This window comes from Triticum urartu, chromosome 3A (genome assembly GCF_056163025.1).
Source record: "Triticum urartu cultivar PI428250 chromosome 3A, HENAU_Tu73, whole genome shotgun sequence".
NCBI lineage: Eukaryota > Viridiplantae > Streptophyta > Magnoliopsida > Poales > Poaceae > Triticum > Triticum urartu.
Window position 1 is genome coordinate 32,571,138 of NC_141875.1, and position 139,529 is coordinate 32,710,666.

The 139,529-nt window shown below is 47.0% G+C and overlaps 11 protein-coding genes, 2 long non-coding RNA genes, 4 other non-coding genes and 4 pseudogenes across 25 annotated transcripts; 11 read left to right on the forward strand and 10 right to left on the reverse strand.

Annotated features, from left to right (window-relative positions):
- Nucleotides 1–8,405: 8,405 nt before the first annotated feature.
- On the forward strand, nt 8,406–10,912 carry LOC125542502 (EKC/KEOPS complex subunit tprkb-like protein). Its single transcript, XM_048705559.2, has 6 exons — nt 8,406–8,702; nt 8,821–8,887; nt 8,975–9,097; nt 9,499–9,582; nt 10,380–10,466; nt 10,567–10,912. The coding sequence occupies exons 1-6, from the start codon at nt 8,632–8,634 to the stop codon at nt 10,651–10,653; spliced, it is 519 nt and encodes a 172-aa protein (XP_048561516.2). The 5' UTR covers nt 8,406–8,631; the 3' UTR covers nt 10,654–10,912.
- Nucleotides 10,913–12,060: 1,148 nt separating this feature from the next.
- LOC125542504 (sulfoquinovosyl transferase SQD2) lies at nt 12,061–15,818 on the forward strand. The gene is made up of 10 exons (XM_048705560.2): nt 12,061–12,455; nt 12,815–12,881; nt 12,989–13,059; nt 13,380–13,497; nt 13,584–13,657; nt 14,277–14,332; nt 14,427–14,510; nt 14,616–14,703; nt 14,792–14,869; nt 15,031–15,818. Exons 1-10 carry the CDS (start codon nt 12,124–12,126, stop codon nt 15,596–15,598), a joined length of 1,536 nt encoding a protein of 511 aa, XP_048561517.2. The 5' UTR covers nt 12,061–12,123; the 3' UTR covers nt 15,599–15,818.
- Nucleotides 15,819–16,376: 558 nt separating this feature from the next.
- Nucleotides 16,377–18,127, reverse strand: LOC125542505 (14-3-3-like protein B). Its single transcript, XM_048705561.2, has 5 exons — nt 17,718–18,127; nt 17,554–17,632; nt 17,296–17,418; nt 16,750–16,866; nt 16,377–16,656 (listed from the first exon to the last, which is right to left on the reverse strand). Exons 1-5 carry the CDS (start codon nt 18,125–18,127, stop codon nt 16,597–16,599), a joined length of 789 nt encoding a protein of 262 aa, XP_048561518.1. The 3' UTR covers nt 16,377–16,596.
- On the reverse strand, nt 17,867–19,530 carry LOC125542506 (F-box protein GID2). The gene is made up of 2 exons (XM_048705562.2): nt 18,596–19,530; nt 17,867–18,167 (listed from the first exon to the last, which is right to left on the reverse strand). The coding sequence occupies exon 1, from the start codon at nt 19,322–19,324 to the stop codon at nt 18,674–18,676; it is 651 nt and encodes a 216-aa protein (XP_048561519.2). The 5' UTR covers nt 19,325–19,530; the 3' UTR covers nt 17,867–18,167; nt 18,596–18,673.
- Nucleotides 19,531–19,901: 371 nt separating this feature from the next.
- On the forward strand, nt 19,902–20,004 carry LOC125549806 (U6 spliceosomal RNA). The gene has a single exon (XR_007301518.1). It is a non-coding gene; the product is annotated as a U6 spliceosomal RNA (small nuclear RNA).
- Nucleotides 20,005–20,852: 848 nt separating this feature from the next.
- Nucleotides 20,853–21,817, reverse strand: LOC125547773 (mitogen-activated protein kinase kinase 3-like). The gene is made up of 2 exons (XM_087516535.1): nt 21,469–21,817; nt 20,853–21,437 (listed from the first exon to the last, which is right to left on the reverse strand). The coding sequence occupies exons 1-2, from the start codon at nt 21,755–21,757 to the stop codon at nt 20,902–20,904; spliced, it is 825 nt and encodes a 274-aa protein (XP_087372661.1). The 5' UTR covers nt 21,758–21,817; the 3' UTR covers nt 20,853–20,901.
- Nucleotides 21,811–21,871, forward strand: LOC125549814 (U6 spliceosomal RNA; annotated as a pseudogene).
- A 1,674-nt stretch (nt 21,872–23,545) lies between these two features.
- Nucleotides 23,546–23,617, forward strand: TRNAD-GUC (transfer RNA aspartic acid (anticodon GUC)). The gene has a single exon. It is a non-coding gene; the product is annotated as a tRNA-Asp (tRNA).
- Nucleotides 23,618–32,212: 8,595 nt separating this feature from the next.
- LOC125547774 (uncharacterized) lies at nt 32,213–33,602 on the reverse strand. The gene is made up of 2 exons (XM_048711550.2): nt 33,200–33,602; nt 32,213–33,116 (listed from the first exon to the last, which is right to left on the reverse strand). Exons 1-2 carry the CDS (start codon nt 33,464–33,466, stop codon nt 32,439–32,441), a joined length of 945 nt encoding a protein of 314 aa, XP_048567507.2. The 5' UTR covers nt 33,467–33,602; the 3' UTR covers nt 32,213–32,438.
- A 2,828-nt stretch (nt 33,603–36,430) lies between these two features.
- On the forward strand, nt 36,431–43,053 carry LOC125542508 (uncharacterized). 6 transcript variants are annotated; one of them, XR_015618028.1, is made up of 5 exons: nt 36,431–36,710; nt 37,099–37,355; nt 40,758–40,902; nt 40,988–42,547; nt 42,693–43,053. It is a non-coding gene; the product is annotated as an uncharacterized LOC125542508 (long non-coding RNA). The 6 variants fall into 6 exon arrangements; XR_015618026.1 differs by having other exon boundaries at nt 36,433–36,710; nt 40,988–41,378; XR_007297935.2 differs by having other exon boundaries at nt 40,988–43,053.
- Nucleotides 37,694–41,403, reverse strand: LOC125542507 (uncharacterized). Its single transcript, XM_048705564.2, has 3 exons — nt 41,161–41,403; nt 40,994–41,045; nt 37,694–40,011 (listed from the first exon to the last, which is right to left on the reverse strand). Exons 1-3 carry the CDS (start codon nt 41,401–41,403, stop codon nt 37,985–37,987), a joined length of 2,322 nt encoding a protein of 773 aa, XP_048561521.2. The 3' UTR covers nt 37,694–37,984.
- Nucleotides 43,054–43,987: 934 nt separating the features above from the next.
- TRNAD-GUC (transfer RNA aspartic acid (anticodon GUC)) lies at nt 43,988–44,059 on the forward strand. The gene has a single exon. It is a non-coding gene; the product is annotated as a tRNA-Asp (tRNA).
- A 351-nt stretch (nt 44,060–44,410) lies between these two features.
- Nucleotides 44,411–44,513, forward strand: LOC125549810 (U6 spliceosomal RNA). The gene has a single exon (XR_007301522.2). It is a non-coding gene; the product is annotated as a U6 spliceosomal RNA (small nuclear RNA).
- Nucleotides 44,514–45,545: 1,032 nt separating this feature from the next.
- Nucleotides 45,546–46,534, forward strand: LOC125547775 (putative nicotianamine synthase 2 pseudogene; annotated as a pseudogene).
- A 5,085-nt stretch (nt 46,535–51,619) lies between these two features.
- Nucleotides 51,620–59,619, forward strand: LOC147978198 (uncharacterized; annotated as a pseudogene).
- Nucleotides 59,620–65,402: 5,783 nt separating this feature from the next.
- On the reverse strand, nt 65,403–66,796 carry LOC147978199 (uncharacterized). The gene is made up of 5 exons (XM_087514671.1): nt 66,755–66,796; nt 66,559–66,654; nt 66,378–66,452; nt 66,095–66,142; nt 65,403–65,732 (listed from the first exon to the last, which is right to left on the reverse strand). Exons 1-5 carry the CDS (start codon nt 66,794–66,796, stop codon nt 65,403–65,405), a joined length of 591 nt encoding a protein of 196 aa, XP_087370797.1.
- Nucleotides 66,797–80,709: 13,913 nt separating this feature from the next.
- LOC147978200 (uncharacterized) lies at nt 80,710–81,418 on the reverse strand. The gene has a single exon (XM_087516536.1). The coding sequence runs from the start codon at nt 81,416–81,418 to the stop codon at nt 80,855–80,857; it is 564 nt and encodes a 187-aa protein (XP_087372662.1). The 3' UTR covers nt 80,710–80,854.
- A 4,436-nt stretch (nt 81,419–85,854) lies between these two features.
- On the reverse strand, nt 85,855–96,619 carry LOC125547776 (protein DETOXIFICATION 16-like). The gene is made up of 8 exons (XM_048711551.2): nt 95,969–96,619; nt 94,583–95,127; nt 94,412–94,498; nt 94,274–94,330; nt 86,785–87,023; nt 86,548–86,666; nt 86,368–86,454; nt 85,855–86,239 (listed from the first exon to the last, which is right to left on the reverse strand). The coding sequence occupies exons 1-8, from the start codon at nt 96,458–96,460 to the stop codon at nt 86,150–86,152; spliced, it is 1,716 nt and encodes a 571-aa protein (XP_048567508.1). The 5' UTR covers nt 96,461–96,619; the 3' UTR covers nt 85,855–86,149.
- Nucleotides 92,974–94,240, forward strand: LOC147978201 (secreted RxLR effector protein 161 pseudogene; annotated as a pseudogene).
- A 4,410-nt stretch (nt 96,620–101,029) lies between the features above and the next one.
- On the reverse strand, nt 101,030–102,675 carry LOC147978202 (uncharacterized). 3 transcript variants are annotated; one of them, XR_015599557.1, is made up of 4 exons: nt 102,480–102,675; nt 101,766–102,210; nt 101,469–101,576; nt 101,030–101,239 (listed from the first exon to the last, which is right to left on the reverse strand). It is a non-coding gene; the product is annotated as an uncharacterized LOC147978202 (long non-coding RNA). The 3 variants fall into 3 exon arrangements; XR_015599558.1 differs by having other exon boundaries at nt 101,766–101,869; nt 102,480–102,673; XR_015599556.1 differs by lacking the exon at nt 102,480–102,675 and having other exon boundaries at nt 101,766–102,473.
- A 5,130-nt stretch (nt 102,676–107,805) lies between these two features.
- Nucleotides 107,806–109,432, reverse strand: LOC125542510 (uncharacterized). 2 transcript variants are annotated; one of them, XM_087546154.1, is made up of 3 exons: nt 109,267–109,432; nt 108,619–109,140; nt 107,806–108,345 (listed from the first exon to the last, which is right to left on the reverse strand). In XM_087546154.1, exons 1-3 carry the CDS (start codon nt 109,365–109,367, stop codon nt 108,135–108,137), a joined length of 834 nt encoding a protein of 277 aa, XP_087402280.1. In that variant the 5' UTR covers nt 109,368–109,432; the 3' UTR covers nt 107,806–108,134. The 2 variants fall into 2 exon arrangements, with proteins under 2 accessions (XP_087402280.1, XP_087402281.1); XM_087546155.1 differs by having other exon boundaries at nt 108,619–109,426.
- Between the last annotated feature and the right edge of the window lie 30,097 nt (nt 109,433–139,529).

Here is a 139,529-nt window from a genome sequence, read left to right on the forward strand (position 1 = left end):
GTGTTCGTTGTAAAGCTCGACTCTGGGGGCGTTGTGAAGTAGATCACTCGGCAGGACGGCTTCGGCTCCGTGAACCAGAAAGAATGGCGTTCTTCCAGTCGACCGGTTCGGGGTGGTCCTCAGCCCCCACAAAACTGATGGAAGTTCGTCGACCCAAGCGCCTGCTGCGTGCTTGAGATCACGCATCAATCGAGGCTTCAGTCTTTTGAGAATCAGACCATTTGCTCTTTCAGCTTGTCCATTCGACTGAGGATGCGCGACCGACGCGTAGTCGACTCGTGTGCCTTGAGAGGCGCAAAAAGCTCTGAACTTGTCTGAATCGAAGTTTGACCCATTGTCAGTGATGATGCTATGCGGGACCCCATATCTGAATATCAACTCTCTGGTGAAACCGATAGCAGTGCTGGCATCAAGATTTTTGATAGGCTTGGCTTCAATCCATTTGGTGAACTTGTCGACTGCCACAAGCACATGTGTGAATCCGCTCCTGCCTGTTCTCAGTGGACCAACCATGTCCAGTCCCCAAACAGCGAAGGGCCAGACGAGTGGAATGGTCCTCAGAGCTGATGCCGGCTTGTGCGACATGTTGGAGTAGAACTGGCAGCCTTCACACTTGTCGACTATCTCTTTCGCCATTTCGTTTGCCCTGGGCCAGTAAAAACCCGCTCGGTATGCTTTGGCCGCGATGGTCCGAGAGGACGCATGGTGACCACAGGTCCCCGAGTGGATATCATCAAGGATTATCTGACCTTCTTCTGGCGTTATGCATTTCTAACCGATTCCAGTTGCGCTTTCTCTATACAACTGTCCTTTAATGACTGTGAAAGCTTTAGATCGACGGACGATCTGTCGAGCCTCTTCTTCGTCCTCTGGAAGTTCTTTCCTCAAGATATACGCGATGTATGGTATCGTCCAGTCGGGAGTGATTGCCAAGACCTCCATGACTAGGTCGACCACAGCAGGAATTTCGACTTCAGTCGGATCTGTGGCACTTTTCGGTTGCGGGGCTTCTTCTGTAAAAGGATCCTCCTGGACTGACGGCGAGCGGATGTGCTCCAAAAACACATTGCTGGGAATGGCTTCTCTCTTGGAGCCTATCTTTGCCAGATCATCAGCTGCTTGATTTTTCAGTCGGGGAATGTGATGAAGCTCTAACCCCTCGAATTTCTTTTCTAGCTTTCTTACTACGTTGCAGTAGCCAGTCATAGCTGGGCTTCTGACGTCCCACTCCTTCATCACCTGATTAACCACCAAATCTGAGTCGCCGTAGACCATGAGGCGCCGGACGCCGAGTGAAATGGCCATGCACAACCCATACAAGAGTGCTTCATATTCTGCTTCATTATTGGAGGAATCGAAGTGAATCTGGAGAACATATCTGAGCTTATCTCCTCGGGGGGAGACCAATACTACCCCAGCACCGGAACCATTCAACATCTTAGATCCATCGAAGAACATGGTCCAGTGCTCCGAGTGAACTTGAGTCGGAAGCTGCTGTTCAATCCACTCGGCGACGAAATCTGCAATTGCTTGGGACTTGATAGCCTTCTTTGCTTCAAACTTGATATCTAGGGGAAGGAGTTCAATCGCCCACTTCGCCACTCGACCAGTTGCATCTCTGTTGTGCAAAATCTCTGACAGTGGAGTGTCGCTGACGACTGTAATGGAATGGTCAGAGAAGTAGTGTGCAACCTTCTTCGTGGTCATGTAAATCCCATATACAAGCTTCTGGTAATGGGGATATCTTTGCTTCGAAGGAGTCAAAACTTCAGACACATAATATACTGGGCGCTGAACTCTGAAGGCCTTTCCTTCTTCTTCCCGCTCGACAGTAAGTACTGTACTGACAACTTGTCCCGTGGCCGCAATGTAAAGCAGCAGAGGCTCTTTACTGATTGGGGCAGCAAGCACCGGCTGGGTGGAGAGCAGAGCTTTGAGCTCTGCGAACACTACATCAGCTTCTAGAGTCCACCCGAACTTGTCAGGCTTCTTCATTAGTCGGTAAAGAGGCAACGCCTTTTCACCGAGACGAGAAATGAATCGACTTAGAGCGGCCAAGCAACCTGTAAGCTTCTGGACATCGTGTACACGCACAGGGCGCTTCATCCGGAGTATGGTGCCAATTTTCTCGGGATTGGCGTCGATTCCTCGTTCGGAAACGAGGAAACCGAGTAACTTTCCACCTGGAACTCCGAATGTGCACTTTGATGGATTGAGCTTGATATCATATCTCCTGAGGTTAGCAAAGGTCTCGGCAAGGTCAGTCAGTAGGTCGGAACCTTTCCGTTACTTAACCACAATATCATCCATGTATGCTTCTACGTTCCGACTGATCTGAGTGAGCAAACACTTCTGAATCATCCTCATGAACGTGGCTCCAGCATTCTTGAGGCCGAAGGGCATGGTGATGTAACAGAAGCACCCGAATGGGGTGATGAAAGCCGTTTTGATCTCGTCGGGTCCATACAGACGGATTTGATGGTACCCTGAATAAGCATCGAGAAAAGAACGCTCGCACCCCGCGGTCGAGTCGACTACCTGGTCGATGCGGGGGAGAGGGAAATGATCTTTCGGGCAGGCCCGATTGATATGTTTAAATTCAATGCACATGCGAAGTGACTTGTCCTTCTTGGGGACCATGACAACATTGGCGAGCCACTCGGAGTGGTAAATCTCTCAGATGAACTCCGCTGCTAAGAGCCGAGCCACCTCCTCGCCAATAGCTTTCCTCTTCTGGACGGCGGACCGTCGAAGATGTTCTTTCACAGGCTTGAACTTCGGGTCGACTCGTAGACGGTGCTCAGCCAGCCCCCTGGGAACTCCAGGCATGTCAGAAGGCTTCCATGCGAAGATGTCCCAGTTCTCACGGAGGAACTGGATGAGCGCTTCTTCCTATTTGGAGTCGAGCGTCATTGAGATGTGAGTCGGGGCAGCATCGGGGTCGGTCGGGTGAATGTGGGCTGGCTTTGTTTCACCGGACGACTGAAAAGCAGATTCTGAAGCAGGCTTCTTGGCTCGTAGCAATTCACTCGGATCAGCAGTCTTCTGGTACTCTTGCAGCTCAACAACTGCCATCTGAGAGTCAGCAATCTTTGAGCCTTTCTGAAAACACTCTCCTGCCTTCTTCCGATTGCCTGTAACAGTGATCACACCTTTGGGACCAGGCATCTTCAATTTGAGATACACATAACATGGTCGAGCCATGAAGCGTGCGTAAGCTGGCCTGCCCAAAATGGCATGATAAGCACTTTGGAAGTCCACAACCTCGAATGTCAACTTTTCCTTGCGGTAATTCTTTGAATCACCGAAAACCACATCAAGAGCGATCTGGCCGAGTGATTCGGCTTTCTTCCCAGGAATGACTCCGTGGAAGCTCATGTTACTGGTACTGAGCCTGGACATCGGAATGCCCATTCCTTTCAATGTTTCAGCATAAAATATGTTCAGGCCACTGCCACCATCCATCAGGACTTTGGTCAGTCGAGTGCCTTCGACAACCGGGTCGACCACCAAAGCTTGCCTCCCAGGGGTGGCAATGTGCGTAGGGTGATCAGACCGGTCGAATGTGATGGCAGTCTGAGACCACTTTAGATAACTGGGTGTTGCCGAGGCAACCATATTCACTTCACGGTTAATGACTTTCAGTCGACTTTTGCTTTCGACATCAGCAAAAATCATCAGGGTGGAATTGACTTGGGGGTACCCATCGTCACTGTCTTCCTTGTCCTCAACTCTGTCCGACTCTTTTTCCTTGTCCTTGGACTGTTTGCCTTGAAACTGCTGGATTAGGAGCCGGCACTGTCGAGTGGTATGCTTTGGGTAAATAAAATTACCCTCTTTATCTTTCTTGGTGTGGATGTGACATGGCAGATCCAAAACATCATTTCCATCTTGATCCTTGACTTTCTTGGGGTTCCAGGGCCCCTTGGGTTTTCCCTTGAATTTTCCCTGGGTCACGGCCAGGGCCTCCCCAGGAGCGGCTGGCTCGGCCTTCCGCTTCTGCTTCCGACTGGAATTGCCTCCGGTTTCCTGGGCGACTGCTTTCTGCTTGCCACTCCGGAGTCGATCTTCATCTTCTCCGTTAGCGTATTTGGTGGCAATTTCCATCATCCGATTCAGAGACATTTCTCCGGTCCGACCGAACTTCAGGTTCAACTCTCTGTTCTTGACGCCTTCTTTAAAGGCACAAACTGCTTGGTGATCTGGTACATTCTCAACCGTGTGATGCAAAGTGATCCACCTCTGGATGTAATCCCTCAGAGTTTCACTCGGTTTCTGCACGCAGGACCCCAATTCTGTAAGGCCTGCCGGTCGCTTGCATGTTCCTTCAAAGGTTGTGACAAACACTCGAGAGAGAGATCCTCCCAAGTGTAGATGCTGCTGGGTGCTAACTGATTCAGCCACGCTCTGGCTGAGCCCTCTAACAGGAGAGGCAAATGCTTCATAGCCACCTCATCATTGCCGCCACCAATCTGGACAGCCACTCGGTAGTCTTCGAGCCAAGTGTCAGGCTTAGACTCGCCGGTGAACTTGCTGACTCCAGTCGCCAACCGAAAGTTGGGAGGAATCACTGCGACCCTGATGGCTCGACTGAAACACTCTGGCCCCGAAACACGTACTCTGCTGCTGGCAGGCGCATCCCTGTCGTGGCCTTCTCGGTGAGCTCTGTTCCTGTCAACCAGACCCTGAACGAGGATGGATCTCGCATCAAAGCCTGGGTCCCTGGGGTCGACTGGAACCCTTCGCCCAACACTATGAGGGTGTCTGTCATCCTGCTGTCGAGGCGCATATGACCCACTCCTCGGGGGAGGGGTTGGCACTCGACGTCGATCAAACCGGTGATCATACTGCTCATTTCTCCTGTACTGATCGTGCCGGTCTCCGCGTCCCTCACGCCTCGGGGGCGATCTTGGGCTGTGAGCCGACTGGACTGTATCCGTTGCAACGGATCGACTGTGGATCCTATTCCGCGACTGAGAAACAGCGGAATTTTGGTTCCCCGCTGCCCGGAGCAACGCTCTGATTTGCAACAAGCCCCTGCCAGCCTCCGACTGGGAGGGCTGAATCGATTCTGCTATACGGGCCGCGGCTGTCAAATTCTGAACTGGGGTCCGATATACCTGCGTAGGCGGGAAGAGCTGACATCGACTGGACTCGGGAGCTCGCTGACGCGCTTGCTCGTCGAGTATTCGCTGGAGATTCTCCAGTCGAGTGCGCTCGGCCAAGTTAGCCAAGCGCGCGTCCTCCAAGGCCCGGGCCTCGGGGGTTTCTCCGACGATAGGGGTGCGGAGTGCATCCATGTTCCGGCAGCGAAGCTCCTCTCGCTGCATTGACGTGAGAGGTTCGGGGAGATACTCATCATGGGGATGCGACGGGTCGCCTCCACCCGCGCCTCCATCGGTGTGAGGGAAACCGGGAGGACTGTGTGTTCCATCGACCGCCAGAACCTCAGCCGCCGGGTCGCTGCTGCCGCACTCGGATGCGGTCTCCGCGGAGCCAGTCGAACAGGCCGTAGAGGGATTCGTCGGGCTCGATTGCCGCAACTTGTGGGGCTGCCGACTGGCGGGCCACGGCATGCCTCACCCACCTCTGAAGTCTCGACCGGCCGGAGCGCTTGCGCCGGTGGGAGACAGGGCAGGACGATGACACGGGAGCCGATCGATACTGGGTCGACGGCTGCCGCAGGAGGACGCCACGAACGCATGCGCGGAAGTGCGTCGCACCGCGGACGGGGAGCGCGTCGATGTCGAGCGGTGCCTCCTGAAGCCAGGCGGAGTCGTCGGCGATGAACGTGAGCGCGCCGAGGTGGATCTCGCGGCCCTCCACCAAAACTCCGCACGAAACCATGATCAAAGGGATCGGAAAAATCGCAACTTCTCCAATCAGGCGCTAAGATTCCTGCCCCACGGTGGGCGCCAGCTGTCGTGGTTCTAACTCTGACAGTGATGTAGGGGGGTGTGTATGGAGAGGCTAGATCTCAGCTATTGGGAAGTTGTAAACACACGAGGATTACGAGTTCAGGCCCTTCTCGGAGGAAGTAACAGCCCTACGTCTCGGTGCCCGGAGGCGGTCGATTGGATTATGTGTGTATGAATAACAGGGGTGCGAACCCTTCATACTGAGGAGGGAGGTGGCTTATATAGAGTTCGCCGGCCCTCTCCTGCCGTCAGTGATGCAGGGTTTAAGGTACATTTAAGGTTGGGCGTTACTGGTAACGCCCCTAATAAAGTGCTATAATGACCATAAAGACTATAATAGCCGACCGTTTGCCTGCTGAGTGACTTTAGGTCTCCTGGCAGTCGAGTGGTGGGCTTCATGGTCGAGTGATAGCTTCTTGGTCGAGTGTCTTGAACCCGTCGAGTAGGATACCTTCAAGTCGATTGAAAGGTGACTTCTTCTAGGGATGTCCTTGGGTAGGGCTCTTTGGACAGGTCCGTGCCCCTACCCTAGGTACATAGCTTCATCACCGAGCGGCGTCTCTGCCGCTCACTCGGCCTTGACGCCGAGCAGCGCCGGAGCGCCGGACGAGTGTGAGGAAGAGCGGGAGGAGGAGGAAGAAGAGGAGGCGCCGAACCTCCTGGGCAACCATTGCCCGTCGCGTCGGCGGTGAGCCGTGGCCGTGGCGGCCGCCCTCGCCGGGGGGTATGCCAACGGAGGGTCGTTGCCGCCCTCGAGGTACGTCAGAACGCTCTCGAGGGTGCGGCCGGGGACACGCCACCATAGGTGGCGCCCCTCGCTGTTCTTCGGTCCGCCCACCACCGGCGCGCCGTTGGTGGACGCCATCCTCTGCTGCTGCCGGCGCTGGAAGTACGTCGTTCATGCCTCAAGATGGCAACGGGGCCCCGAAACCCGCGTCCCCGCGGGTTTTTACCCTATTAGGGGTCGGGGATGGGCATCTTTTCATCCCCACGGGGCTGTTGTTGGGCGCATTATACAACCCGACACGTTTCATGGGTTTGCACCCGTTTTGGTAGTCCCCGAACCCGAAACCCGGCAAACCCGGCAAAATACATTTTTTTTACTGAAATATGCTCCTGTTTGTTGCTGAAATATGCTTATCTTCGTTGTTGAAATGGGCTATAGTTGTGCTGAAATAGGCTTCTTTTAGCTGATGTTATTCCTGAGTATTGTGCTGAAATTTGCAGTTGTTTTGCTGCTGAAATATACTATGTTGCTGCTGAAATGATATCATTGTTGCTACTATGTTATGTTTGCTGCCTCTGAAATATACTATGTATGTTGTTTAACTCTGCTAAAATACACTCTATATAGCTGTTGAACCATCTACTATTGTTTTTTGTTGAAATTTGCTCCAGTTATGCTGCTGAAATGTGCTTGTTTTGCTATTCAAATGTTATTCTTTGTCGCCACTATGTTTGTTTAAATATTTTTATTTTCTCATGGGTTCCCCGTGGGTTCCCCGAAACCCGATGGGTTTAGGGGACGGGCGAAAAACTAGCCCCGCACATGGTGATGGGGACGGGGATGGGTTTGCGATTTTCTCGTGGGGATGGGTTCGGGAAGGCAAAACCCGATGGGTTTCGTCCCCGTTGCCATCTGGATCCATGCCGCTATGTTGTCGGCGGCGTATTCGGGGAGGGCGAGCTGGGCGTCGGTGAGGGAGGCGCGCACGACGTCGACCTCATCGGCGAAGTAGCCCGGTTTCGCCACGGTGTCGGGCAACAGGGAAATGGGCACTCCCCCGTTGCTGAGTCTCCACCCCATTGGCCCAGCGCGCATGTCCGGCGGCGTCGGGATGTTCGCCTGGAACAGGAGTCAAGACTCCTGTTCGCGGAGCGATCGGCGGCCGAAGCCGTTGGCCGCGGCCTCATCGCCGGGGAATCGCTCGGCCATCGGGAGAGGGAGGGAGGGAGATGGAGGGCTCGGCGGCGGCGCTCGGGAGAGGCAGAGGGCGGGTTAGGGCTGGTGTGGCTAGTGTAGCCAGAGGCGAGGGAGGCCACCGGCTTATATAGCGGCGCCGCCCCGTGTGTACGCGTACGAGGGAGGGGAGGCGTCGGCGCGCCGCCCCGTGAACGCGCCACCCGTGATTCCCCGCGGGAAGCCGAAGCGTTTGGGGAAGAAGACGCGCGGTGTCGCTGACGCGACGGGCCCGCGGCTCTTTCACGCCAAAACCGCTCGCCCCGGCGCCCCCGAGCGCCCCTCAGCGCGCCGAGTTCGGCCTGGGTCCGTCGGCGCTAAATTCGATCCAGGGCAGCGAAAATCGGGCTCCTGGGATCGCGACTGGGCTAATTTTTCAACGTCGGTGGAAAAAAAAACGTTTAGGAAGACCTTTCTGGGGACGTGGCTGGAGATGCTCTGAGTCCGGACGTTGGGCCGGCTATGAGGGTCGACTTGAGTGGTTTTCGGGCAGCCAGTCGTGACGTCTGGCGGATACAGGGTCCAGATGCTCTCACATCGTTCAAAGCAAACAGGACAGAAAAAAACAGGCTCAACCCATCCCGTTTGCGACCTATAGCTCCCGTCCGTGCGCCGTCTCCTCTCCTGTTCCCCTCCTCCGCCGCCGCGCTGCTGCTCAAGACCTGCAAGATCGGCGCCGCCTCCGTGAACGCCGCCCCGCCGAACAAGAAAAAGGGGAAGAAGAGACGCAACCCCGTCGCCGGGGTTTGCGGCATGAGGAGCTTCCCGGTGGCCGGCGGCCGCAGCGTCTCCCTCGCTCTCTTCTCCGACGTCTCCAACAGCCGGTGCGTCTCCTCCCCCCTCGTCCTCCTTCGCCACCGCTTCCGTGACCTCGTGAGCTGTACTGCTGGACAGAGTTCCTGCTTGTATCACGATTACTGATGATGCTCGATGAACACGCAGGGAGCTCCTCGATCTGATGCAGTCGGGGAAGCTGGAGCCGGAGGCCGCTTTCATCAACGCGTCGCTGGTACTGTGCCGCACCCTACTGTATATGCTAAATCACACCAATTGCTGCGATTGAGGATGCCAATTGGTTAAGTCGATGCGATGTCAGGTGCCGGACGTGTTCCCGGTCCTCGCCGCGGCGCACAAGGCGCTGCTCTCCAAGTCGAGGGAGTCGCTGACCACGAGGACCCTGCACTCGGAGCTCGTCTACAACTGCTCTGGCTCGAAGCATGTGGGTTACTCTAGCTGTTAATTCTTTCTTCTCTTTTCAGAGAATTGTTATTACTCTGGATGTACTCCCTCCGGTCCTTTTTGGTTTGCATATAAAATTTGTCTGAAGTCAAGCCTCGTAAAATTTGACCAACTTTATAGAAAAAAAATACCAACATTCACAATGTGAAATCGATACCAATAGATGCGTCATGACATAAAGTTTCAGACTATATAACTTTAGCATGGTAGATGCTGATATTTTTTCTTACAAATATGGTCAAACTTTGTGAAGTTTGACTTCAGACAATTCTTATATGCAGAGTAAAAAGGACCGTAGGGAGTACTTGATCTCACCTCACATGATGATGGCATTGTTCCAGCGCGGTGTGGTGACAGTTTTCTTGGTTTTGTGTTTCTTAGATAACAGAGTCCCTGAAGCGGTGCGGTATCGCCGATGACACGCAGTATATCCTCGCGGCGCGGTTTGATGCTTCAGATGAAGAGGTATAATGCTCAGGATGCACCCCTTGTTCCGTCATGGTTTTGAACCTGTTGGTTTCTTGCTAATAACCCTGCTTGAATTGACTGTGAATCTCGCTGAACCTGTCAGTTTCTTGCTAATTGCCTGAGCTTGAGTACCACAAATCTGAAGTTTTGAATTTTCTTGCTCTGATGGTTGTAGTGTAAAAACTAAAATCAAAACCTAGCTGAAACTTTCTTGCTTTGGACATCTAGTGTTACTACTCTAATTATGGGCCTTGAATCAAGGGCTTCTTGTAATGACCCAAGATTTCAGAACTCTAAGCGTTTTATGTGTGTCACACTCTGGTTCCTATTACCAATTATTGGGATATCTGGAAAATCATTATACGAAAGCAAAAGTAGACTTGATATCATTGATTCCATATCTGGCTAAAAAATACAGGGCCATCGATGAGGTACTACAAAATATGAAGTTCAAAAGGAACAGTTTGAAATGCAAGTGTCTTCTCATAGATGTTTGATATCATAATATACCAAAATCACCTATCCTAGTAATGCGCATAGCAGTGTAGAAGAACTGCACAACATGCCTGCAAACATTTTTTGAAGAACTGATGGGGCTCATCTCCCTCTCCTGCTCAATGCAGACCACTCTGAATCTGTCAGAAGCACTATGAGATGCATTGAACAAGTAGTGTTACTGTATGCGGTGCTCTCAGTTTCATGCCATCTATATTCCTTATGCATTTGTGTGAGTCATTATCATTCCAAATGGAGGAGTTCGAGCAACCATTGAGTGTGAAATGGTTACATCACAGATGAAAGCACTGGAAAAGCTCATCAGCGGAACCGAGATTGATCTGTCAGAATTGGAGACAAGAGCAGACCAACCAAAGATTCTGAAGGTTTTTCAGCTGAACTTGACACTAGCTATATGATTCTGAGTATCATAATTATTTTATTTTTCCTTTGTTTGACTGGATTTTCCTTGTTCCCTACTGGCAGCAATACAAAATAACTCCACAGGAACTGTCAATATCTACACTGCCAGAGGCAATCGTGTGCAGGATTGCTGCCCGAGACGCCCTCTGAGGTCTTAAAACGATGGCCAGGACGTTCTCCAGCTGTGCGTGTCGAATTCTTTGGACGAACACCGCATCTGTTGCACCTCCTGCCCATGGTCAAGCTCGTGGCGGCAGGGTGTTTCAAGCCTGAACTTAGGAATTGCATTATGGTAACATTTAGTCCTGGATGCTGTAGCAACAACTGGATATATGTATGGTCACAGGCTCACAGCTTGAGTGTTTCTAGGATCACTTCATTAAGAGTTAATGCAAGCAACCTTCCGTGATATTGCGATGTTGACTCGGATCTGTTGTTTTTCGGTGACATTGCGGACATGAGTAAAATCAGCGAAATACGTGTGGCCTGGGTCCGTTGGTTTTATTTATGGCTTTATCATGAACATAAAGATGTGGTACTACTGGGATGTTGTTGCCTCGTTCACGTGTGTGTGTTCTGTCCAATGATGATGTTCCTGCAAGTTTGCCAGCATATCCTCAACTGTTTCCTGCAAAATTTGCATGGACATCCTGCATCCTGAAGATCTGGTCACTGGCTTGGCTATGTCAGTATCACTTGGCTGTTGCTAATTCTTCAGCTAGGCAACAAGATCTGATCTCTGCAGCTGAATTCTTCCCACTAGCAGCTCACCACACTTTCAGGCTTCTTTGTAGGCCATGGTAGCAGTTATTGTCAGTTGGTTTATAGGAGTATTTTATTTTAGTGGATGCTCCATGCTAGTCAAAAAACCTCCCTGGAATATACCCAGCACAACAATCATTGACCACATGAATTGGCAAAAATGACTCAGATCTGAGCTCTCAGCCAAACCAATCGAAGAAAATAAAAATGCTTCATTGTACTAGCCTTGCAAGAGGGCTCACCTGGCCAGCTAATAAATCCAGTTTTACATACAAGAATTGGAGTAGTCCTGGTGAACAGAAAGTTTTAGCTCTAGTAGTAACACGAATGTGGATTATTCAGTTATTTTTAAAAATTTGGGGCGACGTCAAAAGAGCTAAACTATAATTCATTGTTCTTGAACCCTTTTTTTTTTCTGTTCTTATGCAAGCACCATTATTTTCTTGGGTCACTCTCTCTTCGCTCTTATCGACGTCGCTTTGTCACTTATCACTGCACTGAAAGCACACTAGCATAGACCTTTTCCTATGCAAAATAAAAAAACACCGCTTGTATTTAGCTTGGCAGGCAGTGTTAAACACTCCTTTCGTCTGGAAATGCTTGTCGGTGAAACGGATAAAAATAGATGTATCTAGAACTAAAATACGTCTAGACACATCCGTTTCACCGATAAGTATTTCCGGACGGAGGGAGTAGAACCCAGCTGCACACTTTCACATCACCGGAGATCGGATTATGCGTGAAAGATTTGGGTTTTAGCTTCCCAGGATCCCCATCCAATCATAATATATCGCAGCGCGGAAGAAGAACAATATTAGAGAAAGAGAGAGGGGAGATGTTGGAGGCGATTAAAAGCATATGCTTCCCAAAGTTCCCTCCGATATCCCCTTCTTCCCCGACGGAATATCCCCCTCGAATTCTCCCACTCCTCTTCTCTCTCTCTTATATACTCAGCCCCGAACACGCCGTCTTTCTTGCTCCCACACGCAGCAACCATTCCAACACACACGCAAGAAGAACTGCAGCTTGTGCGAACCAGGGCGTGCTTGGTGTGCTGTGAGGGTGGCGGCGGCAATGGCGATCGGCGCGGACGGCCTGGAGGAGGCGCCGCCGCTGCTCCTCGACGCCGACGAGGCAGCCTACCCGCGCCCGCGCCGCGTCGCGCTCTTCGTCGAGCCGTCGCCGTTCGCGTAAGAACTCACCTGCCCGCCCTTTCAAGCTTCCTTTGTGAGGGTTCTTTGTTGGTAATAAAGCTCCGGCCTGGTCTTTGTTGGGCCTTGGGATATTATGTGAATAAGAAAGAAATTTGGTTGAGTTCCCTGTGAATCGATTCAGTTGGTTGAGCACTTGAGTTGCTACGCTTTGTGAATTGCATTTTTTGAAACGGAAACTGTGAATTGCATGCATGGATACTGACGGAGAATTCATTTTCTTTGTAAATGGCCACTTATTGTTTTGGCACAACTGCTGATGATGATTAAGCTGAGTCTCCATGTATGCTCGCACGTTTTAGACTAATTTTGGGTGGGCCTTCCGTGCATGTTTGCAGCTACATCTCCGGGTACAAGAACCGGTTCCAGAACTTCATCAAGCACCTGCGCGAAATGGGCGACGAGGTACGCATTTTTGACTGGCATTGGCTCTAGAACAATCACAGGACAGTGGATGATTAGTACTATGTCTTAATTAAGGACGTTTCTGATGTGTGTTCTGCACTCTGCAGGTCATTGTTGTGACTAACCATGAGGGGGTTCCCCAGGAGTTCCACGGCGCCAAGGTTATTGGTTCATGGAGGTAAATTCTCAGGATTTGTCTTAGCACTTTAAATGCTTGTAGAACCATGAATTGCTCTCAAGGAATACTACATGTTTCCAATTTTTAGGCATTAGGAGATTCTACTATTTGTAATTCAAGCTTATAATCGAATCAAGTACCACTTGGGAAAAGAAAACACTGCAATCATATTACTTTCTGAATAAGTGCTCCATCTGTATGAACTTGACGAATGATATGATGATCAATCCATAATAGAATGGCAGTGTTGTGATCATTTCGATCGAACCACATGATCTGCTGTGCCTTTGTGCTTACAACTGTTTACCCATCCTTTCCAGCTTTCCATGCCCACTGTATGGAAAAGTTCCTCTCTCACTGGCACTCAGCCCTAGGATCATCTCAGAGGTTGCAAAGTTCAAGCCTGACATCATTCATGCATCCTCACCTGGAATTATGGTAACTTTATTTCTACATTCATTTCACTGATCATTTATCCTCTGGTGGTTGGTTAGTCACTAAGTAACACTCTGCTCCATTTTCAGGTTTTTGGGGCCCTTGCTATTGCTAAGCTGCTCAGCGTCCCCCTAGTGATGTCCTACCACACCCATGTCCCAGTGTAAGTTATTTTCTCTTAACAATGCTCGTATGGCCGTTAATTACTAATACTGCAAGGTCATTTATTTTACTTTCCAATGGGAATATAAAAAGTAAGTAGGGCACATTCAAAAATAATTCAGAATGCCCTGCGATAATGACTCATGTAATTGGATAATTTATAATACCCAGAGTAAAATAAATGCAAGGTCATTTATTTTCCTTTCCAATGGGAATATAAAAAGTAAGTAGAGCACATTCAAAAATACCCAGAGCACATTCAAAAATAATTCAGAATGCCCTGCGATAATGACTCATGTAATTGGATAATTTATAATACCCAGAGTAAATTAGTAATGCGGTCGGTTTAGTTATTGTGTGGAAACATAAATAACTGGGTTGTGCCTACAGCAATATCAAGCAAGTCACGTGTTAAGATTTATGGAATAGTAACATAGAAGTGCATTAAGCAATTCAGATTGCAGCTCTTAAGAAGAGACTTAGGCAAGAAGCACCGAGATAGAAAGCCTTTTTGTCTTCTACTTTAAATTGCTAGTGAACAACTTCAGCAAAGCTGTTTTGATCTGATTGTTTGATCAGTTTGCCATAGCCGCCGAATGATATCTACATTTTCTCTGCAGATACATTCCAAGATATACATTTAGCTGGCTTGTGGAACCGATGTGGCAAATCATCAGTAAGCCATCCACTCCCACCTAATCTGCAATCACTGCAAACACTCAAACTTTTATATGACCAAACCACTGATCTACCCCTGCTGTTATCCACAGGGTTCCTTCATAGAGCTGCTGATCTAACTTTGGTGCCATCTGCTGCTATCAGCAAGGATTTTGAAACTGCCCATGTCATTTCTGGTTGGTTGGTTAATAGTTTTATCTCTTACATTGTAGTTGCATATTACATGTCCTAATGTTCTTAACTTTTCTGATGTTAATGATTTGGTTTACATCCTTGTTCAGCTAACAGGATACGCCTTTGGAACAAAGGCGTCGATTCTGCCAGCTTCCATCCCAGGTTCCGCAGCCATGAGATGCGAGTCAGGCTAAGGTGAAATTCCACTTCATTTCTTCTGAAATGTTATGTACAAGATAGATTAAGTTGTTGACACTTGTGTTGTCTGATGCATTGTTTTCAGTGATGGTGAGCCCGAAAAACCGTTGATAATTCACGTCGGACGCTTTGGGCGCGAGAAGAATCTGGATTTCCTGAAAATGTGAGCAACATTCATACATTGCAATTCATGATTCATTATTATGTTTACTTTTCTTTTAACAAGCGTGAAGCTTCTACCCAAAATGAGATGAGTATCATTTCCCTCTGTTGTGCCTTGCACTATGAGCAGCTTCTCACTGATCTTGCTTCGTGGTTGAGCAGGGTAATGGATCGGTTGCCTGGAGTAAGAATTGCATTCATCGGAGATGGACCATATAGGACAGAGCTAGAGAAGATGTTTGAGGGGATGCCGGCGGTGTTCACCGGGATGATGCAAGGGGAGGAGCTCTCGCAGGCATACGCGAGCGGCGACGTCTTCGTGATGCCCTCGGAGTCGGAGACGCTCGGCCAAGTAGTCCTGGAGTCCATGTCGTCCGGGGTGCCCGTGGTGGCGGTCCGCGCCGGCGGGATCCCCGACATAATCCCGGAGGACGTGGAGGGGAGGACCAGCTTCCTCTTCGCCCCGGGGGACCTCGACGACTGCGTCGGCAAGATCAGGCTGCTGCTGACGGACGACGAGTTCAGGGGCGAAATGGGGAGGACCGCCAGGGCGGAAATGGAGAAGTGTGACTGGAGGGCCGCCTCCAAGACGATCCGCAACGAGTTCTACAGCTCGGCAATCGACTACTGGCGGAAGAAGCAGGCGGAGATGGTCCAGCCGCTGCAATGGCTGGCACAAATGTTCATGCCGGCGTCGAACCGGGTCATTGGCGGCGGCATCAAGCAGTAGTGGTGCATCTTAGCCATGATCTAGGCAGGTGGGGGGCTGGAAGATGGATGGACAACTCCATGCACTCCTTGTAAATTCTTGGTCTACAATAGTTCAGTGTCTATAGGTGAGAAGATAGTTTCTACTCTTTTCTTTGTGGAATTGGGATACTGTGATTGGTTGTAATGTAATAGTGGAAATGTGACGAACTTTCTGGTGGTGCGCATGATCCATCAGTGCATCTTGTGGAAGCAAACACAATCCATATCAGCCATGAAATGCCCACATATGTACTCCCTGCATTCATGCATATAGACTCTGCATGTAGTCCGTGTTGAAATATCCAAAACATCTTATAAGTATTTGTGAACAGAGGGAGCAAGTTGTAAGCTTTGTTGCATGGGGAAAGGAGCGGAAAATGAGAAAACAGCAGCATACATGTGAGTACAAGCAGAAATACTTGTGAACCGGCACTGTCGTCGCTATGGAAGCCTTTTTACAACTCATGATGTTCGCGGCATCATAAGATTTCTGCATACCACCTGTAGAAACCCATATGGTTAACATAACGCAAGCTAGTTGCAAATTTGTTGCTTTCGTCTCCATCTCAGATGCCTTCGGTCCAGTCATATAACCAGGTAAATAATACTCCCAAATGTGCTTTAGGAGCACCGTGTACGGAGGAGAATGTCGAAACTCCCATAACATGGGAATAAGACTTGGCAAAGTGGAAGGGTTCAGAGACACCCGTCCGGAAAGAAGAAACACAGATGAATACGAAGACAAGGGGCCACAAACAAGAGCAGCAGAAAATTTTTAAAACCACCAAAGTAACACAAAGGTTCAACAAGAGGCAATAACCAGTGCAGCCCGATAATCAGGCTGTCGAGCAAGCAAGGCAGCTACAAGCTTCCCTATCACAACACAAATTGGAGCCTCCAATTACCAGCAACCACGATGACATTACAATCTACACTGAACAAGCGAGAAAGACAAGTTTCTGAACACATAGACAGTGTTTACTGTCCATCTCCAGATTCACCCTTGGGAGCATCCTTCATTTCTTCAGCGGCGTCCTCCTGCAGCCAAGCAAAGTGGAATGTACATATTTAGGATTGATTCGGTGAGAAGATAGGAAGCAAGTGAGGGTATGCTCGGGAGGAATGAAGTACCGAGATGTCAGAAGTCCACAGCGTCAGGTTATCACGCAGAAGCTGCATGATCAAAGTGCTGTCCTTGTACGACTCCTCGCTCAGAGAGTCCAGTTCCGAGATGGCCTCATCAAAAGCCTGACATGAGCAACGCAGAGTAAGGCTACAGTATATACTCTGCTATCTTAGAAAACATAAATAATTCTGCTTAATAGCTTTGAAAAGCCTACTACAACCATAATTTTTGTTGATCATCCTATGACCAGGGACATTATGTGGAACAGTCATTATTTCTTTATCGATCTTTCAGGTCCAACAACAACCCTTCTTTGCCTAACCAACTGTAGCTCATAACACTGATTCCTTGTTAACAGTTGTTACTCAAATAAAAAAGGGCAGCCCGGTGCACGTACTTGTTATTCAATTATTAGTCGCGATTATCAAGCCCGAATATTAGATAAAACTGTATTGACTTTGAATCATCTCAGATCCACATGGTTCTATTCAGTTCAGATGTACTGATAAATCATAATAGACCAGCACAACTGGTTATTGTAGAAAACAAACCTGCTTGGCCAGGTCGCAAGCACGGTCAGGAGAGTTGAGGATCTCATAGTAGAACACTGAGAAGTTGAGTGCCAGCCCAAGCCTAATAGGATGAGTCGGGGGCAGCTCTGCAAGTGCAATCTCCTGAAAGATTCAACATGAACTCAACTGAGCAAGAAATTCACCACCAAATAATTAAACAGGACAAATCACGCATGAAACAGATTTCTTGCCAACGAATCAATGTTAGGACCATGAAATCCAGGTCAAGCAAACTACCTGAGCAGCTTTGTATGCGACCATGGTGTTCTCAGCAGCATCCTTCCTCTCAGTTCCACTCTTGAACTCCGCAAGGTACCTATTACAAAAATATTCAACCAAATCAATCTAATGTGCAATGAAGCAAACATGCAGGAACTATATGCTGGACATTACTGTAATACCTGTAGTAATCACCCTTCATCTTCAGGTAGAAGACCTTGGACTCTGGAGCAGTAGATGAGGGGACAAGGTGGGAATCAAGAAGCTTGAGGATACCATCACAGATCTTGGTGAGCTCAACCTCAATCTTTCCACGGTAGTCCTTGATGAGTGTGACACGGTCCTCATTGCCACGGCTCTCTTCCTTCTGCTCAATGGAGGAAATGATGCGCCACGAGGCACGGCGGGCACCAATAACATTCTTGTAAGCAACTGATAGAAGGTTGCGCTCCTCGACTGTGAGCTCCTCGGAGTCAACTGTCTTGGCCACCTTCTCCATGAACTCAACCATCTCCTCGTACCTCTCAGCCTGCTCTGCAAGCTTGGCCATGTACACATTCTCCTCGCGGGAAAGCTCAGCAGGCTGCGCCATCTTCAGTGTCTGTGGCTTCTAACAGTCACCAAAGGTCAATCTGGAGTATCGAGAAATTTCAGTTAGCTAAATGTCAGCTGCCATTTCGTTATTACAACAAACACATGCAAGCTTAAATCTAGCCATTGTTACTGAAGTAAACTAGCTTGACCCTTCAATCACATAATTTCACATTGCTCAAATCTTTAAAGCGAGAATTTTACACAATAATTCAAACCAACTTAAGCAACATACTATATACTGTGAGATCGACATCAAGCAACCACAATCCAGAGCACACAGATTTGGGGCCATTTCTCCCCAAAGCGATTCCATGTGCTATATGGTATGGCACCCCATCTGTCCCGTGACGCTTCAACTAAACTACCAACCAATCTGTACCCATACACCTATCCACATTTCCAGGTGACCTTATGACATATCAGTACTCATACACCTATCCATATTAGAACAGCATAATCCAACCACCTTGCAGTTCCACTGTCTCTGTCATAACTCCTTGTGCTCTCTCTTGTCCAGACTAGCTGTTAGGCAAAGCCAGTTGGATCACCCGCACCGCCCACCTCCACCCTTATCGCTGCCATCACCCTCATCTTTCTTCTTAGGAGGGGGGTGATTAGGCATGCTCTGAAAGAACCCGATCGAGAACAGCGACAGCGACAGCTGGACCTGGTCCCGGCCCAGCCTGGCAGGAGGCTGCTGCCGCCTTCCCCTTTCCTGAGCAGGCGCAGCAGGAACACCGGCACGGCGCCGCTGGATGGGCCGGATGGAGACGGCGTGCAGGCGGCGGAAGCCGCCGAGCGAGAGCACGACGGCGCGGAGCTGCTGCTCGGAGAAGCCGAGGTCAGCCCACTCCCTCACGCAGGCCGCCTCCCAGAGCCGCTCGTCCTGCGCGAGGGCCCGCCAGCCCCGGCTGACGCACGCCGCGCTGGCCAGCGTCCGCGCCTCCGCCCGCCGCAGCACCTCGAACATCAGGTCCTCCCCCAGATACGGCACATCACCCCCATCCGGTGCAGGCGGCTGCTGCGGCGGAGGCTGTGAGGAGGAGGAGGTGGACGCCTCGTCGGCCTGGCTCGAGCTCCCGGTCCGCTGCTGCTTCTTGGCCGGCTCGCTGGATCCGCCGCCACCACCACCACCCGAACCAGGAGGAGGCGCCCAGGGATCGCGGCCGCCCGAGGAACCGGAAGGGCACTTCATGACGAGGCGGAGGGATCGATCTACTTGGGCCCGGATCCGCCTGCCCGCCTGCGGTAGCGGTAGCGAGCGAGGGAGGGAGGGGTCGAACACCTGCGGCGACGACGGGGCGGATCTAGATCTAGAGCGGCGGGCGAGGTCCCCTAGCGGGAGGGATTTGGCTGGGAGGATCGCTGGGGGAAGGGAAGGGGAGGGGAGGGGAGGCTCGTCCGTACCTCGAGACGAACGGCTGCCGGAGCTGCGGCGTCGGCGGTGGCGCCGCTGGGGAGGGGAGATCGGCCGCCTTGGTGGCTGGTAGGTGGGTGGGTGGTCAGGAGGAGGGAGAGGAAAATAATGGTGTGTGTGTGGAGGAAAGCGGCCGCCGCTGCCGCTGATAATGATGGTCTCGCCCTCCGCCAGCCTGGCCGGCTGGGCTGGGCTGGGCTGTCCGCCGAGCTGGGCCGCGCGAGGGGATGCGGCCCGCGTGCCCACGGGAGGAGCGAGGCTGGTCGGGAGCAGCGATTGCTGGGAGGAACGGACTCGCTAGCGTTTTAGTCCCACATCGGCCAGCGGAGGAAACACGCACCGCGGCAGCGGACCCGTCCCTTCGGGGACATCCGATAAAATTGGAACGATACAGAGAAGATTAGCATGGCCCCTGCGCAAGGATGACACGCACAAATCGAGAAATGGTCCAAATTTTTTTGACATTTCGCGCGCCGGTCCCTCAGTTCCTTACACATAAGTCCCCCGGTGCCTTTCGTTCCTGCCCCCGTTTATTTTTGGAGCTTACAAATAGATCCTTCTTCCTTTGGGCGATGATCTCTCTGCCTTCTGCGTGCACTGTGGCCGACTAGTCTTAATTTGTTACGCGTAGGTCCCTGCTCTGTTGTCATTCTTGATTGTACAAGGCTTCACTTCTGGACTGGACCTCCACTTCTCTTTTCATCATCAGATAGATAGAATAGTAGGTGCGCTCTGTCCAGTCATTTCCTGCTTAGGTTTATTTTTTGTTAGTTGTTTTAATTATTTATTTTGTGCATCTTTGGGTGTTGTTGCTTTTATTTGAGGAGTAGACCGCTGCCACCACGGTACACCAATACGGCGCAAATTGCTAATCAAAATTTTTTTTTGGAAAACCGTCTTTTCTACAAATGATGCCGCAATTGTGATGGTTCTATGCAATTAACTCGATTAAATCCAGTTGACGAATGTCTCGTAAAAGCATCGCATGTGCAGTACATCCGTTCTTTTAATTTGAAATTTGTAGCAATGACCCATATGTTTTTCGTAACATTTAACATTTTAATGGTGTTTGAAATACGTTTCTTTGATTTGAAATTTGTGACAATGACCCATTTTAATGGTATTTTCAGCAAAAAAAATTCAAAATAGGTCATTGTCAGTTAGTCAGGATGCATTTTAGTCCATGGGCATTATATACTTTTCATCAGACAGAGTAAGTAATAAGCTCAGGCGACCGAAGCCAAAAAAATTGATTGTAATTTCTCAAATACTAATTTTCAGTGTTGTTTTTGTGAGCAGATAAGTTTAAGCTAAACTAGCCCAAGAAGTCTTACAAATTACAAATCTTGTCGGGGCTAGCTGATGTAGAGATCTTGTCTTGGTATGTAGTAGCATTCCATGGAAATCCCTGGCTGCATGATGAACTGCTCCCGGAACTGGCCTGCCCGATTGCTTGGAATGTCAATTGCGAGCTCGTCTGGGCCGGGCATCCCTTCAGCTTGCAGCCCTTCACCAAGTATTAGAAATTGGTTGCCCACAATGAATGATCCAGACACACGAACGGTGATCTCTCTTTCCCCATCTGCACCACAATGTATCTTCTCAACAACATGAAAAATCCCCCCACTAGGCTGATCACCTTTAAACTTGTTTCTTATGGTTGACAAAGTATCAAATATGGCACTTTGCCCGACATACACATTCCCTGAGAAGCGGAAAGATGATTCTTCCATGTACGGTGTCTTCGTATGATGCCAGGATCCATCAGAGCCATTGAACAGAAGGTAATAATGAACAACAAGCATCTCTGCCATTTGCTTCAACCTTTCTGTTGGATTCACAACACCCCCGACGTATGCCGCCAAGTCGACGCCGGCTTCCTCATACCTCTTGTCTCTTGATGAATGGGTGTGACAAAAGCTGCTCACATGTAGACCTTGCATCAGGCTCTTTCTGCAAGCAGTCATCTATAAATGAACGGAACTCCGGTGAATATGCATCTTCTGGTGGTGTCGGCGATGGATCATCGAGTATCTGCAGCATGAGATTGGTTGGGCCTTCACTGAAATCATAGGGAAATTTACCGGTAGCACACTCCAGTACCGTCAGCCCGAGACTCCAGATATCAGCGGCGTACAAGTAGTTGTCGCCGCGAATTCTCTCGGGCAACATGTATGTCACGGTGCCTACAAAGGTGGCACGCATGGCCATCGTGCCGTCCAAACCAGCGCTCACACCAAAGTCTGCAATTTTTTATTCACCCTTGATTAGCATGGCCCATGCGCAAGGATGGTACGCACAAATCGAGAAATGGTCCGATTTTTTTAACATTTTGCGCGCTGGTCCTTTCCCTTCTCGCATATATGCCCCTGAAGCCTTATTTTCGCGCCCTCGTTCAATTTGGAGATTACAACCAGGTCCTTTCTGGGTTATTGCTTGTCTTTTGTGCGTAAAACGGCACGGCACACTGCACATATACTTCTCCAAATAGTGCTACACCATGTTGTAATTTTCTTACAAGCAGGTCCCTGCTCTATTGTAATATCTGATTCGTTAGAATGAAATCCTGTTGGAGCTTCACTACATGCTCTTCCACTTCTATTTTATTTACTATAGAAGAAGTATATGTGCAGTGTGCCGTGCCGTTTTCTAATCTGTACTATTTATTTGTGAGTAGTTGTTTATTTATTCCTGGCCTTTTTATGTTGTTCCTCCACTTCTTGTAAGGTAGAAGTATACATGCACTCTATCGTGTTGTTTCCTCTATACGATTTCTTTTTTACTAGTTATTTATTCATTTGTGATTTTAGCCGAGATGGCTGCCGTGTGAAATCCATTGAAAGCTTATACTACATGGTTGAAGAGCATAAGTTTTCACATGTAGACAGCCGTCACCAGCTTCAACCCAGGAAACATAACTGGTTTGGCACAATGATCTCTGTACACAAATGGCGTCGCTCTGTTACGTGGAGACGACACTTCACACACATCGCTCACAGTGTGCCAGCCTTTCCTCTGTCACATGATATGCGACACATCGACACAATGACACGTGACTCTGGACACCTCAGACGAACAACACGAATAACCAAGACATAGGCAGGCGATGATGAAGAAGGCAGAGACAAGCAAGACATCACAAACGGATTAGAAAATATACAGATGGGAATGCAAAGTAAATTATTCTAAAATTTTAAATTATGCTTTAACATGAGTGAGGTCGACTTTTTTTTCTTTGCGAATCACGTACTTTCTTAGTGAAATGCAATAGTTTGCTGACAGTCCGCTAGGAACAAAGGATCCAGATTAAGCCGGAGGCATCTTCTCCGAGTGACGCGCTTGCTTCGCATCGGTGGACCTCCTCATTAGCTTCTCGCCCAACATGACCAAAAGAAATGTCAACGAAATTCCTGCTTAGATCACCTGCAAAAAAAAAAAGAAATTCCTACTTAGATCCTTGATCTCCTGAAGGATGCCTAGTTTGAACGCTCATACTTTGCGAGGTTAATGATTGTTTCATAACTAAGGCACGCACGTGAGTTAGACTTCAAAAAAATAGATCAGCCATGTAACTATGTGCACGTCACCGGTAGAATTTCAATATGAAGTTTGGAATTATACCATAGTCAGTATTCGTGCTTTAATAACCGTTTCATTTGTTTTTCATCTCTTGACCGTAAATTTTTCCAATGATCGAGAAAGATAATTTTTTGATGTCTTTTCTCTCCAAAGAATGTGCACGCCTAAAATATTTCATTAGATTTGCTCCAAGATGAATAGAGGAACTTGTCCTTCCCTTAAACCTCGTGCCATAAGCACGCCACATTCATCTTTATAACCTTATTGTCTTTGATGTCTCATGATAAATGATGTCTAGTAGATAGAGGAACTCTTTGATGGCTCCACAAGCATACAATGTTTTATGTGGGTTCTACTGAAAGCAGACTTTCCTATGAGATATCGGTCAACAACAATGGGTTTGCAAAATTCATCAATCAAGTCGTTGTAGTATAGTGGTAAGTATTCCCGCCTGTCACGCGGGTGACCCGGGTTCGATCCCCGGCAACGGCGATTTTTTAGCTAGTTCTGGGCATTGGTATTTTGCTTCAGCAAAGAAATAAGTTACTGAAGCTCATCCTCCTCTGTACTACACGCACGCACGCCACTCTGCATTTTTCCCAGAGCAGATCCAACTTTGCTCAATCATGCAAACTTGGTTGGTTCCACCCATTTCTGCAGCATCCATCTATCCCAAGAGCAGATCCAATTTTGCTCAATCAATCATGCCAATAACCAATCGTCTCGCAGCCGTCTGTCAGGCAATGTGGTGATTTCTTGTGACTAATCTTGCAGAATTGGTTTTCATAAGACTATAAATATAATCTTTGGGTATGGAAAGGAAAGGATGGCGTGTTTTCTAATGTTGTGTCGAAATTTTGCTTTTGCCGACACAACCATCAAAAGTAGCTTGTTTGGATATGTATGTGGTGTGATCAGTACAGTCAACACGACGAACCGACATATGCCTAGGTAAGAGAACCGACTGTCGGCTGAAGGCGTCGTCAGGGGTGAAGGGGCTCGGATGGGAGGATTTGCAGGCGCGGGGCTGAGGTTGCTTGAGTTTCGAGGTTGTGCGAATGTGGTGTGGGTGATAGGCACCATCGTCTCCTCTGGTTGGTGCTCTCTGGCGGTGTGGCGTCTCGATCCTCACGGAAGGGGATAGGGTTCCCCTTCCCAGTGGCAGCGGCGTGCGTCATTTAAACCGGAGACACCTGGGTCTACTCAATGGTGGTGCTTTGTTGCCTTGCCTCTCGCATCTTTCTTTGGTTCCCTGCCGCCTCCTCTTCAGCGGCAGACTCCATGAAGCTTTCCTTTTTTCAACTAGTTGGGCGTAGACAGTGGCGGTGCTGCCAGCATGGCTTGTCCCAAATCGAGGTGGTCGCTCTAGGTCCATCGTTCGATGTGAGGGCGACATTCTTCTAGCTCTCGGGTCAGCTTCTCTGAATATCGACGGTACGATGCCACGAGCCATGGTGAGGGGGTAGGGTCCCTCTTCGGTGACAGAGAAGGAAGTTGATGTGTTCCCTCCTTCCTTAGGTGCTCCTGGAGGAATGTCCATCTTCGACGGTCGGCTCATCTACACCCGGTGAACAGTAAAATGAAAAAAAATAGTAAAAAATAAATAAAACATTCCGAAACTTTTCTACAAGCAAGATACTTGAGTGCACCAGGTGCGTGCAAAATTTCATGGGTAAACGGCATTTGAGGAGCCCATGCCAAACAAGGCAAAATCGGTTATGAACAGTTTGTTTCTTTTTCAAACTTTCTCACATACCTGAAATTTATCTTCCTTGCCACGACCTCCTCGGATGTCCAAACTCCACCAAATTTGGCACGGACATCACGCATTCGGCCATCTTGCACCACAAATTTTTTTGGAAGTTTTTGATCTTTTTTACTATTTTAAACATTTTTACTGTTCATGGATGGGAGCATCTAGACCTGGGTGCACAAACGCCGCGTCCTGTTGGGGATATTGAAAACGGTGTTGTCCTTTCTTTTGTTTTTATTATGTTATCACCCGCTAATGGAACCCCATCCAATTTTGGATTGAATGAGAAAGAAATTTCTCAGGATATTTACGCGGCCACCTGACATTTCTCTCGATACTAAGCCGGCTCTCGTTGTCGTCGTCCATCTCGCCATCGCCAACTCTACAATTTTCAATCATGACTTATATTAAAAACCTATTATATAAATTAAATATTAGCCACAATTCAATATTCATCTCAAAATCTAAAAGATTTTAATTCTACAAACATTCTTAAACTACATACTTATGAGTTATAAAATTGTGCGTATAATTGTGAAAATGTTTCTATAATAAAATAATACTTATGAATTATAAATTTATATTTTTTGTATTATTTAAAATTATAGGAACATTTTTAAAAATTTATATAAATTATTTAGTATATATGAGTATTTTTAAAATAATGCGTGAACATTTTTTCATTTAATATAAGATTGTATATTAAAATGATTAAATTTACTAATCAACATTTATATGTATGATATTTATAAGACACAAATATTCAAAGATTATTTTTGTTACTTATATATGTTTTACAAATATCTTAAGAAACTAACGTGTGCAAAATGGGCTGCACTAACTGCAGACCATTTAAGCCTAGTGAGCTTCTCGATTATAGTAAATTAAGTTATTTATCTATACCGGACAGAAAAAAGCGATGGATTTTTTATTAAAAAATGTTTTTCTTATACAACTTTTGAAACTATGGGTCCAATTTAATAAATCTCAATTATATACACTGATTGTCCTCCCCTATGCCGAATTACGACTCTCTGTCCACACATGGGTAGAAGAGGCTCTTTTTGTTCATGTTTGGGCGGAAGATCACTCTTCCTCCGTAGGAAGGCTGAAGAGTAGGTCTTGGTCCATTTAAAACGAGGAAGAGTGGTTTTCCTTCACTTAATAGAGGAAGAGTTCATGTAACACATGAAAGAGTGGACATCCACCTAGCATGTGCACGTCCCATATACACCATAGCACCTCTTGGTCAAACCATCGTGTCATGAGGACTAGATCGACGAGGAGAATCCATTCAGATGAAGAACCACTTGAATCATGCATAGTGGAGGACGAATTTTGCCTTTCAATCTACATTGATCACCGTATTTCTACATCATCCTCAATGAGATATTTTTGAATTAATTGCACACATCTATTCATCTAGATGTCATCAACATCATATGAATTACCCCTCTTCAAATTGTTTGTATTTGTCGAAGTTGGAAACATCCGGTTCACGTCCTAGGATATGACAAGTCATGGTGTGCGCGACGAGTGACAAGATTAGTATGAGGGACAATGTCTATGAAGTTGGCAGTGTCTAGATGAGTAGATGTGTGAGAGTAATTGGAATATTACTCACCATGCACGATGTAGGCTTGCGATGGTTGGTGTAGACCAATCGACACAATTCATTCTCCCAGATGCATCGTTAAAGCTATTCTTCGTCTCACCCGCAAAAGAAAAGCTATTCTTCGTCTGAATGGGTTTTTATAATCGATAAAGTCCAGTTGGCGTGAGGATTCGGTAAGGGGAGCTCCAGGTCGGAGGGGGTGTGATTTTGCGTGAGGTATCGTGGTTCTTCATATTTTCGTTTACATGATGAAGGAAGACTTCGATCTTTCCTGGAAAGAAGAGTGCTCTTTGGTCCACACATGGACGAAAAGGGGCTCTTCGGCCCATGCGAGGACAAAGAGTCATTCTTCGGCCCAGGGAAGGACGACAAAGTTATACAAATGATATCTTCTAAATCGGTATCATATTTTTGAGATTTCACTAAAAATATATTAAAAAGAGAATTCAAAATTGTGCGTGTGTGTGGCTCGTAGGTCTCGAGTTTGGTTCCTCATTGCCGCATTTTGTGTGTGTTAATTTCCCCTTTTGTAATGACAAACGGAACTCACCTTGTTGGGGGCTTTTCCATGAAAAACAATTCAAGTGCGGTTTTTGTAAAATAACAGGCCACACCACACATCTTATCTCCATTGTCTAGTCATTCATTGTGGGTCCCGTGCCACACTGGCTCGCCTCGTCAGCATCGTTTTCATATCCAAACACAATTTGCACCGTACATGCACGCCCGAGCCAAGTTCCGACACCCGCTCAATGTATGCCACATATTCCAGTACTAAAGTGACTTCTTTTGGTCAATTTCAAACACCGGTAGTGTAATCCACTCTTTTGAGAAGTGGAGATTTTTCTAGTAACTTTTTTTGAATTTATTGTAGCTCGGGAGCAAACGATATCGGATGGATTTTCGTATGCAGATACTGTAGATCGATATATGCCCCGGTTCACCGGACGATTTGATTCGACAGTAGTAGTAAAAAAAAAGAAAGATGTGGCGTGCGTCGCTAACCATGCCAGTGCCTGACGTTGCGGCAGTGCCGTAGCTGCAGCCATAGGGGAGTGGCGACTTGACGCTGTACGTTTACTTCCGTCGTGAACATCCGTTTAAACATTAAGTAATTCCTTGATGGAGAAAGTATATTTTCCCTTTTGATTTAATTACTAATCATGTATACCTAAACAGTCGATTTTCACTAACTCAAATTCTCTGAATATATAACTATACCAACTCATCACGCCAGATGTACTCTCTCCGGTCTTTTTTACTTTGCACATAAGATTTTGTCTGAAGTCAATCTCTACTCCTAATATCTCAGTACGTAGGTCTTTCGTTCGTTTCGTTCGTTTCCACCTTTCCATCGATCCCCCACCCCACCAGGCGATCTCCCTTCCACCGATTTTTTTTCTCCCTCCGAAAACCAAGACCGGTTTTAATTCATACCCAGAAAAACCAAACCAATCCTTCCATCGATCCCACCCTTCCATATAACACACCAATCCTTCCATCCTTCCCTTCCATATACGACATCAATCATATCGAATATTTTCGTCACAAAAAGCTTCCATAAACAACAGTTTATAATCAATTAATATCAATTAATACGTAAGTTGTTTCGTCCGTTCATCTCCACCCATCCAACATAGACATGGCTACCCCTCCCCTCAATCTCACGCAGAAAGGAAGGAAATAAACCAAGAATTGGAAACCCACTCAGGGGCTACCCCTGCCCTCGATCTCACGCACTAAAGAAAGGAAGGAAATAAACAGAGAATTGGAAACCCACACAGGGACGTCAATACCCTTCCTCTCTACCGTTCTCTTTCCTTTCCCAGCTCCCGTTCACAATCGTTAGAGAGGTGGAAATTGATTAAGAGGCCTCAAATCATGGATCCTCTTCGATCCGGACCTCCTCGCGGCCTTCCGCGCCGTCGTCGACTCATACACCCAGGCGCTCGAGTGCGACGTGTACACGAATGCGCCCTACTGGGATCAGCTCCGTGGGCTGCTGCCGGGCTAGACAGCACCATGCCCCTGCCACCGTGGTGGAACATCGGCGAAGTTGATGAGAAGGTGCCACTACACGAGCATTCGTGGCTCCGGCCGATGTGCCGTACGCCGGAGCGCGGGCAAGGAGGCCTGGTTCGTCATGTGCGGCGGGTGCAGTGGTCGCCATTGGCTCTATGACCACGGCTCGGCAGCCTCCGTCACTGCGAACCACATGCTATTCCCCGGATGCAACGAGAATGACTTGGGTTCACTGTACTTTGTGAACGGTTTTAGCTTTTTTTGCTTCTAAAGTGTCACAGGATACCAAAATTCTTGATGATGTATTAGGCACCGGCAGTTCTTGACCAGAATTGATCCAAATGACGAAAACCTCAAACTCCTCAAGCAAATAAACTACAGGTTTGTCATTACGGTCTCACTAAATTTTCTTGTTGATTTTTTACACTTGCAGCACTCTGAAGTTACAATAGTTAGGACTTACTTTTCTACTTCAATTTTCAGTTTAGTTTGTGTTAGGATAGGTTATAATCTCAAGTCAGCAATCAAAAGTATTAGTAGGCAGTACCTGTTGTTTTCACAGTGTCGCTTACATTCTTTTACAGTGTACAGGTTCTTCACTTAATTATACTCAGTAGATGTATTTTCGTGCCAAATTCACTGTAAGTTTTGCCTCTTCATGTGTTGTAGTCTCTACTCTAAGTTCAATGTGACTGTGATTCTAACTTCTCAGCTTCATTAGTTACTTCTCCCATGTTTTACAGTACATCTGAATATGAGTTACACTAGGCACAAGTGGATTTTCCCCATGTTTTTTGTTCAAAGTTCAATGTAACTGGTGTAGATGCGAATCAAACTTTTATTAGTCATAACAGAATTTAATTCCTATGATCTGATTTTTTCTTCTTATTATTTTTAGTGTTAGTCTGAGCATGTTGATCCTATGGGCATTAGCATTACTTGAGAAGTAGTGATCTGCAGGACACAATCATGTGAAATTTAGGATATTTGGCTGCTAGGGGTCTGACCTGGATCGATCTGCCATGCTTTGTTACAGGTTTGTCATCCAGATCTCCTTGTAATTTCCTATTTTCTAGCTTTGTTCTCCTCTCCTTCCTCTTCTTCCATCTTTGTGTTCTCTCTCTTTTTTTGGCTACGTAGAAGAAGTATGTTTCTTATTGCTGTGCTTCGGCCGCAAGTTTGTGGGTAGAGGGGTTTAGTACAGGGTGTTTAGGATGGTTGTTCTATTCCCATTTGTTACAAGATCTGGTGAGTAATATATACAAAAGAAGCTATACCAAAATACAGTTTCACCATTATTGTACTTTATTTATTATCATGATATGAAGTAAACAACCAAATTGGTAACAGTGAGACGGACAGAGGAAGACCTAAGTTAAATTTATGGAAGAAAACTACCTATGTAGCTTGTAAAGATTTAGCTGAATTTAAAGAAGAAGCTCACTTACCTGTTTGTGGGCTGGCCGGCTAAGGCTGGGTAGCCACTGCTTGTTGTTGCAGTTCCGCGCCTGCGTGTGCGTGGGGTGCAGTAGTGGTGGGGTGGCGACCTCATGGTTAGCCATGTCACCGTGCTGCTGTTCGGCCATGGGCAGTGATTGAAGTTTTTCGGTGGCCAGTGGGTGGCGTAGCGGTGGCCGGCGGCTGCAGGCTGCTGGTAGATGCAGAGATCTCATTTTTCTAACAATTACAAGCAATCGGTGAAGTAGTAGGAAATAGGAACTTAAACCACAGGATTAGCGGATGACCTGATATGCTATCCGGTGCCCTTTAGAACCAAATAATGTGACTTCTTCTCCAGCAAAAAGAATAATGAGAGGCATGTTACAGTTACTTTTACTCTGAGAATTGCCCATCATTCTGTAACTCAAGACAAACATATAACTTGTGGTATATCCTTGCAGATGTGTGCTCTGCAAATCAAACTATAGAAGCCGAGCCAGATTTTGTCTTCTATGAATAGATGTTGAATGCTAATATAAATCTGCTATATGTCTCAGGGAAACACAGTACCCAGATACCAAATGTGCTATTTCAGTACACACAATGTTTGAATTTCATTTGATGCATATAGATTGTTGATATCTTGGTCTGCAATCCTATATTTGATATTAGGAGGATTATGTGATTTTCACGATATGTAGTTTTGTTTTCATTCAGGCATGCCCAGTCCGCAATGAAGAGGTATTTGGTTAACTTGATGTTTGTGGTGTTGCTATGGCCTCGTCATCTTGTGATGTTTGTGGTGATTCTGTGGCCTCATCGTCGCACCATGATAATGGAAAATCGTGCTCTCCTGTGGCCTGTAAAGCTACACGATACTCTTCTGTTTAAGTCTTTCATACTAGCATAGCAAAATAGTGTGTGTTACCAACGTTTAAATTCCTATGCCTGCCAATCTTATGGTGGATGCAATATCTTCCATTTTAGGTATTGGAAAATGTTTGGTTTTCAGCGTTCACTTATTTTTTGGAGAAAAAATTTAGAGATAAAGTGTTACCTTACTTCATGGCATCCTAGATCGCTTCTATAAAAAAAACCACTCACAACAGCATTATTCTATGCGCGTGCGTGCGCACACACACGCGCGCGCGCATATGTCTGACAAGGTAACGAAGAACATGTTATGTCATATTTTTGGGATTCATGAATAGGCTCAACAAGTAAAATATTGGTGTAAAAAGCATGTGATAGCTAGAGATTGCATCGTCGCCCGTAGCAACGCACGGGCATTTAACTAGTATTCATAAAGTTTGACAAACTTTATAAAAAATATCAGCATTCACAATACGAAAATTAATATCATTAGACGTGTCATGCATTTTATGAAGTTTAATGTTGTTGATGTTGATATCTTTTCATACAAATATGATCAAACTTTACGAAGTTGTTGTATGGAGAGTAAAAAGGACTGGAAGTAGTATAATGGGAAAGAATTCGTCTGAATGTCTCGGACGGAGCGCCTGTAGGTCACTTGCTAGCTTCGGAGCCGCCACGGTCGGGCGCCTCGAGCTGCTAGTGCCCACTTGCCGGACACAATGAATTCCCGTCAAAATGACTCGAACGACGGAGCTCGGACGGATTCCTCCCTGGACTAACGGAGAGCCAGGCGGATGACAAACTCCTCATCGCCTGCCATGCCGGAGACGAGCTGCGGTTGGATCAGAGCGGGACGGAGCGGAAGTGGAGTGGCCAGGGTTTCGCCCCGATGTGAAAAGGAAGGGGATATATGGGGTCAGGGTGAGCCAGCTTGGGCAGATCCAACATGACAAACACACACGAGCCTCCCCATATCTGCCCCTAAGATATGTGCTGATTTGAGGGGTGTCGGACATCATGGACGTTTGGTGGTTCGGTTGGGTTGGATTTTCGTGACCGGGCCATCCGCGCGAAGGATAAGGGTGGTTCGAGTGGGCCGGCAAATAATTTACACACGTAAAAGGTTACGAATATGTGTGGGTGAAAAAAGAACAATTTGTTTCGCTTTGTTAACTTGGTGTCCCGCTCACTTAATATTTTGTAAACAACAATGGGCAATACCTTAGCAAATGCGCAATTTTCACTGACTCTAACAACATAACAGTTTACCCAACCTCCGCATTAATTAAGTTCTCTTCAATCTTCATGACCTATACTAACACCCAAATCACAAATGCAAATGAAAATGCTTGGAGCACTAAAGTTATGAACCCTCACACAATGCATAACTTAATAAACATATATAGGCATGGAAACATCTTGCAACGAATCCAACGGCCACAAAATATGTAGTAGTTTTCACCGTTGGAAATTTGCAAAGTCTGATGTTGAAGTACTGCTACTAAATTGCAACCAAAACCCATCATCTCCAACGCACGAGACCCTTTCCAAGCTAACCTAAACCCTACATTGGTTACTGACTAAGCGTAGTGCATGCAATCCTGTCATCAGGAGGTGAACTTGTCAATGCGGATCTTGAGGGACATCCGCCGGGCCGCCCCCGCCCCGACCAGCAACTTGGGCGGCACCGCCAGGTACGCCAGCTCCTCGACGGCGACGGCGCCGGGCGCCCTGCTGCTCGCCACCTCGATCTCCGCCATGACGGTGTCGGCCTTGCGGTTCGGCGCCGGCGCCGGCCCGCTCGCCCACACCTTGAGCGTGTACCGCGGCCACAGCATGGCCTCCGCCCTGACGCACACCGCCGACACGGCCGCGCCGGAGCCGAGCGCGCCGCCGACCATGAGGAACGCGCGGCCGTCCTCGTCCCCGACCAGCAGGCCCCGCGGCTCCAGCGTCGCCGGCAGCTGGAGCGCGAGGACCTTGCCGTACTGGAAGTTGTGGACCGGCAGCGAGTGGAGGGCGGTGAGGTGGCCGAGGAGCGCCGGCGCCGGGCCGACGAAGCCGCAGCCGGGGACCGCGCAGTCGCAGGGCGCGTGCGGGCACTCGCCGCGGTGGCCGTCGAGCTCGTGGTAGGTCACGTAGCGCCCGCAGCCGTCGTGGTCGCACTCGGCCGTGGTCGAGGAGACGACGGCGTCCATCACCGTGCTGCGGACGTCGAAGGCGCCGCCGCACTCCGCGCAGGGCTCCGCGAGGCAGCCGCCGCAGGCCACGTGCCCGCCCTTGCACTGCGCGGACCGGCCGGAGGGATCAAAATACTAGCTGCTGTAGCAGAGTCGAATCGAACCGAAGTGAAACGAGGGAGGCGAACCTGGAGGACGGGGGGCTTCAAGGGGCTGATGCAGAGGGGGCAATGGAGCAGGGTCACGTCCATCTTCACGGCGATCTCCATCCTGGAGCCCTGGTCCGCCGCCACGACCGCGGCCCCGTCTCCGGCCGTTTGGAGCACGGCCATCTCTTGCTTCACCGGTGCATGGAGGAGGAGTGGCTCGGCGGCCAGCCTCGGCTTCTTGGAGCTCTGCTGGTCGCCCCCCTCCGTCGCCGCCGGCGAGCCCTCGCAGCCGGCCGCAACCTGCATCCTGGAAGAAGCCCGGCCCTGTTTCTGGCGTGGGTGCGAGAGGTGGAGTGAGCGGAGTGAGCACGGTAAAAGAAGCGGTAGCTGGTGAGTTATTGGTTGGCAGCGGCCAGTGGAGGAGTAAAAAGGTGGCGTGCGTGGCTAGCCGTGCCTGCCATTGCCATAGCTGCACCGCGCAGCCATAGATAGGCTCGTGGGGTGCGGCAGGGTGCTAGGCCCTAGTTGATTCGAAGGATTCTCACAACGTAGTGACAAGAGAAATAGTACATGATTTAAAAGTGGCACGTTCATTTGAATTCTGTGGGAGTAACACAAAATGTCTGATGCCAAAAGAGAAAACAAAAATTGTAAATAGAAGGTTAAAGTGGATTCTAGATTTCTAATAAATGTAGTACACATAATCGCATATAAAAAAATTTCCTATATGATTCTATCATTAAACCCGTTAAGGCGCATTGGAAGGGCGATCAGCCAGCTATGCCACATGACGCATTCTATCATTAAATCCATTAAAAAGTTTTTGATTTTTCATTTTAGAGATTATTTTTAGAAGATGGAGTGAGACTTTTCCCTTTTTCTTTTTGAGCAAAGCTTTTCTCGGCTTGTTTTTCTTTTTGAGATGGCTGTGATGTCCCCGTGACGCGAGAAAGTTTATATATCAACATATATATATATATTAGATGGAGATGGGTTTTTTTAAGATGGAGAACACCCGCACAACTTCCTCTTAAGCGACTCGTAATGGTGGCCCCCAACCACTAGTATGAATCAGACAATCAACATAGGAAAAAAATTCTAAGAACTCTAATCCTTCAAAAATTGTATAGAATCCCTTTCAATGGAAGGAGCTCTTGCTCTATTGAATGGCAGTTGTGCGGTGCCAGGTAGAGCACCCCTTTCATGACATCTTTAACCGATCTTCTAAAAGTCTTTAGGCCTCCTTTGCTTCAGAGGGTAAGAAATATCACAGGGCTAGGAAACTTGTAGAAAATAAGATGTCCTGCATAGTCTCATGAATAGGAATAGGAAAATAGATGTCTCTTGGTTCACGTCATTGGTTGACAGCTACCAGTCAAGCAGTGCGGTGCAGCTATGGTTATGATGGAGTGCGGGAGGGTGCGCGGCTTTTAGGCCCTCTTTGATTCGCATGATTTTCAAAACGAACCTCGGATGGCCAGCCAAACAAAAAGTTTGCATTTTGGAGGAGCATGCGAACTCCAGGCGGTCTAGATGAAATATGGTTTAATACACGCACGGGGTATTACGTTGTTAGTATCATCAATGTACATAAAAAGCGAGGCTCACCTGATTATAGAAGGCCTGACATGACACGACCCATGTCGGCCTGGCTTTGAGGATCGACCTGGCACACGAGTTAAAAAGGGGCGGCCCAACATGAAACGACTGCATGCCGGCCAACGCTTAAAGGGCCAAAAGAGCCCTAAAAGAGCCAAAATAACCCTTAAAAGGCCAAAACAGTCCTAAAGAGGCAACAAAACATTAAAAAGAGGCCAAAACAACCCTAAAAAGGCGCCACGATAAAAAGGGTCGTGTCATGCCCGAGCCCGATCTTAAGGTCTGACCTTGGGGATCAACATTATTCCAATGGGCCGTTCCAACCCTTTTTATTCACGTGTCATGTCAGGCATGTACGGGGCCGAAATTCTGTGCCCGCGGGCCCGACCAACACGATCCAACATTACACCATCTGCCAAGAGAAGACCACATCGCCCCTTTTGTTGTGGCCGTTCGGTCAAGATGAAACATTTTTTTTGAGGATAGGTCAAGATGAAACATGAGTCAAGCGAACGATGGATCGCGGTTCCCGCAGTGGCCCGTGAAAGCCTCGTCAAAACCCTGGAAAACTCGGTTGGAGGGCCCGTTGAGCCTGACTCTGGCCCCCGCAGTCCATTCCCCTCTCACTCACATCTCCTGCACACTGCCTCGCCCTGTGAGAGTTAATATCTAGCCAGTACCAATTTCTATTAGGAATCTTCTGCGAGCGTGGGACCATCGGGCCAGCCCAGTGAGCGGAGTTTTGTCTCCTGTTGGTTTTTCCCTAGTTTTTGCAACGTTTGTACCACAAAGTTTTCTCTGTTTCCGGGGTTTCCTTTCCCTTTCCCTTTTTTCCCTTCCTTTCTTTCTTTCTTTCTTTGCTTTTCATCGGTTTTGTGTTTCTTTCTTCTGTTCCCACTGGTTTTTTTTGTTTCTTTCTTTGGTTTCGTCATATTTGTCTTTTTTTTTTTGAAATACATGTCTACATTTTTTCGTACATAGCATGAATTTTTTGTTGTACTCATTTAGCATTTATGAAATACATGATCAACATTTTTTGCAAAATATATGTTTTCTTTTCTACTTTGTTCATACACATTGTACATTTTTTTGTATACATCTAAAACATTTTTATATACGTTTAAAATTTCAAAATATATGATTTCATGTTTATTTAAACACTTGTTTCAAACATTTTTTAGAATATGTGTTTAATCATTTCTCCAAATACACGTTGAAGTTTTTTTTTTGAACTATGCTATCATTTTTTTATGCCGGATAAACCATTTTCCAAAAGTGACACAAACATGTTGTTTGAAACGCGTGAGCAAATTTTTCTAAATGTGATACACATTGACATTGTTTTTTAATGGTACGAAATATGTTTTTGAATTAGCGAACATTTATTTTACATTGTATATTTTTTTGAAGAATGTCACGTACACATTTTTGAAACTCGACAACATTTTTTTAAACGTTCATACTTTATTTGAATGGTAGAAACATTTTCTAAAAGTGGGGCGGACATTCTTTATACACCGCATTTACATCTTTTAGTCACATTTACTTCTTTTACAATATAATATATTTTGTTTTTTTCCAAAATATAAACAAAGGGAACAAAGAAAAAACACGCGTGATGTCTTCATAACGTCAACGTGACAGGACCATGTCGTAGCTGGGCCGGCCCACTACCAGCTAGCGTGTGTGGCTCGCTGCGGGCGGCGCATAGACGCGCCCCCAGCCGCCTCTCCCTCCTCTGCGTAACAGGAGTGTAGGTCGCCGCCGCGCCGCCGCGCTGCTGTCGCCGCACTCGCATATCTTCCCCCCTTGTCGCCGTGGTCGCGCCCAGCACCACAGCATCCACCCCCAGGCCTCTTCGTCCCACGAGGCGGCGCAAGGAAGAACGGCGGGTTCCTCCCGCGTATCGGCCGGCGGGAGATCGCCTCCTCCATCCCCGCATCATAGATAGGTATACAAGTTCGGTCAATTGATACAGATAAATTGATATGCTGTGTGGATCTAGGAGCAGAATCTGTTTGTACAATTAGAGCCTGTAGCTTGTTTTCTAGGAGTAGGAGCTCGATCTTTGATCCTGTCTTTGGGGAAAGGAAATTCAGAACTGGCAACAAATGCTCTGGAAACAGCATTTTTTTTCTGCTTGGATGAACTGTTGCCTTCTGGTCTTACACATGAGAATGAGTGAGAGGAAGGTTCGCTTGAACATAGTCTCAATGCAATTGGTAGGCAAGAAGCTCCGGTTTCATGAGCTTATTACCCCAATCTAAATGTTTAGCACACCATCAAAAGAAAAATCTCTCACGGCGACAATTGGATGCGGCTTTGTGTTCTTTTGGCAGGAGACCTGTACAAGTAATCTGTGTATAAGTCCAAGTGGTAGCTCATTCTGCTCTGTTTTCCAACAAAGCTCTCAAGTTGGATTTGCTTCCAGAAATGAGGAGGCAAAGGGAATAGTACCATGGGAGACGTGCATCCTCAAGGAAGTGGGCCTGATTCATATGATTTATCTTCCAGGTACAACATCAATCCAGGGGTAGCATCAAACTGTTGAGTGTCTGTTTTGCTGGAACCTTGGCGTGGGTTGAATAAGTTTTTGGTAAGTGCTGTTGTGTTCATTCCTGCTCTGCTGTTTGTTATGGTGTTGATAACATATATACCCACACTTGACTTGACTATAAAAAATGTTAACCAAATTCAGATTTGTTCCTACAGTAAGTGTGGATTTGCAACTGTGATCATAAATCATATTCCTACCAGTGTATCAATTTTTTCCATATATTTTCTTGTTTGCCTTTCGTTTATAGCCTGCCGAGCATCTGTGTAACTTAGCCTGTCCCCTTTTAGGGGCTGCAAGCTAGGCCTATCCAGAACAGGTATGATTTCAAAGAAGCCCAGAAGTTCAATACAAGCACATCACTAAGGTGAACACATATGGATAAATACAAAGGCATATGGTTCTTATGTAGAACAAAATGTTGCACTCACATTATTCAAAACAATACTAATGCAAGGAGCATCTAAACAAGTCATTTTTCAGGAAAAGAACAGCAAAGAAATGCACCATCGAAAAGTAGTAACGATATACCAGGTGGAGTAGACAAATTGGCTGGCATGGTTTGGTCCAAAGGTGACAGATAATGGACCTTATTAACGAGTATGTTAAACTAGGGAGGTAGATAAGACGATAACAACGAAGCTGCAACCAGATGACGTGATAGAAATGTGTTATAGGTTGGTTGACGGGCCACCCGTCTGTGACTCGGGGACATCACCTTTATTACCGTCAAACTGGGTGGGTTTGCTTGAGCCATCCGATTTGCTGTTATTTCTGTTGTTTTTCACTTGCTGAGTATCAGGGGAGGCTTGTTCCTGAGACTCTAGTAAATCTTGTCCTGGAGTTCTCCCAAGTTTCTCGGTTCCAGACACCGGTGGTGCAGCTTCAGAACCTTGCTTCCCAATGTCTTGCGGCGATATAATGGACCTGTCACTTTGCAGCTGCTGTTGTCTCATGCTCTTCTCAGTGGCTGATGATGGCATTTCTCTGGATGTTTCTGAGCTGCGATAATATAATGTTTCATTTGTTTGCTTGCTACTATCCTTAGAAGATATCGGCTTATTCCCATCAGATGCTGGTGCTTGCAGTGGTGCAGGTGCTGCACTTTCACCAGCTGGTGATTGGCTTGGCATCCGTGGGGATGGTTGTTGCTCATTGGTGGATGGTGATTTTCGTGGCTCAGTGGCACCACGATCATCTGCAGCCATTCCTCCTTTCGGTGGTGAAGTTGCTCTCCTTTCATCAGCTGTGATTGGAGTTTGAGGATCTCTTGCGCCAGCTGCCTGTACTGGAGGGGGTTGCATATCTGTTGACTGTGGTTTGAGTACTGCTGGATCACTTTGCTCAAGCATTTTTCTGAGCCTCTTAGTTGAGAACTGGTCATCTTCACTAATGACACCCTCTTTCATTGGTGCCGAGTCAGATACTCTCAGATCAGCTGATGGTGCTTGAGGGGTATTTTGAGAACCTGGAGGTAGTCCCCTGGTTGGTGCTGTTGCAGCCCTCTTTTGATCAGCCTCTCTACCTTCTTTAGTGCTGTCTTTGGCACCACGGCTTGTTTCATTTTGAATGTCTCTGAATGCCACCTGCTTTGGCAAATGAGCAGCATCTTTTTTATCAGCTGCGGCCTTCTTCACTTGCTCAGAGGGCTGTTGTGCATATGGAGTTTTGTTGGTGGGTTTGGGGGCTTCTTGTGAAAGCGTAGGTTTGCTAAGGGTTGCCGCCTCATCATCAGAGAGATGGAGCTTATCAGGAGCTTTTTTGGATGATCCTTGACCGGGTCTGGTTGGAGATGAGGCATCTTTGGAGGTGGATTTGTCGGTATCAGTTCTCTGAGACATTTTGGTGGTGCTAGGAGGGGCTGCTGGGGTAAAGAAGTTACTCGTGGTGCTTTGAACACTGCTAGGTGGTTTCTGAGTGGTGGGACTTCTTTGCTTTGAGGGTGCTGGTGTTTTCTCGGTGGTAGTAAAGAAGTTACTTTCTTTTATTTGGCCAGGTGAATTTTGACCATGAGAGGTTGTTTCTGCGGGGAGAGGTTGAACTGTGAAAGACGAGGATGATATAGTACCGCCGCTGGGTGGCGGAACCAGTATTGTCCTTGACTCTGTGCCTGTCTGCTTTCGAGGGTCTATGCGGATGGTGCGGCCGCTATATGTTGCCGGTGGTTCTGGGCCTTCTGGCTGCCACTGCCACTGCTGCTCCAGCTGCTGCTGCTGCTGCTGCTGCTCCAGTTCTTCCATTTGGTACTGCTCCTCCACGTCCTGCATATCCCTCACCACCTGCTGCCAAGAGTCCCGTGCAGAGATTGTATTCCACCACCTCTGCACGTTCTTCCTCGAGTCATACAGGTAGGCGAACTCGTCGGATGTCACTATGTGATGGGTGTTTGGTAGGTGAACAAGGTCAGCAAGAGTGAACTTGTTCCCAGCAAGGAACTCGCTCTCGCCAAGCCTTTGCTCGTAAACCTCCAGGACTTCTTCCAGCTTCCTCTTCTCCCTGTCGATGTCACTCATGTCTTCGTCAGGGAAAGGGAAGGCCAGGTGGCAGAACAATGCCCGGCTCGGAGGATCGAAGGCATGCTCCTCATGCCGGAGCCATTGTTCAATGGAAGCCCTCTCAAGGACATCCTTCCCCAGGAGGAAAGGATACCCACGCTGCTCGTAGGTTTCTGCTATATAGCGGCAGATTGCTCTTGACTCTGCAGTTTAGAAGATGGATTAGTGCTGTATTCTGAATTTCTGATCGAAGTTGCATCATTTATTATTCTGGTTACTGAGTATCTATTAGAAAAGTCCTGCATAAACTTCACAGTAAAAACTGAGATAGTGTAGTTATTAATTCTTAGGATTAGTACACGGAAAGCACATCATTTTAGACTTACTAGCAAAATTGCAAAACCATGATATACTTATATTTGAAATGTTAATTATTTTTTCAGTGTTTCTACTGAAGAGCTTCATGAAGCTATTCATTTCCATAGGATGTTTACGAGATAATCCATATGGTGTTGCATTTCATTTACAAACCATGGTGATGGAGCAATTTGAGGCTAGTGCTGCCTGCAATATTTTTATAGCCAAGAGAAAGCTTTGTTGATTAAATAATAATATTATCATAATCGTTAGCATTGACACACACACTAGGAACCTATTAAGTATAATATCCCCTACTACATTCTGCTTGACTAGTTTAGATATTGATAAGCAGGAATACACTGGTATGCACAAACTATGATGTGGAGGAAATCCTGACTATTTTCACTCCAATTTGCACACGGAAATGAGAGGGGGTGTTGCTTTGGAAACCAGAATGCTAAAGAAATATATTAGCAGCTAAGCATGTTATATTGCCAGCCATGAACCCCCTGTCAAAACCTTCTTAGATCTCAAACTATTGTTTGTTATGTCAATTCTATTTAATTTTTGCAACAATTGTTTTTTGCAGGGCTGATTCACAAGGTATAACCTGAATTTATCTCACTGGGTTCAGGTGGGTGTTGTTGCATCAACCTTTCCTAGCTACAAGGCATGCATGCATGTTGAGAGTCTTGAGACAGGATCACAGGAGGCTATATCATTTGAGTGAGCGTGTATATAACTTGTAAACGAACCAACTTTCTTGTAACCACACATGCTTAACAACTAATCATAATGGCTGAGCTATGTAACATGCAGTGTTACCTTGTCGAAATGTGGGTCCGTCGTAGAATGGAACTGGAACACTCCTCGTTGACTGCAACAGAGGCAGAGAAGAAAAACAGAAGTTGATGTGAGATCAACTTGCACAGACTCAAGCAACTGCTGCTTGTACAACCTGGGCATTCCACAAAAACTAAGACAGCAAGTACCTGGAGTCTGAGTATGTCCTTGTACGAATCTTTCACAGTTTCAAACTCGATGTTTTTCTCGTACAGGCAAGCAAGCACCCTCGACACATCGGGTAGGATCATGGACTTCTCATGGTACACCTTCACAACAGGAGCTCCCGCCCCGGTGCCGAGCCCTGCCATGGTGGCCAGAGCTCTATCTCCTCTGGTTGAAGAAGTGAAGCCGGAGCTGTATGCAAGTGAGTACTGTAAGCCCACCTTCATTTTTTTAATATAAGAAGGTCATCTGCCTCCATGAAGAAGCAAGGAGAAGATGCTTAAAGTGAGAACCTAGGGGATGAGTGTACAGGACGATAGAATTAGATAAGATGCAGAGATAAAGAAAAGGACAAGACAGAGAGAACAAAGGAGATAAAAGCAAAAGGTAAAAGTGAAGTAAATCTGGAGGGTTTTGATTTTCGATGGTGTTGCCATCATGAAGCCACATCAGCAATGCCAAGGTACCGTCTATTTAAAGGAAAAGGGAAAGTCGAAAGCTATTTCTTGGACACTGCCTCCTCTAGTAACCAAAACCGACTCACGGGAAACGTCTCAAATGAAGTAACGGACACTGTTCTATTTGCTGGGTTATGTCTCGCTTTATTCATTTCTTGGCCCTTTAACCAAAGGAGATGCCGAATGCCGGTACGGGAGCACAGAGGTTTTGTCTGGGAAGGCAAGTTTAGCATCAGACCTGCATGGCCCCTTGCTTGTACCAGCCTCCCAGTCTACCAGACAAACGGGATGAGTGATGGGCGTCCAGGGTGCCTTTGTTGTTTGTACCACCAGCCTGACCGACATGGGGACTTCAGACAGAGGATACCTCGGTAAATTGCCAATCACAGGCCATCTAGGAAGCGTAGGTGTGTCCGTTAGGGTTTCCTTTTAAAACAGCGTATAGTACAAAGTGAATGCATGTGCTGCAACGTAGTTAGAATCATGTGTTGTAGAAGTGAATTGAGTGCCGAGTATTATGCTTCATTTTTGTGGAGCAGAATCGAAACGAGTTGGAATAAAATGAAGCATAATACATTGTTGTTTAAGCGAAGTATTAAGTATTCAGAAAGTTCGCAGTCCTGCTGGAGTGATGGGGTTCCTGTTTTCTGTCACTGATAAATTCCTCCGTTTGTTCTTGTAGCTTATTTCAAGGTATAACTATCACAAATGTTAGTTCTTTTTCTTATGTTTTCATGATTTAACATCCGGAGGCTGGCCTTTTGTTTTCCTCTATCTATGTCCCTGCACAATGAGGTATACACCATGTCTTTCTTCTGGTCTGGCTGCACCTGAAGCTTTTGTTGGGAGCTCAAGTTCTCCTGTAGAATCTGAGGAGTGGGCACTCTTTGTACCTGTTGAGGATTTCATTTATGTACGTCACATCTGCATGATTCTTTGGACTCTTCTTACCGGTGACCTGGTACTTTTCAGCGTTGAGTGTTATCATCTTAGTTGTGTGTACACTGTCGCTAAATTAAATTGGCAGTAACTTGATTAGCTGACCACTTGTACTTTAGTTTAACCAGCATCATATGTGGCGGGGTTACTTCCGGAAATAATCTGCAGTTCATAGCACATCATGGAGGATAACAGGAGAGGGGATGCTCTCATGTCGGAAGCAGGAGGAGATGGTGATGATGATGATGACATTGAAGGCATGGAATAAGGAGGCTGAAGACATCTAACCCGGAGATGGATAACATAAAAGATGCGCTGATCAAAGCCTGTGTGCTGGATGAGAAAAATGTCTTTTGATGAACTGTGTTCGAGTCTGTAATAGTTCTAGCTTAACAGTTATCGGTTTCGTCGGTTGTCTCCATTTATTTTTGCTGTTAGGGGCGCATATCGAACCTGTAGTGCCCAAATTGTCTTTATTTATTTCTGCGTGAGAATGCTTTGTACTATTATTTTTGTTTGTTCTGTTATCTGATGACAGCGGAACCCGATCCATATATTGATTGAATGGGACAACGGTTAAAAGGTTTAATTAGCGAGGTGAGTGGACTGATGCCACATCAATGGGGTATGATTTACAACTAATCGTGGAAAATGTTGCCACGTGGAATACTCTAGCATAAGTTGTTCCAATTCTCAAATGTTGCTGTTCCTTTGATCAATGCAGATTCAGGAGGATGTGTCTGAACTTCTGAGCAGCATGAGGAAGAAAACAGCCGATACTTTTTTCTTTCCTGCATTCCCAACAGACCCTGTTCTATTTGAAGGATTCTGAACCATAGGAATGAAAAAGGAAATGCAGAGGAAGTGTAGGAAGGTTGTGCATTGGGTGGACAACGGAAGAGCGCAGGAAGTCCTGCGGCAAACCATAGGAGATTTGTAAGAATATTTCATATCCATTCCTGCCAATACATGACGTAAATAGAGTAGCTTGCTTTAGTTCGGAACCAGTGTTCAGTATTTGCCTCGCAAAAAAAGAAGAAGAAGGTATTTGTGTCCGTCATGCAAGTGACTCCGATACCAAAAAGAGCACAAATTTTTTCAACCGTATCCTTCGTTGTTCATCTTAATTTTTTTTAGCGCCTGACAAAGATATTTCGTATGGCCCTTTCTCCCCATAGAATGTGGGCGCCTGAAGATATTTTCCTTAGCTTTGCTGCAAGAAGGACAGAGGAATCTCTTCTTCCCTTAAACCTCCATCCCCATCCCCAGCGCACATCCATTTTCTTTCATTGTCTTTGATGCCTCATCGCCGCTTATAAGTCTTGACTCTTGAGTTTTTTCCCCGACCATATGTCGGACGCACGATATCACTCAAGATCTTCAAAGAAACTTATTAGCAAATTTAATCAATCAAGTCGTTGTAGTATAGTGGTAAGTATTCCCGCCTGTCACGCGGGTGACCCGGGTTCGATCCCCGGCAACGGCGATTTTTTTTACGTAGTTCTGGACATTGGTATATTTTTTTTGAGGGGAAAAGAGGCTGGACATTGGTATTTTGCTTCAGGCTTCAGCATCAACATCAAAACAAAGAAAAGAAGTTACTGAACCTCATCCTCCTTTGCTCCTGGTACACGCACGTACGCCAATCTCCATTACGATTTTACCGAAATGGGCCGCGTTACGGGAATGCAGCCCACCAACGCGAGGCTGGTGCTGGTCTGCTGAGGCACCGGGCGGGCGGGGGGAAACAAACCCGCTGATCGCTGATGTTTAGTCCCACATCGGCCAGCGGAGGAGAGACGCACCGGTTTATAAGCCTCAGCGCGGCAGCAGACTCGTCCCTTCGGGGACATCCGATAAAATTGGAACGATACAGAGAAGATTAGCATGGCCCCTGCGCAAGGATGACACGCACAAATCGAGAAATGGTCCAAATTTTTTTGACATTTCGCGCGCAGGTCCTTCTCGCACATATGGCCCCCAGGGCCTTACTTTCACACCCTTGTTTTTTTGGAGATTACAAACAGGTCCTTTCTGGGTTGATTTCTTCCCTTCTTGTCTTTACGCGTACACTGTGAATAGTGTTACAATAATTTCTTACAAAAAGGTCCTGAATTTTATTGTAATCCCTTACTGTTTTTCTTTTCCTTCAATATCTATGACGCGTGTATTAACTTCTGAAAACCAAAAGTTCTCGATTTCAAGGGAGCTTAGGTGTTGAAGATATATGAAAAATTGTAATAGGATATCTGTTATTGTTGGTAGCCGCCAAAAAAAATTGACGATGAGCCATCAATATCAGATATCTTGCCATAACTATGAAGGACAGAACCATGCATAGTTGGCGCCACAGAAGATTAATAACTGGGCCCGCCATCGTAACTTCGACTTCACGACAACAAACAAATCGAGACAATCTCGCACACACGCCAAAGAAGAGCTGGTTACCTCAACCATTGTCGCGTCGCCGGCATCCCTCTCATTGCATTTTACTGTCAGTTAAGTCATTGTAGTATGGTGGTAAGTATTCTTGCTTGTCACCCGGGTTCAATCCCGGGCACAACGCTTTTCTTTATTTATGATTTTCACCCCTGACTTAGACGCTGATATATTTTTATGGTTGTTTGGGGCCAAGGAGAAAGAAAAGACTTTTGTCCACGATGACTCACCGTGAATCACAAGTAGAACTGAACTGACATTTCTGACATGTGGCGTCACAACGAAACTTGAGCGACAAATACTCAGGCTCACTTGTAGATCAGACACCTGAGGTCGTCCGTTCTGTCCCACGGTGCAAGTCATGTGGGTCTTCAGCAGCACGAGACGTCGAGACCTCCTTATCTTCATGCCGTATGCCGTGAGGAGATGAATCCGTCAGAAAAGAAAGAACTGAACGCTCTGTTCTTCGACTCCAACAACACTCTGTTTTTGGTTCATTTGTGCATTAAAAGAAAGAACTGAAGAAGAGCAAAATGGCTGCCCAGAACAAGGAGGTCGCCGCCCTGGCGGAGAAGATCACCGGCCTCCACGCCGCCATCGCCAAGCTGCCGTCGCTCAGCCCGTCCCCGGCCGTCGACGCGCTCTTCACCGAGCTGGTCACCGCGTGCGTCCCCCCCGAGCCCCGTGGACGTGACCAAGCTCGGCCCAGAGGCGCAGGAGATGCGGGAGGGCCTCACCCGCCTCTGCTCCGAGGCCGAGGGGAGGCTGGAGGCGCACTACTCCGACATGCTCGCCGCCTTCCACAACCCGCTGGACCACCTCGGCGTCTTCCCCTACTTACTACAGCAACTAGGTCAACCTCAGCAAGCTCGAGTACGAGCTGCTGGCGCGCTACGTGCCCGGCGGCATCGCCCCGGCCCGCGTCGCCTTCATCGGCTCCGGCCCGCTCCCGTTCAGCTCCTTCGTCCTCGCCGCGCGCCACCTGCCCGACGCCGTGTTCGACAACTACGACCTGTGCGGCGCCGCCAACGAGCGCGCGAGCAGGCTGTTCCGCGCGGACACGGACGTGGGCGCCCGCATGTCGTTCCACACGGCCGACGTCGCGGACCTCACCGACGAGCTCGCCTAGTACGACGTCGTCTTCCTGGCGGCGCTCGTGGGCATGGCCGCCGAGGACAAGGCCAGGGTGATCGCGCACCTCGGCGCGCACATGGCGGACGGGGCGGCCCTCGTCGTGCGGAGCGCGCACGGGTTCCTGTACCCGATCGTGGACCCCCAGGACATCGGGCGAGGCGGGTTCCAGGTGCTGGCCGTGTGCCATCCCGACGACGACGTGGTGAACTCCGTCATCATCGCGCAGAAGTCCAAGGACGTGCATGCCGGTGGACTTGGCAGCGGGCGTGCTGGACAGCAGGCGCGCGGCACGGTGCCGGTGGTCAGCCCACCGTGCAGGTTCGGCCAGATGGTGGCGGACGTGAACCAGAAGAGAGAGGAGTTCGCCAACGCCGAAGTGGCGTTCTGATCGATCGCCTCGCCGCGAGGGAACGAATGGACGTGTGCATGAATGGACCGGAATCTTGCTTCCGTCAAACGAGAATGTCACGGAAAACGAAAACGCTTCCGTCAAACAACCAACGCCTCTTCTTTGGACGCCCCAATTGCCGTGCTTTCCGCATTCTCCTCCCTCGTCATCTCCGTCGCTCGGCCAGGCGAATGCTGCTCCACGCCATGGACGGCGGCCATGCATGCATGCATGCTCCGGCTCGGGACGCCGGCGCCGAGGAGGCAATTCAAGGCGGCTTCCCTTCTTTGAGCCGCACCTGCGACGTGTCGTCTCATGCCCAACGGCCGATGTGGGCGCCAGCCTCGTACGTAGGCGAGGTCCAGGAGCTGCCATCGTCTCTGCCTGCAACTTCGAGCACGTACGGCGCCGCGACAAAGACGCCAAAGTGTAAGTGTGGGCGTCGTCCAAGCCGACGACCACGGTGATCCCGGGCAGCCGGGACCGGTGGTCGAAGGAGGCTGCCTGAGGCGGTGAGGACGACGACGACGAAGGCCTAGCTAGTTATCAGCGAGGGCGGATCGACATGGAGCTGCTGTGCGGTGAGCCACATGAACCTTAATGCGTTTGGTTTCTTACGCGAGTCGCCCTCGCCGGACCTCTCCCGATTGACATCCACGCTCGCCGCCAAGATTTCAACCAAGGAACAATCCGCCGGCGTGCTTGCCAGTCTTCCTCGCCTCCGGCATGACATCCGCTTGTCCCCAATCTCATTTTCGGAACCCACCGACGTCTTCTCTGGCTCCAACCACGTTCGATAAGCCTATCCAAGGCATCTGCTACCACGACATTCACAATGGACAACGATAATTTCCTTAGCTACTCGTGGGTTCGCTACTTTTACTTCGAAACCGGTTACAACTAACCATCTGCACTTCTAGGACACTAGGTGCCTACCACATGGTTAAAATCAATATTGTTGAAACCTACATGGTATTCCTAGGTTTCATCTAGATAAAACTGATATAACTTGATAATCCATAAATTGCATGACCGCCACAACATTTTCATGTACGAACGACTAATCTATAATACTTAAATAGTTCGTCCCTATTATGCTATTTCTCTTGACATGCAAACTTATCCACCTCAACACACTTGCCATATCAACATTTTTTGATTGACTTACATATGGGACCAACCACTACATAAGCATATGTTACTTTCCAAGGACCCACCACAACCATCAGGCGCATCAAACATCCTTCTGAATGCATACAAAAGGGATCTTATCAGCCCAGTTTATCTGTTTCTATCTGTAAACCACGGACACCACTATCATTAGGGCATATACAATGCTTGATAAAATGGTCTTATCTTCAGTCTTGCATTTAATTTAGAGACAACAAAAAAAAACATGTCTACAATGAGTCATCTCTTAGTCTTATCTTCAATAACTAACTATTCTTAAAAACATGGTGAGACATATTGTGCTAAGAGATCATCTCTTGTCTTCTCTTAAATAAGAGAAGACAAGCATTTTCTTAAGATTTCTCTCTCCTCCACCTCATCATTTATCATACATGACATTCCTAAGATAGAACCATTGTACATGCCCTTATCATCCCACTTTATTTCCCCCTGTTCTTCGTCTCCTCCACCCAGCAAATCGACCCCTTCATCATTAGTTGTTGCAAAGCTACCATACACACCTCATGGTTAGCAGCGATGGTGGTGCCGATGGCGCGGTGCCGTTTCCAGCCTAGCGTTTCGTGGGGGTTCGCCGTCAAATACCCGCGTGTTGCGGTCGCCCCATGCCCCAGTGCCGACTTCCAAGCGAGCCACATCTCTCATCGTTCTCATCCTCCTCCAACATCCCTGCACCAAAAGGTGGGTTCTCTCCTTCCTCTCTCTATCTCCTCAAACATGAGCGATCTTGGTGTAATTTCGGTTAGAAGATCTGATTTTCGTGTGGTAGGAAGCATTCTGAGGGCATATCTATTATGTCTCCAGTCGCCTCATCAGCACAGCAAGTACGGATAGTCTATCTCATCCACAATCCTCTCTAATTCAGGAACTTCCAGCAAGCATGATATAACAAGCTTTGTTTCCCTCTTCATTTTTTCCTTTATTGTTGGAAAGAATAAAGAGATGAAATAACTTTGGTCGGATGCGGTGGATTGCTGTCATCTCCCTTCGTTTTGTTTCATACAAGACGATGATTGAAAGGAATAAATAGGTGAGACATACTATGTGCAACTAGAACATGAAGACGCGCGTTGCCGCGCCCGCCAGTGTTGATGCAGTGAAGTGATGAAAGGTACTTTGATGATTATGCTTTTTTACTTTTCAATATAAACAATTAAAAGATGTTCTATAAAAAATATAACATTCAGACAAATGCATAACATGACAAAAGATGAGCAAGTAAATAGTGATTCATTTAATCTGTTTAGCATATCCCATACAATTAGCAGGTAGAAATTATTTACATGAATATGCAAAATTAACGCCGAGGACGTCAACCACTTTTCTTTTCCTTTGAAAAAAATACTTCTACCTTATTATATATTCAAAACTGACCGACGGTCAAGAAAACCAACCACTGAAGTTTTTTTTCCTCACTAAATAGCTAGATAAGCTTTAACAGAAAAGAACAAATCAAAGGCCTAAGGTGGTTGGAACAACCAAGCATGTAAGAGATAACCGAGCGGCAAAAAGGTTCAATTTCTCTATTATAGGGAGGAAGATTACATAGATGGTAACTTCGTAAAAAAAGCTAGAACTATAAATATAAGCTAAATAGTGAAGTGCATTATAGCTCCCGCAATCTCTCTTTTTCTTTGACAGGTTACAAATAGTTAAGGAGTAGCAAGTGGGAAAATATCGAGCAAACGGAAGTTACATAAAGCTGGACCGTATTTAAAACATCACTTCTTTCCTGGACACAAACATCGTATATATAAAATCCACCATAATTAGCTAAAGTTCTTCAGAGTGATCGAAAAACCTGCTAACTGGAGCAAATTGCCACCTGCGATTATAGTAATATGATCAAACCTTTTAGAAGGCCCTATGGACTGTAGCATGTATTGAGCTCTTCTTTCTACCATAAGAAGATTAGTCAATAGAGAACCATTGGGCCAAGTTACTTACCATGATAAATTGTCCACAAGATGTCCATTAAAAAATGTTAAGTTGTACACTTGACTTCATCCTGTGATTTGCATGCATAGAGGAATAAAAGAAGAGAGGGAGGATATATATACAATGAGCCTGTTTCTTTCGCCCAAGAAAGTAGTAGCTTCTTATTTTTAGGTAGTAATTGATTCTCGGTTTGGTGTTGTATTAGCTTGTTGTGTGCAAGTTCATTCTGTGAACTCTCCTTTAATGATTGGCGGAGCTCATGCCCATGATTAAAACAAATTTGTTATATATATTTTGAAAATAACATGCAAATGAATAGTATCCTCAAGTATAGTGTAGAAAATTTGAATCCCTTGATGTTTACATATCAGCACATCTACATCAAAGGGGGGAAATATCTGGATTTTAGTTGTAGTGGGGAAGTGCAAAAATATAATAAACGATCAGCTCAATAGTGCTTATGATGCTGTTTAGAAAATGAGTCATGTTCATGGGTGCAGCATTTGGCTATTTGCAAATGCCCACCCATAAAACACAAGAAAAGCTGGACATATCTTCGCGCCTAAGCAAATAAACAGTACCTACAATTTCATTGACAAACTGCAGTTATACATCAATGTCCTGGCTTGCAAATGTAGTCAAATGCAAATACTAAGAAGTCTAGATTCTGCAACCTTATAATGTGTTGTAGTACCATCAGATAAGGGAGCCATTGGTTCTAGTCTATCCATCATGAATTTTATTTCTTTTCACTGCAGATATCCAAAAAAAATAGGATTGGTGGAATTTGAAAACATCCAGCCAACCATATCTCTAACAGGCACATCAGACTAAAATATTCACCGATTTTAGACTACCCTGGAAGACAAACAAACCCATGATAAAATTATCTCAACAGATCAAGCAAAATTTGGTTCTCCAAGGAATAATCTAATATCCATTAGCAGTTTTTTTAAACAGAGTAGCAGCTTGCAATATATGGAGGGTTGACACACTTCAAATCATCAAATGATCGTGGAATTGGATCCACATCCAATATAGTGCTCCAAATTGAGAGTTGCTAGGTTTTGGAGATCAACTCCTTGCCTGGGTACCAGGAGGGGCAGCCAATGGAAGGGGTAGAGTCTGCTGCCAGCCTGAGAGCATCTCCAACAGGCGCGCTAAACATGCGCCGCGCCGTAAATATACCCACTTTAGCGCTCGCGACACCCAGCGGATGGCTCCAGCGGGCGCGCAATAACCGCGCGCGCGGTATAAGCAGTTGGGCGCGCGGCAGGAACCGGTACCTCGCGTGGTGTATTTGTGGCACCCGCTTCCGCGCGTGGCACACTCGACGCTCGCGCTGCGCGCTCTTCTTCTCCCCCTCCAAAGCCTCGCACGCGCTGGCGCCGGCGACCCGCACCCATGGACGCACGCGCCGGCACCCCGCTCACCCCGTCCTATAGCCGCGACCCCCCCCCCCCCCCCGCCGCCGCCGCCGCCACAAACCCTAGCCCGGGTGGCGTTGGCCTCGCCTCCGCCGGAGCTCCTCCGACCAGCGGCCTCGCGCACGGCCTCTTCATGCTGCCGCGGATGACCTCGGTGGCGGGTGGCGTCGCGCCGGCGCCGGCCCGAGCCGCCGCCCCTCCTCCTCAAAGCTCCCCAATGCGACGCGACCAAAGAAGGGCAAGACATCGGCGAAGAAAAACAAGGCGGCGGACGGCTCCGGCACCTCCAAGGCGAGGAGGAAGAAGCTTGCGGGGCGTGCGACGGGTGCGGCGGCTGCCGAAGTGCCGGCAAGCTCACTCGTTGAGCCGGCGGCCGGCGCGCACAACATGTTCGACGAAATGCCTCCAAGGTAAAAAAATTCTAACTTTTCACTTTTTTGTTACTTTTTGAATGCATTCGTCACATATAGATAGCTTATTTGCATTGTTCAAAAAAATTTGTAGTCTCAATGATGATGCATACATGTCAACGATGGGTGTTGGCTCCAACAATTCGCATTGGTCTCAAACCAATGACATGCATTTTGAAGACCATGAGTTCGAGGTGGACGAGGAGGGTGAGGGCATTGTCAATGCACCAAAAGGAAGAGCGGGCAATTACACCAACACCGATGACATCTTACTATGCAATACTTGGTTGCAAGTGTCGAGGGATCCATCCGTTGGAGGTGATCAAAGTAGAGATGCTTATTGGAACCGGATGAAGGAACACTTTGATACTCGCAACGTGAGTGGAATTGACCGCTCCAACCGATCACTTAGGTCCTGGTGGTCGACAATCAACTCGGATTGTCAAAGGTGGGCGGCCTGTCAAAAGGCGGTTGACAAGTTGAACCCAAGTGGCACAAATGAGGACGATAGAGTAAGTGCCATGTCATCTTACATGTTGGTGCTAACTTGCTTTGTTTTGCTTGTTGTTGGTGCTAACTTGCTTTGTTTTCATGTAGTACAACATTGCGCAAAAATTGTTCAAAGAAGAGGAGAGGAAAACCAAGAAGGGGAAGATCAAGAAAGGAAGGGTATTTACTTTGTCTCATTGCTATGAAGTGTTGAAGAATGATGAGAAATGGAAGAAGTGTGAAGATTTGGATGATTTGCATTTGAGCGACAAACGGAAGCGAGGGTGGCGGCCGAGGAGAGGAGGGCCCAAGATGCCGCGGCCGAGGAGAGGAGGTTGGCGGCCGAGGAGAGGAGGGTGGAGGCCGAGGAGAGGAAGGTGGCTTTGGAGGAGAGGAAGGTGAGCAATGAGGAGCGAACTAGGTTGTTGGAATGGGAGAAGAACTTGTTCTTCTTGGACACAACTAACCTCAATGAGGCGCAAAAGGAGTATGTCAATCTTGCCCAACAAGAAGTCTTGATCCCAAAAAGAACCATGGTTTGTGCAATGGGTGGCGGTGGCCTCGGCGCCATGGGTGGCATGGGTGGCTTCGGAGGTACCGTGGGCGGTTTAGGTGCAATGGGATGCATGGCTGGCTTTGGAGCACCCCCGACGCTATGGCCACCATGGGAGGCATGAGTTTTGCTTCTCTCATGGGAGGCATGGGTGCACCTCCGGCCGCCATGGGCGGAATGTCTTTCGATGTGCCTCCTCGCACACATTCCCATGAAGATGCTGTTGAAGATCTTGCCAACATCGTCGGAGCTTCACGTGATGCGGTGCGCGATGAGGAGAGGGAGGAAGATTCATCTTCGGAGGCGAAAGAATCGTCTTCCGAAGATGAGGACGAGGACGAAGACGAGGACGAGGAATGATGTGTCTTTCATTTGTGTATCGAACTTGATTTGCATTTTGAACTTGGTTGGATGAACTTGTGGGCATGATTTTAAACTCGTGGGCATGAACTTCATCAACTTGTTTGTGTAAAATTTTTATTGTGATGAAAATGTTCATCATTTTGTGTTGAAAATGCCATATGCAATGCACCGGCGAGTCGCGCGCGCTGCTGGAGCGGCGCGCGCGCGCTGCATTTTAGCACGATTGCTGGAGCCAGCGCTGCGCGCCGCGCCAAACCAGGCGATGCGCGCGCGACATATCTGTTTTTTGCGCGCGGCGTGACCGGCGCCTGTTGGAGATGCTCTGAACGGGGGGGGGGGGCATCTACTCCATCAATCTTCATTCTTACCTCCTCACCTCTGGTTCATCCATCCTGCCCACAAGGGGATCTGACCTGGCCGGCTGTGATGGGGTATGTCGATGTAGAACCTGAAGGTTATTAGGTCGCACACACCCGTCGCTGTCCTATCGGCGAAGTCCCTTTTTTTTGTGCTCGTCTCTCCCGTACGCCACGACCATTGCCGCCGCCTGCGGAGAGAGAAAGAGAGAAGGGACGGCAGCCGCCATGGACAAACGCTCGAGGCAGAAACCGTACCTGGGCATGGGCCTTTCAAGGCCTAATCACGGACAGGAACGGGAGCTTGTTTCGCAGAGCAGTGGCCCGTGAGACGGTAAATGGAACGTCTGAACGACCTCGGGACGATCTACATCGCACGTTAGAGTGATCCGACGGTTTACAGCTCCAAATTGTTGTGGAGGCTAATAGATGGCTCCGTTTTACTGTTTTTCAATTACAATCCCGCATCTCTCTCTCTCCCTCTTTCTCTCTGTCACTCATACATGCACGCACATGTAGTTTGGTATGAATTTTATGGACGCTTCTAGTGGGCGGCCGGCTGCCCACTAGTGCAACCGAGCGGCCGGCTGAAAAGAGAAACCCCCTGTCCCCCGCGAAACATAAAAGGAAGGCCACCTACCCGACTGATCGACTAGCCACCAAAATAGACCGATCGAGCGGCCACCAACAGAAACCGCCCCACGTGTCCAGCTGTCCCGAGCTCGCACCCACGCCCCACTCGCCCCCACGCCTCAGCCCCTCCCACACTGTCTTCTTCTTCTCCACGCCAGAAGCAGATCCAACAGAATCGCCCCAGCCCTTCTTCCTCCTCCTACACAGCCGCCATGGGAGCCCCAAAGTAGAAGGAGCTGCTTCAAAAAAAGAAGATCTAAGGGCAGGGTGGTCAGAGCCATACTAGGCAGTAAGATCAAGTAGGTAAGCCCCCTCTGTCCCTCTTCACTTCCCCCTTTCTTCTACTGCATAGGCATACCCCCTTCTCCATAGATCTAGGACAAATCCATGGAGAAGCTGCTTCAAAAAAGAGGTGAATCTGGCACATCACACCAGCCTACTTGATGTTACTGCTGGATGTGTTAAACAAGCCAAAAACTACTTGATGCATGCCAAACAAGTTTCTACCACCTGGATGTGTTAAACAAGCCAACTAAAAATAAGTTCTCTGGCCAATTAAAACATGATTAAAGCCAACTCAACAAAGCATTGTAGCCAAAAACTAAACATGCATTCTACCAACTTGTAGTTATTGTTTGCAAAATGAACAAAAATTGACTGCCCAATAGATATGTGCAACGAAAAATTCGTAAATGTGCAACTGAACATGCATCCCAGCCAACTGAACCTATATTTTGGCAACTCGGCATGCATGCTAGCCAAAACTAAAACATGCATTGTACCCCACGTGTTTTCTGGCCAACTAAAAAACATGTATCCTGGCCAACTAAACATGTATCCTGGCCAACTAAACATGTATATTTGGCAATAGATGTTTGTGAGTGAACACTTTAGAAAAACTGTAGTATATGTGCAAATAAAAAACATGTTTTCTCGCCAACTAAATATGCATGTTGGCCCAAAACTGAGAAAATGTATCCTGGCCAACTAAGACATCTATTCTAGCCAACTGAATGCATTAACTGTCCAACTGAACATGCATGTTGGCCAAAAACTAAAATAAATGCAACCTGGCCGGCTGAGACATCTATTGTAGCCAACTAAAAACATTGAATGTCCAAGTGGAAAAATGCATCCTGGCAATTGAGACGTCTATTCTAGCGAAAACCAGAAATCTGTAGTGCAACAACAAAAACACAAGAACTTTTGTCCATGGCTAATGAAGCCACAAACCATATTAACATATTCACACATATAATCTTGTCCCACACATATATTCTGGTCCCACACCTATTGCAAACCATATTAAAATATGTTCAAATATACCAGAATTAGAAACATAAACGGCGATGAAAAACATATAACTATAATCTGTCCTCCAATTCTTCTTTCTTCTTTCACCTAGATTTCCCTTCTCAAATGTAACATCCAATTATGTGCAGAAAAATCTGAAAAGAGCTCCTTGCAAAACGGAAACCTACAGATCATTGCAACAAAACAAAAAGAAAAAAGTCAGAAAACTCTGTAGTAAAAATAAGTCATGCTCTTGCCAGCTATTTACTGCAAACTGTGCAACTAATATAACAACTCTGTGCAAACAAAAAAATTCATAATTGTTATAATAAAGATTATGCTACAGTCATGTTGCTTTTGGAACTAAGAATATCACAAAATGGTGTGCAACTGCCTATTTACTAAGTTTTTAGGTTGTTTGAAACACTCTTTTCTGTGGTTACCAACTGATGACATCAATTTCTTCTTTTATATATGTGCAGGGAGTGTGTGGCAGCATCCAAAAAAGGAAAAAAAAATGCTTGATCTCAATGAGCTTCCTCATGATATGGATCAGCAGCAACCCAACATACAACAAGGAAATTGGACAGAAAATGGTCGATCTGTTTACTACACGCATGCAAGTCGTGATGGTAACCCTACGAGCCATGACAATGTGGCAGGCCAGTCATTAGCCCGTGGTGCCCCTGTAGTGGTGTCTTTGCAGTCAGAGAGCCATACTCTTGATGACACGGGAACTGAGGAAAATGTTCCTGGTCTAACTAGGACTGAGCTAGGAGCTGGGGCTGTTGACGGAGCTGTGCAAGGAGAAGAAGGAGAGGATGAGGCTGGTTCTCAACCTATGGAACCCTATGTTGGCATGAGGTTTGACAGCCTTCAAATTGCTAAGTATCACTACAACAACTATGCACTACGGATGGGTTTCTCTACCAAGATGAACACCTCTAGACGGGCACCCCGCACCAATGAATTGATAAAACAACAGTTTTGCTGTAACAAGTTCAAGAAGCCCAAAGCTGATGATGGAGGAGTTGAGGCTCCTCCTGTCCTGGACCCTATTTCAGATCCAAAATCTGTTGACAGTGATGAGGAGATGGAAGAAGAACCTCCAATATTTGTTGAAGAGGAGGCTGGTACTAGTAAGAAGAAGAAGAAGCGCAAACGCGAGACAATAAAGCAGACTGAATGCAAGGCGAAAATGTTGGTGAAGCTGATAGATGGGCGATGAGAGGTGACACACTTTGTTCATGACCACAATCATCCGCTCGTGAATAAACCTTCATTGTCCAAATATTTGAGATCCCACCAAGGCATCTCACCTGATGAAAAGGAGTTTCTGCGCATCTTGTATAACTGCAACTTGACTACAGGTGTGGTGTTTTTCTATATCCCTTAAAGAATTAAGTTTCTCTCTAGACAGTCCAGTATGCAACTATTATGGTACTACTGTGCAACTGAAATGGCTTAACTGTGCAACTGCTATCCAACTTCCCATGCTGTTTGTATATCACTTTTGGTGCTTGTTGTGCAACTACATTGTCTTTACTGTGCAACTACACAATGTCCTGTATGCAAAAACTGCAAAGTGTTTTTAAAAAGGTGCAGCTAGGTGTCCATTTCCTGCGATTATCTTCTGTGCCAACACATGTCCTATTACTGTGCAGCTGGATGTGCACATTCGTGCAACTAAAAAAAGGATATACTGTTTGTTTTTGTATTATGCAGGACGAATGATGCATGTAATTGCAGAGTTCTATGGATCTGAGATGATGGTGCCGTTCGGACCAAAGGCAATAAAAAAATCTTTGTACAAGTTTCCATAGAGATGACACAAAGGAGGGTGATCTGATTGAGACAATTGTGCACTTCAAGGATATACAAAAAACCGATCCAGACTTCTTCTATAAGGTGAAATATGATGAAGAGGACAGAGTTGCCAACATATTTTGGGTGGATGGCTTAGCTCGAAAAGCTTATGCGGAGGCGTACCACGATTGCATATCGTTTGACACCACCTACATGACCAACATGTACAATATGCCGTTCGTGCCCTTCATAGGAATAAACCGACATGGCCAATCTTTCATGCTGGGTTGCGCGTTTGTGAGGCAGGAGTTGGCATCGAGCTTTGATTGGGTCTTTGGAGCATTCCTAGAGGCTATGGATGGCAAACCTCCTGACAACTTCATCACCGATCAGGATGGTGCGATGAGGCAGTCAATACATAGCATCTTTCCAACCACCGTGCACCGTTGTTGTCGATGGCACATCATGAAAAAGGCTCAGGAAAAAGTTGGTTGACTGCTGTGCCGAATCTAGGACTCTCTGATGATTTCAACAAGTGTGTTGACTTCAGCTTCACTATAGACGAGTTTGAGCAGAATTGGGCTGGGTTAATGATGAAGTACGAGGCTATGACACACACGCACTTTGAGAAGTTGTACGAATACAGGTCAACTTGGATGCCGTGCTACTTCAAACACATGTTCTTCCCCTTCCTCCAGTCTACACAGCGTAGTGAGGGGTTCAACGCCGTCCTGAAAAGATATGTGAACCCACACAACTCGATGCTGAACTTCGTCAAGCAATATGAAAAAATCCAGAACCACATCCTTGCCAAGGAAGGCTGCAATGATTACAGGACAGAACACCTTGAGATTGAGTTGTGGTCCAACTTCCCAATAGAGAAGCAAGCTTACAAAACCTATACTAGGGACCTTTACCGCAAGTTCAGAGAAGAGTTTGAGCTGATTGGACGTTATAATGCATTCCAAGTTGGTGCTGATATATTTGAGCTCAGACCGAACCAGGAATTTGTTGCCAAATATGGTTCTCGAAACTACTTGGTGCAGGCAAGGGTGGAGGAGTGTTCCTATTTATGTGAGTGCTGTAAAATGGACAAGGACGACATCCTCTGTTGCCACATCCTCAAGGTGTTCACCCATATTGGAGTTGATGTCATACCGGAAAGGTACCTGCTAAGACGGTGGACACCTACTGCTGTACCTAGTGCGCCAGGGACTGGTCATGAGCAACCGGATGAAATGCCTCCTCAATCAAAGAAGCAGATAAGGGAGAGGAACATGATATACGATTTTCGGAAACTAGCAAAGTTTGCGAGTGGTTCTGATCCAGCACAAGCTATTGTATACAAGCATATGTGTGCAGCACGTACCGAGATCGGCCACCTGAACAAGTCCAAGAAAAAGAAAAAACCGACTGCTGCCACGGGGCCATCAGATGATGGCAACCCTCGAGGACCTCCTCCACCTCCAGGCAGCAATCAGGGGGCTCATCATCCAGGTAATTATCTGCCCCAACTTCTGATCTAACTAGGTGTGTAACTTCAGTTGCACACATCATTGTGCCCAGTTGCACACACCATGGTAGCCAGTTGGACAAGACAGGCTGCCTAGTTGCGCACGCTATTTTAGTTCAAGCATCAAGATAACACAACTAACTTATTTTTTCTGTTCTGGATATAGGTGATGTCAACCCTCAAGGATCTCCTCCCCCTCCTGGCTGTACACGGCATCCTCCGCCACCTCCTCCCCCACGTGCTCCTTCCAATGGCCCTACAGGCAGCACTCAGGGGGCTCATCGTCTAGGTAATTACCTGCCCCAACTCCCCGTCAAACTAGGTCTGTAACTCCAGTTGCACACATCATGGTGCTCAGTTGCACCGAACAGACTACCTAGTTGCGCACGCTGTGTTAGTTCGAGCATCAAAAGATAAACACAACTAACTTGTTTGTCCTGTTCTGCCTATAGGTGATGCCAACCCTCAAAGACCTCCTCCCCCGCCAGGCCCAACTAGTAGTGCCCTGCGTGCTACTCCCAATGGACCTACAGGCAGGACTCAGGGGGCTCATCACCCAGGTAAGTACCTTCACCGACTCCAAACAAAAACTAGGGTGTGTGACTTTAGTTGCACATATCATAGTGCCCAGTTGAACAGAACATGCTGCCTAGTTGCGTGCGCTATGTCAGTTTGAGGATCAAGCTAAGAATCTAACTTGTTTTTCATGTTCTGCCCATAGGCGATTACAATCCAAGTACCATAACGGGCCATGCTACTACAGGTGTTTTTTTCAACTTAACTTGCACACAACAACCAGTTAGTTGCACAAAAATGTGTTGTGTGGTTGCACAGAACATCAGTGCTGGTTGCACAAATAACAAAATACTAAACTTTTTATATGATTATTACACAGGTGATCGTGACGGTCCTACTGCCCCGTTGGAGGCTGCATCCCTTGCACAAGCTTCTGATGATTTTGTGCCCAGGGATCCTCCAAGGTCTACTACAAAGGGTAGGGCAAAGAGTCGACGGTACAAATCGGCGCTGGAGCTACACCCAAAGAAGAAAAACAAATGCATCCATTGCCAATCTATAGAGCACACTGCTGGTGTGTGTCCACTCAGGCTCCTGTGATTCTGTTTCCTCATTTGTAACTTTGGAACATAAAAGGAAAAGAATGATGTTTTTTAGCAATGTTGGGACCAAGTGGACACATTCAGCATCTATGATTCCTCTTTATCTAATTTATGCTCCTTGAATTAGTTCATGCACTGTGTAAAAAAAGTTGCTATTTGTGCCTTTGTTGGCAACTGGTTAAATATTTAGTTGTTGAACAATTGTATGTCCAGTGCTCCTAATGTATCAACAAAAGTGATGATATTGAGTTGCAAACGGAATTACTAGTAGTGTGCAACTACAAAATCTACTTAAAAATTGTGCAAACCAGCAACTTCCTCCATGGAGCAGAAAAAAAGAAAAAATACTACTGACCTACTCCTTGTCGTATGTCAGCAACTTCCTCCATGGGGCGGTGTTGTGCACGCTGGTGACCCAATCATATGCCAGCTTCTTCCTGATGTTGAGTACTTCCTTGGGGTCGTAGTTGGGCAGTTGGCTACCATTCCACTCGGTGGCGTTAAGCAGTGCGAACAACCCACACTCATTACTGCGATGGGCAAAAAAGAATTGTCACATAAAATTAAAACCAATAAAGATAATGCACTCTGTGCAACTGCTTATGTCCTACTGTGCAACTGCTTCTGTTCTACTGTGTAACTGCTTATGTCCTACTGTGCAACTTCTTGTGTTCTACTGTGCAACTGATTATGTGCCACTGTGCAACTGCTTACGTCCAGTGTGCAACTACTTATGCGCCACTCTGCAATTGGCTAGATAATCCATTAGAAACTCATAAAAATGATAAAACAGATTGCAGACTAGTACTGTGTCTTAAAAATACTAAAGATTGCACATGTAGAAAAATTTAAAAAACTACAAAATGATGGTATATAATTGAGAAGGAATGCCATGCTTATTGTCTTACTTGCCGAGCTGCTTCAGTACGTCAACGTCAATAATCTGGAAGTGCTCGATGCTGAACTTTGGGTAATGCTTCCTCCATAGCTGGCGTACTGCCCCCGTGATGGTAGAGGCGGTGGTCATCAGCTCAATGTTGTCCAGCGTCCTGTTTGAGTCAAGAACTTCGAAGCGTCCGTCCCTCAAATTGACATTGAAGACCCAATAATGCCTCCCTCCCTCCTTATCGGTTACATCAGCGCACTCGAGCACTGGCAGCATGACCTGCAACCGTGAATGATTTCAGACACAAAAATACAGGCTGTAGCTAAGAAAAAACAGTACAAGACTTGGTCAAGTTAAAAACAGGTTGCAACAAGTATCTGCCAACTAACAGATGTGTCATGTGCAACTGAACATGCTGTGGGTGCCAACTAAAAAAGATTGATCATGTGGGCACAACACTCACCAAGTCTTTCTTGTCGAGACGGTTCTTGTAATCAAACTTCTTGTTTATCTCATTCACATTGTGGATCCCTTGCTGTAAATTTATCTGCAGAGATTATAAAACATGGCTCAAAACTCCTTAGTAGGTGAAAGGCCTCCCTCAAATGGTCAACGAAAAAGTGCTACAGAACAAAGATGAGGGTAAAAGAAGGTTTTGGAAAAACTTACAGAAAACCTCAGTGGCATAACAACCTTCTTTGACCCTTCTGGTAAGTTATCCATGATGTGTAAGATTCTAGTCTCAATAACAATGTTTGACAACCATTGAACCGGCTTCATCGAATCAACTAGCTCCTTTAAAGAAATGTATAAAGCACCATACCTGATTATCTCAGGGCTGATTTTTTTGAAAGCAATAAAAAGACAAGTTAGCTCGAAGGGTCGCAGCAGCAAAAAAATGTGCATGAAATTGAAAACAGAACAGTGTGCAACTAAAAGCCCTGTTCTGTGCAACATGCTATGCTTTCTGTGCAACTAAGTGACTGGTCCTGTGCAACTAAAAAAGATATGTATGTAGGCCGTGGGGAGTTAGTTTACCTGGTAGCTTCATTATTGGCTCCTTTGTGATGCCTGACCCAATACAAGAGGGCAGCGTAAAGCTTGTTAACTGCCTCATTGGAGCTGAAAGTCTTCTTCTTGTTGTAGTCAATGAATGGAGACCTTTGAGATGTTGCGGGCCTTATTACCCTCCTCTATCTTCGTGCAATAGGTGGTCCCGAAGAACTGCTTGTGCCAGCTTCTGGTTCTGCGCATATCGGGGTGTGGCAATTCTCTGGTGAACCAACATCTAGCTCTTGAGCTATTGCCTTGCCAGCATCAACAACAACACATCCTTCATTCACAGCTGCTGGGTCCAACTCACACTCATCAATGCAAATCACACCGGCTTCCGCTGTTTCTACTGCTGGAGCAGGTGCTGGAGCATCACCATCTATGCCGAGGTCAAAAGATGATGCATCGCAGAACCCGTCACCATGATAAGACTTTGATCTTCGTAAGGGTTCAAGGACCAGGGCATCTCCTTGCGGCACAAACACGGGTGCATCGTTCACTGACTTGGTTCGTAATAGTATTGTAGTTGGCGGCCTTGGAGGCTTGCACCTACTTATAATGTTGAACACCTCCTCTTGTGTTAATGGTTGCTGAAAGTCAGCTCTTGGTGATGCAGGCTTGCTTGGCTGCTGTGTGCTAGCTCTTGGGGTCGGCACTTTGATAGTTGGATCACCTCCTTTTATGTTTGGCATTGAAGCATCTCTATGAGTAAGCACCTTGGGGCTTGCAGTTGCAGTGGTGCCTTCCTGACCAGTTGTGGTGGTTTTGACTGTGACCATGCTGCTAACTGACACATTAGTTGGCACACTGGTATCTGTAGTTGGTATCTTTCCAGTCTGAGTTGGCAGCAACCTAGCAGAACTTGGCACCCCTGCATCAATGGCTGCGGCTCGCAGTTCTCTCTCGTCTCTGAACCCCAAACCTTTTGTGGCCTGTTCCCCCTTTGTGCCCCTGGCAAACTTGACAATCTTTTGCTTAGGTGGTTTTGGTGGGACTGTTGAAAGGGGAATCTTCCCCTTGATCTGTTGAACTTCTGTGACATTGGTTGGCTCTCTGCTCACTACAGTTGGCATATCAGTTTGAAGCACAACTTCCTTGACCATATTTACTTAAGCATCTGCACTCACCATCTTCTCCTTGGTTTGAGGCAACTGCAGATTCTTCTTCATTGAAACTGCTTTACACTTCTGGACCACGTGAGGGTTTGCCATGGATGCTGCCTTGCTCTTGCTAGAGCTTAGGTCTGGGAGCTGCTTTTAAATATTCCTTGTATTTTTCCTTTGAATGAACCCAATCAAGACCCTTTCCTGCTCCCTCCATGTCAATTTGATTCTTTTCAGCATCACTTGATAAGAACAGGCTCTTGTCAATGGCAAAGTTGATCTTCTCACACATATCTTTGTCGCTGAAATCTGGCACAGGAAAGGTGGTTGGCAAAGCTGGCTTCAAGTTGCAGAGCTTGAACATATCAATGCTGCCCTGAGACTCTGCTTCATCATTTTTCTTTAACTTCGGCAAATCCTTGTCTTTCCAGCAAGTTTTGTCAATCAACATCTGTAGTGTGCTCCTGCTACTCAATGAATTGTTGCTGCTGGCAGGGGTGGCAGAAGTGCTAATCCTTCCGGATGTGTTGCCACCTGTACCACCAGAACCAGGGGCGTTGTCATCATCATCGTCATCGCTGCTGTCGCTGCCTCCATTGGATCCCCATTTATCATCACCATAACCATCCTCGTCTTCTTCATCATCGTCTTCTTCCCTCTCACTGCCATCAGCTGTTGCGCCTTTGTCTTCTCCCCTCTCACTGTCATCAACTGCTGCCCCTTTGCCCCGTCCCCCTCTTTGGCCTCACCTTCTTCTTCCTCCTCCTCTGCCTCACGATCTTCTTCCTTGTCCTCCTCCTCTCCTTTGTCCTCTTCTTGTTTGTCCTCCTCCTCCTCCTCCTCCTCCTCCTCTTCCTCTTCGTCCTCCTCCTCCTCTGCATCTTCTTCATTGTCATCCTCATCCTTGTCCTCCTCCTCTGATTCATCCGCATCTGTGTCCTCGTCGTTGTCAGCATCTATCGCCGCTTCCATTTCCTCATCTTCTTCTGACTCATCCTCAACAAACTCTTCTTCTTCTTGTATAGTTGACCCCCGTCTCTTTCTTTTTGGAGCACGACGTGACGCCCTAGTTTGCATTGATGGTTGCTGTACGTAAGGATCAATATCTGGTTCCTCGTCATCGATCTTGGCAACTGCTTCAATGAAGGTGCCAACCTGTTCAGTTATAGCCTTGCACAGCTCATTGACCACTTTCGCAATCTTTGCCTTTTTCTGCATCAACACAAAAAGATTCAGTACTGATTCAGTTAGAAAAAAAATAAAAGTAAAAATGTCTGTAACTGATCATGATGTGATAAGCAAAAATGACTAATACACACTTTCTGGCCAACTAAAAACATGATTCTAGCCAACTACACATGCACTGTGGCACAAACTAAAAAACATGCATTCTGCCAAAAGTTGATGACAATGGTTGTAAATGAACACTTTGACTGTCCAAAAGAACATGTGCAACTACATAAGCTTATCTGTGCAACTGAACATACATCACAGCCAACTGAATTCTGTATTCTCGCAACTACAAAAGTTATACATGTCCAACTGAACATACATCCCAACCAATAGAAAAATATTGGTAAGTGGTACAAGTTTCTGTATGCAAAACACTAACCTGCGGATTGTAGGTTATTGGTAACTTGGATGCCACGAATGCTTTAGCTTGCAAAATTCCACCAAACAGTGGTGTCTGCTCCGTGCCTCTATACTCCTCTTTAAGCTGATGTGAAAAAAGAGAAACAAAAAATAAAAAAGGTTATCAAAATAGATTTGTGTGTTGAACGAAACCACACATTACAACCTATGCAACTACAACAAGATACTGGGGTAGACAATTCAACTATACATATATGCAACTGAACAAAGACACAAAAACTGTGCAACCCACATGGCACCTAAAAAAAAGTTTCTACCAACTGACGCAACACATCTGTGCAACAAGATTAGTAAAACTGTGCAACTTAAAAAAAGATGGTGTGCCAATTCAAAATGAACATGTGTGCAGATTGCCAAACTTAAAGCTACAAGCTGTGCAACTACATGCATTGTTGTGCCAACTGATGACAGTTTTCTTTGCAATTTCCAAAAAAGTGACCAGACATCAAAAGAACATAGAAGGAAGACACTGTTGGAAAAAACAAAAAAGAACTCACTTGTAATTTGCCGAACACACCAGGAGAGATAGTATCCTTCTTGATCACCTTGGCAATTAGAGTACTATCCCATGCATTCGATCGTATCGCGCAGTTGCTTACTGGGATGTCATGTACGAGTGCATCAAGGTATAGTATCTGCACCAGACCCAAACAAAAGAAAAAGCCAAGTTCAGTTATTGTTATGAGTATCTCAGCAAACTATAACTGCACAGAAAGAACAAGAACAGATGGAAAAAGTGGTCGTTTTCACTAACCATCAAGTGATACAAGCAGCAGCAGATAGTTTGCTTCTCCTGGTCCATGTTCCGGAAAGCTTCGTTAATGTGTTCTGCTACAAAGAGGCAGATGTTTGTATTCTTTAGCATTTGATGATCTAGCACAAGTCCATAACACTTTGGGCTGAGCTTCAAGGCCATGGTTGGTGCTAGAAAAGTGCTGAAGGCAACCGCAAGCCAGGCCATAAAGAATGTGTCATCCGTTCTTCCAGCCATATCCTGAATCATCTTGAGCCATGTAGTGACCTGGGGATAAGAATTTCCAGTTATGTTGAAAGCCTGTCTGAATCTCCTAGTGGCATCCTTGTCAACTAAATATCTGACTTTTGACCCCTGTTTGGGAGATCAAATACCCTCTGAACACTGTCAGCATCGACACGGATCCTTCCCCTTCCTGGGAAAACCATTTCAGAGGTCTGTGGCTGGTAGGACTGCACTAGGAACTTAGTGAGGTTCACTGGAAGTGTGTCTGATAAGTTCAATAGCCCCCCAAACAACCTCGAAACTAGCTCTGACTTCTGTGGTGGGGATAGAGAGGCGTTGAAATTTGCAAACCGTGCTGGTGATGCCCTTATCCTGCCTGCTTGTGATGGTCGCTCCACATTTTCCCCTGCAGCCATCTCAACTCCTTCACCGCTGGCCTGTTGATGAGAAAATGAAAACATTACAGAAACATTAAACACAAGAGAAAAAACAAGAATGAAAAAAACTAGCAATCATCATTTGGATCAGTACTAGAATGAGCTATATATTCATAAAATGGATCATGCCAACTAATATGATGTATTTGTGCAACTAATAAAGCTCATGAGGACAACTGCAAGACTGCCAGTGTGCAACCTTCAAAAAAATTAAAAAAGTACGAGACCTGGCAGCTACAAAAAGTTCTAGTGGATGTGCAACAATAAGAAATGATATTGCAAACAAGAAAAACATCAACTAAAAAAAGGTTTGCAAAGAACTATTCAAATAGATCATAAACACACACAAAAAACCCACATACCTCAGCATCTGCTGCGGAAGATGCGACAGCTTCTCCAGCAACTGTTGCCTGCACAAAAAAATGACCACTGATGTCAACTATGAAAGATGCCAACTAGTCAACTACAAGATGCCAACTAATGCCAACTAATGTCAACTGTATTTAAATCAATATGACTAGAGATGTCAATTACAAAAGGTTGTTATTAACAAACTAAAAACAAAAATAGTGGTGCGAACTGCTGCATAATTTCATCACTATCTAAAAAAGCGAGAAAAACACTTATATTCGACATTTTACTTACCCTAGAAGATGACTCAGCTCCCTTACCAAGTGCTGCACGTCTAGTCCGCTTTACAACACGGAACTGATCAGCGTCCTAAGAAAAAAAATAAAAAACATGAGCATGGGAAGAAACAAAAAAAAGTTATATGACCCAAACAAAACCAAAAAAATTGGACTTGTGTCATCAGCATGCCACTTACCTCAACATCCTCTCCCTGCTCAACACTCTGCGTAGGTCGTGGCTGGCGATTAGCAGGACGCTTCGAGTTCCGGCGAAGCGGCTGACTTCTAGAACGCTGATTAAGCAACCAAAAGAAAACATGAAAAAAAGACATTAGCATAGATGCATAAGTTGAAAACAACTCAAAAAACAAAAGAAAAAAGTGAAAAAAATACATCTCCTTCATTGCCATCCGCATCTCCTCCTATTATAACCATTTTTGCCCTGCGGCAGGAAATACAACAAAAAACATAGTTAGAAAGATGTGGACAACCAACTACTACAATGATGCAGCCAACTGGGCAATAAACCTTGTGCAAACTGGACATCGAATAAGCCAACTAACTATTTTCTGCCTAGGTATTACTTGCCAACTGTGACAAGTAATACTTAGGCAGAAAATAGTTAACTAAAGGCAATAAGCTCAGTAAGATAACTTATTCTGAAAAAGCGTCCCTAGTTGCACATAGTTGCACATGAGGGGAGACACATGAAAACAACCACATCCACAATAAAAGACTTGCGCATTGAGAAAAAATAAATTGGAAAATTGGCAAGCATTGGTACTAATTTGCACAATCAAGAGGTCCTAGTTGCACAAAAGCAGGAGAAAAACACATGAACCACCACAGCCACCACAAGGCTGGTGGATTGGGTAGACTATATTGGAAAACTGGCAAGCATTGATGCTAAAATTGCACAAACAAGAGTCCCTAGTTGCACACAACAGAGGGGGAAAACAGCAAAGCCAACTAAGTAGAGCAACTGGCACAAGTGTATAACATATGAACAGCCAACTAGTAAAAGTGATGCAGCCAACTGAGCAGGCAACTTGTGCAACTGAACACCGTATAGACAACTACCTAGTACAAAAATAGTGAGCCAACTGACCAAAACAACTGCTGCAACTGCAGAGCATATGGACAGCCAAGTACTATATGGACGCAGCCAACTGAGGAGAATTTTGTGCAACTAACCACTTAAATCTCTGAACACCAACTACAAAATCAGCTAATGCATTGCACACAACATTGCGCACATCTAATACAACTTGCAGAATGACTAAGAATCATGAACAGATCTCAAATCTCTGCAAAAATTGAACAGAACATGAACTAAACAGTCAAATTGCCCTAAAATCGCGCAACATGCGCCGTGGACATGCATCCCTTCTACCTAACGACTATCGCGTACCCTGGCCAACTACACGTTGACCCTGCCCAGCCACCCCCGTGCCGTGAACTACGCCTCCAGTGATTCCCCCGCGAGGAGAACCACCCGCAAGCCGCCGCCAAACTGAGCACTCCGCTGCGACGCCCCGTTCGGTGGAGAGGATGGCAAGGAGGAAGACGAAGACGGAATGGGGAGAGAGCTCGCTGCGGCGAGGGATTTCAGGCCACCTTGTAGATCCCGACCACCGTTGGGCGCGTGCTACGAGATAGGAGAAGGGAACTCAACGTGACAAAAATCAAGGATAAGCAGGGGTAGTTCGCGCCGTTCCTGAACCCTAGAGAGCATTCCCCTTGCATTTCGGCACCATCCGCGCTCCGCGAGATAGAGAGAGGGAGGAGAAGCATGTAGAAGTGGAGGGCGAGCATACCTCCGATGGCGAGGAGCACCAGCGATTCCCCCGCGAGGAGAACCACCCACAAGCCGCCGCCAATCTGAGCACTCCACCGCGACGCCCCATTCGGTGGAGAGGATGGCGAGGAGGAAGACGAAGACGGAATGTGGAGAGAGCACGCTGCGGCGAGGGATTTCAGGCACAGATTTCGAAAACCGCCGCCCACGACCCCCACTACTCTCCTCCTCAACCGCTTACAGGTGGGCCTCTCACGTCCGGATGTGGACAAAACCGCCCACGACCGCGGTGCGCGACCAATCCAGACCAGGTGGCACCTGGCGGATCTGGGCGCGATCGCTGGCGTGATCGAACGGCCACGAATCGTCCGCCCGAGTCTGTTAGTTGGTGGCCGGCCACTTTTTAGATTTTAGGGAATTTTATTGGTATTATTTTTTGCTTTGCTTTGATTGTTTTTTAGAAGCAAAGCATGTTCCTTTGATCATTTTCAGGTATGTTGTTCCCCACAATACTATTCCACTATGAAGTCATCAGATCGATACATACCTGAATAGATTAGGCATGTGTTTTGGCAGTGTTGAGTATAATGTTTATTAGGAAAGACAAGATAGACTAGGATTTGTTCTAGCTTGTCTTGTACTCCAAATAGATAATTGTACTTCTATATATAAATGCCCACGAGGCTCAAGCAATAAAACAACTATTCCACCAAATCCCTCTCTTCCTTTTAACATGGTATCTATTGCAAGTCAATCCTAAACCCTATCCGCCGCCGCTTCCGCACCCGCGCGCCGCCCCGGGGCGGTCGGCCTCCATGACTGCCGCCGGGGGCTGCGCCGCCCGTACCTAGGGTGATGGGGAACGTAGTAATTTCAAAAAATTTCCTACGCACACGCAAGATCATGGTGATGCATAGCAATGAGAGGGGAGAGTGTGATCTACGTACCCTTGTAGACCGACAGCGGAAGTGTTGTGACAACGCGGTTGATGTAGTCGTACGTCTTCACGATCCGACCGATCCAAGCACCGTTACTCCAGCACCTCCGAGTTCTTGGCACACGTTCAGCTCGATGACGATCCCCAGGCTCCGATCCAGCAAAGCGTCGGGGAGGAGTTCCGTCAGCACGACGGCGTGGTGACGATCTTGATGTTCTACCGTCGCAGGGCTTCGCCTAAGCACCGCTACAATATGACCGAGGTGGAATATGGTGGAGGGGGGCACCGCACACGGCTAAGGAACGATCACGAAGATCAACTTGTGTGTCCAGAGGTGCTCCCCTGCCCCCGTATATAAAGGAGCAAGGGGGAGGGGGCGGCCGGCCTAGAAGGGGGCGCGCCAAGGGGAGTCCTACTCCCACCGGGAGTAGGACTCCTTCCTTCCTTGTTGGAGTAGGAGAAGGGGAAAGAGGGGGAGAGGAAGAAGGAAAAGGGGGCTGCGCCCCTTGTCCAATTCGGACCAGAGGGGGGGGGGGCGCAGGCCTCCTTCCTTTTGGCCTCTCTCCTCTATTCCCGTATGGCCCAATAAGGCCCATATACTCCCCTGCGAATTCCCGTAACTCTCCGGTACTCCGAAAAATACCCGAATCACTCGGAACCTTTCCGATGTCCGAATATAGTCGTCCAATATATCGATCTTTACGTCTCGACCATTTCGAGACTCCTCGTCATGTCCCCGATCTCACCTGGGACTCCGAACTCCTTCGGTACATCAAAACTCATAAACTCATAATATAACTGTCATCGAAACCTTAAGCGTGCGGACCCTACGGTTCGAGAACAATGTAGACATGACCGAGACACGTCTTCGGTCAATAACCAATAGCGGGACCTGGATGCCCATATTGGCTCCTACATATTCTACGAAGATCTTTATCGGTTAGACCGCATAACAACATACGTTGTTCCCTTTGTCATCGGTATGTTACTTGCCTGAGATTCGATCGTCGGTATCTTAATACCTAGTTCAATCTCTTTACCGACCAGTCTCTTTACTCGTTCCGTAATACATCATCTCACAACTAACTCATTAGTTGCAATGCTTGCAAGGCTTATGTGATGTGCATTACCGAGAGGGCCCAGAGATACCTCTCCGACAATCGGAGTGAAAAATCCTAATCTCGAAATACGCCAACCCAACATGTACCTTTGGAGACACCTGTAGAGCTCCTTTATAATCACCCAGTTACGTTGTGACTTTTGGTAGCACACGAAGTGTTCCTCCGGCAAACGGGAGTTGCATAATCTCATAGTCATAGGAACATGTATAAGTCATGAAAAAAGCAATAGCAACATACTAAACGATCGGGTGCTAAGCTAATGGAATGGGTCATGTCAATCACATCATTAATCAAATAACAACTCTTTTGTTTATGGTTAGGAAACATAACCATCTTCGATTAACGAGCTAGTCAAGTAGAGGCATACTAGTGACACTCTGTTTGTCTATGTATTCACACATGTATTATGTTTCCGGTTAATACAATTCTAGCATGAATAATAAACATTTATCATGATATAAGGAAATAAATAATAACTTTATTATTGCCTCTAGGGCATATTTCCTTCAGTCTCCCACTTGCACTAGAGTCAATAATCTAGATCACATCGCCATGTGATTTAACATCAATAGTTCACATCTTTATGTGATTGGTTCACATCTCCATGTGACTAACACCCAAAAGATTTTACTAGATTCAATAATCTAGTTCACATCGCTATGTGATTAAGACCCAAAAAGTGATCATGTTTTGCTTGTGAGAGAAGTTTAGTCAACGGGTCTGCCACATTCAGATCCGTATGTATTTTGCAAATTTCTATGTCAACAATGCTCTGCTCAGAGCTACTCTAGCTAATTGCTCCCACTTTCAATATGTATCCAGATTGAGACTTAGAGTCATCTGGATTAGTGTCAAAACTTGCATCAACGTAACCCTTTACGACGAACCTTTTTGTCACCTCCATAATCGAGAAACATATCCTTATTCCACTAAGGATAATTTTGACCGCTGTCCAGTGATCTACTCCTAGATCACTATTGTACTACCTTGCCAAAATCAGTGTAGAGTATACAATAGATCTGGTACATAGCATGGCATACTTTATAAAACCTATGGCTGAGGCATAGGGAATGACTTTCATTCTCTTTCTATCTTCTGTCGTGGTCGGGTTTTGAGTCTTACTCAATTTCACACCTTGTAACACAGACAAGAACTCTTTCTTTGACTGTTCTATTTTGAACTACTTCAAAATCTTGTCAAGGTATGTACTCATTGAAAAAATACTTATCAAGCGTCTTGATCTATCTCTATAGATCTTGATGTTCAATATGTCAGCAGCTTCACCGAGGTATTTCTTTGGAAAATTCCTTTCAAACACTCCTTTATGCTTTGTAGAATAATTCTACATTATTTCCGATCAACAATATGTCATTCACATATACTTATCAGAAATGTTGTAGTGCTCCCACTCACTTTCTTGTAAATACAGGCTTCATCGCAAGTCTGTATAAAACTATATCCTTTGATCAACTTATCAAAGCGTATATTCCAACTCCGAGATGCTTGCACCAGTCCATAGATGGATCGCTGGAGCTTGCATATTTTGTTAGCACCTTTAGGATTGACAAAACCTTCTGGTTGTATCATATACAACTCTTCTTTAATAAATCTATTATGGAATGCAGTTTTGTTTATCCATTTGCCAGATTTCATAAAATGCGGCAATTGCTAACATGATTCGGACAGACTTAAGCATAGATACGAGTGAGAAACTCTCATCGTAGTCAACACCTTGAACTTGTCGAAAACTTTTGCGACAATTCTAGCTTTGTAGATAGTTACACTACTATCAGTGTCCGTCTTCCTCTTGAAGATCCATTTATTATCAATGGCTTGCCGATCATCGGGCAAGTCAACCAAAGTCCATACTTTGTTCTCATACATGGATCCCATCTCAGATTTCATGGCCTCAAGCCATTTTGCGGAATCTGGGCTCACCATCGCTTTTTCATAGTTCGTAGGTTCGTCATGGTCAAGTAGCATGACCTCCAGAACAGGATTACCGTACCACTCTGGTGCGGATCTCACTCTGGTTTACCTACGAGATTCGGTAGTAACTTGATCTGAAGTTACATGATCATCATCATTAGCTTCCTCACTAATTGGTGTAGTAGTCACAGGAACAGATTTCTGTGATGAACTAATTTCCAATAAGGGAGAAGGTACAATTACCTTACCAAGTTCTACTTTCCTCCCACTCACCTCTTTCGAGAGAACCTCCTTCTCTAGAAATGATCCATTCTTAGCAACGAATGTCTTGCCTTTGGATCTGTGATAGAAGGTGTACCCAACAGTAACTTTTGGGTATCCTATGAAGACACACTTTTCCGATTTGGGTTTGAGCTTATCAGGATGAAACTTTTTCACATAAGCATTGCAACCCCAAACTTTAAGAAACGACAACTTTGGTTTCTTGCCAAACCACAGTTCATACGGTGTCGTCTCAACAGATTTAGATGGTGCCCTTTTAACTTGAATGCAGCTGTCTCTAATGCATAACCCCAAAACGATAGTGGTAGATCGGTAAGAGACATCATAGATTGCACTATATCCAATAAAGTACGGTTATGACGTTCGGACACACCATTATGCTGTGGTGTTCCATGTGGCATGAGTTTGTGAAACTATTCCACATTGTTTTAATTGAAGACCAAACTCGTAACTCAAATATTTGTCTCCACGATCAGATCGTAGAAACTTTATTTTCTTGTCACGATGTTTTTCCACTTCACTCTGAAATTCTTTGAACTTTTCAAATGTTTCAGACTTATGTTTCATCAAGTAGATATACCCATATCTGCTCAAATCATCTGTGAAGTTCAGAAAATAATGATACTTGCCGTGAGCCTTAACACTCATCGGACCGCATACATCAGTATGTATTATTTCCAATAAGTCAGTTGCTCGCTCCGGAGAACGGAGTCTTAGTCATCTTGCCCATGAGGCATGGTTCGCAAGCATCAAGTGATTCATAATCAAGTGATTCCAAAATCCCATCAGCATGGAGTTTCTTCATGCGCTTTACACCAATATAACCTAAACGGCAGTGCTACAAATAAGTTGCACTATCATTATTAACTTTGCATCTTTTGGTTTCAAATTTATGATTATGTGTATCACTACGATCGAGATCCAACGAACTATTTTCATTGGGTGTGTAACCATATAAGGTTTTATTCATGTAAACAGAACAACAATTTATTCTCTTACTTAAATGAATAACCGTATTACAATAAACATGATCAAACCATATTCATGCTCAACGCAAACACCAAATAACACTTATTCAGGTTCAACACTAATCCCGAAAGTATAGGGAGTGTGCGATGATGATCATATCAATCTTGGAACCACTTCCAACACACATCGTCACTTCACCCTTAACTAGTCTCTGTTTATTCTGCAACTCCCGTTTCGAGTTACTAATCTTAGCAACTGAACTAGTATCAAATACTGAGGGGTTGCTATAAACACTAGTAAAGTACACATCAATAACATGTATATCAAATATACTTATGTTCACTTTGCCATCCTTCTTATCCGCCGATCACTTGGGGTAGTTCCGCTTCCAGTGACCAGTCCCTCTGCAATAAAAGCACTTAGTCTCAGGCTTAGGACCAGACTTGGGCTTCTTCACTTGAGCAGCAACTTGCTTGCTGTTCTTTTTGAAGTTCCCCTTCTTCCCTCTGCCCTTTTTCTTGAAACTAGTGGTCTTGTCTACCATCAACACTTGATGTTTTTCTCTATTTCTACCTTCGTCAATTTCCGCATTACGAAGAGCTTGGGAATCGTTTCCGTTATCCCTTGCATATCATAGTTCATCATGAAGTTCTACTAACTTGGTGATGGTGACTAGAGAATTCTGTCAATCACTATCTTATCTGGAATATTAACTCCCACTTGATTCAAGCGATTGTAGTACTCAGACAATCTGGGCACATGCTCACTAGTTGAGCGATTCTCCTCCATCTTTTAGCTATAGAACTTGTTGGAGACTTCATATCTCTCAACTCGGGTATTTGCTTGAAATATTAACTTCAACTCCTGGAACATCTCATATGCTCCATGACGTTCAAAAACGTCTTTGAAGTCCCGATTCTAAGCCATTAAGCATGGTGCACTAAACTATCAAGTAGTCATCATATTGAGCTAGCCAAATGTTCATAACGTCTGCATCTGCTCCTGCAATAGGTCCGTCACCTAGCGGTGCATCAAGGACATAATTCTTCTGTGCAGCAATGAGAATAAACCTCAGATCACGGATCCAATCCGCATCATTGCTACTAACATCTTTCAACACAATTTTCTCTAGGAACATATCAAAATAAACACAGGGAAGCAACAACGCGAGCTATTGATCTACAACATAATTTGCAAAATACTACTAGGACTAAGTTCATGATAAATTTAAGTTCAATTAATCATATTACTTAAGAATTCCCACTTAGATAGACATCCCTCTAATCCTCTAAGTGATCACGTGATCCAAATCAACTAAACCATGTCCGATCATCACGTGAGATGGAGTAGTTTCAATGGTGAACATCACTATGTTGATCATATCTACTATATGATTCACGCTCGACCTTTCGGTCTCCATGTTCCGAGGCCATATCTGTATATGCTTGGCTCGTCAAGTATAACCTAAGTATTCCGCGTGTGCAACTGTTTTGCACCCGTTGTATTTGAACGTAGAGCCTATCACACCCGATCATCACGTGGTGTCTCAGCACGAAGAACTTTCGCAACGGTGCATACTCAGGGAGAACACTTCTTGATAATTAGTGAGAGATCATCTTAAAATGCTACCGTCAATCAAAGCAAGATAAGATGCATAAAAGATAAACATCACATGCAATCAATATAAGTGATATGATATGGCCATCATCATCTTGTGCTTCTGATCTCCATCTTCGAAGCACCGTCATGATCACCATCGTCACCGGCGCGACACCTTGATCTCCATTGTAGCATCGTTGTCGTCTCGCCAATCTTATGCTTCCACGACTATCGCTACCGCTTAGTGATAAAGTAAAGCATTACAGCGCGATTGCATTGCATACAATAAAGCGACAACCATATGGCTCCTGCCAGTTGCCGATAACTCGGTTACAAAACATGATCATCTTATACAATAAAATTTAGCATCATGTCTTGACCATATCACATCACAACATGCCCTGTAAAAACAAGTTAGACGTCCTCTACTTTGTTGTGCAAGTTTTACGTGGCTGCTACGGGCTTAAGCAAGAACCAATCTTACCTACGCATCAAAACCACAACGATAGTTTGTCAAGTTGGTGCTGTTTTAACCTTCGAAAGGACCGGGCGTAGCCACACTCGGTTCAACTAAAGTTGGAGAAACTGTCACCCGCAAGCCACCTATGTGCAAAGCACGTCGGGAGAACCGGTCTCGCGTAAGCGTACGCGTAATGTCGGTCCGGGCCGCTTCGTCCAACAATACCGCCGAACCAAAGTATGACATGCTGATAAGCAGTATGACTTATATCGCCCACAACTCACTTGTGTTCTACTTGTGCAAATAACATCAACATATAAAACCTAGGCTCGGATGCCACTGATGGGGAACGTAGTAATTTCAAAAAATTTCCTACGCACACGCAAGATCATGGTGATGCATAGCAACGAGAGGGGAGAGTGTGATCTACGTACCCTTGTAGACCGACAGCGGAAGCGTTGTGACAATGCGGTTGATGTAGTCGTACGTCTTCACGATCTGACCGATCCAAGCACCGTTACTCCGGCACCTCCGAGTTCTTGGCACACGTTCAGCTCGATGACGATCCCAGGCTCCGATCCAGCAAAGCGTCGGGGAGGAGTTCCGTCAGCACGACGGCGTGGTGACGATCTTGATGTTCTACCGTCGCAGGGCTTCGCCTAAGCACCGCTACAATATGACCGAGGTGGAATATGGTGGAGGGGGGCACCGCACACGACTAAGGAACGATCACGAAGATCAACTTGTGTGTCCAGAGGTGCCCCCCTGCCCCCGTATATAAAGGAGCAAGGGGGAGGGGGCGGCCGGCCTAGAAGGGGGCGCGCCAAGGGGAGTCCTACTCCCACCGGGAGTAGGACTCCTTCCTTCCTTGTTGGAGTAGGAGAAGGGGAAAGAGGGGGAGAGGAAGAAGGAAAAGGGGGCTGCGCCCCTTGTCCAATTCGGACCAGAGGGGGGGGGGGGGCGCAGGCCTCCTTCCTTTTGGCCTCTCTCCTCTATTCCCGTATGGCCCAATAAGGCCCATATACTCCCCGGCGAATTCCCGTAACTCTCCGGTACTCCGAAAAATACCCGAATCACTCGGAACCTTTCCGATGTCCGAATATAGTCGTCCAATATATCGATCTTTATGTCTCGACCATTTCGAGACTCCTCGTCATGTCCCCGATCTCACCTGGGACTCCGAACTCCTTCGGTACATCAAAACTCATAAACTCATAATATAACTGTCATCGAAACCTTAAGCGTGCGGACCCTACGGTTCGAGAACAATGTAGACATGACCGAGACACGTCTCCGGTCAATAACCAATAGCGGGACCTGGATGCCCATATTGGCTCCTACATATTCTACGAAGATCTTTATCGGTCAGACCGCATAACAACATACGTTGTTCCCTTTGTCATCGGTATGTTACTTGCCCGAGATTCGATCGTCGGTATCTTAATACCTAGTTCAATCTCGTTACCGTCAAGTCTCTTTACTCGTTCCGTAATACATCATCTCACAACTAACTCATTAGTTGCAATGCTTGCAAGGCTTATGTGATGTGCATTACCGAGAGGGCCCAGAGATACCTCTCCGACAATCGGAGTGACAAATCCTAATCTCGAAATACGCCAACCCAACATGTACCTTTGGAGACACCTGTAGAGCTCCTTTATAATCACCCAGTTACATTGTGACGTTTGGTACCACACAAAGTGTTCCTCCGGCAAACGGGAGTTGCATAATCTCATAGTCATAGGAACATGTATAAGTCATGAAGAAAGCAATAGCAACATACTAAACGATCGGGTGCTAAGCTAATGGAATGGGTCATGTCAATCACATCATTCTCCTAATGATGTGATCCCGTTAATCAAATAACAACTCTTTTGTTTATGGTTAGGAAACATAACCATCTTCGATTAACGAGCTAGTCAAGTAGAGGCATACTAGTGGCACTCTGTTTGTCTATGTATTCACACATGTATTATGTTTCCGGTTAATACAATTCTAGCATGAATAATAAACATTTATCATGATATAAGGAAATAAATAATAACTTTATTATTGCCTCTAGGGCATATTTCCTTCATAGGGTTCGTCCGCCGGTCGTGTTGACCGGCTGCACTAGAGAGTCTTTTCTCCGAGCCTTGCTTCGGGGTTTTCTCTCTCCCACCAGTCATCTTGATCGCGCGGTTACTTTTTGGTTTTCCGATCTATTCTTGATCGGTTTGCGTCACCCACCGCCGCCGTCGACCCTAAGCGCCTCTACTCTGACCCCGGCGCGACCAGCCGGCCTCTCCTCCGACCCGGCGGCCACGCGCGCCGAGGCGGGCCATCAGGGCCAGCCGCCGTCCGCGCGTCGGTCCTTCTGTCGCCCTGCGCCGGCCGTCACCGCCCTGCTCCGACCAGGACACTTGCATCGTCCCGACCCGGCGGCCTCGCGCCATGTGACGACCAATCATAGCCGTCGCTCGCGCGCCGGCCCGCCCATCGATCCACATCACCTGCCTCCGCCGCGTCTGCACGTCGGCCCGGCGGTCTACCTCGCCGGCCTCGTCCTCGGCTGCGTTGAGCCGGCTGCATCGGCTGCCTCAACTCGGGCGTCGCTGCTCCGTTGGTTGCTCGGGCCTCGCTGCCCGGGTGCCGGCGTTGTTTTGGCAGCCCAGGTGCTGGTGCTAACAAGCTCGTCCGCACGACATCCCATGCCGCCCGTCATCGCCGGCTTCATCTCGGACTCCGCCGCCACCACGCCTCCACCGAGCGGCGTCCCCGACCTCGCGCGCGATCGGCTTGATCACCTGCTCGCCGCCGCGATCCGCCTCATCTACGCCGTGCGACCGACCTGGCCCGTCGGTTACGCGCGCCTCCGCAGGTCCCGTGAAGATCGTCCCCGAGTTCACAGCGCCTCTCCACTGATCGAGCATCGGGTTGCCGCTGCGTCGCCCCATCGGGCCGCAGCGCCGCCGCCCTGTGGTTCTCCTCGCAGCTGCATCGACTCATGTGTCGCCGCTGCGTCACCCCTTCGGGCCGTAGTGTCGCGATACACGGTCCCCGCCTCCGCCCCGAGGCCGTCCCCGCGGTTGCACCGACTCGCGAACCATCGTTGTGTCGCCCCTTCGGGCCACAGCGTCACGGCCCGCGGTCCCCACCGCCGCCCAGAGGTCTTCCCGCCATCGCCCCGACCCGCCTGCCGCCGCTGCGTATCCCCTTGGGTCCGGAGCGCCGCGGCCCGTGGTCCACTCCACCGTCACCGCGCGTCGACCTCCCGTGGTATGCGCCGCGCCGTCTTCCTTGGCACGGGAACGCCACCGTCCACGCCAGTCTTCGTCACGCTGTCAGGGTTTTTTGCCTACTTTGAGCACCGCCGCCGCACTCCTAACCTAGCCGCCGCCGCCGCTACCTTCGTAGCCGCCGCCCGTCCACCCCCTTCGTCTTCGTCCAAGCACCAGCCCGTCGCCATCGTCGCCATCATCTACACCGACAACCGCGGGTGACATTGGCCTCACGCGGATTGGCGCCGCAACCGTCATCGAGTCCTTCTCTGCTGGCCTCTCCGACTTCTTTGACATGGCGTACAGCTCGTGCAGGTCCCAGTCTACGCATGCCCGGTGCTGGCAACACCGATGTGTGCCCCTCTCTTCCTTTTAACAGGCAGTACTATCCAATCTGAACATCATCTAGCAGCAAGCTAGCTTTATACTAGATTAGGCATGTGTTTCAGATTTATCATTCAAAACCGAAGGTTTTTTAAATACAGTTGTGGATATGAGTTGTAGGTTAATCGGTTCAATCATTAGTTTCAAAGGAAATATTCCAATATTAAACAAGATCTAATAGAAAAATGCATATTTGCTATTTTTTTACATAATGATATGTATATATAGAATTTTTCCTTTCTGAAATTGAAGCTTTATTAACTATATTCATACCATACCAAGGTGATACAACCACCATGAATATAGTCACGCTATTCGTCACCCTGGGTGGGGAATAGTAATTCTTCACTCCCTCTCTATTTTGACATCAATGCACCGTATTTTTACGTTTTATAAATTTTGTCTTATTTTATACGTAAAAAGAGAATGTAAGAAAATATATACTCGCCGTAAAAAATATTTTATGTGACGTAAAATTACGAATGTAAAAACGTAGTGTAAAACATACATAAAATGCGATTTTTCTGGTCATATAACCTATATTTTTGTTTTCTTATACCAAATTTTACGTACTGAATCAATATAAATATAACTATATATATTCGAAATGTAATTTATTTATGAAGCGATCGTAATATTACCTCGGGTGAAGAATAACTTATTCTGCATCCTGGGTGATGAATAGTATTACTATATATTTGTCGTTGCTATACTTTTTTCACAAAATTCCTTCAAGAGTCAATTATTGCTACTACCATTGTTATTTCTTTTTTTCTTTATCCAATTCGCCCATGCTGATTTAATTAGAATTTACAAGTGTCACATGGTTTCATGCTCTCAATCATGTCCTTAACGTATCTAATTTATATTCATGCATATTCTAGCTGCAACGCGTGTGGGGTGTCTTCTAGGGGAACATTCAAACCCTTCAAATATGTAAAAATATAGGGAAACATCCAAACCCTTCAAACATGTAAAAATATAGGCCACAATCAAATAACGTATTTCCTTAATTTTGAAAGGTATACATTTTGTTCCCTTAATTTGCTGATATATTGCAATTTACAGGTTCCTTACGGTGTTAGTGTTTGTTCAGCTGAATATTCAACCTAACATGCTCCTCCCTGGGATGTGCAAGTGTGGTGACAAATAAGGGTGTTGATGTGTTTCTGGTTTGGAGATAGATGCTATCATTTTATTATTTATATATGCTAGAATAGTAAGTGATGTTCTGTTTTCAAGCATGCATGTGTGAATAAACAGTCTTCTCTAAGGCTATAGCTTCGCTTTCAAAATGTAAGAATAATACTTGGAATATCACTAGCTATTTGATCATTCTGGTGTTATGACAATTCTTGCTGACTGGATCAAGTATATGGTCTGCTCTGATTCTCCTTTACTTCAATTGTTCTATGTTGAATGGCAGTCTCTTAAATAGTATGTATTAAACTAGAATATATTTGTTGTCTTACTTAGTAACCATGACATTTTGTATACCTTTGGTTATTTTTTTGCTCAAAAATGGATTATAGTGGAAAATGGAAGCTAATTCAGTATGGAGATACTCCACAATATACCAATTTTCCTGGCTTTTCACATTATGTCATCATAGGTTAAAAAGATACATTTTATGATTTTATTATTTCTTACTCCATAATACTCAAGTATAGTGCTACAAATTTCCGCAACAACGCGCTGGTTATTATCTAGTTATTGAAAGCAATATGCATATATGTGCCAGGAATGCAATGTCATCACTTGCGCACAAGTAGGTTGACGAGGTTGCTGGCAACACCGCAATGCTCCGTCATCTCGCGATCTATGTAGGACACTGGGGATTCCTTGCCGATCCTTTTGAACGCTTTCTTGCATGTATCACTAGCGCCCATTGCGAACGAAACATTGGCCAACGTACTGGTGTATGCCCCCATTTGGAAGTTCGAGACAGCATAAATCTCAAGGGCACTAGTGGCTTCAGTGTAAGCCTTAAGGCAGATGGCCAGTGCAAACGCCTCCGGCTTGCTCTGTTTTTTCTTGTCTAGGTCATTGATGACCTTGACGCTGTGTTTGGCGGTGTCAATGGTGATCTCCAATGCGATGCTGGCGAGGTCATGTTCGGTGGAGGCATGGGCGCTTTGTGGCTTTGTGGTAAGCACGGCAATGCACAATGCAGTGTTGTTGGTCTTGTTGCATGTGCGGGAGATGAATTCGGTGTTAGCGTAGGCAACAAGAACGCCAGAGGACATGGCGGCGAGCATGACGAGAAACATAGCCTTAAAGGTTGAAACACTCATCGTTGCAGTTTGCATTTTGCACATACCTAGGTATTGTTGTGTAGGTGTGGTGCATGGTGAGTATATATAGACACCCCTGCAAGAGAAAATCCTTATCATATCTATATATTAGTCGCATTACATTTATTGCTTTTCCTACATGGAATATGATTGCAAATCATACGAATAAATGAATGATCAAATGAGTACTCTAACTTTTGTGAACCCACCTAGTGAATAGATGTACAAACAATTTCACAAATCAACAAATAAATGTAATCTATATCTCTCTATATACGTTCACCGGAGAAAATCCTTGTGGTCTGACCTTCCTTAATCATAGTATATTTATTCATTTTGCAACAAGGATTGTAATAGCAAACCAAATAAATAGATGAATGACCAAATGAGTACCCTATAACTCTCATGAATACATCCAGTGAATAAATGTACAACCAACTTTGCAAACCAACAAATAAGTGTAATCTATCTCCATATGCACGTCTGTGAAAAAAATTCCACATGATCTGATATCTACCTTAAACACTATATTTATTGCTTCTACTACATTCAGTGTGATAGCAAACAAAAATAAATGAATGAATACTAAAATGGGTACTCTAAGTCTCATGAATACTTCTAGTTAATAAATGTATCAAAAAAATTCAAATAAAAATGAATATAACTTATATCTCTACATGGGCGCACACCACAGAAATTCTTTATGATGTGAGATCTGTCTTAGTCACAATATATTAATTATTTTTGCTACATGTAATCTGATGAAATGTCATATATATAAATGAATAATCAAATGAGTATTCTAACTCATGAATTCGTCTACTTTTTTTTCAAACCGGGCTATACCCCTTTCCATTGCAAATGAACGTAAATACAGAGTTCAGAAACATGTCAGGAGGAGGGAAAGAGGTAAAGCGAGTCCGGGCACTGCCAGGAAACCCACTACATTCGCCCGCCATCGAAACGAATGTCATGGGGCGAAAACCTAGACAGCACCGAATATCCACGGCAAACACCCATAAGTTTTAGCTACAGACCGAGACATGAGACATTCGCAAAAGAACCAAAACGCCACCACATGATCGTATGGTCGCCCAACTCCAGCCAACGAGGTATTGCAGCCCTTCAATCTCCTCCGATCGCCACCCTCGCCGCATTGCACATCTCCATCATGCGCATCGTGCTCGACCTGATCATCTCAGCACCGCTTCGCAGCTCCTTGGCGCCCTCCTCTTCCTGCAGTCCTGTCCAGTACAGTAGGAAAGAACACATGGAGAAAACAATCTCAAAAGGCGTTTTGATAATCTTTTTTTCGAATGTAGCTCGATTTCGAGCTAGCCAAATGGCCCAGCAAGCAGCAGCCAAGCCCACCGTATAGTACTTTTGTCCATCAGGAAGAAAAGTGTGGCACCAAGCAAAATATTGCCAGTAGCTATTCGGGCACATCTCAGTACCCAGAACCATCCCAACGCATCTCTAGATCACTTTAGCAATAGGGCAAGTAAAAAACAGATGTTGGGAGTTTTCCAACTCATTACAGAAAGAACATGTGGGATTCCCAGTCCATTTCCTCGTTCTCATAACTTGTCTAGTGAGCACAGCGTCCTGGGACAGTTGCCACATGAAGATTTTGATTTTGAGAGGGATCTTGGCTCTCCAAATCCATCTATAATGGCAATCACTAAGAGGGTTTTCAAGCCATTTATACACAGATTTAGTGGAGAATTTGCCATTGCTATTAAGCCCCCAGTAGACCCGGTCCACACCCTGACTCAACTGGATATTATTGATCATTTTGTTTATTTCCTCCCATTGACGAGATAATTCAGGGGTGAGTCTTCTTCTAAAGAAAGAGTGGACGTCCATAGACTTGAAACTATCAATAGTGCAATCCTGATTATTGCAGATCTCAAACAGCGAAGGGTAGAGGGTCTGAAAAGGACTCAACCCGTTTATGGAATCTTTCCAGACTCTAACAAGGTCACCAGATTCCAAATGAATTTTCCTACCTACCAAATAGATATCTTTGACTTTAAGCAGGGCTTTCCAACAGGGGGAATCAGAAAATCTGGGCTTTACCGACGCCACAGATTTATTAGTCAGGTAACGCGCTCGAACAATATCTTGCCACATACCCGTTTGGGTCTCTAGTTTCCACCACCATTTGACCATCAAACTAACATTCTGCTTGTGTAAACCCTTTACACCCAGGCCACCCTTATCTCTGGATCTGCAGATCCTATCCCATCTAATCAGATGGTACCTCCTCTTCTTATTGCAGCCTTGCCAGAAAAACTTTCTTCTGTGTTTGTCTAAGCGCTCAATGAAAGTTTTATTCATGAGCCACATAGACATATGATATAAGGATAGTTGGGTGACTACCGAGTCCAGTAAGGTCAGCCTCCCCCCCATCGAAGCTGCATTGCCTATCCAGGCTTCAAATTTTTTCATATATTTCGTAACAATGAATTCCCAATCTGAATTTCTAAGGTTGGTATAGCTGACAGGCATCCCTAGATATTTAATGGGGAAACTGCCCACTTCGCAACGAAATAGGTCTGCATACATTTTCACCACATTATCATCGCCTCCCACAGTGAGGATCTCACTTTTCTGGAAGTTCACCTTAAGACCAGACATCAATTCAAATATATGGAGAAGCATTTTCAAGTTAACAGCTTTGTCAATGTCATGCTCCAGGCATATGATGGTGTCGTCCGCATACTGATGAACTGCTACTCCATTAGGAATTAAATCAGCGGCCAGCCCCACTATCAGGCCACTTTTTTGGGCATTTGTAATCATTTTAGCCAAACAGTCCACAGCTAAATTGAACAGGAAAGGGGAATGGGGGTCACCTTGCCGGACCCCTTTCGCACTTTGAAAGTAAGGGCCAACTTGGTTATTCAACTTAATGCTCACAGTCCCATTGTGCAGGATACTTCTAATCCACCCGCACCATTTTTCGTTAAAGCCTCGGAGCTTATGACACTCAAGAATAAAATCCCAGTTGACTTTGTCGTAAGCCTTCTCAAAATCAAGTTTCAGAATCACCCCCACTCTCTTTTTCACGTGAGTATAGTTAAGGATTTCATGCAGAGACATCACCCCGTCCATGATGTTCCTTTTTTTCACGAAAGCGTTCTGGGCCCTATTTATGAGCTTATCAGCATATTTTTCAACTCGCCTATCTAGGACCTTAGTGATAAGTTTGTACGGACATCTCAGGAGGCAAATCGGCCGGAACTGTTGAATCTTGTCTGCGCCCGCGGTTTTGGGGAGAAGAGTAATCACTCCATAGTTAAGGCGCTGTACGTCCAATTCCACTTTATGAAAGTGTTCAAACAGGAGCATAATATCATCCTTCACGATATCCCAACACACCTGATAGAATTCTACAGGAATGTTGTCCGGCCCGGGTGCTCTATTGTGTGCCATAGCAAACAGAGCTTCCTTAACTTCAGTCTCCGTAAAGACCCGACACAAATCAGCATTATGCTCCTCATCAAGTTTTTCATTAATGGTCCAAGTATCAGGATCCATATGGAACTCATTGCCGGGTGCAGGTCCGAAAAGGTTTTTGTAGTACTCTGTTGCATGAGCAATCAAATTACTAGTCCCTTCTATTTCCACATCCCCAACTTTCAGGGAATGGATCGTGTTTTTCCTTTTACGCCCGTTCGCAATCTTATGATAGTAATCAGTATTGAGATCCCCTTTCAGCAGCCATCTTTCATGAGATTGCTGCAACCAAAAGATCTCTTCGCTCACCAAAAGCTCATGCAGTTCCATACTAATATCCATTTTGTTACTGTACATCTCAGGGGATAGGGGGCCATTTTCTTCCAATTCTTCCAATAAGGCTAACTCCAACCTTAGCTCTTCTTTCCTTCTCTTGTCATGACCATACTTATTGGACCCCCACCCTTTAAAGTAATTCTTAAACCTCTTAAGTTTGATATTTAAGATATCAATAGGGTCCGAGGAGTGCACTTTCCTCGACCAGATCCTACTCACAGTAGGAAGGAAATTTTCATCTTTAATCCAAGGGATGTTGAAACGAAACTCACGAGGCTTAGGAGCTTCACGCCCCTCTTCTCCATCAGAGAGAAGTAAAGGATTATGGTCTGAGATTTCCCGAACCAACTTCCTGACAGATGCCATAGGAAACAGATCCTCCCATCCTTCAGACATCAAGATGCGATCCAGTTTTTCCAGGGTAGGGTGAGCTTGGTTATTAGACCAAGTATATTTCCCCCCACTGATATAAATCTCTCTCAGGGCCAAGGCATTGATGATGGAATTGAAGATGTCAGTAGCTCTATTATTCTGCATCTTTTTATTTTTCTCATCACCATGGCGCAAGACATTGAAAATGAATTCGTCTACTTAATAAATTTAGAAATAATTTTGCAAATGAATAAATGAATGTAATATACTTTGGTAAGTATTTCCTCCTGTCCCCCGCATAGCTCATTTATTTTTGGTAATTTTCATGCTAACTAGACATCTTATTAGAAAATAAGACTAACCAGGACTAGCCCTTTGTGGCATACTTTTACAGAAGAAAGCAACCTAAGCACCCGTAGCCCAAGGCTCGAACCTGGGCGGGCAGCGTGCACACCCGCATGGCTTGCTAACAGAGCGATGCCCTGTCCTCGGTGATATTCTTAATGTGTCTTCCAGGGGCCAAGGAGCTCATCAAAGATATTTCCCTTCCTCAGCTTTGCTGCAAGAAAAGAATATGCTTGTTCTTCACTTCACCTCCATACTTATCTTCATGTCGTGAGTAGATCGATCCATCGGAACAGAAGAACTGAACACCCTGTTCTTCGCCTTCGTCGCCTATATATGGGTCACATACATGTTCAGTCCACACAAGCATGAACTAATTATTTCATTACACGCATGAACCCGAATCTGCGGAAACAAAAACGGCATGGAAAAGCTACAATGTACGCATATATGTGTACCTCCTTCTGCCAATCGGTGCACAGTGTGATGATCGTGAGCAGCAAGACCTGCACCAGAACACCGCAGATGATCCCCATCCAAAGGCCCTGCACATACGTTATTATGGTTCACGCTATTAGCATGGCATCCAAGGTAAAAAGTTGGCCAAAACCAAACGAATAGATGCAAAGGGCAAGCACCATCCCGCCGACGTGGAGCACGAAGGCTATGATGTAGGCCGCCGGCACGCCGACGATGTAGAACGCGCCGAGGTTGATGAAGGCGCAGATCTTCTGCCACCCACAGCCTCTAGCAACACCTATATATACACTGATATAGCGTTATATACATGCACATGTGTTGTGTCCCTCCCGGTCAATGTCAGCCGTGTATAGCTAGCAACTGATCGAGGATCAGATCCACGTAGGGCGATGTACCTGAGAGAACACACTGAATCCCGTCGAAGAAGTTGACCACCAAGATAACCAGCAGCATCCTGGCAACGTATGACACGACCTCCTCCTCGCTGCTGTAAGCGTGGCCCCAGATGTAGCGCACACGGAGCACGACCGCCGCCATGACGGTTCCTTCTGAGATGGCCAAGAACATGACGACGTGCACGGCGAGGCGGGCTGCCCGTGGCCGCCCCGCCCCGAGCTCGTTCGAGACACGGGTGCTGCACGAAGCACAATCTTATATATTATGCAAAACAGCATGCACGAATAGTGACATGAAGGGGCATTGCCATTTTGCTTCAGTGATACTTCCTCGGTTCACAAATTTGATATTTCAATATGAACTAAATACAAACTGAAGTGAGTGAACATTATATATCTGTGAAAAGAGGAAGTGTTGACTCTGTTAAGCTCATGTAGTGCTAGGAGATTTGTTTTCTGTTAATAATGTTGCATGCACGATGATGTGACGTGCCCATGCAAGTAGATAGGAGGGAGTGCGCCATGCACGTTCCTAGTTTCCTTTTCTTTCGTTTTTTCCTTACCCTCCCGGACGCCGTGTGACACGATTGTGGGCAGTGGCGGACCCAGCCCACTGGGCCAGGGTGGGCCAACAGTGCATACACTCATAAAAAATTATTTTTATTTGTTTTATTCTACTTATTTTGCTATGGTATAAAGGCTGATTTGTAAATCCAGGGTGGGCCGCGGCCCACCCTGGCCACCCTATACCTCGGCCACTGATTGTGGGATGGCATGATAGCCGCGGATCACAGCGAGGCGTTGGGAGGGGTTGTTGCTTCTGTTTCGTAGATGCATAAGAAAAGAAATGAGAAACAAAAAACGCTGCGACAGTTAGGCAGCACAAACCTCTCTCTCTCTTTCGTCTACCTCCATCTCTCTCGCTCAACCTCATCTGACCGCTCTCGCTAAGTCCGGCAACGACAATTGGCATCAGAGCTGTGGTGTTCGATCCACTCTCCGATGGCCGGCGGTGTCCGATCCGCGGTGTACCATGTCGGATAGCGAAGAGGAGAAGAAGAATAAGAGCGGGACCAAGTCGCCGCCGAAGATGCCGTCATCCAAGGCGCCGCTCGGGCGCCTCACTGGCAGCGGCAGCGGCCTCGGCGAGCTCCGTGTGGTGGAGTGCGTCGTACGCGAGGAGTCGGGGACGTCCATGATGCTCACGCGCACAAACTACATGGAACGGGCACTCATGATGCAGGTCAAGCTGCAGGTCGCCCGCGTCTGGTCCGCGGTGACCGAGGACGCCGCCGACAAGTGCGACGACCGGCGCGTGCTACAGATCATCCTCACCGGCGTTCCACCGGAGCTGATGCGGGTGCTGGCCGCGAAGGACTCGGCGAAGAAGGCGTGGGAGACCATCAAGACGCTCTGCATGGGGAGCGAGCGGGCTCATGAGGCCAAGGCGCAGGTGCGCCGCCGTGAGTTCGAGGATCCGCGCTTCAAAGACGGCGAGTCCGTCGAGGACTTCGGGCTGCGACTCGCCGGCCTCGTCTCCGACCTGGAGCTGTATGGCGATCCCGTGACGAAGCACAAGGCGGTCCAGAAGTTCCTCCGCGTGGTACCGTGGAAATATCGTCAGATGGTGATGGCAATCGAGAGCCTCGTCGATCTGAAGACGATGACAATAAAGGATCTGGCCGGGCGTTTCTCGGCATGTGAAGATCATTACGATCTCGATGATGCGGGATAGTCCGGCGGCCGCCTGCTCTTCACACGTGAGGAGTGGCTCACCCACGAGCAACAACTAGGTGGGGGCGGGTCATCGTCCGGTAGCGGCGGCGGCAAGAACAAGTTGCCGGGCCCAAACCTCACGGCGGCGGGGGTGGCAGACATGCGCCAGGCAGCGGCGGCCCGGGTGCATCCGACGGCTCGGGCGGCAAGAAAAAGGGCAAGTGCCACTACTTCAATAAACCAGGGCATTGGAAAAAGGACTGCTGGAATCGGATCAAAGCTCAAGAGCAACAAGGGAAGCATGAGAAGGCCAATCAACATGATCAGGGTCTTCTCATGGCCGTGGTCACCGGGCCGGTCACCATGCAGATTGCTGCGCCACAGGCCGTGCTCCTGAATGTAGAAAAAGTGATCCCTGTCCCATCGCCCGACGGGGTTTGGTTCTTTGACACCGGTGCGAGCAGCCATATGACTGGTGAGAGGGGCATGTTTGCAGCCCTAGACGAGGATGTGCACGGCATGGTCAGGTTCGGAGACGGTTCCAAGGTAGCATCTGTGGGCTCGGATCTGTTGTCTTTCAGTGCAGGAGCGGCGATCAACGCATGCTGACAGAGGTGTATTTCATACCCAGTCTCAAGAGTAACATCATCTCTCTTGGACAGCTAGATGAGGCGGGCTGTACCATTGGGATTGAGAGTGGTGTCATGACAGTGGAAGATCCATGCAAACACCTCCTAGCTCGCATCAAGAGAACAGAGAGCAGGTTGTACACAGGGTGTTATCTATCGATGCACCGACTTGCTTACTGACATGGGCTGAAGACGAGACTTGGCGCTGGCACGCCAGGATGGGCCACCTTCACTCCCGTGTACTGAGGGCCATGTCTACAAAGCAGATGGTTCGAGGAATGCCGCACATAGATCACGTCCAGGAGTATTGCGATGGGTGCGCTCTCAGAAAACATCACATAGCACCATTCCCACAGACCTCAGCATACCGTGCAGAGAAAGGGCTGGAGTTGGTACACACTGATCTTTGCGGCCCGATCTCGCCTACCACGCCTGGTGGAAGCAAGTACTTCCTACTGATAGTGGATGACTTCAGCCGGTACATGTGGCTAGAGCTGCTCATGTCCAAGGACGAACCTTCGACAGATTTAAAAAGGTTCAGATCATGGCAGAGGCCGAAGGGAGGTGCAAGCTGCGTGCATTCAGATCAGACCGAGGAGGTGAGTTCAACTCCATAGAGTTCAAAGAGTACTGTGGAAGTATTGGAGTCAAGCACTACACCACTGTGCCATATTCTCCCCAGCAAAACGGCGTGGTGGAGCGACGGAATAAGACCGTGGTCGAAATGGCTCGGTGTCTTTTGAAGAGCATGTGAGTTCCAGCATACTTCTGGGCGGAGGCAGTGAAAACTGTTGTTTACTTGCTGAACAGAGCTCCCTCCAGGAGTCTTGACGGTGTCACTCCGTACGAGGCCTGGCACGGCCGAAAACCGAGCGTGCATCACCTGCAAACCTTCGGCTGTACTGCCCATGTGAAGAAGACAGGGCCTGGCATTACCAAGCTGTCAGATCGCTCGGTTCCAATGATCTTTGTAGGATATGAAGTGTTGGAAATATGCCCTAGAGGCAATAATAAAATGGCTATTATTATATTTCCTTGTTCATGGTAATTGTCAATTGTTCATGCTATAATTGTGTTATCCGGAAATTGTAATACATGTGTGAATACATAGGCCACAACATGTCCCTAGTGAGCCTCTAGTTAACTAGCTTGTTGATCAATAGGTAGTCATGGTTTCCTGACTATGGACATTGGATGTCATTGATAACGGGATCACATCATTAGGAGAATGATGTGATGGACAAGACCCAATCCTAAGCATAGCACAAGATCATGTAGTTCGTTTGCTAGAGCTTTTCCAATGTCAAGTATCATTTCCTTAGACCATGAGATCGTGTAACTCCCGGATGCCGTAGGAGTGCTTTGGGTGTACCAAACGTCACAACATAACTGGGTGACTATAAAGGTATACTACAGGTATCCCCGAAAGTATCTGTTGGGTTGACACAGATCGAGACTGGGATTTGTCACTCCGTATGACGGAGAGGTATCTCTAGGCCCACTCGGTAATGCATCATCATAATGAGCTCAATGTGACCAAGTGTTTGGTCACGGTATCATGCATTACGATACGAGTAAAGTGACTTGCCGGTAACGAGATTGAACGAGGTATTGGGATACCGACGATCGAATCTCGGGCAAGTAACGTACCGATTGACAAAGGGAATTGAATACGGGATTGATTGAATCCTCGACATCGTGGTTCATCCGATGAGATCATCATGGAACATGTGGGAGCCAACATGGGTATCCAGATCCCGCTGTTGGTTATTGACCGGAGAGTCGTCTCGGTCATGTCTGCATGTCTCCCGAACCCGTAGGGTCTACACACTTAAGGTTCGGTGACGCTAGGGTTTTAGAGATATTAGTATGCGGTAACCCGAAAGTTGTTCGGAGTCCCGGATGAGATCCCGGACGTCACGAGGAATTCCGAAATGGTCCGAGGTGAAGATTTATATATAGGAAGTCCAGTTTCGGCCATCGGGAAAGTTTCGGGGGTAATCGGTATTGTACCGGGATCACCGGAAGGGTCCCGGGGGTCCACCGGGCGGGGCCACCGGGCGGGGCCACCTATCCCGGAGGGCCCCATGGGCTGAAGTGGGAGGGGAACCAGCCCCTGGTGGGCTGGTGCGCCCCCCATGGGCCTCTCCCTGCGCCTAGGGTTGGAAACCCTAGGGGTGGGGGGCGCCCCACTTGGCTTGGGGGGGCAAGTCCCCCTTGGCCGCCGCCCCCCCTTGGAGATCCCATCTCCTAGGGCCGGCGCCCCCCTAGGGGCCCTATATATAGTGGGGGGGAGGGAGGGCAGCCGAATCCAAGCCCTTGGCGCCTCCCTCTCCCTCCGTGACACCTCTACATCTCGTTGGTGCTTGGCGAAGCCCTGCCGAGATCCCGCTACTTCCACCACCACGCCGTCGTGCTGCTGGATCTCCATCAACCTCTCATTCCCCTTGCTGGATCAAGAAGGAGGAGACGTCTTCCCAACCGTACGTGTGTTGAACGCGGAGGTGCTGTCCGTTCAGCGCTAGGTCACCGGTGATTTGGATCACGACGAGTACGACTCCATCAACCCCGTTCTCTTGAACGCTTCCGCTCGCGATCTACAAGGGTATGTAGATGCACTCCCCTCTCCCTCGTTGCTAGATGACTCCATAGATTGATCTTGGTGATGCGTAGAAAATTTTAAAATTCTGCTACATTCCCCAACATGAAGAAGGGTCCAAGGCATACCGTGTTTATGACCCGGTGTCTAGGAAAGTTTAGGTAACCCGTGACGTAATCTTTGAAGAAAGCAGGGCATGGTCATGGGACACTCCGGACAAGGCGGCGTCAACTACAGAATTTGCCGCGCCCTCGACCTTCACCGTGGTTTACACCACGGACCGCGGAGTGCATGAGTTGGACACCGGAGGGTGCAATGGACGTACCCCACACAGCGGGGAGGCGACACCTGCTACACCAACACTGTGATCGCCGTCTCCGAACGCCGGGACGCCGCAGCCTGACTCGGCCTCGCGAGGGATCGCTGGAGCGATACGCTGGGCAAGACCTCTCTCTGGTGATGAAGAGCGCCGGACACGGACTTTGGACCTCACTTTGGTCTTCTCCGCTACCGGCACATCTCCGATATCCTAGACGAGACTGAGGAAGAGGCAGTGTGCGAGCAGATGCAGCGGTGCCTTCTCAGTGCGGAGGAACCTCGAAATGTGGATGAGGCCATGGATGACACAGCGTGGAAAGCAGCCATGGACTAAGAAATGCAGTGCATAGCGGACAACCAGACATGGGAGGTTGCTGCTCTTCCCCATGGACACAAGGTCATTGGTCTCAAGTGGGTCTACAAGATGAAGAGGGATCCAGAGGGAAACATTGTCAAGTACAAGGCTCGCTTGGTCGCACAGGGGTATGCTCAGAGAGAGGGTGTGGATTTTGAAGAGGTGTTTGCTCCGGTGGCTCGTATGGAGACAGTGCGCCTTCTTCTAGCTCTTGCTGCTCACTCACGTTGGGAAGTACACCATATGGATATAAAATCCGCATTCCTAAACGGTGAGCTTGCAGAGGAGGTATATGTGACGCAACCGCCTGGGTACGGTGCAGCTGCGAGCAAAGATTCAGTTCTGAAGCTGAAGAAGGCACTGTATGGACTGCGTCAGGCTCCCCGAGCGTGGTACGCCAAACTTGACGACACACTGTTTCAGCTTGGGTTCGCTCGCAGCCCACATGAGCATGCAGTTTACCGGCGAGGGGACACCAAATCTTTCTTGCTGGTTGGGGTGTATGTTCACGACCTCATAATCACTAGTACATATGTGGCGTCAATTAAAGAGTTTAAAGGTCAGATGCAACAACTCTTCAAAGTGAGTGATTTTGGCCTACTCAGCTGCTACTTGGGAATTGAGGTGGTGCAGAAAAAGGGGGAGATCACACTAAGCCAAAGAAGCTATGCTGAGAAAATCCTAGAGCAGGCAGGAATGAGGGAATGCAACAGCTGTAGTACACCCATGGAGTGTAGACTGAAGCTGAAGAAGGAGGACGGGTCCAAGCCGTTCGACGCCACTCTGTACAGAAGCGTCATTGGGAGCTTGCGCTACTTGGTTCATACTCGACCAGATATAGCTCACGCCGTCGGGATTGTCAGCCGTTTCATGGAGAATCCAAGCACTAGTCATTGGGCTGCAGTGAAGCAAATTCTGAGGTACATTCATGAAACCAAGCAGTATGGATGCACCTACACAGCGGGCAGTGGCAGTGCTGAACTTCTTGGTTACAGTGACAGTGATCACGCTAGCGATTTGGGCGACCGCAAGAGCACATCGGGGCAAGTCTTCTTCCTTGGACAAAACCCGGTCAGTTGGACCTCCCAAAAGCAGAAGGTTGTGGCAATCAGTTCTTTTGAGGCCTAGTACGTCACAGCTGCAGCAGCAACTTGCCAGGGTATTTGGCTGAGTCGCCTCCTCGCCGATCTGCTGGGTACCGGTCCAGAGAAGTTCACACTGCTGGTGGATAACAAGTCTGCGATAGCACTGGCGAAAAATCCTGTCTTTCATGATCGGAGCAAGCATATCGACGTGAAGTTCCATTTCATTCGGGATTGTGTCGAGGAGAAGGTTCTCGAGATCGAGCATGTTGGGACTCACAACCAGCTAGCTGACATTCTAACCAAGGCACTAGAAAGGGTGCGCTTCATTGAGATGCGGCAGAAGCTGGCGGTCATGGAAGGCAGCAAGAAACCATGAGCTTAAGGGGGAGAATTGTTGACTCTGTTAAGCTCATGTAGTGCTAGGAGATTTGTTTTCTATGAATAATGTTGCATGCACGATGATGTGACGTGCCCATGCAAGTAGATAGGAGGGAGTGCGCCATGCACGTTCTTAGTTTCTTTTTTTTTTTCGTTTTTTCCTTACCCTCTCGGACGCCAATTACGCCGTGTGACGCGATTGTGGGATGGCACGATAGCCACGGATCACAGCGAGGCGTCGGGAGGGGTTGTTGCTTCTGTTTCGTAGATGCATAGGAAAAGGAATGAGAAACAAAAAACGCTGCGACAATTAGACAGCACAAACCCCTCTCTCTCGTTCGTTTACCTCTATCTCTCTCGCTCGACCTCATCTAAGTCCGGCAATGACAGGAAGTATATATTTACTTACCTTATGGCAGCGCCGAGGCCGTAGGGAATCATGAAGAGACAATTAGCCGTGTTGAGTCTGTCGTAGGACACAAATGTACGTGAAGACACGAAGCAAATCGACACAGCAAGAATATCGGTGATGGGATTGTAGTCTTACGTGATTGATAGGACGGATGTTTCCAGCTTAGGATTTGGAAGAAGCCCTGAAAGCAGCACGAGGATTTCGAACGACCACCATTCCAAGCTGCCATGACATGTGAATATCAAGACACGACCGATGATCGCGGGTTTGCGACATCTCTAGTTAAGAACTCCAAATGTCACTCACCAGAGCATAAGAGCAGACGGCACGGCGAGCCGGAGAAAGTCGTGCACCCCATGGAAGGCTTGCATGGAGAACCCAGTCCACGTCTGCTTACAGGAGCTCGACACCCTCACGTACATGGCCAGTAAGATCACGTAGACCCAGTAGGAGACGGCGGTGCTCAGAGCCGCGCCCTTGCTGCCCATCTCGGCAACGTACACAAGCAGCCAGCAGGCGAAAAGATGGAACAGAGCGGCCGCGCCAGCGCTCACCATGACCGGGAGCACGGTGTTCTGCGACTGCAAGAACCGGACATGGCACTGCAGTAGTCCATAGCCGAAGAGGCCAGGGATCATCCACCGGGCGTATGTCCCTGCCTCCATGGCGATCTCGGGGTCTTGGCCGAACAGGAGCATGATCTGACCAGTGTAGAACCACATGATGGCGACAGGGATGCTTGCGACAGTGAGTAGCAGCATGGCGCGTTGCTTGTATATGCCGAGGAGGTGGTATTGCCCGGCGCCAAATGCTTGGCCGCATAGAGTATCCAGAGCATTGGCCATGCCTGTCTGGTCAAGGGGAAATGGGAAGAAGAATAATGTCATTTATGAAACCGGAAGTTTGACAATAAACACAAGGGACTGCTAGGGGTCAGGTGAATGAATTTAGAATTTTGGTCTGCCAATTTTTAATCTGCCGTTCATTCCAGATCAAGCAGACAGAAAAACATTCATGTACTCCCTCCATTTCTTTTCCGGGATTGCTAAAGACTTAATCAAGTCTTAGTCGATGCCATATCGGTCGGATCTTATGTAAAGATCCATGCAAAATTTTGTTTTCAGTTTTTCTTTCTTTCTTACATTGTTATGTCACTTGACTCTTATTAGTCGATCAAGACCTAGCCACACTCCTTCTTTTTTACTTCGCATATAAGATTTGCCTCTGCTCACGGGGGAACGAGAAGGCCCCGCCACTGCCGGCCCGGGTGAGCTTTGCCCGGCCAGGCCCTCTGGCGGCAGCGGGAGAGGAGGAAGAGGGAGGAGGGGGCTTGGCGACGGCCACCTAGGAGGGAGAGGGTGGGTCAGGGGAGATTGCAGCTCAGTCCAAGACTGAGTAGTTCTCGTTTCTGAAAACCTTCGCCACCTAACATTCCACATTGCTAAGTTTTTTAGAGAAAAGTTCATACTCGCATGCAGCTTCGAAAGTGTTAACGCAAAAGTATTAATCAGTGCAACTTTTACTCCATTACTAAAGGTTTAAAAGCGTGGTTGGATGTGGATCCAAAGGTTTAATAGCAACTTAGGAATAGAGTATTAAATTTGTAGTATATGTGGCTCATATTCGTTCCATCTTTACACAAATTCATGAAGTGGAAAACATGAAGCGCCAAGCTAGCGAAATGCTACTTACCAGCAAGCTGAATCCGGTGACGGTGGCGAAGGAGGTGGCCATGGACGCGCCGGCGAGAGGCAGCTCGCCGAGGTGCCCAACGAACATGATGGAGATGGTCTGGATCAGGTTCTGCATCAGGCTGCCGACGACGAGCGGGCCGGCAAGCCACAGCTGCCGCTTCACCTCGGCACCCACAGCTAAGCTCTCCCCTCCCAGCTCCTTGCAGCCCCGGCTCCTCGGCATCGGCAGGAGAGCTTCGTCGACGCATGCCTCGTCCACGTCGCCTACTTCGTCCTCTTGCCCGGGCCTCCTGCTCGTCCTTCCTCGTGTGTCATGACGATGAGGTTGGGTGAGGTGCGGCCGTCCGTCAGGGGGCTGGCACATGTCGCCGCTGGAGGGGAGGCGTCGGCCAGCCTTGAGCTCGTCGAGCTCGCGGGGAGAGGCCGAGGCGGCCGTCGACCTTTGCAACGGGAACGGCTGGGCAGCGGCTTCCTGGACCCTTAGCTCCATCTGGTACGCGGCCGATGGCACCGGGGAAGGAAGAAAGAGTTTTTCAGGCACCGTGCTTGGCCTTATCACGGCCACGGGAGGTGGAGGGGCAGAAACGGGCTACGTGCATGACGAGGTGGGTGCGGGGTGCCCGCCGGGAGCGGGAGTGGTGGCGTCGCTGCTCAGCTGGAAGACCGTGGGATGATGAACAACGTCAACGTAATGCATGATCTTGATGTTTGCCGGGTCTTCTCGGTTGTGGCGGCGATGCCCAGTCGTGCTTCCCATTCCCTGATTCATGGAGACATTGTATCTGGCATGTTCCCGTCTACTGGCGGCCGCGGCGGCGATGCATCTCCCCGATCCTTGGAAGGAGGCGATTTGCAGACTTATTGGATGGTTGTGTGCACGTACGTCGGCTAATTTGCTCTCGGCGAGAAGTTCAGTTCAGCTAGAGCAACTCCAATGCGCCGACCCATTTCGTCCGCGTGCATTTGTTTGAGTCATCACGGATAGAAAAGTCGGCCTAACACGCCGACCAAGACAGACGCGCGTCCACTTTTTGTCTGTCTGTCGACCATTCCGTACCTTTGAGCCTCATTTGCATCGACGCGGACAGTCGGTGGCAAAGTGACCACTATTTTCTCTCCTATTTGCCAAAACCTCCCGCTTGCTCGCGCTACCGGCCGCTTGCCATGGACGACGGCCTCGATGCCGCTGCCGGCCTCGCCTCCCTCACCTCGTCCATCATCACCTCCGCTCCCTCCGGCAAAGGCAAGTCCCGTGGCCCCCGCAAGACTGTTGCGGCGCTCAAGAAGAAGAAGCAGCTGATGGCCGAGGAGTGGGCCATGGAGTCGGCCAAGAGGAAGGGCTGGAGGCACGCGGCTAACGCAAGGGGCGAAGCAGCGGCCGTCGCCCCTCACCGCTGCGCAGCAGGAGGAAACTAATGCTCGAGTCGCAGCGGCAATGAGGGAGGCCCTGATCTACCTAGGGTTAAACCCTGGCCAGCACGGGCTCGTCAGCACCGCCGTGGCCGCGGCCAGCACGGTCTTGAGCTCGATGCGGAGAAGCAAGCCAAGATGCTTGAGATGGAGGCAGAGAAGCAAGCCAAGGTACTCGAGATCGAGGCCACCAATGCCAAGACCAAGGCGAAAGAAATGGCGCTCGCTAGCATGATAATGGGGTGGAGATCATGCATGAAGGTGGACCTCAACACCGTGTCGCCGAGGAAGAGGCCATGGTTCGAGAAGATGCAGGCCGACATGCTCAAATTCGACGATGAGTGATCTGGCGAGCGCCATCCCTTTTTTAGATGCCGGCAAGTGTGCAGGCATGACCACAGCCGACATGGCGTGGTCACCTTCCCACCCCTTTTTGTGTGCTGGCATGTGTGTCGGCCGCTGGCAGTGTGCCAACATGAACTGTGTGGTGGCTTTTTGAAAGCTGACATTGTACGTCGGCTGCTAGCACGGTGTCGGCATGAACTTTGGGCGACGACATGGCCGCTCGCATGATCTATGGCCGTGGGCCTTTTAAATTTAATCGCAGACATGAAATGGATCGCACGTGTTGGGCGCAAGGCCGGCCCAAAAGAAATACATGGCAGACGCGAAGCGGGCGGCCGACCCAAACGGACGAAGAGCGGATAAAATCACCGTCTGTTTGGGTCGGTATGTTGGAGTTGCTCTTAGGACCTAGCCCACATCCTCCCGAGTCCTCCCCCTCCCTCGCGTGCCGGCAGGGAGGCCCCAAGATCCCGTCGGCCGGATTCCCCCTCTCCTCCTCCCTTGCCGCCGCCCAAGGGCACGGCCAGGCGAAGCCTTGCCTTCGTCGGTGGTGGCGGGGACTCAGGGTCCTCCCTCTCGTGTGGGGCTGGCGCGGGCCGGCGCCCCCGGGCTAGGGCGTCGCGTCGGGCCGAACATCATGGCGGGTAGAGGCAGCGCACCGACGATTCCGTTCCTGTACGGCAGGCGGCTTCGCGGTCTAGTGCGTCGCGGTCACCAGGGACGGCGGCGTCGTGACCAGATCCGTCAGCGGCAGCGCGGCCGGATCTGGTCCCAGGCGAGGGCCTTGGTCACTGGATTGCAGTCGGCGCGGTGGCGGATGCGACACGTCGGCGGTTGGGTGGATCCGCTGGGATTCCTACCCTTGTCTGGTCCATGACAGCGCGGGCAACTCCGGAGGAAACCCTATATCTCCTTGGTATCAAGCGATGGCGGTACTTTTGCGTCGCAGTCCCTCTTCAGGGCATCGTTTTGGAGTTTGCTCCAGCTGAAGGGACCAATGACGCCGGCAGCGCACGCTTGGTGGCGCAACTGCCGATGAAAATCATGCCGGCTATGATCATGGCGGACGATGGCGGCGTCTTAGATGTCATTCCCTTGTCGAGGCATCATCGTTGCAGTTTGCGCCAGCAGGCTCGAGATGCTCCGGGGAAAACCTTAGATCTGGGTCTCCCGGATCGGACGATGATGGCATTCGCATTATCGCTTTCCCTCTTCGGGACATCGTTATGAGCAAGTGATGGGTGAAGGAGACAAGAGGAGGAGCAGTGTTGCATCTACCGCAAGGCCGCCGGCGGATCACAGCGGCATGGCGTTGTGCAGTTTCAGCGACGGGCGCGTGTGGATGGACACATGCAGGGTGGTGGCGTTGTCTGACGCCGTGATGGCGTCGACGGCAGGCCTGGCAAGGTTGGTGCATCAGTATCTTCTCTGAAGATGGATCAATGGTTGATGGTGGCAGCGGCATCTGAGAGTGCGCCAGATCAATGTGTGACCCAGTCCCGGCATCAGGCTTTAGGTATTAGCTTTGGTGCGATGCCTGCTTGGTATTAGACTCGGACATTTGACACCTCTTCATCAGGGGGTAGGAGTACCGACAGATGTGTTGCCAAGATGATAGCTTCAGGCATAGTGAATTATTAATAAGATGGTTGTATGCATCGCCCAAATACAGAGAACAGGGGTATATCCCCTTTTGAAGAAAAAATTGCTCTCGGCGGCTTGGCCCTGTCTTTCTAGCCGTCTCTAGATGGGCACATGTTCGGCGGGTTTTGGCCTTTGTATTGGAGGTTCTTAGACCAACTCTAGTAGATCGTGTAAAACCGCCCCTTATAATTCCAGGCGTTTTACAAGATCTACTATTTTTTCGGTCCGATCAAATCCGGTAAAAAGACGGCCTTAAAAAATATATGGGCGACCGGTATAATCCCTAGAGGATGATTTAGGGTATCTATCCTGCATTTCCTCCACCCGCCTACGCAGCAAACCCACCTACTCTGATGCCCAATCCCCCCCTACTCCGGCAGACGATTCTCGCCGCACGCACCCGTTTAGAGCAGATCAATAGTCGGCGGAGGTCACGGGTGTGGGGGCCGTGGCGGGTCACCACCGCACAAGCGCGTCCGGCAGCCGCCCCCCGGTCGAGCCATGGCGCTTGAAGCATGCCAAAGAGCGTGGCGCCCTCTCCCACAGCGGCGGTCGAAATGCGTGGAGCAGTTTCGACGAGGTCAGGGGCGTGCTTTGGCCCACCACCAAGGTTCTCCGTGAGGAGGAGATCGAGATCCACTCCGCGAAGGAGGCGGTAGCGGCCTGCGAAGACATGCTCTTTGAGTGGGCATGGTTCGTGGGCACTGCTTGCTAGCATGTGTTGCACGGGCATGGTTCCAAATGTGTGGCTAGGTCCACACCAAGACTATACATGCTTTTCCGGGATGCCAAGCCTCAAAATCACCGGAATCGAAGCCGCTCCGTGGCCGCGCTGTCCCTCAGTTTGAAGGATCTTCGTCCACGCCACAACCTCCGCCTTCATCTTTCGGCCGGCCGTCTCCCTGTGACTGTGCCACTTCCCCACCGCCGCAAGCCTCGACTTTGGCCGAATCGAAGCCGCCGCGCTGTCGCTTGATTTGGAGAATTTCTGTGGCCGCCGTCGCGTCACACAGCCTCCGTGACTCAGCCGGCCGGCGCTCAGTTTTATATTTAAATGATGTAGTAGTTGAACTAGTTTTACATCATCTATTGCAGCACTAGTTTTAGGTGTTATTTGCTGATGTAAAATTCATTTTTTTGGTGATGTAAATTTCACATCTAGCACTTTTGTGGTGATGTATTTTACATCATCGTTGGAGATGCTCTTACTCTGGGTCCGGGCTATCATCATCATTGATGGTTGATGCTTATGTTCACTGTAGTCCTGTTGATTGCAAAAAGAAGTTTAGTGTATACGCCGTCCATTGGACTGGCAGCACATGGCATGTCGCCGCACTCGTCGTCACGACGGCGATGACAAACGGGAGCAGCACCTTTCATCCCGACCAGCCGTTCCATCAGGCCACAGTGTTGCCTTTGAACCAAGTGGCCTCCCTCCCAAGTTGCCCGCCCATTCCATTGCACTAGGGGTTGGGGCGCCACCTTGTAGCGCCTCCTGAGAGGAAGCTGGGCGGTGCCAGGTTGGCAGCCGCCCATTTTAATATCTTTTTTGATCTTTAAGTACGAAGTTGCACTATAAATTTTAAAAGAGCTAAATAAATGACACTCAAATACAAGGAGATTAGAGCATCTGAAACACAAAACACTGGAAGGCATGATATAGAATCAGACAGAGAGAGAGAGAGGCCACACATATTCATTAAGTAATGAATTCTGTATTCAATTGTGACATGAAGTGCTACACCAAAACTATAAGAACACACCGACTGGAAATTTGAAGGGGCTTCAAACTGAATGCTCAAATTGTAAAATCACCAAGAAATGTCACTCAGTTCCATGGAGATCCTTGGCTACCAGTTCTTGACATGCCCTGCAAAGCAACGAGAGGAAGATACTGTTCAACATATCTCCTAAGAACAGAGACGAAGATACATGCAGCAAGAAGTGCACAAGTTATTCTATCCGCATTTAATAACCTGCTATCAAAGAAGCATACATGACATACAGGTTATTCTTGTGCCTCAATAATTAAAACTAATGATGTAGTACAAAGACCATGGATGAAGGGGCAGGAAGAATAGTAGAAACATCTGGTATACCTGGAGGTGGTACATAGACGACTCTGGAGTGACTTCTTCTCAATGTCGAGGAGCACGACAATGGATGGTGCTGCTTCAACATGTCCTTTTCTTAGCCGCAGCTGTGTCCTGTGAGGCCCATTGAGTTACAAATCCTATTTTCACGTCATAACCAGATAGAGGGAAGAGAGCACCGTAGGCAAATACAGAGCTAGTGTACAAGTGTTCAAATACAAATGTATGGCAAACCCGCAGATACATAGACATGAGACCCAAAAAAAATCAGATATAGAAATGTGAGATATGAGCGGGACTTACTTGGAAAATCCCTTGAGAGCAACCTCTAGTATGATCTCTTTGATACCATCATGCTGAACTTTCACAACTACTTCTCTGCCATCTTCCAGAGTTGAACGAGGAACCTGTTCAATCCGTCAAGGTGGTGTTCGTTTACATGAGCATGCTATGAATTTACACCAGAGAAAGTATAGTATAGTTCATTTGGGAGCCAGGGAACTTACCGATGAGGTTGCAAACACACGACAGACAAAAACTCAGACTAAGAAAAACTACATCACAGTTATGTTATGTGATGATGCCAGTTAATTGGTTGATAGCAATTACGAATGAACAGATTTTGTAGAATAGCTAATGAACAGGAAATACATGATTCTTCAAGAAGGCGTGGAGGAAGCGAGTCTTGTCCAAGGATGGGGACAACAAACGTCAAAGATGTCAGCTTCCAGCTTACCATAGCAGAGACCTATGAGGGCATTTGTTGTCAGACACATTTCACAAAGTGAACTTTTCTATCATTCAGTGCAAGGATTCAGCCAATGAATTACTCAATCTTCTCACACACAAAAAAAGAACTACTCAATCAGATATTCAGAATGCATCAAGTGAACATTATGAAGGTCTCATTGATGAAATCAGCTCAAGTGCAGTACAAGGAATCGTGGTGGACCAATAAATTCCACAACCCATTTCCATTCACAAGCAGTTAAGCACACACAATACTTGCAGAAGTACCTTCCTTGAAGACGAGGCCTGTGAGCGCGGCGAACCCGGGTGCTCGAGCACGTACCGGACCAGACCCTCGTCCAGCGGCCACGCGGCGAGGGCGTAGGTGCCGACCTCTTGGAGGAACCGCTTGATGGGGTAGTTATCTCAGCCATCAGGCGCGGAAGGAACATCCATGAGGTGGAGCCACACGTGGGGGGGGGGGGGGGGGGGGGGGGGCGACGGAGACGAGCCGCTATGGGACGCTGCGCCTGAAACCCTAGCCACGGGAGCGAGCGTGGGAGGCCTCAGGCGACGGATGTGGAGGGATGGGAGGAAGGAGCGGGGCGAGGGGAGGTTGTTGGTCTGCCACACGCCGCCGGGACTCACCGGAATCGGCCGTCGAGAGTGATGGTGGCGGCGAGGAGTCGCGGGGCGAGAGGTCTCGTGGGAAAGGAGACGAGAGGAGACGTGTGAGAGCAGGATGGATCAGTTGATATGGTTTTTACTCTCGACACAGTAAAATTGACGTGGCATAGGCGAGGCTGCCTCATTGACGCGTATCTTATTGTTTCTAATTCCCCGGAGCCTTGGCTGTGTGCATGTTGTGATGGAGTAGACCCAACTCTGCTGGAATCCTCTTGATGCTTCATTATGAGTTAATAAAAAATACCCTTTGTCAAAAAAAAAACTCTGCTGGAATGGATCAATCATTCTCCTCAGATTTCACAACTCCCAAATCTGAACGTCAATGCTACTAGGTACTGTATTTGGTACGTACCACGGGAAAACATCAGGTGCTCCCGGAGCACTTCTTTCAGCACTACTACTATTTAACTCTGTCTGAAAATGGATATCCTCGGCAATTCAGTCAGTCAGTTAGTCAGTTAGTTAGTTAGTGATCGTAATCACCACCGTCCATCAGAGTGACAGAGCCTTTCTATTCTGGGAGTGCTACCTACCATTGCCGACTCCTTCCTGCCTGCCAATCTGCTCTGCCAATCTGATTTCTCACACTGCCTGCCCATCTGACTCAGATCCTGGTTGCTGCAGCACAGCACCATTGCCACTTGTGCAGTGCACCAGCATCACCACAAGAACAACTTGTCTGCTGCGTCAGAAACCTCACCAGCTTCCATTTTCTATCTCAACTCAACCCTCCTGGACGCACAAGGTTCATCAGTCCCACCAGCTAGCAAGTAGAGACGCAAGGTAAAGCCATGGCACGGAGTCTACCGATCTGTCCGCGTCTCCGTGAGACCGAATCGGTTGTTAAATGACGGCCAAAGCAGGAACACATGTTCTATGTTGCGAAAGAAAAAACAGGGCAAGAAGTCGTGCCATTGATGAAAAATGTTTTCCCCACCTTGACTGTTCATGCCTACTACATAGTACTCCCTCCGTCCCAAAACAGGGCAAGAATTTTCGGACGGAGGGAGTAGCGTTTTTGACACTCAATAATATAAGGGCGTTTTTTCATAAAAGAGAAAACATATATGATGGGTGATGCTATATATTATTAAGCTATAAGAAGAAGAAGAATCTGCTGAAGCGCCTCATCCTGTGTGGGTGTGGCACACGCACGCAAACAGTCTGATGAATCCTCCGTCCATTCGCCTGCCTCTTCCTGCACCGCACATGGCATGTCGCCGCACTACTGATTTTGACGACGATGGCGACGGCGAACGGCAGCAGCACCTCTCACCGCGAGCAGTTCCATCAGGCCACAGTGCAGTGCCCCTCTACCTGCCTTGGCTTGGCTTGCAGTTGCAGGAGGAGCCAGCCAAATGCAGATGGCCTGCTTGCCAAGTTGCCTGCCCCATTTCGGCATCATGCATTGCATGCATCCCCTCCCTGGCGAGCCACATCCAACTTTGCTCAATCAGTCATGCCACTTGTTCTTCCCCGATTCGTTGCTGGACGAAATGAGCAAAGGAAATCAGTTTTGTTTCGCCAAACGTCAATCATCCCTCTCTCTTTCTCCTCTGATTTGCTGCTGCTGCTGCTGAAACCAGGCCAGGAACCAGCGAGATGATGCCTAAATCTCTTTCCACAACTTCTTTTGTTCCTGCTAAACTCAACCTGGATCTTTTCAGCAAAAAAAAAAACTGAACCTGAATGTCAATGTCACTATTTTTTTTTCGGTCACTTCTTTCAATGCTGCAGTGCTATTTAATGTTGTCTGAGACTGGATGTCCTTGGCAATTCAGTTAGCTAGTTAGAGATCATAATGATCATTGTTCATCAGATTGAGTGAGCTCTTTCTATTCTGGGAATGCTGCTGCCCATCTGTCTACCCTTCCTGATGAGTGATGCGCTCTCCCTCCCTTGTGGCAGATCCTGGTTTGAGTCAGAAATTTCACCAACTCCTGTTTCTTTTTTTATCTGAATCCTTCCGGGTGCATGCAGAAGGTTCGTCGGTCTGACACTGTAACTGTTTCTGTCAGTGGCGGAGCCACCGCCCGGCCAGCCTGGGCAGTTGCCGGTGCTCGCAGCTGCGCTACATGCTACGATGAAGTTATCAAAACAGTGAAAATACTCCTCGCATGGTGGTTTACCCGGGCAGTGGCCAGCTAGGCCAATGGGCTTCCATTTTCTTTCTAGTCAATATTTATATACTGTAATTAATTAATTTAAGCACTAACAGGCTAATGGGCTACGAGTACCCACGTGAGACAAACCTACTTGTCCGGTTTGTTTGCCTAAAAAAAAACTTGTCCGGTTTGTTTGTTTGCTTTTTATTTTAGTAGAGACGAGAAGGAAAGGAGCGGTCGATCGCTCCACGTCCTTGTGAACCCCGGTTCGTTTAGCTCCTGTTCAAACGGCGGCATCCTCGATCGATTTTTTTTATAATAACGGGAATATATTAAATATCGCAAAGATTGCAATTACACCCAGCATCTGTACCAACAACGTATCGAAACACATCAAAGATGCATACAGCCAAAAACAAAAATATAAAAGAGAGAAATATAAAAACAGACCGGCAACGAGTGGAGACTGGCCTAGGCGCGCGGACGCAGGCGGAGGCGGCGCCGGAGTGCATCCATCCATCCACCCGAGATTCCTAGGAACGGCTTGCATCATCGGATGTTTGTCCCGTCTTCGTAATTAGGTAAGATTAATATACTTATTTTGAGGCCATGGTATGGGGAATTGGTCATTGGGGATGATAACCACTTTATGTGCTCAGTCCATCATGTAGGTTTTTTTTAGATAGTTGGTGTTAATTTCAAACTTCAAATTATTAAATTTGAGAGATCCGGCGGTTTTTGGCTTTGAAATGTGAGTGGTGTGCAATTGAAAACATAAGTAGAGCCATAATCACCATCTCATATTGCCACGTGAGAGATCGTTGCAAGCCCTCTATTTTGAATATATTTGCAAACCACAATAATTAATTTATGTGAATTACAAATCCATTTTCTTAATCTTATAGTGTCTTCTAGGACATCTGTGGTAATTTGGATGGTCCGCCGGCAATACGACAAGTTTGGTTACATGCCTGGTTCTATAACTTATGTTGTCAAGTCTCAACTTTATTTTTGGGGATGTGGACTTAATCAAGTCTCAGCCAAGTGACAAAACCTCTTAAAAAGAAGAAGATAAATTAAAAGAAAATTCGACACGGATCTGCATGTAAGATCTAACGAATATAACAACGAGACGGAGGGAGTATATATTATATTATTTCACTCTAAAATTACATTTGCATGATTTCTATGGTTATATTTTCACTACATCATTAATGTGGATTTGTGGTTTGAAATTTTGATGCTATTTTATATGTTGTGCATCCGAACACCCGATTTTGGTTTCCAGATTAGACAATTAGCCCCAAATTTGCCCGGGCTTCGCAAAAGTTCTGGCTCCGCCACTGGTTTCTTTTATTTTTGGAGAATTAGTTCCTTATTAAAGCTCTCATCTTCGGGTTCAGAAACAACAGTGTGCTTTTTTCTATTGTCTACAAATGTTTGCTTTTGTTGTCAGTGCAAACGTCAAAAACTAACCGTGGCCAGAATTCATGCCATAGACTTACCGGTTATGGGTCATTGGGTCTGAGAAGTACAGACGCAAGTTAAACTGTTAAAAGTCACCTCAGATTGATTGTCAAGATGAAGAAATGTTCGGCACGGGGTCGACCGGTCTTCCTGCTTCTCCGTGCGGCTGAAGCTGTTGTAAAATGACAGCAAAAGTAAGTAAGTAACAGAAACACATGTTTCATGGTAAGAATATCGTCAACGTAAACCATGCTTTCCACCTTGATTGGTCATGTCTCCATCAATAATTTTGAAAAGAATGCATTGCTACATGATATCAGAGAGAAAAGAATGGTGTACAGGCGACATGGAAAGGCAGCATGCCTGAAGAAATGCTGCTTGGAGCAGCAGCAACCACAACACCACATCCATCCATCACACCCAGAAACTTCTAATGACACACAACAATCCCTCCTCCATCATGATCATCATCACCAGAGAGCTGAGTGAGTGGTTTTGTGTTTCTGCACTGACCCTTGCAGAAAAGGAGAGGCAGAAAAGCACAAGCACCCAACACACAAGTTGGCTAAAAAAACAAAACGTTTTGTGCCCAAGTGCTGCTCCCTGTTCCATTAACTACTGTTGTCACAGGGAGGGATTTGCCTCATGTCCCTGCATTTTCTTAATGAGGAAGAAGAGAGCCAAAAAGGAGAGAGCGAAAGTTTTTGGAAAAGTTGATGGAAAGCATGAGATGCCAAAGCTAGTGCAAGTCTGACTCATTTCCAATTCCATTGTTCGGTGGATCCAGCGTCATCATCATCATCATCAGTATTAGTAGTATAGATCTATACAAGAGAAGGATTTCCTATTTGTTTAAAGGACTTAATTGCACACAAGCAATGCAAAGGTCAATCCACAAGGCTGGAAATAATTAGAGCTGTAATCAAGGGAAAAGTTGACCAGATGAGCAAGGCAGGTAAATGCTGGATGACTCACTCCAAACTCATTTTGGTTTATCTGGAAAAATTACACTCGCAAACATACAGACGGCGCAAGCACTAAGACAAGCTGTATATATATGCTTGAATGGATGAATGATAGATCATAGATGTGGATAGGTATGCGTGAGATGCTGCATGAGTAAGGTTTCCAATAACATGAGCTGACCAGAAAGCAGGATCCATGAAGATTGAAAATTAAGTCCACTTGACAATGTGCATCATCAGTACTGAGCACTAGTATTCCCTGTCTGTCTCAAGATACTACAGCATCAAGTTCTAGACATCCTTTTCCCCTTACACTCTCAGTATCAACACCAACACTTATGGACTACTACCAAGCATCACCACTCACCAGCATACCTACTCTCTCTGCTATGTTCTGAAAAATCCCCATAATCAATTAATTACTTCAGTAATAATACAGGCAGTGAAACTACAGCAAGGGCCATATTACACTAGACATATGATGCGCTTGCATCTTCTAATACAGCGTACTCGGTACTCCGGTTCGCGGCCAGCTGATCATGTAGAGGACCACACTGCAGGCCTTGATCTTGCAAACCCTGCCGTAGTTCGGCATCCCGAGAGCTCGGTTCGGCAAACTGAAGGGCGCGCTCGCCGCGCCATGCTGCTTGGTGTCGGCTGGCAGCGAGAACTGCCCCGTTGCCGCGCTGAGCCGGTGCGCTGGACTGGTTGATCATCAATCACTGGGACGGCGAGGGAGGCTGGTCGTCTGTCAGGTGAACTGTGGTGATGTCGTGGATGCTCGACCTCCTTGCCGCCCCTGAGCTGAGCCTGATAAAGTACTTCTGCGCGTGGCTGGCCACCTGCGTCGGCGTCCTCGTCCGCACGAAGTTGCGTGATATGTTCCTCCAATCCCCTTTTCCGTACGTCTTCAGGCCTAAGAGGAACAACCTGGCCAAAGAACAAGGCATGATCAGCTTCAACAACCAGTATGGATCACGAATTCTTACTGCATGGACATCTCATCAATTCCTAGTGAACAATTTATTCAGTTTCGTATAGCAGTTCTTCCATGGTTGAATTATTCTGATGATGTAAATCCTATTGATTGATGGTGAATTCAAGAAAGAAAATTTATATCACTAACTAGTCGTGTGCATGACATAGATGGAGCAGAGCAATCACTCTCACAAGACAGTGAGATCAGAAGAACACTGTGCTCACCTGTGCTCGTCGTCGGTCCACGGAGCCCCCCTCCTCCTCCCCTGTCCCGGCGTCCGCACGCCGTGCCAGTTCCCGCAGCCAACGCCGAACCGCCGTCGGGCCTGGATGGAGACGGCGTGCAGGCGGCGGAAGCCGCCGAAAGAGAGCACGACGTCGCGGAGCAGCTGTTCCGAGAAGCCGAGGTCGGCCCACTCCCTCACGCACGGCGCCTCCCACAGCCTCTCGTCCTGCGCGAGGATCCGCCAGCCCCGGCTCACGCACGCCGCGGCGGCCAGCGTCCGCGGCTCCGCCCGCCGCAGCACCTCGAACATCGCGTCCTCCCCCAGATCCGGCACCTCTCTCGCGTCCCCCGGCGGCGCCGGTGGAGGCTGTGAGGACGAGGATGCCTCAGCCTGGCTCGGGCTCGAGGTCCGCTGCCGCTTCTTGGCTGGCTCGCTGGAGCCGCCACCGGCAGAAGCGGGAGGAGGAGCGCAGGGATCACGGCCAGCCGAGGAATCGGAAGGGCACTTCATGGCGGGGCGCCTGTACACACGACTGTCAGGATCACGATGGATCTGACGAGGAGAGATGGACAAAAATCTGATCTTGACGAGGATAGAGATGATGAAGAGGATAAATTCTTGTAGGATAACAAGACAATTTACTTACTGGAAATTAAAGAACTGAAATACAACAAGATGGCTTTGATTTCTTAGCTTAGCAATGGTACAAGGATAGGCTTTATATAAGTCTGGTCGATGACATCCCATGAGAAATGGGAAATGTTCAAGCTTTTGCGCCGGTGACACGAGAAACGTGCGATGGGGTGTGATCCTACGATGCAGCCAGCACCTCTCTTCTTAAAAGATATCTCAGCTTACCTAATCCTCTCGCGTCTGTTCCTCACCGCTCATTCTCTTTCTCTCAACTTCATTGCTTTCACCATCAACTTCATTGCTTTCACTAAGGCTTCCGTCCTTGGAAATACCCTTTGGCTCTCGCATGTATATACATCCTATATGGAGTATTTTTTTCCGAGGATACGCCAATGACGTACCTTAGCTTTATAGAAAAGAGAAAGTTATGTACAAGAGATTACAAAATTTGCTAGTTAGGCATCACAAGTCGACCCTAACCCAGCCTCCATTACACTCCCTCATGCTACTCGACTACTTGGATACTAGTTGTCCTCCAAACGCTCCTGCCGTAACCCAAGTCCTCAAGTCGCTGAAGATCATGTCCACCGTATCATCCTCATTCTTGCTCTGTCCCGATCCGAAGACCCTCGAGTTCCTCTGTTTCCAAAGAGTCCAGCAGATAAGCATCACGAACGTGTCGAACCCTTTCCGAGTTTGCTTGTGGATTTGTTTCCTAGCTTCCATCCACCATTACACCGACCTAGAATCATTTGCCGGGCAAAGCTCAATCCTCAACCCCATTCTAGCAATGGAACAAAACCACACTTGCCGCGAGTACACGCACTACAAAATATGGTCCACCGTGTCTTCCTCCTGGTCGCATAAGAAGCACCTTCATGTTTGGTCTTGCAACCCATGTCTCGTCCTTTTATCCGATGTCCGCAATCGGTATTGAACTGCTAACCACATGAAGATCTTGCACGCTAGTGGAGCCCAACATTTTCAGATGGCTCCGAATGAGTGAAATCTCACTCCTCCCTCACAAAGCATCTTATAAGCGGATGATGCTGTGTAAACTCCCGACTCGTTCCAAGCCCAAATGGGACGGTCCTCCATATGATCCTCCAATTGCACCTCTAAAATGATCTCCCAAAGCCCGATGAACTGGGTCAAACCTTGTGTGCATAGGTTACCCACTACGTCATTCATCCAAGCATGCATGCCTAGAGCCTCACGTACCAGTCTCCTGTTGACCACCTGCGTGCGAACCATTGCCACTACCAAGGGGGCAATCTCGGAGATTGTTGTGTTGGAAATATGCCCTAGAGGCAATAATAAAGTGGTTATTATTATATTTCCGTGTTCATGATAATTGTCTATTGTTCATGCTATAATTGTATTAACCGGAAACCGTAATACATGTGTGAATACATAGATCGTAATATGCCCCTAGTAAGCCTCTAGTTCACTAGCTCGTTGATCAATAGATGGTCATGGTTTCCTGACCATGGACATTGAATGTCATTGATAACGGGATCACATCATTGAGAGAATGATGTGATGGACAAGACCCAATCCTAAGCGTATCGCAAGATCGTGTAGTTCATTTGCTAAAGCTTTTCTAATGTTAAGTATCATTTCCTTAGACCATGAGATTGTGTAACTCCCGAATACCGTAGGAATGCTTTGGGTGTACCAAACGTCACAACGTAACTGGGTGGCTATAAAGGTGCACTACAGGTGTCTCCGAAAGTATCTGTTGGGTTGGCACGAATCGAGACTGGGATTTGTTACTCCGTATGACGGAGAGGTATCTCTGGGCCCACTCGGTAATGCATCATCATAACGAGCTCAATGTGACTAAGGAGTTAGCCACGGGATCATGCGTTACGGAACGAGTAAAGAGACTTGCCGGTAACGAGATTGAACGAGGTATGGGGATACCGACGATCGAATCTGGGGCAAGTAACATACCGATGGACAAAGCGAATTGTATACGGAATTGATTGAATCCCCGACATCGTGGTTCATACGATGAGATCATCGTTGAACATGTGGGAGCCAACATGGGTATCCAGATCCCGCCGTTGGTTATTGGCCGGAGAGATGTCTCGGTCATGTCTACATGGTTCCCGAACCCGTAGGGTCTACACACTTAAGGTTCAGTGACGCTAGAGTTGCTATGGGAAATAGTATGCGGTTATCGAAGGTTGTTCGGAGTCCCGGATGAGATCCCGAATGTCACGAGGAGTTTCGGAATGGTCCGGAGATGAAGATTTATATATGGGAAGTCCTTATTCGGTCGCCGGAAGTGTTCGGGGGTTACCGGTATTGTACCAGGACCACCGAAGGGGTTTCAGGGGTCCACTGGGAGGGTCCACCTGCCCCGGAGGCCCCTATGGGCTGAATATAGAGGGGAACTAACCCCTAGGTGGGCTAGGAGCGAACTCCCCCTAGGGCCCGTGCGCCTAGGGTTGGGGGAAACCCTAGAGGGGGCGCCCCACCTAGCTTGGGGGCAAGCCTCCCCCTTGCGCCCCCTCTAGATGCATCTAAGGGGGGCCGGCCCCCTCTCCCATGCCCCTATATATAGTGGGGGTGGGAGGGCAGCCGCACCCTTCCCCTGGCGCAGCCCTCCCCCTCTCCAACACCTCCTCCTCCTCCCTAGCGCTTGGCGAAGCCCTGCCGGAGAACCACGAGCTCCATCACCATCACGCCGTAGTGCTGTCGGAGTTCTCCCTTAACTTCTCCTCTCCCCTTGCTGGATCAAGAAGGAGGAGACGTCCCCGGGTTGTAAGTGTGTTGAACGCGGAGGCGTCTTTGTTCGGCACTTAGATCGGAATCGACCGCGATCTGAATCGCTGCGTGTACGACTCCACCAACCGCGTTCTTGCAATGCTTCCGCGTAGCGATCTTCAAGGGTATGAAGATGCACTCCCTCTCTCTCATTGCAAGCATCTCCTAGATTGATCTTGGTGACACGTAGGATTTTTTTTGAATTATTGCTACGTTCCCCATCAGTGGCATCATGAGCTAGGTCTATGCGTAGATTCTATGCACAAGTAGAACACAAAGTAGTTATGGGCGATGATTTGTTCAATTTTCTTACCGTTACTAGTCTTATCTTGACTCGGCGGCATTGTGGGATGAAGCGGCCCGGACCGACCTTACACGTACGCTTACGTGAGACTGGTTCCACCGACTGACATGCACTTGATGCATAAGGTGGCTAGCGGGTGTCTGTCTCTCCCACTTTAGTCGGATCGGATTCGATGAAAAGGGTCCTTATGAAGGGTAAATAGCAATTGGCATATCACCGTTGTGGTTTTGCGTAGGTAAGAAAAGTTCTTGCTAGAAACCCATAGCAGCCATGCAAAACATGCAACAACAATTAGAGGACGTCTAACTTGTTTTTGCAGGGTATGCTATGTGATGTGATATGGCCAAAAGGATGTGATGAATGATATATGTGATGTATGAGATTGATCATGTTCTTGTAATAGGAATCACGACTTGCATGTCGATGAGTATGACAACCGGCAGGAGCCATAGGATTTTTCTTAATTTATTGTATGACTTGCGTGTCAATGAAAACGCCATGTAATTACTTTTACTTTATTGCTAACCGTTAGCCATAGTAGTAGAAGTAATAGTTGGCGAGACAACTTCATGAAGACACGATGATGGAGATCATGGTGTCATGCCGGTGACGATGGTGTTCATGCCGCGCCTCGAAGATGGAGATCAAAGGCGTAAGATGATATTGGCCATATCATGTCACTTTATGATTTGCATATGATGTTTGTCATGTTTACATCTTATTTGCTTAGAACGACAGTACCATAAATAAGATGATCCTTCACTAAAATTTCAAGAAAAGTGTTCCCCCTAATTGTGCACCGTTGCAAAGGTTCGTTGTTTCGAAGCACCACATGGTGATCGGGTGTGATAGATTCTAACGTTCGCATACAACGAGTGTAAGCCAGATTTACATATGCGAAACACTTAGGTTGATTTGATGAGCCTAGCATGTACAGACATGGCCTCGGAACACGAGAGACCGAAAGGTCAAACATGAGTCGTATAGTAGATACGATCAACATGGAGATGTTCACACTACTATAAAAAGGGCTATAGATGGGATTGATACTAATGGCGCACCAGACAAGCGGTGCGCCATTAGTATATACTAATGGCGCACCACCTACTGATACGCCATTAGAGTTGAAACTACTAATGGCGCACCTGGCCCAGGGTGCGCCATTAGTATCAATTTTTTTAACTAGTGCGCCTGTCCAAACATACTAATGGCGCATCCAGATACAGTGCGCCATTACTAGTTGTAACTAGTAATGGCGCACCAGTCGGAAAGTGCGCCACTAATGTTGTTTTTTTATTATATTTTTTATTCCCTTTTTTGCAAAACTACTAATGGCGCACTGTTCCACCGTGCGCCATTACTAGTTTAGTAATGGCGCACTGTGGGACAGTGCGCCATTAGTATTTTTTTTGCAAAACTACTAATGGCGCACCACCAGGAGGTGCGCCATTAGTAACCTGGATTACTAATGGCGCATTTAGAGTTGGTGCGCCATTAGTAAGTGGGCAGCAACAAGATATTTTGGACAGCCTCTCCTACCCACACTCACTTTCTCCCCACTTCATTCTCTCCACCTCCTCCTTGTCTCGGGTGCCTCCTCTTTTTCACCTCATTTCCACCATAGATTCATTCAATTTAAGTGGTTAAATTACCTTGTTTTGATAGGTAAGTAAGGGGGGAAGCTATATTTATGTTGTTCTCCCTACAACAATGTGCACATGCACTTTTTATGGCCTAGCTAGATCTATGTATGTTCGTGGTGTTGCATATGTTTGTGGTGTTGCATATGTGTTTGTGTTTGGAGGTGTACCGGTATTTGAAATTCGATAGTTGCCAATATTTTGCCGGAATGTTGATTCATTTCCGTTTCGACGAGAATTTTGGCATTAAGCATTCTTTTTGGTCCTATTTTTAGGGAAAGTCATGCCAAATTTTTTCTTGGTTCTAAAATATCGTTTTGCTCTACCCCGCAGGCGACCATGGTCCGCATGATGACCGAAGGCATCGTGAATAGGTTTTTGAGGTCCGCGAAGGCCGAGATGCTTCAAAAGAACGAGACGGAGATAAGATGTCCGTGTCGAAGATGCAAGCTGAAGAGCCTTATTGCGGACCCGGAATCCGGGCAGGTGCGGGACCACCTGCTCTTGCGTGGTTTCATGGATGGCTATCGGTGGCAAGGTGATGAAGATGACTACGAAGTCGTCCATGGGGGCCGGGCAAGAAATGAGGAAGGGCAGCAAGACAACCACCGCGGCTCGGGCGGGCGAGAAGACGAAGAATCCCGAGGAGATGATCACGATGGTGATGTTGTACACAGTCATCATGTAGAAGATGCAGGACATGATGATGAGGAAGATGCCGGAGCAGTCGACGGGAATGATCATGAAGATGATGATGCCGGCGGAGCAGACGACGCTGGACCATCGATGGGCTGGGTGCAGGACCCTCATATTCAAGAGCTGCTTCTCAAGCAGACGGATAACGCAAGAGCTGCCGCCCGAGAGAAAGCCAAGATGGATCAACTTGAGTTAGACGCGGTTACTCCATTGTATGAAGGATGCAGGCCCGAGGATACCCGCCTGAAAGTAACGCTCATGGCTCTGGAGATGAAGGTAAAACACAAAATGACCGACGCATGCTTCGACGAGAACATGTCATTCTGGCACGAACGTCTTCCCAAGGGGAACAAGTGCCCGACCAGTTTGGAGGAGGCGAAGAAAATCGTGTGTCCTCTGGATTTACCGCACGTGAAATACCATGTGTGCATGAACAATTGCATCATTTATCGGGATGAGCACGCGGAGTCTACCATATGTCCGGTGTGCGGCGTCACTCGATACAAGAAGAGGAAGAAAGCTCCTCGAAAAGTGGTGTGGTACTTTCCGATCACTCCTCGTCTACAGCGGTATTTCGCGGACCCTAAGGTAGCAAAGCTCCTGCGTTGGCACGCGGATAGGGAGGAGAAGAAGCGAGAAGATGACGCAAATGATCCGGAGATAGATAAAAAAGACAAGATGCTGAGTCACCCTAAGGATGCGAGCCAGTGGCAAGCGTTGAACTTCGAAGACCCAGAATTTGGGAATGATCCAAGGAACATCGTGCTGGGCGCGAGCACCGATGGAGTCAATCCGTTTGGCAGCCAGAGAAGCACACATAGCACCTGGCCTGTGTTTGTGTGGATGTACAACCTTCCCCCCTGGTTGTGCATGAAGAGGAAGTACATTCACATGAGTATGCTAATTGAAGGACCGAAACAACCAGGGAACGACATCAATCTGTATCTGGGGCTGCTGAAAGAGGAGCTTGACACGCTGTGGAAAACGCCAGCCAATACATGGGACGCTGCAGAGAAAGAATATTTCCTATCTCGGTTACGGATATGTCGCGGGGCAGGTGGTCCACGGATTTTCTGGATGCGTCAGGTGCATGGATGACACAACGTATCGCCAGTTAGGTAGAGATCCCGGCTCTTCGAAAACCGTGTTCATGGGACATCGAAGGTGGCTTCGCGACGATGACCCGTGGAGAAAACACAAGGATCTGTTCGATGGTGAAACCGAACCCCGAGGACGCCCGCGTACGAGGAGCGGCGAGGAAATAGATGAGCTGTTGAAAAATTGGAAAGACTGCCCACTGCCGGGAAAGAAGCAAAAGGCGCCAGAGCCGGGAAAGAAGCGAAAGGCGCCAGAGCCGCTGCTGAAGGTATGGAAAACGAGGTCTATTTTCTGGGACTTGCCGTACTGGAAGATCCACCGTGTGCCTCACAGCCTTGATGTCATGCATATCACGAAAAACGTGTGCGAGAGTCTGCTTGGTACCCTGCTCAACATGCCAGAGAGGACCAAAGATGGGCCGAAAGCAAGGGCAGACTTGAAATCAATGGGCATCAGGCAGGAGCTTCACGCTATATATGATGATCATGATGATGATGATGATGATGAGGCGAAGCAGGACATGGAAAGTCGTCACAAAGGCAAAAAGGCCAAGAAGACTGGAAATGACTACCCTCCCGCGTGCTTCACTCTAAGTCAGGAGGAGATCGAGCAGTTTTTCACCTGCCTCGTAGGAGTAAAACTTCCTTACGGTTACGCGGGGACGATAAGCAGATACCTAGACCCAGCGAAGCTAAAGTTCAGCGGGATGAAGTCTCACGACTGTCACGTGCTGATGACGCAGATACTTCCAGTTGCAATCTGTGGGATCATGGACACGCACGTCCGTGAAACCCTATTTGGCCCATGCAACTTTTTCGACGTCATCTCTCGGATGTCTGTTGGCGTGAGGCAACTCAGAAGGCTACAGGAAGAGATCGTGGTGATACTATGCGAGCTTGAGATGTACTTCCCGCCCGCATTCTTCGACGTTATGGTGCATCTGCTGGTCCATATCGTGGACGATATCATCCAACTCGGGCCGACGTTCCTGCACAGCATGATGCCGTTCGAAAGGATGAATGGTGTCATCAAAGGATACGTTCGCAACATGTCACGTCCAGAGGGAAGCATAGCCAGGGGCTTTCTGACCGAAGAGTGCATCTCCTACTGCACGAATTATCTAGGCATCGAGAACCCCATTGGTCGTGCCGGCGCCAAGTCGGCCCCATGGCAAGACCGCCGCAACGGTGCCGGACATCCCTATGCCACTGGATCCAAACATGCATATGGCACAGGATCAGAACGACAACAACGATGATACATTTGCCAACGTCGATCAGTACTTTGCCGATCATGGGTACGGTGGTGACTTCATGGGGCCTCCTTCTCAAGAACCCAACCCAACAAAAGACGTGCGCGATCTAGCTGGTACTGCGGAGAAGCCAAGTTGCAACAGGCGTCGTCTTCAGTTCAGCTCTCAGGAGACGCCTCCAGCTGCCGACTTCACCGAGCCTCAGATAGGCGAGATGCGAAATATGATCAGCCCCAACACACTCAAGAAGGCGGTCTGTGAGCAGAACTCGGTCCCATTACAGGAGAAGAAGAAGGCACGCAAAAGAAAGACTAAGAAGGGTGCGGGCCAGCCGGCACCGAGTACGATCCGTGCTCAGGACGGGCCACCTTCACCTGAGGATATCTCGAGGAGGGTGCATGTGGCGGGTAGGCTGATGCTACCGAGAAATATGCTCGATGCTGCAACCGGTGCTATGCGGAGTCTGCATGACAGTGTTCTTTCTTTGGAGAAGCGGCGTCTCAGAGAGAAGGATGTGGCATACCCGGTTTTCGCGGCCAAGGTGCCAGAGGGCAAGGGCTTTGTGGATAACTCCATCGGGGGTACGATCGTCCTGCAGTTTGATGACATCCACGCTATGTTGAACCTTCATCCGCTGCACTACACCTTCGTTCGGCTATTTTCGCTGAGTATGGAGATGCGGATCATTCACGACAAGACCCCGGACATCGTGATAGTCGACCCCTTCTACATGCGTGCCAAGATCTTGGGCAGCGCTGGGGACCGGCAAGTCGCGAGTTCTTACCTCAAAGGCGTCATTCTGGCAAACCAAGATAAGGATAACTTCCTCGTGCCTTACTTTCCCGAGTAAGTCCTCCCCTCAACCGCCCCGTAACATATGAATTCTTAGATTTCGATCGTTTTTCTTTTAACATTCCGTGTTTTCTGCAGTGACACATGTTGCACGCTCATCCTCCTAAGCCCCAAATATTCCATGGCCACGTATTTCGACCTGGACCGTCAGTCGAGCGTAGACTACACAAATGTCAAGAAGGTTCTTGATGATGTTCTCCCCGGCTACGTCAAATCTGGAGGCACCTTCACCAGGCCTATTCGTAAGTACGACAAGCACGTGTTCTCCCACAATACGACGTTCTGCTGCGTCAAGCAGCCGCCTGGCGGTTAGAAGGGTGCCTACTACGCCATCCATCACATGCGGGCGATCGTACGGGACCATCATCACCTTATGCTACCGAGTAGACTCAAAGATTGGGCCGCGAGCGTGTCGGCAATCCAGGACGCGGACATCAGACAAGAATTCTTTTGCATCCAGTCGGAGTTTGCGGAAATCATCCATCAAGATGTCCTTCGTACCTTGGGGCAGTTCTACCTCAGAAATCAACCGTCCAACAGTGACATCGACACAATCCTACAAATGCAGGCTGACAACGCCCGTTCTTTCATGACTCCCACGATAGACGGCGGCTTCATCCATGCTCCGGTCCCTTGAGTCGAGTCGAAAGCAGTGATGCTGTGTCTAGTTCTGAAACATCGATTGGCTCATGTTGTAATTAAACTTTAATGAACTTGTAGTATGTCTCTTTGGTTTCGAGAGTCGTTCAACTTAAGATGTAATCGATGCTATTAATGTCTTGCTTTTCTCTTCTGATCGTTCTGTTGCATACTTATATATTGCTTATGTATTGTCTGTGAATTGGTACTAACGTTTCATTTGGCTACTGCATAGCGATGCCGTGGTATGTCGTGTACAAGGGTAAGGTTCCCGGAGTCTACGACGACTGGGAGGAGTGTCGGAGACAGGTTCACCGATTCAGCGGTAACAGTTACAAAGGGTACGCCACTAGGGCCGAGGCCGAATCTAGATACACCCGCTATCTAGCGGGAGAGGGGAGGGAGCGTTGGAGGAACCGGATGAAGACGAGTTTCATCGTGATGATGCTCATCGTGATGACCGCAGCTCTCTTCTATGTGATGGTAGTTTAGATGATCGATATCGACTTGTAATGTGAAGACAAACTCGCGGTCTCGAGACTTGTAATATAATGTTCTATCTCTGTTCGGTCTTTTCAATTCGGAGACTAATATGATGAATTGTATTCGGAGACTAAAATGATGAATTGTATTCAGAGACTAATCTTCTATTGTATTCGATGAATCTGTTGTTGATGTGTGCTGTTTATATTTTGTCCAATTATACATTTTGTAACCTGTGCAAAAAACAGAAAATTAAAAAATAAAAAAAACCTAATATTCATACTAATGGCGCATCACACCATAGTGCGCCATTAGTATGCCAAAAGATACTAATGGCGCATCATTAGACAGTGCGCCATTAGTATGCCGAACTTATTAATGGCGCATCTCGTTGTCGTGCGCCATTAGTATGCCAAAGCACCTGGGTATACATGGCCCCCTGGGAGGCATACTAATGGCGCACTGTTGTATATACTAATGGCGCATCTGAGGTGCGCCATTAGTATACCAGATACTAATGGCGTGCTACTAATGGCGCACCACTAATGCGCCATTAATGGCCAAATTAGGTGCGCCATTAGTAGGCCTTTTCCTAGTAGTGTCACCGTTGATGACTAGTCCGTCTCACGTGATGATCGGACACAGCCTAGTCGATTCGGATCATGTATCACTTGGACGACTAGAGGGATGTCTATCTGAGTGGGAGTTCATTAAATAATTTGATTGGATGAACTTAATTATCATGAACTTAGTCTAAAATGTCTTTACAATATGTCATGTAGATCAAATGGCCCACGCTAATATTGCCTTCAACTTCAACGCGTTCCTACGGAAAACCAAGCTGAAAGACGATGGTAGCAGCTATAGGGATTGGGTCCGTAAATTGAGGATCATCCTTATAGATGCCAAGAAAGCATATGTCTTTGAAGAACCGCTAGGTGACGCACCCATTTTCCCAACAACTCAAGACGTTATGAACGCCTGGCAGTCGCGTAGTGATGATTACTCCCTGATTCAGTGCAGCATGCTTTACAGCTTAGAGCCGGGGCTCCAAAAGCGTTTTGATCAGCACAGAGCATATGAGGTGTTCCAAGAGCTGAAAATGGTTTTCCAAGCTCATGCCCGGGTCGAGAGATGTGAAGTCTCCGACAAGTTCTATAGTTGTAAGATGGAGGAAAACAGTTCTGTCAACGAGCATATACTCAAAATTTCTGGGTTTCACAACCGCTTGTCTCAGCTGGGATTTAATCTTCCAGATGACTCGGTCATTGACAGGATCCTCCAGTCGCTTTCACCTAGCTACAAGAGTTTTGTGATGAACTACAATATGCAAGGGATGGAGAAGTCCATTCCTAAGTTATATTCAATGCAGAAATCAGTGGAGGTGGAAATAAAAAAGGAACATCAAGTGTTGATGGTGAACAAAACCACTAGTTTCAAGAAAGGCAGGGTAAGAAGAACTTCAAGAAGGACGGCAAGGGAGTTGCCGCGCTCGGTAAATCAGTTGCCGGGAAGAAGCCAAAGAATGGACCCAAGCCTGAGACTCGGTGCTTTTATTGTAAGGGAAATGGTCACTAGAAGTAGAACTGCCCCAAGTACTTAGCGGATAAGAAGGCCGGCAACGCCAAAGGTATATGTGATATACATGTTATTGATGTGTACCTTACCAACGCTCGTACTAGCTCCTGGGTATTTTATACCGGTGCGGTTGCTCATATTTGTAACTCAAAACAGGAGTTGCGGAATAAGCAGAGACTGGCGAAGGATGAGGTGACGATGCACGTCAGGAATGGTTCCAAGGTCGATGTGATCGCCGTCGGCACGCTACCTCTACATCTACCTATGGGATTAGTTTTAAACCTCAATAATTGTTATTTAGTACCATCTTTGAACATGAACATTGTATCTGGATCTCGTTTAATGCAAGATGGCTACTCATTTAAATCCGAGAATAATGGTTGTTCCATTTATATGAGAGATATGTTTTATGGTCATGCCCCATTGGTCAATGGTTTATTTTTGTTTAATCTCGAACGTGATGTTACACATATTCATAGTGTGAATGCCAAAAGATATAAGGTTGATAATGATAGTCCCACATACTTGTGGCACTGCCGCCTTGGTCACATTGGTGTCAAACACATGAAGAAACTCCATGCAGATGGACTTTTGGAGTCTCTTGATTATGAATCATTTGACACGTGCGAACCATGCCTCATGGGCAAAATGACCAAGACTCCGTTCTCCGGAACAATGGAGCGAGCAACCAACTTATTGGAAATCATACATACTGATGTGTGCGGTCCAATGAGTGTCGAGGCTCGCGGTGGCTATCGTTATGTTCTCACCCTCACTGATGACTTAAGTAGATATGGGTATGTCTACTTAATGAAACACAAGTCTGAGACCTTTCAAAAGTTCAAGGAATTTCAGAGTGAGGTAGAGAATCAACGTGACAGGAAAATAAAGTTCTTACGATCAGATCGTGGAGGAGAATACTTGAGTCACGAGTTTGGAACACAGTTAAGAAAATTTGGAATTGTTTCACAACTCACGCCGCCTGGACCACCTCAGTGAAGTGGTGTGTCCGAACATCGTAATCGCACTCTATTGGATATGATGCGATCTATGATGTCTCTTACCGATCTACCGCTAACATTTTTGGGTTATGCTTTAGAGACTGTCGCATTCACTTTAAATAGGGCTCTATCGAAATCCGTTGAGACGACACCGTATGAATTATGGTTTGGAAAGAAACCTAAGCTGTCGTTTCTAAAAGTTTGGGGATGCGATGCTTATGTCAAGAAACTTCAACCTGAAAAGCTCGAACCCAAGTCGGAAAAATGCGTCTTCATAGGATACCCTAAGGAAACTATAGGGTATACCTTCTACCTCAGATCCGAAGGCAAGATCTTTGTTGCCAAGAATGGATCCTTTCTAGAGAAAGAGTTTCTCTCGAAAGAAGTAAGTGGGAGGAAAGTAGAACTTGATGAGGTACTGCCTCTTGAACCGGAAAGTAGTGCATCTCAGGAAGATGTTTCTGTGGTGCCTGCACCGACTAGACAGGAAGTTAATGATGATGATCATGAAACTTCGGATCAAGTTGCTACTGAACTTCGTAGGTCCACGAGGACACGTTCCGCACCAGAGTGGTACGGCAACCCTGTCCTGGAAATCATGTTGTTAGACAATGGTGAACCTTCGAACTATGAAGAAGTGATGGCGGGCCCGGATTCCAACAAATGGCTTGAAGCCATGAAATCTGAGATAGGATCCATGAATGAAAACGAAGTATGGACTTTGGCAGACTTGCCCGATGATCGGAAAGCCATAGAGAATAAATGGATCTTTAAGAATAAGACTGACATGGATGGTAACGTGACCATCTATAAGGCTCGGCTTGTCTCTAAGGGTCATCGACAAGTTCAAGGGGTTGACTACGATGAGACCTTCTCCCCCGTAGCAAAGCTGAAGTCCATCCGAATCATGTTAGAAATTTCTGCATTCTATGATTATGAGATATGGCAAATGGACGTCAAAACGTCATTCCTTAATGGTTTCCTTAAGGAAGAATTGTATATGATGCATCCGGAAGGTTTTCTCGATCCTAAGAATGTTGACAAGGTATGCAAGCTCCAGGACTCAATCTATGGGCTGGTGCAAGCATCTCGGAGTTTGAACATTCGCTTTGATCAGATGATCAAAGCGTTTGGGTTTACGCAGACTTATGGAGAAACCCGTGTTTACAAGAAAATGAGTGGGAGCTCTGTAGCATTTCTCATATTATATGTGGATGACATACTATTGATGGGAAATGATATAGAACTTTAGGAAAGCATAAAGGCCTACTTGAATAAGTGTTTTTCAATGAAGGACCTTGGAGAAGCTGCTTACATATTAGGCATCAATATCTATAGAGATAAATCGAGATGCCTCATTGGTCTTTCACAAAGCACATACCTTGACAAGATATTGAAGAAGTTCAATATGGATCAGTCAAAGAAGGGTTTCTTGCATGTATTGCAAGGTGTGAAATTGAGCACGGCTCAATGCTCGACCTCGACAGAAGATAGAGAAAAGATGAGTACAATCCCCTATGCCTCAGCCATAGGGTCTATTATGTATGCCATGCTGTGTACCAGACCTGATGTGAACCTTGCCGAAAGTTTGGTAGGGAGGTACCAAAGTAATTCCGACATGGAACACTGGACAGCGGTCAAGAATATCGTAAAGTACCTGAAAAGGACTAAGGATATGTTTCTCGTTTATGGAGGCGACGAAGAGCTTGTCGTAAAGGGTTACGTGATACGTCTCCAACGTATCTATAGTTTTTGATTGCTCCATGCTATATTATCTTCTGTTTTGGACATTATTGGGCTTTATTATCCACTTTTATATTATTTTTGGGACTAACCTACTAATCGGAGGCCCAGCCCAGAATTGCTGTTTTTTGCCTATTTTAGGGTTTCGAAGAAAAGGAATATCAAATGGAGTCCAAACGGAATGAAAGCTTCGAGAACGTGGTTTTTGGAACGAACAAGATCCAGGAGACTTGGACCCTATGTCAAGCAATCAACAGGGAGGCCACGAGGTAGGGGGGCGCGCCTACCCCCCTAGGCGCGCCCTCCACCCTCATGGGCCCCCTGTTGCTCCACCAACGTACTTCTTCCTCCTATATATACCTACGGACCCCCAAACGATCAGAGACGGAGCTAAAACCCTAATTCCACTACCGTAACTTTCTGTATCCATGAGATCCCATCTTGGGGCCTGTTCCCGATGAGCTCCGCCAGAGGGGGCATTGATCACGGAGGGCTTCTACATCAACACCATAGCCTCTCCGATGAAGTGTGAGTAGTTTACCTCAGACCTACGGGTCCATAGTTATTAGCTAGATGGCTTCTTCTCTCTTTTTGGATCTCAATATAAAGTTCTCCCCCTCTCTTGTGGAGATCTATTCGATGTAATCTTCTTTTTGCGGTGTGTTTGTTGAGACCGATGAATTGTGGGTTTATGATCAAGTTTATCTATGAACAATATTTGAATCTTCTCTGAATTCTTTTATGTATGATTGGTTATCTTTGCAAGTCTCTTCGAATTATTAGTTTGGTTTGGCCTTCTAGATTGATCTTTCTTGCAATGGGAGAAGTGCTTAGCTTTGGGTTCAATCTTGCGGTGTCCTTTCCCAGTGACAGTAGGGGTAGCAAGCCACGTATTGTATTGTTACCATCGAGGATAATAAGATGGGGTTTTCATCATATTGCATGAGTTTATCCCTCTACATCATGTCATCTTGCTCAAGGCGTTACTCTGTTCTTATGAACTTAATACTCTAGATGCATGCTGGATAGCGGTCGATGTGTGGAGTAATAGTAGTAGATGCAGGCATGAGTCGGTCTACTTGTCTTGGACGTGATGCCTATATACATGATCATACCTAGATATTCTCATAACTATGCTCAATTCTATCAATTGCTCAACAGTAATTCGTTCACTCACCATAAAATACTTATGCTCTCGAGAGAAGCCACTAGTGAAACCTATGGCCCCCGGGTCTATCTTCATCATATTAATCTTCCAACACTTAGTTATTTTCATTGCCTTTTATTTTACTTTGCATCTTTATCATAAAAATACCAAAAATATTATCTTATCATATCTATCAGATCTCACTCTCGTAAGTGACCGTGTAGGGATTGACAACCCCTTATAGTGTTGGTTGCAAGGATTTATTTGTTTTGTGCAGGTGCGAGGGACTCGCGCGTAGCCTCCTACCGGATTGATACCTTGGTTCTCAAAAACTGAGGGAAATACTTACGCTACTTTGCTGCATCACCCTTTCCTCTTTAAGGGAAAACCAACGCATTGCTCAAGAGGTAGCAAGAAGGATTTCTGGCGCCGTTGCCGGGGAGGTCTACGCAAAAGTCAACATACCAAGTACCCATCACAAACCCTTATCTCCCGCATTACATTATTTGTCATTTGCCTCTCATTTTCCTCTCCCCCACTTCACCCTTGCCGTTGTATTCGTCGTCTCTCTCTCTATCCTCCCTCTCTTTCTCTGTTTGCCTCTTTTTGCCCTTTGCACTTTCTGCCGTTATGTCTAAAATTGGGGAAATTATTGTCTATGGACAATAGTAATATCATGAAAAAATTTGATGCTCCTGCTGAAGAACCCCCTATCTTACATACAATAAAATTCCGTGTTGGTAGTGGTAATATTATTGGAAAAGGAGTTATTCAAGATTTCTTTACTTGTGCCGGTGCTTTACCTTCTATGGGTAGTTCTATCCTTCATAGAACTAGTAGTCTTGCGGACGCTATTGCCATTCTTGTAGTTGAACTTGAAATACAATTCAAGCACATGCATCCTTTCATACAAAGGATTTTCCTAGAATTTTCTAATATTTAGCATTCTTATGTTAAGTGTGCTGCTACTATATTTTGGCTCATGAGTTTAGATTCATAATAAAAGAGGCCAAAGAAATCTTTGCGCATTATAGGGTGGATGCTTGCCGTCCTCCCATAGAGGCTATCCTTTTTGATCAAGAAGAAATAATGCGTTTTCAATCTCTAAACTATGTTGCTTTCAATGTAAATCTTAGAAAAAGAGTTCCTGCCAATGTTTTGGTTGATAGAATTTCTGAACTTAATGATGATTTGGCCATTCAAAATAATGAACTAGGATATTCTCTTGAATATAGGCTCACAAAGTTCTGTCAAAAGAATGCTTATAATGACGAATTGGTTGTGCAATACGAAGGGCCAAAGGAGGAACCTATACCTCCCAAGGTTGATCTTGGGGACTTTTGCCGCATTAAATTTAGCCCTTTTGATTACTTTTTCTTGCCTCAAAGAAAACTTTCTGCCGAACGTAGAGAATATGAAATGAGTTTTAATGATCTATCTTACTATTATGGCAATACCTAGATCTATCCTTGCTTTTTATGCCTAGCTAGGGGCGTTAAATGATAGCGCTTGTTGGGAGGCAACCCAATTTTATTTTTATTCCTTGATTTTTGCTCCTGTTTAGTAATAAATAATTTATCTAGCCTCTGTTTTGTTATGTTTTTGTGTTTAATTAGTGTTTGTGCCAAGTAGAACCATTGGGAAGTCTTGGGGAGAGTCCTGTTAATCTTGCTGTAAAAAAACAGAAACTTTAGCGCTCACGAGAACTGCTGCCCTTTTTATTTGGAAAGTGATATTTAGTTAATTCTTTTTTAAGATGATTAATAGATAAATTTCTCACGTCCAGCAATTTATTTTAGAATTTTTGGGGTTACAGATCTTGCGCTAGCTACAGATTACTACAGACTGTTCTGTTTTTGACAGATTCTGTTTTTCGTGTGTTGTTTGCTTATTTTGATGAATCTATGGCTAGTAAAATAGTTTATAAACCATAGAGAAGTTGGAATACAGTAGGTTTAACACCAATATAAATAAATAATGAGTTCATTACAGTACCTTGAAGTGGTCTTTTGTTTTCTTTCGCTAATGGAGCTCACGAGATTTTCTACTTTAAGTTTTGTGTTGTGAAGTTTTCAAGTTTTGGGTAAGGATTTGATGGATTATGGAACAAGGAGTGGCAAGAGCCTAAGCTTGGGGATGCCCATGGAACCCCCAAGATAATCTAAGTACACCAAAAAGCCAAAGCTTGGGGATGCCCCGGAAGGCATCCCCTCTTTCGTCTACTTCTATCGGTAACTTACTTGGAGCTATATTTTTGTTCACCACATGATATGTGTTTTTCTTGGAGCGTCTTTATGATTTGAGTCTTTTCTTTTTAGTTTACCACAATCATCCTTGCTGAACACAACTTTTGAGAGAGACACACATGATTCGGAAATTATTAGAATACTCTATGTGCTTCACTTATATCTTTTGAGTTATATAGTTTTGCTCTAGTACTTCACTTATATCTTTTAGAGCACGGTGGTGGGTTTGTTTTATAGAAACTATTGATCTCTCATGCTTCACTTAGATTATTTTGAGAGTCTTAAATAGCATGGTAATTTGCTTAAATAATCCTAATATGCTACGTATTCAAGATTAGTAAAAACTTTCTTATGAGTGTTTTGAATACTAAGAGAAGTTTGATGCTTGATGATTGTTTTGAGATATGGAGGTAGTGATATTAAAGTTGTGCTAGTTGAGTAGTTGTGAAATTGAGAAATACTTGTGTTGAAGTTTGAAAGTCCTGTAGCATGCACGTATGGTAAACATTATGTAACAAATTTGAAACATGAGGTGATCTTTGATTGTCTTCCTTATGAGTGGCGGTCGGGGACGAGCGATGGTCTTTTCCTACCAATCTACCCCCTAGGAGCATGCGCGTAGTGCTTGGTTTTTGATGACTTGTAGATTTTTGCAATAAGTATGTTAGTTCTTTATGACTAATGTTGAGTCCGTGGATTATACGCACTCTCACCCTTCCATCATTGCTAGCCTCTTCGGTACCGTGCATTACCCTTTCTCACAATGAGAGTTGGTGCAAACTTCGCCGGTGCATCCAAACCCCATGATATGATATGCTCTTTCACACATAAACCTCCTTATATCTTCCTCAAAACAGCCACCATACCAACCTATTATGGCATTTCCATAGCCATTCCGAGATATATTGCCATGCAACTTTCCACCATCCTGTTTATCATGACACATTCATCATTGTCATATTGCTTAGCATGATCATGTAGTTGACATAGTATTTGTGGCAAAGCCACCGTTCATAATTCTTTCATACATGTCACACTTGATTCATTGCATATCCCGGTACACCGCCGGAGGCATTCATATAAAGTCATGCCTTGTTCTAGTATCGAGTTGTAATCATTGAGTTGTAAATAAATAGAAGTGTGATGATCATTATTTAATAGAGCATTGTCCCAATAAAAAAGAAAAAAAGAGAAAGGCCAAATAAAAAAAGGGAAGGCCCAAAAAAAAAGAGAAATGAAAAGGGACAATGCTACTATCTCTTTTTCCACACTTGTGCTTCAAAGTAGCACCATGATCTTCATGATAGAGAGTCTCTTGTTTTGTCACTTTCATATACTAGTGGGAATTTTTCATTATAGAACTTGGCTTGTATATTCCAACAATGGGCCTCCTCAAGTGCCCTAGGTCTTCGTGAGCAAGCAAGTTGGATGCACACCCACTAGTTTCTTTTGTTGAGCTTTCATACATTTATAGCTCTAGTGCATCCGTTGCATGGAAATCCCTACTCCTTGCATTAACATCAATCTATGGGCATCTCCATAACTCATTGATTAGCCTCGTTGATGTGAGACTTTCTCCTTTTTTGTCTTCTCCACATAACCCCCATCATTATACTCTATTCCACCCATAGTGCTATATCCATGGCTCACGCTCATGTATTGCGTGAAGGTTTATAAAGTTTGAGATTACTAAAGTATGAAACAATTGCTTGGCTTGTCATCGGGGTTGTGCATGATGAGAGCATTCTTGTGTGACGAAAATGGAGCATGACTAAACTATATGATTTTGTAGGGATGAACTTTCTTTGGCCATGTTATTTTGAGAAGACACAATTTCTTAGTTAGTATGCTTGAAGTATTATTATTTCTATGTCAATATTAAACATTTATCTTGAATCTTTCGGATCTGAATATTCATGCCACAATTAAGAAGAATTACATTAAAATTATGCCTAGTAGCATTCCACATAAAAAATTATGTTTTTATCATTTACCTACTCGAGGACGAGCAGGAATTAAGCTTGGGGATGCTTGATACGTCTCCAACGTATCTATAATTTTTGATTGCTCCATGCTATATTATCTTCTGTTTTGGACATTATTGGGCTTTATTATCCACTTTTATATTATTTTTGGGACTAACCTACTAACCGGAGGCCCAGCCCAGAATTGTTGTTTTTTTGCCTATTTTAGGGTTTCGAAGAAAAGGAATATCAAATGGAGTCCAAACGGAATGAAACCTTCGAGAACGCGGTTTTTGGAACGAACAAGATCCAGGAGACTTGGACCCTATGTCAAGCAATCAACAGGGAGGCCACGAGTTAGGGGGGCGCGCCTACCCCCCTAGGCGCGCCTTCCACCCTCATGGGCCCCCTGTTGCTCCACCAACGTACTTCTTCCTCCTATATATACCTACGGACCCCCAAACGATCAGAGACGGAGCCAAAACCCTAATTCCACTACCGTAACTTTCTGTATCCATGAGATCCCATCTTGGGGCCTGTTCCGGATGAGCTCCGCCAGAGGGGGCATTGATCACGGAGGGCTTCTACATCAACACCATAGCCTCTCCGATGAAGTGTGAGTAGTTTACCTCAGACCTACGGGTCCATAGTTATTAGCTAGATGGCTTCTTCTCTCTTTTTGGATCTCAATATAAAGTTCTCCCCCTCTCTTGTGGAGATCTATTCGATGTAATCTTCTTTTTGCGGTGTGTTTGTTGAGACCGATGAATTGTGGGTTTATGATCAAGTTTATCTATGAACAATATTTGAATCTTCTCTGAATTCTTTTATGTATGATTGGTTATCTTTTCAAGTCTCTTCGAATTATCAGTTTGGTTTGGCCTACTAGATTGATCTTTCTTGCAATGGGAGAAGTGCTTAGCTTTGGGTTCAATCTTGCGGTGTCCTTTCCCAGTGACAGTAGGGGCAGCAAGGCACGTATTGTATTGTTGCCATCGAGGATAACAAGATGGGGTTTTCATCATATTGCATGAGTTTATCCCTCTACATCATGCCATCTTGCTTAAGGCGTTACTCTGTTCTTATGAACTTAATACTCTAGATGCATACTGGATAGCGGTCGATGTGTGGAGTAATAGTAGTAGATGCAGGCAGGAGTCGGTCGATTTGTCTTGGACGTGATGCCAATATACATGATCATACCTAGATATTCTCATATGCTCAATTCTGTCAATTGCTCAATAGTAATTCGTTCACCCACCGTAAAATACTTATGCTCTCGAGAGAAGCCACTAGTGAAACCTATGGCCCCCGGGTCTATCTTCATCATATTAATCTTCCAACACTTAGTTATTTTCATTGCCTTTTATTTTACCTTTCATCTTTATCATAAAAATACCAAAAATATTATCTTATCATATCTATCAGATCTCACTCTCGTAAGTGACCGTGTAGGTATTGACAACCCCTTATCGCGTTGGTTGCGAGGATTTATTTGTTTTGTGCAGGTGCGAGGTGAAAGTGCTAGTGATTGACTAGAGGGGGGGGGGGTGAATAGGCGATTTTTAGGAAAGTCTTCAAAACATGGAAGTTTCGAAGACAAATGATAGAAATAAACCTATTACCATGCAGCGGAAGGTAGACTACACTAAGCAAGCCATAGTCAAGTATTCAAAGAAATGAAAGCACAAAGACTAATAGCAGCTAGGAAGTATAGATCAGGATGGAAGATAGTATGAAGCCAATCAGAACAAGCAGTCACACAGTGAAGACAGAAGATAATGCAGACAAGCAATGACTTCACAAGGACCAACTATAAATAAAGAGATGGGGAAGATAGAACCAGTAGCTCGTTGAAGACAATGATTTGTTGGACCAGTTCCAATTGTTGTGACAACTGTACGTCTGGTTAGGGAGGCTGAGATTTAACTCAGAAGACCGTGTCTTCACCTTATTCCCCTTGAGCTAAGGACACCCAGTCCTCGCCCAATCACTCTGGTAAGTCTTCAAGGTAGACTTCCAAACCTTCACAGACTTCGTTCACTGGCGATCCACAATGACTCTTGGATGCTCAGAACGCGACGCCTAACCGGTTGGAGGATTCACAATCCTCAAGTGTAATAAGTCTTCAGATCACACAGACAGGAAGACTTAAGTGATGCCTAACACTCTTTGGCTCTGGGTGTTTAGGGCTTTGTCCTCGCAAGGAATTCTCTCTCAAAGGCTTCGAGGTGGGTTGCTCTCAAATGACAAAAGCCGTACACTAACTCTGAGCAGCCAACCGTTTATGGTTGTAGGGGGTGGGCTATTTATACCCACTAGGCAACCCGACCTGATTTGTCCGAAATGATCCTGGGTCACTGAGGAACTGACACGTGTTCCAACGGTCAGATTTCAAACACACATGGCAACTTTACTTGGGCTACAAGCAAAGCTGACTTATCCAGCTCTGGATAAGATTTGCTCTCATTGTCTTCGCTCGAAGACATAGGATTTTGGTTAAGCATCACTTCAGTCATTCTGACTGGTTCACTTGGGCCCCACTTAACAGTAGAGTGGTTCCTATGACTCAACAAAGAAGAAAAAGAACGACGAAACAACTAAGTCTTCGCGCTCCATAGTCTTCACGCGATGTCTCTCTTGTCATAGTTTTCAATGTGAATGTCTTCACATACCACCTTTGACTTCAATGTCTTCATACAATTTTAGGGGTCATCTCTGGTAGGAAAACCGAATCAATGAGGGACTTCTACCTGTGTGTTATCCTGCAATTCTCACAAACACATTAGTCCCTCAACCAGGTTTGTCGTCAATACTCCAAAACCAACTAGGGGTGGCACTAGATGCACTTACAATCTCCCCCTTTTTGGCGATTGATGACAAACTGGTTTGAAGTTTTCAACAGGGAATAAAATATGTGAAATTGTAAAGGATAGGGTATTGTCTTCATAAGTGGCAAAGGCCCCCCCTGAAGATGTGCATATAAGTAATTTTCTCTTGGAATCCAAATGCACATGGCAGGTTGTACTTGTGGAGATCCTCTTCAACTTATGATGACAATTCGTCATGCATGATTTGATGTAACGAAGATAATGACGTGCATAATGAAAAATGGACGTCTGCAAAATGACCTAAGTGCGGAAGTTATCATCGCACATGCGGAATTTATCATCGCATCACAGAATAGCAAATAAGTAGCAGACGGCCATCGAGTTTAAGTGTTACAACTCAAAAAACCAAATGTATCAAAAAGCAAGAGTTGTAAGCACTTGGCAAAAGTAGCAAAAGGTAAAGCAACCACCCATATGGACCTGCTTGAAGACTATCAACTCATATGCTTATCCCCCTTTTGTCAGTGAGGACCAAAAAGGTTTGAAGACATAGAGCGCCTACTCGTTCCCATGAGGTGCAGGCGAGGCAACAGAGTCGTCGTTGAGGTCCGGTGGTGCAGAAGAACTGGGTGCAGTGTCGACACGCGCTGAGGTTGGAGGAGGTGAAGTTGCATCATCTTGGTCATCGATGACTCTGGCAGTCACTGTCGCAGCTGAGGACGAATAGTCAGAGTCTTCAAGTGAGGGAGTCCGACGCAAGTGAGCATTCCTTGGAGGAGTTGAGTCAAACTTGAATCTTTCAGTGAAGCCATCGTCCTACAGATCAGATTAAGCACTAAGCAATGTCAAACTCTTCCACGACCTTTGACAGGTTTCATGAGTAACAAAGGCATTCTTGGTGGCAAGATTGTGAATGCAGTTGACATCCACCAAGAGGCTTTGCATCTGACGCTTGAGCCAGTTGTGATGCTTGTCCTGTTTCTGGTGTAGCACGACGAGAAGCTCTCGGTCATTGAGAACACGAGAACGCCTCCGAGGCCTTTGCGCAATGGTGCTTCCAGTGGCGTCAGTTTGAGCGCGAGGGGCACGTGCGTTGCCAGCCAAGGGATAAACACGCGAGACTGCCTGAACTCCTTCAATGGGCCGGGTGAAGCTTTGGTGATCAGCATTGTGAAGATAAATGGGATCCTTAGCAGGCTCTGGGTAAATAGCTTCAACAAACAGATCAACCTCTGGCAAGAAGACAAGATGATTGCGCGCAGACGGCTGATAGTTAATGGCAGAGTGAAGCTTGATAAGGCGCATTACCCATGGAGCATAGAACTTCAGACCAAAAATGTCGGAGGCAGATGCAGCCAACTGCTTGATGAAGAAGCCTTGAGCATTGAAGTTGATGCCATTGAAGATGTAGAAAACCAAAGTCTTCATTGCTCCTTCAAGCTTCGCTGCAGATGAATGTCCTTTGACAGGCCATAGAGTTTTTCTGAGGATATGATAAATGGTGCGAGGCAGATACTCTAGGTCTTCAACAAAGAATTCAGATGGGTAATCAGCGTCATGAGGCAAAGGCTTCATCATGCTCAAGATTTGACTCATGTTGGGTTCTGGCTTCTGAAAAATGCTCTCCAAAGCATTCTGGTGTTGTTGACAACCTGGCTCATAGTATTCACCAGGAGTGGGAAGGCCTGTGAGCTCAATGATATCAAGAGCTTTGGCTTCATGATGGACATTGCCTGTCATCCACTCAAGGACCCAAGTCTTTGGATACCTGTTGTAGCCTCGAATGTGAAGAGTTGCATAGAACTGTAGCAGAAGCTCTTCATTCCAGTGTTCCTTATCTGTGACAAACTGCAGGAGTCCAGCGTCTCTGAAGCAATCCAATGCTTCTTCAAGGCAGGGCAGGCCAACTATAGCTTCAGTGTCGAGACACATATGTGGAAATATGCGCCCTTGATTGTATAAGACGCAGGAATAGTAGCTGTGCTGCTGATAGCTCCAAAACTGATCTGATGAAATGCGAGGTTTGGTGTAAGGGTTCTTGGTGCTGTTGAAGAAGGTGTTATGTGCCACGAAGCCATTCACATTGAAGACCCCAGGTGAAGTTGCAGTGCCTGGGAATCGTGGAAGTCTTGGCTTGGGCTTCTGGACGGGAGGTCTGTGCTTGACATGATAGTCAAATTGTGGACCCGCAGCAGGTGGAGGAACCAGAATGGGCCATCGGACCATAACAGGATGACCACGATCAAATGCCAGCTCAATTGTATGAGGTCTTGGAGGGGGTACAGGAGCATTGACATTGTCGTTGATATGGGCTTCAGGGACCACATTGGCTTCAGGTGCTTCAGTATTGGCTTCGGGCGCTGCAGTGGCTTCAGGTGCTTGCACTTCTGGCTCCGCATGAGCTTCAGGAACCACATTAGCTTCAGCCATGACAACGTCATTGGCTTCAGTGTTGATGTTGGTGGCCGCCTTAGGATTGTTAACCTCCACTTCAGAAGCTGGAGGGTCGGACACGTTCTCCTCGAGAACAACATCTTGGTGGGACGGGGGTGTAGCAACTCTTTCTACTTCAACTCTTGGTTCTTCTTCTTCATCGGCTGATGCAGCCGGAATATCTTGAGCCGTTTTGGCTTCAGACTCTGACACGTGCACAGTGGAAGTGACTTGGGGCCTTGGTCCTTTGCGAAGCCTGCGTAATGCGGGCGTCGCTTGCGGAGATGGAGTTTGCTGGGTCTCAAAGTCATCGTCATCTTGCACGGGTGAGGTGACTGGTGGTTGGGGAGAACTTGGGGTGTCTTGTCATTGTGGGTGATCAGCCCACGATGCATCCTGAGCAGTTGGCGTCAGAGGACGACCAATGCTGATGAGTTTGCTGTGCATGAGCACAGGCGATGATACCAACTGGTGCTCGATCTGAGGAAGGACTTCATCATCTTCAAAATTGTCGTGAGGACCAATGTCTTCAGCTGTGGTGGGGTCAACAGCTGGATTGTCTTCAGCTTCAGGAGCCTGTGTGGAAGCAGGCTCATGAACTATCACTTGACGTTCTTGATGTTCAGACGCAGGACGAGCCACTGAGATTGGATCGACGTCAAGGGGCTCTGTGGGAGCAGCCTGGTCTCTCTTCTTTGTTTTCCGTTTCTTGGTTGGGGGAGCATCATCAGTGGTAGCCTTGGTCTTGCATTTTCTTGCTTCAGCTTCAGCTGCCCTTATTTTCTTGAGTTCTGAAGCCACTGTGGGGACTTTAGGCTTCGAGCCTGTCATACTGGCTGGGAAGACAATTGGATGTATTTCCTGCCTTGATGCTTCTGGTTTTGCCATAGCTGGCTTCTTCTTCTTCTTGGCCGCCATGCAGGGGTCGATGCCTGGTCGCCCCAAAGCCTTGCGCTTTTCAGTTTCATTGTAACCCTGAACACATTTAGCAGCAAGATCCTTCATGCGCTCACGAGAACCTTTGGCTTCTTCGCGTTTCGTTCGGAATGCTTCCTTGAGCTCATGCATCATGACCTGAAAGTTCTGAATGTCTTCAACATTGAGCTTGACCATATGCTTCTTGAACTAAGCCTTTTCATAATCTATCTTATGCTTCAGCTCAACAATTTTCTGAGCTAGAGCCAGCTCAGCGGCAATGGCTCCCTGGAAGGTGACGCTGAGGCCAATGGGAAGCTGAAGATCATCAAAGCTAACATTTGGGCTATCAAACCACTCATCAATGAACTTGTTTAAGATTTTAACATCAAAGAGAGGAAGGTCATTGAAGATTTCCGCCTCTTGCTTGCTCTTGATCAACTGCTCAAGAGCATCATCGCCAAGATCATCGTCGCTGGACAGATCAATGGCGTCATTCTCGTTGCGCAGAACAGCAGCAGGGGTCCGTGCTTGGCTGGTGGGTTGCATGGGTATCTTCACCTTGGAGGGCTTGGAGATGTGTGACAGATCTTCAAATTGCACACTGTCTTCAGGAGGTGCAGTGGCCAGAGGCTTCACCCGTGAAACCTTTGGTGCAGGGGCAGGCTTCGAAGCTTTAGGTTTCTCCAGCTTCTTTGGCTTCGGTGGAGTAGGCGCTTCGTCAGAATCAGCGTCGTCTGCAGGTTGATCCACGACTGCCCCTTGAACCTTTATGTGAGTAATGAGACCTTCTAAGTTATAGAAGGGCCCAACCAGATTGGGTTCAGCTTCGCGTGTGTCGTCAGCACGAGGAGCAGAGGGGCCTGGATTGAAGTCTAATCCCTGTGACTTCTTGTTTTCTTTGGCCGAGTTCTTGGTAAACTGGAAGTTGCGCTTGAATAGATTGTCGTCACGACACCATAGCAATGAAGATGGGTCTGCATCTGCAGGCTGTGGTCCACGGACCATGCAAGGATAGAAGCCTTGTTCAATGGCTTCAGCTCTGGACCTGGGTTGAAGATTTCTGTACAATATGTCTCCCCACGGTCGCTTGATGGCATTCTTCTCAGCATACTCCTGTGTCACGAACCTGTACTTGAACCATTGTTCTGCCCAATATCTTCGAATCCATTGGATTCGGGTTTTCCGTTGATTGTAGTCCTCCTCTGGATCTGTCTTGTGCAGCTCCTAGAGGTCAGGAGGCAAATCTCTTGAGGTGTTTCCACGGCGCTGTCTGCCACCCTTCCTTGCAGATTTCTCTGTTGCCATGAAGTTTAGACTGAAAGGCTTCAACACTGTCAAAGTCTTCCGTCTATTGGTCAGACAAGAACTGGCTTCATGAGAATTTATATGATGCTGTAAGAACTCTGCAAATGAATGCATACTATGAGAACCAAGGGATTCTCCCACGGACATGTACCTGTGACAGCATTAAAGGTGCGAGGGAAGGGGAAGAGGTCATATGCATTCTCAGAAGATTTTGAAGATAAATCAGTTTAGAAGACATTGACCTCATAGTGCGAAGACATTCACTCATAGGTAGAGAGTTGGTTCCAGATTTGTATGAATCCACGAATAAGTACAAGTGAGGAATCTAACTACTTTGTGAAGCATAAGTGAACATACTAGGCATGTTATGAGATGCAGTATGAGATAGATCCAACTTGTGTGAATAGAAACTACTTGTGGTTGAAAAGGATGAATCTATCAGATCAAAAGGACTGTAAAAAAGGAGGTTTTATTTACCACACGAGGAACTGCTAGACGGAGTGGGAGAGGAGGCCGAGCAGTTCGATCTTCCGTGCCCTAACTTGGCGACGGAGGACACCTACGGCGACGGCGGAGAAGACGATGTCCGCGGCCGGCGTGAGGACGACGTCGGTGAGGTCACGGCAGCTAAGCGCTTCGTCGCCGGCGTCGTCGAGGGCTAGCGGTGGCGCTAGGGTTTGAGCGAGAGTGGAAGAAGATTGGGGTGAGGCATGTATTTATAGGGACAGGGACGACACAGTGTTATTACACAGGTGCCCCTGGCGGTTCACATCTGAAGGACACGTGGCAATCATGCAACACATTGGAGGTTGTTCCACGTTCCCACGCACGCCTGGATTGTCGGGTGGTCGTTCCCACTTCTCGGAGTTTCAGGTAGAAGGGTTTAGCATTGAAAGCAGATTAATGTTTGTCTCTGTGTCTTCTGCTGACAAGGACGCAGAGAAGACATTTTGACAGTTTCAATAGAATGCATATGATTTGGATAGATAGACTTAATATAGAAGCATAGAGGGGTTAGGGTCCGATCACATTCACTTAGTTCAAAAGATTCAACATGAAGACATAGCTATAAGTGAATGCTGTAGAGGACAGAAACCAAATTGAGGCCATGTTAACATTGAAGACAAACAGAAAGCGAAGACTTTGCAAATGTAACGCCATGTGAAAAACACTTCTAAGGGAAGAATTTGGTGGTGGCGTTACCCACCGTATAGGAAATATTAGACCCAGACACGGCGCACAATTATCGTGGCGCTCCGAAGTCAAATTCCTCGTTAATGTATTCACACTCAGAATGTAAGTCTTCATTGATTGAAGATATAATTTACTTCATGTGTTGCACATCTAAGTCATCAACATGCGTAAGTGTTAGGATGTGTGCCTGATCACAGGACATTTGAGGATTCCAAGATATTTACCTCACACTGTAGCTTGCAAAATCTTTTCTCATCCAAGGGCTTTGTTAAGATATCTGCCAGTTGCTCTTCAGTGTTGACGTGTATGATATCAATATCTTCCTTCATAACATGATCTCTGAGAAAGTGATGACGAATTTCAATGTGCTTTGTCTTCGAGTGCTGAACTGGGTTGTTAGCAATCTTGATGGCGCTTTTGTTGTCGCAGTAGAGTGGTACTTGCTTCAGATGAATGCCATAGTCTTTGAGTGTTTGCTTCATCCATAGAAGCTAAGCGCAGCAAGATCCAGCAGCAATGTATTCAGATTCAACAGTGGAGAGAGATACACAGTTCTGCTTCTTTGAAGACCAACATACAAGTGATCATCCCAGAAAGTGAGATGTGCCTGATGTAGACTTGCGATCCACCTTGTCAGCAGCATAATCAGCATCCGAGAATCCAACTAGATCAAACTCTGAGCCCTTTGGATACCATAATCCTAGTGTTGGGGTGTGAGCCAAATATCGAAGAATTCGCTTCACAGCTAAGTGATGCAATTCCTTTGGTGCTGCTTGGAACGGGCACACATGCAAACACTAAGCATGATATCTGGCCTAGATGCACATAAATAAAGCAAAGAACCAATCATGGAGCGATATACCTTTTGATCGAACTCTTTACCATTGTCGTCGGGACCCAGATGGTGTTTAGCTGGCATTGGCGTCGTGTAACCTTTGCAGCCTTGCATTCCAAACTTCTTCAGGCAATCTTTGAGGTATTTCTCTTGAGATATGAAGATGCCGTTGCGTTGGTGTCGTATTTGAAGACCAAGGAAGAACTTCAGCTCACCCATCATGGACATCTGATATTGCTCTTGCATCATATATCCAAACTCATCACTGTATTTCTGGTTGGTGCACCCGAAGATAATGTCATCCACATATATTTGGCACACAAACAGTTCACCATCATATGTCTTCGTGAAGAGTGTGGGATCCAAAGATCCTGGTTTGAAGGCTTTGCTCTTCAGGAAGTCCTTGAGTGTGTCATACCAAGCACGAGGGGCTTGTTTGAGGCCATACAGTGCCTTGTTGAGCTTATAAACCATGTCAAGATGTTTTGGATCTTTAAACCCAGGCGGTTGTGCAACATACACTTCTTCTTCAATCTTACCATTGAGAAAAGCGCTCTTCACATCCATTTGATACAGAAGAATGTTATGATGATTTGCATAGGCCAGCAATATGCGTATAGCTTAAAGCCTAGCCACAGGAGAAAATGTTTCATCGAAGTCAATTCCTTCAACTTGAGTGCACTACAAAAAAAAGACACATCCGTGACATTTTGGGCCGAACGAAAAAAAATTCTGTCATACATATGACACTTCTATGACGATAATTGTGACAAAACACGATATCATCATAGATGTGGTGGGATCCTACTTCTATGACAAAAAATTATGACAGAAAATGGGATTTTCGTCTTGGGCGGGCCGGAGACACGGCTGCATGACATTCTTTGGGCCGTCCATGACGGAAAAAACCGTGGTAGAAGCGAGGGGGAGGAAAATTTCGGGGAGTTCCCGGTTATGGTGGGAGGTTGGGGGCCGAGCGATGCGCGTTTCTCTCGTACACGTACGCGCGTGTGTGCGAGGCGTTGGCTCTAACTGAACCTGAGCGAGGCGGTGGGCTCTAACTGAACCCGAGCGATTGCACTGCAAGCTACGCGTTACTGAACTTGAGCGATCGATCGATGGCTGTTAACTGAACCCGATCGAGCGATTCCTTCGCTACTACTGCTAACTGAAGCCGATCGATGCTGCCTCTGGATGAACAATGAGCGTTGCGGGGGGGGGGGGGGGGTTGGTTGAACAGTTCCCGGTGGGGGTGGATGAATAGGACCCCGTGGTGTTGCCTCTGGATGAACAGGACCCCGATCGATCGAGCCGGTTGGGGCTGGATGAACAGGACCCCGTG

Bases quoted from the DNA above. Each gene is read 5' to 3' on its own strand.
- LOC147978199 (XM_087514671.1), bottom strand. From the start codon at position 66,796: ATGGTTATAATAGGAGGAGATGCGGATGGCAATGAAGGAGAT. The intron at 66,655-66,754 runs GTATTTTTTTCA...TTGCTTAATCAG, and splicing joins CGGATGGCAATGAAGGAGAT to CGTTCTAGAAGTCAGCCGCT. The intron at 66,453-66,558 runs GTAAGTGGCATG...TTTTTTTCTTAG, and splicing joins AGCAGGGAGAGGATGTTGAG to GACGCTGATCAGTTCCGTGT.
- LOC125542505 (XM_048705561.2), bottom strand. From the start codon at position 18,127: ATGGCGCAGCCTGCTGAGCTTTCCCGCGAGGAGAATGTGTACATGGCC. The intron at 17,633-17,717 runs GTATTACAGTAA...TTTTTGTAATAG, and splicing joins ATGAAGGGTGATTACTACAG to GTACCTTGCGGAGTTCAAGA. The intron at 16,867-17,295 runs GTTTGTTTTCTA...TGCTCATGTCAG, and splicing joins CTTGCGACCTGGCCAAGCAG to GCTTTTGATGAGGCCATCTC.
- LOC125542510 (XM_087546154.1), bottom strand. From the start codon at position 109,367: ATGGGATGTCATCGACCAGACTTATATAAAGCCTATCCTTGTACCATT. The intron at 109,141-109,266 runs GTAAGTAAATTG...TCGTGTGTACAG, and splicing joins TTTCAGTTCTTTAATTTCCA to GCGCCCCGCCATGAAGTGCC. The intron at 108,346-108,618 runs GTGAGCACAGTG...TTCTTTGGCCAG, and splicing joins TGGACCGACGACGAGCACAG to GTTGTTCCTCTTAGGCCTGA.
- LOC147978200 (XM_087516536.1), bottom strand. From the start codon at position 81,418: ATGTGCAAAATGCAAACTGCAACGATGAGTGTTTCAACCTTTAAGGCT.
- LOC125542502 (XM_048705559.2), top strand. From the start codon at position 8,632: ATGAGGAGCTTCCCGGTGGCCGGCGGCCGCAGCGTCTCCCTCGCTCTC. The intron at 9,583-10,379 runs GTATAATGCTCA...GTTACATCACAG, and splicing joins TTGATGCTTCAGATGAAGAG to ATGAAAGCACTGGAAAAGCT. The intron at 10,467-10,566 runs GTTTTTCAGCTG...CCCTACTGGCAG, and splicing joins ACCAACCAAAGATTCTGAAG to CAATACAAAATAACTCCACA.
- LOC125547773 (XM_087516535.1), bottom strand. From the start codon at position 21,757: ATGGCCATGCGTGCCACCTTTGTAGGCACCGTGACATACATGTTGCCC. The intron at 21,438-21,468 runs AGCTTTTGTCAC...CATCAAGAGACA, and splicing joins TGCAAGGTCTACATGTGAGC to AGAGGTATGAGGAAGCCGGC.
- LOC125542506 (XM_048705562.2), bottom strand. From the start codon at position 19,324: ATGAAGTGCCCTTCCGGTTCCTCGGGCGGCCGCGATCCCTGGGCGCCT.
- LOC125542504 (XM_048705560.2), top strand. From the start codon at position 12,124: ATGCTTCCCAAAGTTCCCTCCGATATCCCCTTCTTCCCCGACGGAATA. The intron at 12,882-12,988 runs GTACGCATTTTT...TGCACTCTGCAG, and splicing joins TGCGCGAAATGGGCGACGAG to GTCATTGTTGTGACTAACCA. The intron at 14,704-14,791 runs GTGAAATTCCAC...CATTGTTTTCAG, and splicing joins GAGATGCGAGTCAGGCTAAG to TGATGGTGAGCCCGAAAAAC.
- LOC125547776 (XM_048711551.2), bottom strand. From the start codon at position 96,460: ATGGAGCTAAGGGTCCAGGAAGCCGCTGCCCAGCCGTTCCCGTTGCAA. The intron at 95,128-95,968 runs GTAAGTAGCATT...CCCCTTGACCAG, and splicing joins TCACCGGATTCAGCTTGCTG to ACAGGCATGGCCAATGCTCT. The intron at 87,024-94,273 runs GTAAGTAAATAT...TGCTTCGTGCAG, and splicing joins GGCCTCGGCGCTGCCATAAG to CACCCGTGTCTCGAACGAGC.
- LOC125542507 (XM_048705564.2), bottom strand. From the start codon at position 41,403: ATGAAGGTGGGCTTACAGTACTCACTTGCATACAGCTCCGGCTTCACT. The intron at 41,046-41,160 runs GTACTTGCTGTC...CCTCTGTTGCAG, and splicing joins AGGACATACTCAGACTCCAG to TCAACGAGGAGTGTTCCAGT. The intron at 40,012-40,993 runs GTAACACTGCAT...TCTAAACTGCAG, and splicing joins CGGACCCACATTTCGACAAG to AGTCAAGAGCAATCTGCCGC.
- LOC125547774 (XM_048711550.2), bottom strand. From the start codon at position 33,466: ATGCAGGTTGCGGCCGGCTGCGAGGGCTCGCCGGCGGCGACGGAGGGG. The intron at 33,117-33,199 runs GTTCGCCTCCCT...CGGTCCGCGCAG, and splicing joins TGAAGCCCCCCGTCCTCCAG to TGCAAGGGCGGGCACGTGGC.